This window comes from Pelmatolapia mariae, linkage group LG16_19, assembly GCF_036321145.2.
Source record: "Pelmatolapia mariae isolate MD_Pm_ZW linkage group LG16_19, Pm_UMD_F_2, whole genome shotgun sequence".
NCBI lineage: Eukaryota > Metazoa > Chordata > Actinopteri > Cichliformes > Cichlidae > Pelmatolapia > Pelmatolapia mariae.
The window spans coordinates 1907496-2051674 of record NC_086241.1 but is presented as its reverse complement, the minus strand read 5'-3'; the positions used below and the strand labels follow the sequence as shown (position 1 = coordinate 2051674).

Sequence of the window (144179 nt, the reverse complement as noted above, 5' to 3'; positions counted from 1 at the left end):
CGCTACTCAAGCAGCTGCGCGTTGCATTGTAACAATAACCCAAATTCATATTTTACTCATAATGTAAAGCTTCGACTACAACACACATCAGAACACATCAGTGCATTTAATTTGCGTTTATATTGCACACCATCCTTTATGGAATTTATTCCTCATTTTCCTCAAAATTTCAATCTGACGTGATTTTTTGTTCTAAAAAGGAATTAAAAAAAAGAATGAACGTTCAAATTTATCAAAAGTAATTTTATATGCTTTTCCACACAGTCACAGTCACAGTGTGCTAACACAGCTGAAAATGTGAACTGATGTGGTGGATGGAGCGACTCTTAGAGGGACTCATCACCCACATTTGAAGCCGTTTAAACTGCTAAAACTGTGCTGATGTGCAAGTGATGTACAGATGCGGTTTTGCTTTGATATTAAATGTTTTAATGATTACAGGTCCAAATGCAAAAGCCCAGAAATTGCATTTATGCTTTGTTAGAATTTAATATTTATGATCATCTATAAATATGAAAAGCTGCACAAAATCAGAGCCCATCAACACGTTATTAATTAAAAGATCAGATGGATTAACTCACAATAAGAAGCTAGTTTAATTAACCTCACTGTGAGATGGACAAAGATAAGTTTCACTGTGACTGTTTTAATATTCTTAATGTTCACACAGCAAACATCTGGAAATGCAGAATGAACATTGCACACATTTGTTCTGCAGCAGTTTTAGTCATGCTCTAATGTTTCTCTTTGTAGTTATTTAATAATAGTCGGCAATGGAAATAGCCATTTAATAACACATTAAGAAATTTGCAGTGGCTTCTGTATGATGAAGAAAATTAAACGAGAAACTCAAATACAGCTCCAATTGATTTCTGACCCATGTTTATTGGGTTCAGACGGCGTTGCCGGTTCATACTGTAATCCCATCACTGATGGCAACAAGCAAAAGAAGAAGAAAGAGAGAGAGCAGATGAAGAGGGATTCCTGAAAACTGTAGATGCCCAAAGTGGGTCAGAAATGTCTCTCGGGTTCCTTCAGACTGTCCTCCCAATAACTTTGGCTGAGATTGTGCCAAAATCTGTCAGGTGCAATTTAGTGATGGTGAAGATTTTCATGCTTATGGCTTCCAAGTGATGACCTCAAGCTGGTCATTCCCTCTACCGCTTTATAGTCAGAGTGGGTTATTGATTACGTGCACGATCAGATCAGTGCAGCCTGGGTTCAGTTTGCTTCAGCGATGGACCTTTGTGATTCTCCTTTCCAGACAGCGCTGTTATTGTTCCAAGTCAGACATGATGCATTGCATAAAAAATTCAGATCTGTGATAAAAGCTCTGATATTCTGATAACTCACAGTGAAGCTGCACCAGTATATGTACAGGCTACTGGTCTACAACAGTCTGTTTCTCCATGGTGGATCAAACCATCATGTCTGTGAAGCCATTCTGAGGTAACAGGCAGACACTTAAAACTTATTCTGGGTTGACAGTTCATATGACGTGATAGTGATTTGCAGTGGAAAAAGCAAGTTGGTACAAACAGCAGCGCAGCAAACCAGTGTGAAGAATACCTTAGGGCAATATTAGATTAGCAGGAATTTTGTGTTAATTTGATTCAGCCTTCTTGCACAGCTAATGATGTTTTTCTAACTGTTGAGACAATGTTCAGCACTTTCAAAACAGACTTTGCTGACTGATCCGTTCAGCTTCTGTCTCACATTTATCGCATCCTGGTCTCACTCGGCCTGATGTTATCCCTGTTTTCTGGCATCCACAACTCCTCAGAAGTGATATGTTGGTATCGCTAACTGTTTAAACTTGTTACTTACACAAAGAAAAGAGTTGAATGCATCTAACCAAAGCAACAGTATTTTTTCATTGCTTTGTTTTAACTGAAAAGTGTCTGCCGGTGGAGTGACAAACGTATACGGATTGCATAAAGTTTTGTTTACTTCACGCTCGCATCATTAGCTGAGCTGTAAGGCTTCGTGTCTCCGTTGCCTCGTTCCTCTCGGTTGTGGAGCTCACATAAGACATAGTCACGCTGAAGCAGATAATTGGCCTCCAGTGGCAGGAACAGAACATGGTGTGATGTTTTAGCAGACAGAGCTGTGCTGCGTGGAGAGTGCTGCATTGATATGCCGGCTGGAACCAACCACAACTAAATTAGAAAGTTATGAAAATTGAGTTATCTCTCAATGATCTATAAATAACTGCAGCATAGTTGTGAGCATAAGCATGCCAATTGAACTGTGCTTTATACTGGGTGTTATCTCACCCACCTTACACACTCTTTCTGCCCCACTTTCTCTCTCATCTTGCCCCTCGCTCTGCTGGATAAGTGTGTTTTGTTAGGGAGGGCTGATTCTTCATACTTGGCTGAGGCTTTATGGACAATAAAGATCTGATTTCAAAGTCCAGCAGGGTGTTGGGCCTGGGGTCTTGGCTCAGCTTTAGTTGCCTGCTGGGAGGAGACACTGCACAGCCCCCAACCAGATGGCCTTCAGCCCACATACAGTAGATTCATATTGTACATGATGTGTAGCATTGACACGTCTGTCTCTTTTAACCGCTACGGGCTCGGCCAAAGCCCTCTGACCTCCTCGAAATGACCTCTAGTGACCATGTTTGAATAATTTGTGGTATTTTGAAGTTCTGTGTTTCAGCCCTTACAGATGTGCATATAGAGTTGACATGAAAAACGGGTCATTTCAGCAGAACTATAGTTCAGCGAAACCAATGTTTTAACCTAAAATAGAGTGAAGTCATGTGACTGCCTGCTCAATATTTAATCCGTCCAACAACATGTAAGCTTTGGCAGACACTGGATAACAGGGATTTCTGGTGACTAGGCTACCGATGTTTCTCTTATCTCTGCTTGTTAGTTTTACAGCAAGGGTTCGGCACAAAGACACTTACACAGATGCTCACCAACAGAGTCGACGCTGCTCTCTAGTTTGAGTCGACTCTGCTCTTCGCCTTTCCTCGGGCTGGCATCATCTCAGTAGTTCACTCCCTGTTTCATCTTAATCACATAGCTCAGTATGGAGATATGCGACATGTCCTTCCAGCATGTATTATACATCTGTAGGGACTTAGATCAGTGTTACAATAGAGAACGCCCTGATAGATACAGGAGCTTCACTAAAAGCTGCCAGCAGTGCATTTTTTAGTCATTACATTAAACTTATAACATGAGTTTTGTTGTACAAGATATTTTGCAGTCGGGGAACAACCGAGTGGCAGAGTGGAGACAGGCATTTACTGGTGACACGACGGACGTCTGACCCAGCGTCGTAGGCCAAACGTTTTTAGGTGTCCCGATGCTTCCTCTGTTGACCCCAAACTCCAACACTGTGCGTTGTTATTTCACCGCACATCACACTGATACATATGAACAGCTGGAACAAAACTAATCTAACAGGTCTGATCTTTTAATAGCTGTTCAATAGCCGGCTCTGATTCATCTAAATATATGTTAAATTTACGTTTCATTTCAACGACTGCCTGGAGATTACATTCGGAAACAAATAGCAGTTACAACCATTGTTGCCATAGTAAACTTTGAGGAAGTTCAAGCTACAACTGTTGTCCAGAATGAAAGTTTCCTCCAGTGTACGGCTCAGATGCTCCCACAGCACTATGAGACTGTACTGAGCAAGTATTATCATGCTTACATGCTAACTGGATTAAACTTCACAAACATCGTACTTGCTAAACATCACAGCAGCTTTGTCTGCGTGGGTGTTTGACTCGTCTCTGTGCTGGAGCGCCTCGTGCACGGACTCGTAGATGTTTGCTGCTGGGTTGCTGTGTCGTATTATTGTGTCCTACAAGGATCATCAGAACAGAAAAAATGCTAAATGGAAAAGTGTGTGCAACGAGTTGTGTTTTCCCCTGTGGTCTGTCATTAATTGAAGTAAAAGAACATTGGTCTCGATTATGAAGTGTTCCCTCCCACCCTTCTCCACCTAGGACAAGCTAACAGGCCTAACCCCTGCCCTGCCACACCTCTCATGCACATGCTACACACACATTCCCCCTCTGACACTGCTTTCATTTGGGCGTGAAATAGATTCCTACTGTCTGCCAGAATGCACCACCTATCTCTGGATGTGATTCTTTTTCACTCTTTTTTTCCTTCCCTTTTTTCCTTTCTGCGTGCCACACGTGTACCCTTTGGTTTTTCCAGAGAAAAATACCTTGCTCACAAAGCTCGTCCCCAGAAACACATTCCCGGGTGATTATGAGCAAGAAATGATTTGAAATCCCACAGGGACTAATATTTTATTTGACAACAAGAATTAGGTCTAAATAAGAAACACATGATGGTCCTAACCTTTTTAAAACAAACCACAGTCATCCCTGGAATCCCCAGGAGAAAGGCATGTTCATGAAATTCCTTCATAACTGGCACACACACACACACACACACACACACACTGAAAGTGTGAGAGAGACTGTAGTATAAAATATTAATACCTCCTGCTGCCGCATGATTTTACATGTCCAGGAGCAGAAAGTCTGTTTTCAGAGAGGAAAGAAAGTTATGCAAAATGTTCTTGTTAGAGCAAGTAATGAAAGTAAACCCTGTCTACGATCAGTCAACAAAAGCTATATAATTTAGTGTTTGCCAAGTGTCAGCTCTGTAACTCTGTCATAATTTGACACACATTATTTGGATCATAACAGTTTGCAGACACTTGGATCACCCAGCTATCTGGAAGAATCATCTATAAATCTGCAGAACTGATGGTGATGGGTTTGACTTGTGGTTCGAGTAAGCAGGTAATGACCTTTTCTAATCAGACACTAAATCACCTTCAGCCTGCTACTCACAGACATTTCAAAGAAGCTAACGAGGCTAAAGCCACCCAGAGCCGGCAGCCTCGGTATGAGCAATCAAAGCAGTTATAGCATTTACAAGTGAAAAAAAAACAAGGGTCAATGTCCTTTTATCTGGTGAAGTTATACAAATGATGCAAGTAATTTAATTGACTTTTGTTTAAATAGAAATTGCTGCACCTGCTTGGGTTTGATGAGGTAAATGTGTGAGGTAAAGGTGGCGGTAAAGTACGTGTAAATATACTGATTTACACGTGCACAGTTTTATTCTCTGCTCAGAATAAAACTTGGTTCTATCACAAACTCACTCTACGGGAAGTATCGGGATTCAGTATTTTGCACGTGGGCTGGAGGAGGCAGGGATCGAACCACTGACCTTCTGAACAGTAGATGAACACTTGTCCTCCAGATGCCTCCACAGGGTCCTGAGGGTGGCGGGACTGCCTCATGATGATTACTTTACTTTGAAAGTCTAAGGAGACTAGATTTTATTTTGGTAGGCTTGTGGCTGAATTAATCCACCTTTAAGAAGCCAGATGTGAGCTTTCGTCATCTGCGGTTCACTTTTTCATCAGTCGTGCAGGATGATGGACATTATCCTGCACCTTACCACCCATACAGTGCTTTACACATTCAGACCACCGCACATGGTCAGGATTATGTCACAGCTGCCCTGAACTAACATTTCAGTTTCAGTTTCTGTAGTTTTTAATCCACCAGTTTGCTCAAGCTTTTTAATCAGTTATTGTTATTAATTTTTAAACATAACATCTCACAAAAAGCTGAAGAAAAAGTAAAACATGTTTATTTTTAGACTAAGATTACACTTGTTTAATTTACATTTAGTAGCTTGATTGTTTTCAGACTTCTCAACAAAATCCAGCTATAATTAATAAAAATAGACTTTTTATTTTTCCCAAAATACTTTTGTTTTCTTGTTTTTATGACAGGTGGTCTGATAAATTTGTCCAACAGCTAAAGTGATCTTTTTAATCTATTTTTACATCTCAAAGTACTTTAATCCCCAGAAATGGGCCTCTGAATGTATTATAATAAATTCCATGCAGCTGATTATAGATATGAAGATCTACTAAACTTTCCTAATTTGCTGGAGGATAACCATTTGGACTGTGTTCTTTTTAATCCAATAACAGCAGAACTCCGGTAAGACTGGGAGAGAGTATATGCTCTCCAAATGCGTCACATCCATTTGTGAGTAATGATAACATCATTGCTGAACTTTGATTATTAGATTAGATTTGGTCAACACATCGAGGGATTCTATTCCCATACAATGTGCATTTGTGGGTACGCGGATGGATCAGATGAATGTGTGTGGTGGCATGTGGTCCCACTGCGTGAACACGGTTTTATAAGTTTCCAACACTTTTGGCAGTTTCACTCTGAAACACAAGGACGTTTCTGTCTCTGAATCTTTAACGCGGTCATTACTAGTAAGATTGTGGTTTATATGATGAAATGAGTTGGATCACCGGCGTCCCCTCCTCCAGATATTTTGCTGCTGCTGTTGTAAAGACGACCTACAGTTTAGTTTTTTCGTCAAGATTTTCGCAAGAAATAAAAACTTTTCGAATGTGAACTCAGTCTTTCACTTTTTTACAAAACACAACCCACACAGAGAGTCTCAGTGACTGTTCACTGTGATTCATCAGCATTACTGGCAGAACAGTAACTTTATTATAGCAGATCTTATCTGCTCTGCCCTCCTCACCATTTGAAAGCTCCGGGTCTTCTGGATCTTTCTTCTTCGTCCAGCTCGCGTCCACAGGGCTTGTGGTATTGCTGCTTGTTTGCAAAGAGATAGAGGGACCAGCCAGATGGGTTTTACTCTCTCTCTCTCCCTCTCACACACACACATACACACGCACGCACACACACACACACACACACAGACGCACACACACACACACACACGCACACACACACACAGACACACACACGCACGCGCGCACACACACACACAGAGATTGCCTTGAAGATAGAGACACAAATGATTTTTTGTTCTGCCTTATTAAACTACTCACAAACAGAAACACATACTTTTTCTTAAGACGCACATCCTCATGTTGAACTTCTCAAACAGATCAGATGTCAGAAAAAAATTACACTAACAAGAAAAATTAACAACAACTTGTTGCAAATATTATTACAAGTTCAGAAATTCAGAGATTTTCAGTTTAATGCATGCTCTAATTTCAGACACAGCATATGCTGCTGTGTGACTGAACAGAAACTCTCCACACAAACTCAGACTTTGGGGCAGGTCAGTTTCTTTGTGTATGGTGCCATCTTGTGGAGACAAGTGTCAGCAGCAGGGTTAATTCGGTCTATTTGGTCTCACTGTAAGACCAAAAGTAGTACCACTAAGTAAAGGCCGCTGTGTTTTTAAATACCCGGGTCTCTGAGCCTAATAACACTTTATTTGTTAAATCTCACAGGGTAAAATAACAGTAATCTTTCCCCGAGATGATCATCAGACAGCTTCCACTGTTTAGCTCTGCATTAGCACGCTACACAGTGCGTGTTAGATCTGTGCATCAGCGAATAGAAACACAACTGTATGAATCGTGCTCCGGGAGAAACTGAACTTATGATGTCATCTTAGACTGACCCACGCATCCTGACCTAAAGCAAACAGCTGACTCTGTTTGCTGGATGATCCAAATCACCTGCAGCAGCCAGAGTCCTCACACCTGCACAGACATGTGACTACAGTACTCCAGTACTGAAGTCACTTCTTTGGCTCCCAGCTCGACGCACAATTACTTTTAAAATCCTTCTATTAGTTCGTAAAGCTCTCAGTGGTTTGGCTTCCAGCACCTCGCTAACTTGCTCAGTGTCTGTAACCCAGTCACACCTGGGTCATCAGCTGTGGACCTCTTAACTGACCCCAGAATTAGATCTGTGTCCTGGGGGCGCTTTCACTTACCGTGGCCCTGAACGAGCTGCTCTGACCTGAGGTTATAACTGTGTGTGTGTGTGTGTGTGTGTGTGTGTGTGTGTGTGTGTGTGTGTGTGTGTGTGTGTGCGTGCGTGCGTGCGTGCGCGTTCCTTTATGTTAACTGTGATGAAATGTGCTACGTAAATAAAATTGCCATTGCCATAATTTCGAACAATAAGTAACATATATCAAAGGCTTGTAAGTTTGGGCCAAAGTCCTTGGGAAGTTATTTTAAGCATTTTCTCAATTGGAAATAATTCAAGATGTCAGAGGAACTAAAAGTCTAAGACCAGAATCTCACATTTTTATTCACCCCGTGAATTTAAGTGAATTTGTCATTTTCTTTAAGACTGTGAAGAATTTCAGTACGTCAGTAAGACCTTTTAACGGACCTCAGACTTCAAAAAACGTTTATAGGAAACAACACTAACAAGTGATTCCAAGCAGACACAAAATTGTTGGTCAGTTGTTAAATATCAGAATAAAATCTTCTGACAGGTTGGGACGTGTCCACGGGTAGACGGCCAGCCACAGCTCATGAATTTCCCGTGGGAGGACGTCCCCCCCGCCAGATTTCCACTAACCCGGAGATATGAGTATGTAACGTGCAGTCAGCGTGCAGTACATGGTGTGACCACGGTGTGGCAGCACATGCAAAGACATGGCACCTTACACAACATCATTACCAAACACTGAAGGGGAGTTCTGTAACATGCAGCAGGAGCAGCCTGTGGTCCTGCTCTGTGACTGACGGTATGTAATCAGCAATCTGACAGAAAGCAGGAGGGATTTCATTTCTGTAACACGTTTCACAGCAGAGTGAGCACATTTTTATGACTCTTTGAAAACTTTGCTGTTTTTTCTGCAGTTGCTCTTAAAGTTTGCGCTGATGTTTTTCCCGTCAGTAGATTCGCCCGTCAGGTCAATAATGATTTTGTGTTGAGTGTCGAAGTTGTCATCTGTACTGACAGAGGGGTTTCTTTGGTTTTCTGACTCAGGAAGAATCTTTCGGGGGGAAATGAAGTCCTTGGTGTGTCTCTTGGCCTCTGTCAGGGCGGCCTCACCTTTTCCTCTAAATTGTGGTTCAGTGCGAAAACGCACAAGTGTGGAGTTTGGCAGCAACACGGCGCGATGTCTCCAAATTACGCGCGGCACAGACGTGAAGCTGATGAGCGAAGCTGCGGTTCCACTACTGAGGAAAAGAGATACTGGACCGAGCTGGGACCGGGCTGGAAGACGCACAGCACCTCAAAAGGCACCAGGAGCAGCCCCTCGCCTCTCTCCGTACATCCCATATACCAATCCACAGAGTAAAGCAGCTGCTCTCTTCGATATTCAGTCTCTGTTTGAAGAGGATGTCATCGCTGAACTGTGCTCCAGGCTGGAAGCTTTTCCCCGCAGTGACAGGGCAGAGGGACTGGCCTCTTTACTTGGAGCATGTGTTGAGTTTGGCCTGGAAGCCCACAGCCCTCCAGTCCTCACACTGATGAATGAGTGCCTGGAGCTGCTCTCCAACAGGGACATCGGGGTGGCACAACTCTGCCGCCTGGGTGAGGTGGTGTGCGCCCTGGAAGGCCGCCGGTCACGCGTGCTGACAGAGGTGTTGGACTGTGTGTGCGCTGCTGTGGAGGAGGATGTCGTCTCTCCCAGTGAGGCTGTCATTGTCTACTCCCTGCTGACGCGGTTTTGTGAGCCTGCCAGCCAGCAGCAGACCCGAATCCTGTCTGCTTTGCACACAGACACACGAAGGCTGGTCCACCGGCTGAAAGCCGGTCAAGTCAGTGATATTCTGCAGTCCTTGTTGAAGTTACAGCAGACACAGGTAGACACAGCAGCAGCATCGTCCTTGATTGTCTTTGATTCGTGATGACAAACCAGCTGTCACTTAAACATCCACAAATTTTAATCTCTGTCATTTAGGAACCACAATAATAATAATAATATTTAATGCGTTTACACGAAGTGTTGTGAGAACATATAATACTTGTTTCACAGGCTGTTTCCCTGGTGCTGAGGCTGAGTCACAGGGCATCGCGGGTCTTTAGAGCTTTTCGTGATGATGAAATCATGAAAGTACTCACTGCTTTAATGACTCTGGGACAGCATGATGGAGAGCTTGTGGCTGCTATGGAGAAACACTTGCCAGGTGTGTTTTTTATAGTTTTATTATACACTTAAATCAGTGCGTCTGTGACTGGTCTGATCAGATTTCACTATTTGTGTATTAAAAAGTAAAGACCGGAAAATAAGTTTTCATTCTGTGTCTCAGGGAGGCTGGGGAAGTGCGATCCAGAGCTAATCGGTGCCATCATGGAGTATTGTGTGCAGATGAGGTGCCGTTCTGAGCCACTCTTTGAGGCTGTGGCTGAAAACTTTGTACACCACGCTGAGAACCACACCACCCTTCAGATAGCCAAACAAATTGTTGCGATGGGGAGGCTCAACTACCTGCCACAGGTGAAGGTTTTCTCATATTCTCAGAGTTCATAAACAGATCATATGTTTTGCATATTTATTACAAATCTGCTGTAATGTGTCACCGTTCTGTTCCTCATCAGTGCTCCAGCCAGATGTTTAAAAAGCTGGAGAGCATCTTGTCAGAGAGGTTTTCACAGTTCCAGCCTCGCTCGCTGGTTGACGTGATGCACGCCTGCATCCACCTGGAATGCTTCCCTCTCAACTACATGACCAAAGTATTCAGCCCACACTTTCTACAGAAGCTGCAAGGTACACGCCGGGCTTTTATTTCAGACTGTGAAAAGCAGGAGGAGAGGAAAAAATCTGTCACTGTTCATTTTTAGGTGTTCCCATATTTCCTGTCTGAGAGGGATTCAGATGAATGATGTCTGTTATTTGCTGCTTAAACACTCTGGCTGAGAAACACTCTTCTGTTTCCTTAATCTAACATTTTCACTTGTTGCTGTCACTTCACATACAAACACAGGGTTATGTATTTATTTTAGTGCAGAAGTATCTGTTAGGTGTCAGCTGGGTGGTGTGATGGTTACACTGTCAGCTCACAGCAGAGTTTGTATGTTCTCACCGTGTCTGTGGAGTTTCTGCTCTCCGGCTTCCTCCCACAGTCTGAACCACCTGATGCCTGTTAGGTTCATTCTAAATTGGCTGTAGGTGTAAATGGTTATCCCTGTTTTTGTAAAAGACTGGTGATGTGTTCAGGTTGCACGCTGGGATAGGCTCCAGCCCAATTTTGAATCAGACAAGTGGAAGAAAATGGATGGATCTTGGTTTCTCTGCTAGCTGTCAAAAAGCATTAGCAAATAGAAACAACTTCTTTACAGTACAAGAATATATTACACATATAACCGCATGGATTATGGATTTACCCACAAGGCTACGCGGTGTCTCTGATGTAAGCTCTCTGTGTCCTACAGCACAGGGGGAGCCACTGGACAAAAACACACTGGGGCAGCTGACACAGCTCCACCTCTCCACCATGTTAGAGTGCACATACTACTGGGTAAGAAACTGTAAACAGGGTTATAATTTTTCATAATGTAAACATGAGTTCTGACTGTCAGAGACCTCAGAGGTGAATTATAACCACCACGCTCTCATTTAACTCGAAAACAAAAAGAACGTGTTGGCTCCTCTATAACAGAAGTGATTCGTCTTTACTGCTCTCCTCGGCAGGGTCCCAGACTGCCCTTCTTTCTCCACGTGAAGAGGTTTTCCTCAGCAGGCCAGGCCTTTGAGACACCAATGGAAAGTCTTTTATACAAACAGGTCAAAGGTCCTCTAGTACAGCTGCTGGGGGGCACATTTCACTCCACCAGAATGATTCATGGTGGATACACTATAGGTAAGCTACAACAGGAGACATGACACATCATCACAGTACCTGGAGTTCAGGTGAACCATTTGATTTCATGCTTATTACGTGCTCACTGGACATTTTGTTAGGTACAATCTGGGTTGGCCCCCCTCGTGCCTTCAAAGATTCAACAAGGTGCTGGAAATTTTCCTCAGAGATTTTGGTCAACATGTGAGCATCACACAGCTGCTGAACATTTGTCAGCTGCACGTCCTTGATGCAAATCTCCCAATCTGTCACATCCCAAAGGCTCTCTGTTAGACAGTGGAGGCCTTTTTAGTAAAGTGAACTCATCATCGTGTCTGAGATGATTTGAGCTTTGTATCCTGTATCCTGCTGGAAGCAGCCATTAGGAGATAGTACACTGTGGTCATAAATGGATGGACAAGGTCAGCAACAATGCTCGGCTAAGCTGTGGCATTTAAACGATGTTCAGTTGATACTTAAACACACCCCACACCACTACACCGCCACCAGCAGGCTGAACAGTTGATAAAAGGCAGGACGGATCTATGCTTTCATGTTCTATACTCAAATTTGTATCTGGATGTTGTAGCAGAAACTGCGACTCATCAGACCAGCAATATTTTTCCTTCTTCTCATGTCCAGTTTTGGTGTGAACTGTAGCCCTGTGTTTCTCACAGGAGAGGCACTCAGTCTGGTCTCCTGGTGCTGAAGCCCATCAGCTTCCAGGTTTCACAGAGATGCTCACCTTGGTTGGAATGAGTGGTTATTTGAGTTAGTTATGCCTTCCTGTAAACCAGGAGCAGTCGTGTTATTCTCCTCTTATTTTAATAAAACATATTTACGCAGAGACCTGCTCCTCCCTCCTCTATTTCAAACCACCCTCTGTAAACACTAGAGATGGCCGTGTGGGAAAATGTATAATATAAAATACTCAGAGCAGCACATCTGCCCCCAACAACATAACGCCTCCAAAGTTCCTTGGCTCACCTTTCTTTCTCATTCTGATGCTCAGTTTAAACTTCAGCAGTTGTCTGTACGCCTAAACGCACTGAGGTGCTTCCATGTGATTGGCTGATTAGATATGTGAGATGAGAGGTGTACCTAGCAAAGTAGCCGGTGAGTGTATTACCTGTGTGCTGGGATAGATCGTGTTGTGACGAGAAGTTCGTTTTTTCCATTTCTTCCTTTTTGTTAAGATGTGGAGATTTGCCTGGATGAGAGTGGATTTGTTCTGCCTCCGTCTCAGTGGGATCACACTTACAAGAGGTAAGAACTGATGTGACTCTCAGCGTTTCAGCAAATTTCAAATAAATTGTAAGAAAATGTGGCTGAGAGACTCCTCCCACCTGTGAGGCTTAACCATGCTTTAGATTTTGAATCAGCTGAAAATGAGAAGCCCTGTTTTGTTTAGAACAATTAAGTGAGTAATTAAGCTTTTCTTCATGTGTTGTGCGCGTGTAGAGTTGTGTTGTGTTTGGATGATCCAAACCATTTCTGCACCAACACACGACACCTGCTGGGGAAGGAAGTCACAAAGAGACGGCACCTCCAGAGGATGGGCATGGAGCTGGTGGAGGTAAGTGTGAAAAAACCTCAGAAGATATTCATGAAACTGAATTGCTGCAACCGGATAGAAAATGTAAGTTTTGTTTTGTAGTTAGAAGTTTCTTCTTTGTAAACTGAGAGGATCTAACAGATGGAGCAGTTTGTATAAGTGGGTTTGTTTTCTGTGGACTCTACACAGAAATGAACTCCTAACTTAAATTAATGCTATTGTTGCTCATTGAAATGAACTGTTAAATTCTCTTTTTGGCATGTTAACATCATATCTTTAAAGTTTTATATTTATTATGTTGGTCAAAAATATCAAAGCTGATCTGTATTTATTTTCTTCCTCGTCTCGTCGCTCTAACAGATCCCTTACTTTGAGTTTGAGAAACTGCAAACTGAAGAGGAACAGATCCAGTATCTTCACGACAAGATCTTTCCTGCTGTATCCAAGTTTAACAATCAAGCAGTGAACCAGTTAAACCAAAAATCCACAGTGAGACAAACCAGCTTATAATGTGCTCGGGGTACCAACGATACCAAGAGGCCAGCTCCAAAACCTGAGGATCGTGAACACAACAGCTGAATTTCCTGGCAGTCTAAGTGTTTGCAAGGATGGACAGACTGACGGGGAGTACTCTGTAATCTGTTACTCTCATACATCCCCGACACGTCGTCAGAATGTTGGATTAGAGGATTTATTCAAAAAAATGTTTCTTTACTGTTCTCATATAACAAACTTTTACCTTAACTTAAATTATACACATGCTTTCCATTAAAAGATTTTCTCAAACATTGTTACAACCTATAAGTAATATTTGAGAATGCTGTGGAGCGTCTGCTGCCAGCTGGGGTAGAGTAATAATTCCCTTTATTGCCAGCTTTTCTTGGTAATATGTATATTTAAAGCTATTTTCTATTCTGCTATTAATTTATTGTTGAAAATTATATTTACTATTATGTGAATAATAGTAAGAGAAATATTTAATGTAAATATTAAATGGCACTTGGTACGGCTCTAACCTTCGTCTTTAGCTTCTGTGTGTTATTTTGACTTTTTATAGGGAAGAACAAGAATGCCTCACAGACTGAAGATGATCAAGATTTCAGAATAAAATTCACACGAGATGTAAATAATACACAACTGTTGACGACACATGTAGTCGCTACAACACGTTCAGCATCTTATTAGTGTCAGAGATGAGTTTTCTCCGCCTCGGTCGGGGGTTTGGGCATCCTCCTCCTAATGGAGCAAACAATGCGTCAAATAATTAGAGTCCATTTCTGACTCGTGCAACAAACTAAAGAAAGGGGAAACGCTGCGAAGGCTAATGTGAGTGTGTCTGTACTCACCTGGTACTAACAGGTGGCAAGATATTAGAGCGGTGGCACGCCGTGAGGATAAGCTCTCCTCTGACAGCTTCCATCATCAGGTTCTGGAGGGTGTTCATCAAAACAAGTTCGCTCATGAAAGCAGACACATGTTCACATGTGTGGGGCGTGTTTCCTGAGCACCCTGCGCTCTCCTCGCTGCCCACTGCCCTGCTCAGAACCCGAGTCTGCGGTCTGGCGGGGGGAGAAGAGCTGGGGCACAAACACTGACAGGAGGAGGATGGAAACGGTGATCTGTCGGGAGAGGACGATCCCGCGGGCCGGTAGGTGTCGGGCTTGGAGGCCGAAGAAATCAGACGCTGGATGAAGGTAGAGTCATCAAGTATGTCGCTGAAATACGAAGAACATGCATGATTGATTTTCACAATGTTCTCATCTTAAATATCACCTATCTATAAATTAGAATAAATGAAATGCATAAGACAGGCTGTCTACTCTACACGTGGGCGGTACCGTAGCAGACAGCTGAGTATGTGGAAGAGGATCTCTTTGTCGGGGCTGTGTGCTGGAGCAGGAAGCCCAGTAGAGACAGTGGGTTCAGGATGATGCATCTGAACTGACTGAAGGCTTCTAATAACAGCAGGAGAAATGACATGTCATCGCTTCAGCATCTATAGTTAAGCTCAGGGATGAAGGACTGAACATATTCTGTATCTGATTTACCTATAATGCTTATTAAAGTAATCAGGACAGTTCTTTAGGTACTCTATAAGGTCATGGGAGTGTGCTGTGACCCTGAGATACAGCAGAGCAGGTCTGGGGGGGTCGGGGCGCCTCCATACTTTTGCTATCTGTCGCTGTGCCCACAGCTCAGCTGTTCTTAGCTTAGTGCCTGCACTGGCTGCTTCATAAACACTACTGGCACAGATAGGAGGAAGGGTCTAGAGTGGAAAGAGAAGACACAAACGTGAAGTCAGAATAAAAGCTTGATGTTCTTTTATAGTCTCATAATTATTTTAATAATAAAATCACAGAGACAACCTTATATTTTCTGAGTGGCGGACCTTTTCTTACAGGAACTGCTGGGAGTGTCTGTGACGAGACAAGGAGTGAAATACTTTTGATTTCTACATGATTTTAAAAAATGTAATAATTTGTCTTTAAAGTCAGACCTCATCGATCAGAACTCTTTGGCTCTCTGTGATGTTTTTGTCTGTGATTATAAATTCGTTTTTTTGTCTTTTTCTTTCTTCTTCCCAGTGCTGCAAAGCATCATTATACCGAGTACGTTCAGCTTCCAGAGTAACCTAGAGAAGAGAGGAAAAGGACGCAACAATTCAAGGAACTGATAAAAATAATAACAAAAAACTTGATTTATAACACAAGACAGAAGATGAACAAGGATAAAATGTTTTTAAAACATTTCTTTTAGGTAAAACTGAGCTGCATAAAACAAGACTGGATGTCTGAAGTGAGATGTTTAATCCTGCTGAGGTGGTTTCAAAAAGGACCCTGAGGTTTTTACCATATTAACTTTACAGACAGGGAGCTCTGTTGTTGTACTTATTTTAGCTGCAGTAGGTTCTATTCCATCCAGCATCAAAGCAGGCAAAGCTTTGAGTTTACGAATGTCAGTGGGGTTAAAAGCAAATAGAGCTGCATAACGTGCCTGCAGGTGACACGTGGCAGGGGTAACATGTATAAAGGAAAGAGGAGAGGTCCAAGCACAGAACCCTGAGAAGATGCATCTGACCCTGAGTGGGTAAGGTGGCCTGTGACTTTCCCAGGGCAACAGTAAGCATTGCTGCAAACAACGATAATGCACCACACCACACTGCAGTTTCTGCACAGAAATGGTTTGTGGAACATGACAAAGACCTCATTGTACTGACTCAGTGGTGTGAACTGGGCCTTTATGCCACCTGTAACAAAACCTAAACTTTACGATGATGCAGCTGTGTTACCTGACAGACGACATCCAGCTGATAAACTGTGGGGTAATCAGTAGAAGTGAAGGTGAGGACACAAAGGGCACACTCCCCCGGACAAAGACGACCTCGGTCTGGGTGGATCTGCACAACCTGACACAGCACATCAAAGCTCATCAACATGAGAAAGAGAATAAAATAATGGCTTGTACAACAATGAATACAAGCCATGTTTGTGTGAAGAGGGCGGATCTATGTTTTTCCTCAAAATCTAACCAAACTGTGGCTACCTTTGCACCGTCCTCTTCCTGCTGGTTGGTGTGCCAGGGCAGGTCCCATTCATAGTGGGCAGTGTCTGCGCAAGACACGTTGGTGAGGAAGAAGATTCTTGAAGACTGTGAGCACACAGGGATGTCACCTAGAAAGATGCTGTCCTCAGACAGGAACAATACCTGCATAAAGCAAACATGTTAGAATTCAATAAAAATAATATTTGAATGATACACAAAGAAGATTAAAATGAATGTAGTCTCACCTGTCCCGGGAAGGGCACCCTCTTAACACTGGGTACAAAAGCTTGACAATCACTGCTGTTACAGTGGTTTGAGGAGTCCTGTGTAAGGCTGCTAAGCCCACGTCCCTCAAACCTCATGACCGCTGAGTCACTACCTCTGATGTGGATAGGAACATCTACCTGGGGATACAGAAACGACAGAGTGTGTTTATCGTTATTGATCCGTTATCATTCTAATTCCTCTTGATTTCTAAATGATTATTACCTAAATGATAACAATGCCAGCTGGTGAAGTACAAAACACAATTCAAACCCAGTTCCAAAAAAGGCAAAATGTAAATAAAAACAGAATCTCATAAACTCTAAATAAATAAATACATACATGTATATATGCAAACCAATTCATTCTGTTTTTATTTACATTTTTAAACAGCAGCCCAACTTCTCTGGAATCGGGTTGTGTAAATATCCTGACGACAGGGTAAGATGTGCAGAGTATGGTGTCATTCGTACGTGATACGTCTTAGCCTCTAACGGTGAGAAGATCCATTCCAGCTTGGCAGTTTTCCCTGGAGGAATTTCTCCTTGTGGATTGAGGCAGCGCAGCACTGGATGGTCAAAGTTGTCAACTTGAAGCTGTGACAACACAGCTGTGTCCACTTCATAGCGCACTGGCACTGCCCCACCATTGTGTAATTCATACACCTGCGTGGTAAACAAACGATCACAAATCTTTTCGTTCCAAGCGTTGGGCTGTAAACATCCTCTCACTGCACACACTTGCAGAGAACACACACCTGCTTTGGAGGACTGCAGTCTCCAATAGTTACGGAGGTGAAGAAGTGTTGGTGGGAGTCAAAGTGGAGATATGGCTGATCCCTCTCCACCGTCACCCCCTGAAAGTTCAGCTGCACACAGGAATACATGAAACGGACGCAAAGACAATGAAAACAATCGAATGCAGCAAATGTGCTGATGTTAAAAGAAAGTACATCATCCCTTAAAATGTGAACTGTCACATGAATAAGTTAAAAATGTTTCTTGCAGAATGCCAAGTGCTTGCTCGTAGGGGGTTGTTTGATTGTTGGGTTTTCTCCGTATTACTGTGGGGTCTTTACTTTTCAAAATAAAGTGCCATGAAGCGACTGCTGTTGTAATTTGGTGCTATATAAATAAAACTGGATTATTTGACTTCATAAATATCTGTTTGTCATGCCTCTCATTCATTAATGTGACATACCATCACAAAAAAAGGTCAAAAATGTAAAAGGAGCACAAAGCTAGCAAAACTGTCAGGTGACTTATTATTACTGCACTGTCAGACCTGCGTAAATATAAAGTTTTTAAAAGCCTCACCAAGATTTCTCTGCCATATGAGAGCTTGAACACAACAGGAAAGTGATCTGTCCCAACAAAGACGTGACTGTGAACGACAACGTTTTGAATATTTTGGTATCAGTTTATTAGTTCATTGGTTAATAAATTAATTTGCTTCAGATTTTAGTCAGTGTGTATATGATTATGGGACATGTACAGTCATGATTTCTGACCTGTAGCTGAAGTGTACTGCCCTCTTCTGGCCTGGGTGCAAAGTTCCAGCGCGAGGTGAAACACTGAACAATTGGTTGTCCTGAACCTGTGAATAACATGAAACATTACTCTTTTTTTTTTTTTTTATCTCTGTCTTATCATAATATTGATATTTTTTCTTGCAAAATGGAATAAACATAAGACACAAAAAAGCATGACCTTCATTTGGGACAGCTCTGTGTTACTGAACTCTCCCGTCACTGCCCAGTACTCCAACTCTATCTGTTGATCCTCCGGAAACAAGAACGCCCTAATATCAAAGAAGAAGACAACAATCAGTAGATAGTAGCATTTACCTTCAAACCATCACATACGCTCTACTTTCAACAACAAAAATCAAAAATGACAGGGTGTGTAGAGCAGACTGGTCTGTAATAATAGTATACTTTATGGCATGTTATCTACATACCAGTGTACAGGAATACATCCAGGGTTGTGAAACATCAACATAAAGTCTGAAGGATCTGAATCAACAGGAGCCGAACCAAAGTTGAAATCCAGCATGGTTTTGGTGAAGATGGAAGGACTTGTGTGCAGGCTAGAGACAGATGGAGATAACAGGGTGGTGCACACACCACACCCAGACACTGCAGGTTTAAAATGACTGTTTATCGTTCAGGAATTACAAACTGTTCTACACAAATACAAAATAAATCAAATACAAAAATTACCATAAATACCAAAAAACTTTAATTATTCCAGTGTTGTGTTTCTGTTTCGTTTAGTTTTTTTGCTTGTTTCAGACGCTGACCTGTGCCTGGTGGGAGTCTGAAAGGTCAGTTCTTCAGAGGACGGGTTGGACAGCAGCTGGTCGTTGAGACAGTCCAGTGAGAAGAGTTTCCATATGTGTGTCTTGCTGAGTCTACCCACACAGCTACAGCTCCACGCATCAATCGCCTGCAGGGTGGGAAACACACCCCTGGCTCGCACTTCACAAACCGCTTGGGGAGATGACATCACACATCCTGGAGAGAGACAGACAGGGAGAGCAGGATAAAACAGGCAGTGTTGCTTAATAATGACTTGGAGTTAAATTGCAGTAAACATTTAAGCATATGGAGTGTGTATGTGTTCTACCACTGGTATTCAGAGTTGTATATGTGATGGTCCAGAGGTACTCGGCTCGTCTGTTCGGTCTGATTGTGGATCGGACCACCATGGTGGAGTGAGAGGCAAGTGTTCCCCTCTCCAAGTCCAGCTGTAGGGCTAAAGGGACACACAGATTCAGTCTCACTAGTAGAATCAAAAAGTACAGAGTGCAGATGAACGTATACGTGTACAGTAACACAAAATGAGATACCACTTGGCTGAGCTGCAGAGTCAGAGTGATGTTCATCATCCAGAAGTATCTGCTGCACAGAGAGGCAGAAGGAGACTGGACAGGGGCTCTTGTTTACTACAGGAATCTCAACAGTTCGACAGCTTCCAACCAAAGTCTCTCCCACATCAAGGATGGATTTCTCTGCCTGGGAAGGAAGGCACCTCTAAAGATCTACTGCTGTTCCAAAGCTACAGAAAATGATTGCTTTAATTTTCTTGCAATATTTGTCTACGGTTATGACTGACCCACAAAAAACAAAAACATGCATGTGTACATATTAAAATCACTCAAACACACAAATAGTTCCACCTCTATCCAGCCCCTGGATCCCACTCCCTCCACTACAAGGGTGAGGTGTGACTTGATGGATCCATGTGACTGGACAGGCCAGTAGGTTAGAGTAGGTTCTAGTGTGTATGCGTTCTCTGCCAGCGGACTGAAGGTCCACGTCTGGATCTGTAGTAAAAATAAACAAATTAAACAGCGTTTTTTTAGTAAGTTCCACAGTTACTGTCTACATAAATGCGCAGTGTGCACTCCTCTCTCAGTCTCTCACAGAGCACTCATTGGGATGCAGTTCACCAGCATCTGGTTCGACAGAGATAAGCTCCTGGTCTGGCTCCGGAATGCTCCACTGGAATCTATCATGAAAGGAAATCAGAGAAAGCCAGCTGTAGACAAGATTAATGATCCTGAGGTAAGTCCAGACTACAAACAATACACTGAAAAATGTCAGAAAACACGACCAGAATAAGAGTGCAGAAACAAATCAGCCAGCCGACCTCACTGGCAACAGGCTTAGGTTCCTGATGTGATGGGTGCGCTGGGCCTGCGAGCCCACTGCTGTTGGCTGGAAATATAAAGTGCTGCCTCCTTCCAGAGACACACACAGCTTTTCCACCACACTGACGACTGTCAGTTCCTGAAGAAGAAAGGGACATTAACAGACAGCAAAATAAAAATAAAGTAAAAAGTGAGTGACTGTTGACTGACGGGTCTTGTGCAGGGCCGCACCTTTGTGAGTTTAGATGCATTGAGCTGCAAGTGTAATTTAAACCCCTGGTCAGAACTATACTCTGCTGGCACTGCTCTGAGGGACAGGATCTGGTGATCTCCTGGCTGGATCAAACCACAGCTTGGAACTACAAACACTGATTCTGCCAGGGCAGGGTTTGAGCTGCGCTCCAAACAGAAAGTGAGCGGCAAGTCTCCAACATTGTGAAGCAGGACTGTCCGATAGGAAATGACACTGAGGGCTGGAAACACCTAGTAGAACAAAATCATTTAGAAACAGTTCAGCAAGCTCTAGATGTTGTTTCTAAGAAGGAATATTTGATTCATTATCTTAAAGATTTTCCTCATGAGTTGGGATTTGAAGAAAGTGCATCTTTTTTGTTCTTACCACGTGAGGGGGATTTACGGAGCAGCGTGGAGTGAAGTGTTCTTTGCCTGGCTGAAAGGAGTGGCCAATGACTCTGATGGTCACACACCAAGGCGGACACACACCTGTGTCTGGACTGTCCTGCAGAGTCCAAAGATGCATGATTGACAGCATAGGTTTGAAAGCATGTGACTGTTTAAGACCAGGTTATACTAAGTCAAAAAAGCACCGCTGCCTGTTGTAATGCACAGTTTACCTCAGTGTATAAAATAATAATACCTTGTAGTATGCAAAGCACTCAAGTTGTGCTCCGTGCAGAGTATTGAGCTGCTTGGGCGCGTACGTCACTCTGAACAAGGTGGACTTAAGTGGAGCCAAGTCACAGGATGATGGAGAGATGGAGAATGGAGACTCCTGGGCGGCAGTCCACACGAGACTTAAAGGGAAATACATAAAATATAAGCATCAGCGGTCAGATATTAAAGGTAGATTTCAGACAGAAAAACAAAAACAAAAAAAAATGTCTCCTGTCATCAAAAGAAGCCGCGCTGCAGGACAGGAAGACGTACCTGAGTTTCCCCCTGGTGTGGTTTGTGATAGAGACCGACTGCGTAAAAGCAGATGAAGGAGATGAAGAGGATGTATGCTTGTGATTAAACAGCAGTTCAGTCGGGGCCACAGATACACGTAGTAATGACAATGAAGATGTCAAACAGAGAGGATCCGTGTGCCCCAAGCAGGCCCGGTAAAACTCTTCCATGGCCGTGGCTGACATGAACTGCTGTAAAACAACACAGACAACGAGTCAGAGGGACAAGGCTAAGCCTTCTCTGATATTTAAATACAGAAATGTGAAAATGGAAGCATACCCCCTCCACAGGGGAGTGCAGCCCTTTCTGGTCAGACTCTATTTTATGACCTCCCCGCAGGGCTGCCGGGGCATGTGGTGAATTCTGTCTGCAGTCCTGCTGAAGCGTGTGCAGAACCAAGTGTTCAGGTTTTAGTATGGCAGGTTTCTGGTGCCCTGAGTGGCAGGTACCAATCAGGTCAAGAAACACCGGCTCCTAAAAGGGACATTATGTAAGCACATAGGTAGAAATACTTGTCTCCGTGCTGTGTTTAACATGTCTTACCCCGTCCAGTACGAGACATGCCACTCTCCTGTAGTGTGCATTAGGCTGCTTGGGCCTGTAGGCTGCCTTCACTCTGGTGTGGCTATGTGGGAGAACAGCGCCACTTGCTGGTAGGATACTAAACACACTGTTCCCACTACAGTCAATATCCCATTGGTAGAAAGCCTCAGCAGTGGAAGTATTAACGAGCTCCACCGTCCGTACAACTGATCCTCCTGCTTCAACACATTCAAAATCCACCACAGAGGAAGACAAGGCAACTTTGGGACCTGCAAAAGGAGATTATCTGGGTTATAAACTATCTTCCTTTTATTATTTGAAAATAAAAATTTCTTGGGAGTGCACATGTGCTTTACTAAAGCTACAAAGAAACTGAGTTTTCCTTCATGTCTGGTCCTCTTACCGATACAACGCCCAGAGAGTTTGAGCAGACTTTCACTGAGTGTGCCTTTACAGTTTAGAGACAAGTACTCCACTGAAACAGTATCCACCGCAGCAGGGGAGTAAGTGACTGAAACCCGCCGTGATCCACCAGGAGCCACCTTACCACGGGTGACATGACAGCTGAACTCTGATCCAAACGAGGGCACCCCACCACGCAGCCGTGACAGAGAAAAAGACGCCGTTACCTGCAGGAAAGGATGCAAAGACGTGTGGGAGAAGGCTTCGAGCGTGAACTTTTGCACTTACGTGTCTTTGTGCACCACCCACCGGAGAGGGGTTAAAAATGTCAAAGTGTTTCTGCAAACTCTTGCCAACAGCAACAGGACCAAAGTCCACCAGTGGGCCACCATTATCTTCTCCCCCTTTGCTGCTGGGATTTTTCACCAGTAGATGCGGATATTTAGCTTAAAAAAGCAAGATAAAAAGTTGCAGGTAAAACAGATGCTTGAAAGAGCGATGAGTCAGCTTTTGACTATTTGAAGTAGATCTAAAAATACCTAGAGTGGAATTTTACAGGGAAAACAGTATTTAGGCTAACTTTGTACTATAAACAAAATTCCTCCTTTTATATTTTACTTTCATCGTATGATGCTGCAAACGTTATCTTTATGGGAATGGGCCAAGCCCATCATTTTATATTTTGGTCATGATGTACAAGTAAACGAGATAGTGAGGAGGCTGACAGTTATGACAGTTTCTCACGCTAACCCTTACCCACTGACACTGTGGGTCACATCTTTGGTTTGCTAGTTACAGTACCTAGTCCCTGTAGGAGGACAGTGCAGCTGCTCTGGAGCTTGCCCTCCTCTCCAAACCTGCAGAGAGCCTGCTGCTGGTACACCAGTGCCTCCTGTGGCCGGAAGACCACTGTGGTGTGACACTCCTGACCAGGTTTCAGCAGGCCCTGCTCTGGACTGAGCTGGAAAGGTGCAGGACACTCCCACTGGAAGTAAGTATGGAGTTTACTACAGGATTAAATAAAAAAGAGGCGATTAAAGTAAAATAAAAACAAGCGTTCTATTTTCTATTTCCTCCCAACATAGAAAACACATATACAGGTTAAATGAAATACACACAGAGACATAATGGTGTACCTGGCATTTTTTAATGTGAAATCAGTGTGTGTGGAGTGTTCAACAGCACAGAGCGGGAGCTTCACAGACTCAGGAACCTCCAGGGTGTGAGAGGGAACGACGGCACGGAGGCATACATGAAAGCTGCCTTCTTTCCCTTGAAATTCAATGCTGTCCTCATACTCACACTGTCTCAGACACACACAGCGGTACACAAGCAGAAGACATCAAAGCACAAAGTGAGCTGCTGTATTTAAATAGTTTATCATCTACTCAGGATTTTATTGAAACAGTTAAATTACTTTTATATTTATCTGCTCTCTACACATCAGTTTGTATCATGTAAGGTTACTGACTACAGAGATACTGCTACATAAGCATGCAAGCATGTCTACCTTACATTTGAAAGCACTAGTACATTTCATATTTCAAAATCAGTGAAGATCAAGTAGTATTCTGTCTGATTTTGACATGTGTTACCCTTTGAAGAGGTTTAAAGGTGACTTGTATGGAGAAGGAAGTCCCGGGACTGATGACAGCTATGTGAGGAGCCAAGGTGAAGAAAATCTTGGACACAGGAGGCCTGTGAGGGGAAGAGAGCGACGTGTTATCTGCAGGGATGAAACAAAGCTTAGCTTTGCACAGAGCAGATTAAACACCTTATGTGTAGCTTCTTTAGCTTGTTGTGGACGTTCTTTAACACTAATGTCTTGGTAAATTCTCTGCCCAGGTCCCAGTCCTCCCAGGCCAGCTCTGGTCTAGTTTCCAGTCCAAAGAAGCAGTTTCTTTGGCTTGGTGCTCGTCGCTGACACTTCCCAACCCTCTGCCTGTGGGGAATCCCTGGATCCTGGCAGGTGGGGTGTTACAGGAGATGTGAGTTTTGGAAAAACACAAAAAAAACATTTATTCCAAATTCAAAACAATATTTAACATCTATAGTGGACCTGAAACAGTCATACAGCAATGTCTCTTTGAGAAAAGGCAACTACATCTTCAAAATGATACATTTTTGTACAAACTTTACATTGACCAACAGGAATGGATGAAGTCATTCAGTGAACTTTTTTTTGCACACAGTATATTTCAATTAAAGATTTGGCTTGATAAGAACAAATTATGATTAAATGTGAATAAACTTTAATGATGTTAGTTGTAAATGGATTAAATACAAATATAAAGATCCAGATAGATGTTGTTGATACTGAAAAAGTCAGTGTCACATAATAGATAGTTAGAAAGGACACATTAAATATATTCATCCTTCAGTGTCAACCAGCAGCACTAAACAAAGCAGAGCAGGCCTAGATTTCACATCACTCCATGTTCACCTTATTTAAGCTATTGTTCAAAGGCCTGGGACAGTAACTACACAAGTACATTACACTCACTTTTTATTCTTCAAAAACAAAAAGCAGTTTGGATCTTTCACATTGTAGGCCACAAGGATCATACCATTTCACTATTCCTACAGCTTGAAATACTGAAATTTACAGATCAGTGAAATTCAGCACAAATTCCCAGAAGAAAAACAAAATTACCAGCAACTATTCATATTTTTGTTTGTTTGTTTTTTGCGAAAAGGAGGTCATAATTTAAGGGCTTTTGCAACTTTTGCAACAAACATAAATTCAGTGAAAAAGAAGTATAAAGATATGATCTTCATCAGATAGGAGAGGAAGATGTTGAATTTCAGTCAGTGTTTCTGTTTTCAGTTGCTACTTGCTTTGCTGTGTGGAGCACAATTATGGAGCTGTGAAAACAAGATAATACGGGAATAATTTGTATTTTATGTAGCGTACATATTATGTGTAGTTAGAAATGTGTTCACTGCTGTTATTGAGGTTTAAATCAATAGGGAAAGTGGATAAATAAACACTGATAACTTTGTGAGATAGTAGTGTTTTTTTTACTGGATTATTTTCTGTATACTGTTTACATTATTGACATAAAGTGAACAAAACTAAACAAACACAGTTTCCTAAATGTGAGCACAGCTTCGGGGTTATTACAGAGAACAGAGCACCTGCTTTGGCTGATGGACAGTTTATGTTTGGCAGTGTGGGTTATTCTCACAGATCTCAAACAGGAAAAAAACAATGATGCCAAACTTTACTTTGATATCGTTGCCAGTGATGGAGGGCTCCCACGGAGCGGCACACACCAGAGGGTCAGGACCCCGAGTCTCCGCTAACATGGCTGTAAAGGAAGAAGACGCTTAGTCCTCGACACAAAAGGAAACACGGGGAATGGTAACGTAGCTCTTTCCCGTTTAAGACACACATTTTACGGTAGTAACACAAACTGGTTGGTGGCTAAAAAACAACTTCACCTTACCGACACGCGGAGAAAACTCTTCAACTAACTCCTACTTTTTATTTGCCTCAAAAATGAAGACGAAGAAGAAAGAACATACCGCGAACACCAGCTACAGACATGGGTCAGCGTTGTTGTCGTTTCCATAGCAACAAGCCTCCAGAAGAAATTACGGCGACTGATAAGGGTCATTTGCAAACTGTAACGTGAGGACGTAACCAGAGCCCTGCAGTAGTGACGCTGTGACGTAGTTTTAGGGTACGTAAATGCACGGATGCAGAGTTATGTTAGAGAGAGGTTATAGCAGGTCCTTTAAGTGGTTCAGCCACACTATGTCTACTTTATTAAATTATAGAACTTTAATTATAATTCATAATCCAAAGTTTCTCATTTTTTTCAACAAACTTGAAAACACATGAATTTAAGGTAGTTTCGAAAATTTTATTAACAAGCAAACAAAACTCTGAAACTGCATTGCAAAAAAAAGGGAAATATATTAAATTCTATAACTGTTAAATTATATATTTTTTACAGAGTACAAGGGGAATGAGAAGGCAAACTTGAAAAGCAAGGCATGCAGATATTTCATTGAGTCCATGGCTTTAACTAAATACAAGCATTTCCAAGAAACTAAAACAAAGGGAAAGCATTCAATATCATAAAACAAACTACATTCCTAAAAAAAAAATACAGTAGCAACACGGCAGTGTGCTTGTTATGTGTTTATAATGCCCTGAAACGTCAGCTGAGTTCACGTAAATCACATATTGTAACGGACCAGGAAGCCTGGATAATAATACCATCCACACTGACACCATTTGTTTTATTTTATGTCTGTCTCATTGTCTACTACCTTCTATGAAAGTGCCATTATCACCCGTTCATGTAGTTTAATTGCATGCGTGTACAAAGATAAATGTGTTTATTGCAGGTGGCAGGACAGGGAAGTGGGCTTTAAATCATAAAGATAAATTCAAAAAGTCTGAATTATTTGTTGATTTTAAAGTCATAACTCATGGATGGATAGCTGGCTATTAAAGCATTAAATGTTTAGGTACATAACAATTGAACAGTTCTGATTTCATGTAATATTAATAACAGACTGAGAAGTTTGGAGTTGGTTTAGCACTATGATCCAGGCTGTAAAAAACGAACTAACCAAGCAAAACTTTTAACAAAACGTTGTTTTCATTCCACTGTCTTCGTGCACAGGATTGCAATGGCATTACCATTTTAATAATAATGAACATAAGAAGACATATAATAAAAACATGGACGAGTTTATGATGGGAAAGCCCCAGTTTTTGTTCCTGGGCCTCCCTCCTCGATCTCCTCCTCTGAGTAAGAGTTGTAGTTTCCCATTTCTCCTCCTGAATGCCTCGTGAACCCAACAGAGCCAAAGGAACTTTCTCTCAGCTCTTTTATCTGCTCTTTCTCATCCTCGTGTTCCCCTGCTATCTCCTCCTCATCCTCTAGGCTCAAGGTGCGAGAGCCACCGTGACGTTTGATACTCTTCAAATCCATCCCGCTTCTTTCTCTGTCCGCGAGGCTGCTTGGAGTTACTTGTTCCCTAGTTTTGCGACTTCTCTTCCACTTCATCCGCCTGTTCTGGAACCAGATCTTAACCTGGAAATGGCAGGAATCATCACAGTTTGGACTATTTAGTAATGTAGCTGGCTGAACTGAGAATAAATGAAGTTGGTATATGAAATGCAAACAAGAATGTAGCAAAAATGAAACACCAGGGAGCTGTTAATGTTACACACAAAAAATAGCCAATGTTGGCTTATATGGTCATTCACTAACTTTGTCAGCATAGTCTAACCTGAGTCTCTGTTAGCATGAGCGAGGTGGCCACTTCAAACCGTTTAGGCCTGGATAGGTACTTGTTGAGCTTGAACTGGTTTTCCAGTTCCAGCAGCTGCTGACTGGTGAAAGCTGTTCTGGGCCTCCGACACTTCCCCAACAAACCTGTCTGAGATGGTGCTGAGGAGAAACCAGAAACGGGCCCAGACAAATTATTTATGACATATCAATGATATTAATTTGTCTCTGCAAGTGGAAATATTTCACTTGTTATGACTGGTAGGCCTGTAAGGAAGCAAATCATATGGTGGCCTACACAAAGGTAATCTATAAATGGGATTAAGGAGGAAAGGAAATATTACAAAATCCCAAATCCTTGTTTCTCATTGCTGTCTGGAAGCCACGGGCCAACCTGTGTCACAGTGTTTCTGTCAGTTAACAGTTATTGCTTTGATGGAGGGTCATAATAACAGGATTGCTGCAGAGGAGTAATAAACTATCACAGGGGTCCATTACCTTAATGAAAACACTATAAGTGTGGTCTGTGTCAGGTGTTACCTTTACCATAAACATTGCATGTTATTTGTATGACATAAATCGTCCTCAAATTACAGCTTCTCAATGTCAAAGCACGTTCAGTACGAACACACAGGTAATACTGATCTTTACAATAAACGACCTCAGAGAAAAACACATGCAGCTGTGCACCAAACAATCAATAACTAAAGAAAAAATGTAGAATCAATTTACTCCGACATGAAGTGCTTTATTATTCTACATAAATTAACACACTGGCCAAATACATGATCAACAAAGCAACACTGCAACTATTAAATTATTATTTAAATGTTAATACCAAGCAGACGAATGTTATAACAAGTTTTATTAAATATTCAAAAACTTTGATCCAAAAATTAAGATGTTGAAAAATTCTAACCATGTACGAAAATAACAATGATAAAGTTTATAGGCGAGAAAAATGCACAACTGTGGAAACAAACACGCAAACTCACCGTTATATTCTCTGAGTCTGGGCATCATCATCCCGGCTCTGATCCAAGGCTCCAGTGGGAGCGCCCCGGTGGCCCCCTTCAGCTGCTCCGGATACGGATGGACCAGCTGCGTGAAGCCGGGGTACATGAAGGCGGTGTGCTGGCCTCCGAGGGCCGCCACGGGATACACAGAGCCCGGGTGCATTCCGATGAGACCCACCTGATGCAGGGCAGGGAATCCCGACTGGGACAGGTTGAAGAGATGAGACTTGGAGAGGACTTCAGACTGCGCCGGAGACGAGTTTGAGGAGTTTGGATGAGGGGAGGAGGGCGTCTCTGAGCCGCCGGTCGACAGCGGGCTGTCTCCGGGGCTCCTGCTGTGATACAGTCCGGGGGACGCACTGTCCGTGTCCGTCCTCTGGTCCACGTCGTGCGCCAGCAGCGCATCAATTCGAAAGTTTTTGGATTTCTCCATGTTGGCTGTCATTCTGACTCGAGATGTGTCCTCTGAACAGTTGATGTTATTTCGTGTGAAGCGTTTTTGTTGTTTTTAAAACCCGAACCTAAACTTAAATAATGAAATAAACTCTTCTGATGAACTTTCGCTTTTTCTCTAAGGTCTTGATACACGGGTTAAGCTTGTCATTCCCCCTCACGGAAGAAATGCCTTTTTTCTGACCCACTGCACGAACTCTGCGTGTAAAAAAACACTTCACCGCTCCGACAGTGAGCGCAAAAATTACTCGAACCCAAGCGCACGACAAAGTCTGCTTTGTTGTGATTGGCCAGAGCTCTGCAGAAGCACAGGGGCAGGATACTCACAAACTCTTCTGGTGTTAATTGATCTCGTCCTTCTTATGCATACAACTAGGTCACAGAAATGGCTTCCTGTAAGCCCCTGTTAGAACCATTTAGGCTTCGATAAATCTCAAAGAAAGCAGAAAAGATTAACCTGTGTAGGAGGACTTTGTAAAAAGGAAAGAAAGATTAATAATGTGAACTTCTTCTTCCTTAAATGTCTGCGTCCTCTATCTTTAACCCTGTTTCAGGTGAAGTCGAGGTGTAGTTTTCTCACACAACCTCTTACACACTCATTATATTACACATCCAACATGTGTGAGGTGCAAACACTCTTGACGACTATATTGCCTTAATTGCTGTAATCTTACTCAGAGTTATGACAAAAATTAATCATTTTACAGCTAACTCTTGATTAAACTTTATAGCCTGCTAAGGTTGACAGAAACCCAACTGTTCTTATCAGCGGCCGCTTCCATGATTATCGTCATCACCACACTACAGAGCACATAAAAGGGCAGTAAACTGAGAGAAAGCAAACTTTTCTTTGTTTTCCCCCACTGTAGATTAGAACCACACCGGCAAAGTAGACACAGGTGACAAAAAACACGTAGTAGTTGGCATTTATTCTTCAATTATACACATGCAACCAAAATTTGGAAAGGGAAGACAGAGATGTGCACACAAGCAGCTGTATCTGTTTTTCTTCGTCTATTGCATGCAGTAGTACATTTTATATATTAATGTGCACAAAAGAGGACGGCATGTAAGTAGTTATAGTTTTCCAGGAGATCTTCCCTTCAACCTAAACTGATTCCTACGTGTCCCAGACAAACAGACAGACAATATCTTAATTAGAGGCTGAAACTGAGCAATTAAGCGTCACTTAAAGGGTTCAGCCTTCATCTATATAGACTTTTTTCCACAGTCACCAGGTGTGATTTCCTGCTGGACTTTACAGGATTGATAAGAGACAGTCATTGACCTGGGAAAACAAACTGTTCTCATGTCAAAGACAAATACACCAACACCTGCTGAACTGGAGCACACAGCATTTAAGAGAAACAGCCTACGTGTTTAAAGTAAAAGTTGCATGTGTGTGCTGGAACGTTACATATATATATATATATTTAAGTAAATTATCAGCCGCTTTGACTGAAAAAGCATTAAAGCATGGGCACAGCAAGGTGTCTTATCCTACCATGGCTAATGCACCCATCAGCGTGCTGCACAAAACTGTGTGCATGAACAGGAAGAGTCCACAAAGCAGCATACATGTTTATCATATATTCTATAACATTTATTATGTATCCTGTTTTAACAAGAGCAAGCAATTTGATAGCAAATTCTTGGGTATTTATTATAATGTAAATGCTTTATGTTGTAGTGTGGGCGACTCGTTCACAGTGTCTTTGATGGTCAGATAGATCACTGTGATGTAGGACAGATCCAAGGCTGTAAAAAACGACTGTAAAATAATTACCACTCTGTGATCTCTTCTCCGTGCATTAGATAAGGCAGAGAGAGGATATAGCTCACCATTAAATACAGTCTGTCTAACATTTCTTGATGGCCAAGCATAAATATCATAACCTTTGAGATAAGGTTCTGTAGACTGATGACATTGACATTTAAAATTTAACACCAAATAGAAACAGCGTGTTTGGTAATATATTAGAATTGTGATTTATGGTCATTAGACTGCCATTTTAATCATCCTTAAAAAAGTCTTTGTTTTCATATAACATCTGTGCATAGATGGTATCTGTTCATTGCACAGCAGAGATGGCCTGATCGGGTGTATAAGATATCGTTCTACGTCTGTTTTTGTTAAACGGAGACATTATTCATCAACCACATTCACTCATCTTCAGCTATAACAGCGGAAATCAGGAGTGAGGGTTTTAAGTGGGCTGCAAACTTTTTGTCGTTGTTCAGTTTTCAGATTCGTGTTGTCATCTAAGAAGACATGACTGAAATTTGTAACACAGGGCGTCGGTTCAGGGGGAAGAAGAGTTTTTAAGGTGAAAGGCTGTGATGTAGGCTTTTGGGTTGTCTTCATTAAATTTAAGGATGATGATGTGTTCTCTCCTGACAAAAAGTTGTCTTTCTTGGTCCAATTTAACACAAAAGAAACTGAAGGAAAGAAGCAGAGCAAATGTTTATTCTTTCAGAAGGATGACTGTCCTTCCATTCATGTTAAAATCCTTGATTTTATAAATTAAATGATTTACAATTTAATGCATTTTATTTAACCTCCCTTTCTCGTTGTCTTTCTATCATGCACACACACACACACACACACTGGTCTGACAAGAGCAACAATGCAGATCACAGAGTTATAATGGATAAGAGCAAGTCACAGAATAGAAAAACAAGCCAACTCCCCTCTACCCTCAGCTGTAAAAGAAGCGTTTATGTCGCTTCTTTTCATACACAAATGTAAAGAAGGTGGGCAATTCTGTCAGACCTCTATAGTTAAATGCCAAAAAGGTTACCCCATTCTTGAAGTGCAGAGGCAGAGCCGATTTTATTTCACTTATTTTATGCCAAGAACCTGTTTTTTAATGAGGGTCTAGTGCAGCAGTGAATCTCTAATAGAATTTGTGCAATTTAAAAAAATAAATAATTTCCACCCACATTTGGCTACAATGTGGGTGGAAATAATGCACATCATCTCATGACTCTCATGACTTTGCAAAGGACAGACTCTGTGCAGGCTTCTGTGGGTATTTTCCAATAGTTGACACCACTGATTGCTGCAAGGTAGCGCTTGAGACTTCAGCAGCATGTTCATCATCATCACGCAACCAAGGAAAGATACGGGCGTCAGACAGGGATTAACACGCCACGCATTTTAGTAAAGTAAAACATGACCGTGTATCCCAGGAGACTTTGGGTTGAGAAGAAAATTCCCCCAAATTCCCAACAGATAGAATATAATAAAGCCCGTTGTTCCCCAGCTGTCTGTGTCCTATTGTGGAATCTAGTCTAAAATCTGCTTTTGGATTCTATTGTATCTTTTGTCGTTCCCTCGTTTTGCTCCGATTGGCCTAATGGACCGCAGGGGAATGGAATACTTCCTAGTTGAGCAGCGGTGGGTGTTCGGGGTTGCAAGGTTCAACATTGTTCAAAATGAGTTGATTAATGACAGCCTTCAAAACTCAGACCGGGAGATAATGAGGAGGACAAGAGGGAGGGATGGAGGAGGAGGAGAGGAAAAGGAGGGGGGGCGGGAGGAGGAGAGCTGAGATTGGATGATTATTACTTAGCACAGTTAAGGGTGAGATGACAGTACAATGACAATGAGGCTTCAGGGTAGAAGTGGAGGGAGAGAGGAGGCACATAGCTAATTACTCCTAAACAGAGGTCTGTGAATGATAGGAGGAGACAGACACACGTAGAGCTGGTTAGCACACAAAGACAGGGGCAGTGACTGGGCCGCAAAGGAGTGGCTGGGGAGAGTAGTTAAACATCTGTTGCTCTGTGGGACACCCAGTCTGCTCCTCAGAGCGAGGATCTCAAAGTGCTCATCGCACACATGTTCCTCAGCACGACAATGTGAAGCCTGTGCTAACCACTCTTATACATAACTGCTATTTTTGCACCAGTGTTGTCAATATTTGTTCACATAAAACATTAAGGGAACACCAGAATCATTATAAATCATGCTTTAGGGAACATGAACTTCCAGTTTCTGAGATATTTTAGCCAGGAACATAGTGACAGATCAACACAGACATAAAAGTAAACTCTAAAAAGGAAAAATCAAACTCACAATAGCAATCTCCTCTTTTATATGGTTGCTTGAATATGACATGAACAGACATCTGCTCTTCTTGTCCGCTCTTACCTGCATTTTTCTATAACTAATAATCGTTCTTTCCACAGCTGAGACAGTTCAATTAGCCTTGTGATCCACAGACACTCCCACCAATCCATGTTTGTGGCGTTTAATCAGTGGCATGCATGTGTGTGTTAGGGTGAGTGGTAGGTTAAGAAAGAAACACATAATTCTTTGTAGTAACCTTGTGTGACACTGTCACATCAGCTTTATTTTGTTCTCCTTCTCCTCTGGTTGCTCTAGTACCTGAGATGAAACATGCCTTTATTGTTGAGTGAGGCAGATTCAATAAAAAAGGCCAGAGGGAGAAGCTTGTAACTCTGGGAATGAGTTTAGGTTGCAGATTTAGAATATTGCATCGCTGGCTGCTGTGGGAGTGTTGCATTCTTATGAAAGCGCGTCCTGAAGTGACCTACATGATGATATATGGGCTGAAAACAATGCGAATAAATGAAGAAACGCTGGAATCTCAGCCTGTTTCATACTGAAGACACGGAGCAGCCTTCATGTTTTTCTATCGCTTTTCTTTTGCAAATATTCTGCACACATCCATTTAAACCATGGGCTTTAAATGTCTAAATATAAACTCCACAAAGTAGGGAAATATGAATTTCAGTTTAAAATGATAATTTCATTTATTAATGAGGGAAAAAACAGTTACCCAAACCTACCTGACCCTGCGTGGAAAAAGTAACTGTCCCATAGACCTAATAACTGTTACTACTACTCTTAACTAATTTAAGATCCTGCCAATCTGATTTAAGCCACTCCACAGCAATCGCAGACCATCACTCTACAGAGTATTTTCAATCATGCAGTTCTTTAGATGTTGTTTTGGGGTCTTCTGGATGAGTCACTGATGCACTTTTGGAGTAATTGGCATTGGCTGGCCACGCTGGGGAAGTGTCACCATCGTTTAAAGTTTCCTCCATGTGTGGATAACGCCTCTCACCGTGGTTCACCGCAGTCCCAAAACCTTAGAAAAGGATTCTTAGCCTTTCCAGACTGATACGTGTCAGTGACATGCCTCCAAATTAGTGGCACTGCATGCCAGATACATGAGTGCTCTGCATTTAAACAGCATTAAACGGTATTTTTTATAAGCAACTCTTCATCATTGTCTTCTTTGTTCATGATTATTCCATGATGCTCTCGGCATATTTTTCCAAACTCATTCAGTAACAGCTCCACATACATAATGCCAAACGTCTGGCTCTAAAGACACTCGGGAGTATTTAGGAAAATAATGAGATCTGTGCCCCCATCACTTCATTTTATTGATGTTATTTTAGTTTTATCGTGTACTTTAGCCAAACACTCAGTTTACAGCAATGAGACAATGAACAATGATGTGACTGAATCTGCTCAAAAAATAGTGAAATCGAACGTTAATTTAATATACGGCCTCTTTACTGAAAGGTGCGATTAAAAATGGCAGCCAGTTCTGGTTTAATAGCAGATGACGCCTGGTTGTCGTGCAGGAATCACCAGCCTGGGACGGGTTAAAGGATGAAGTTGTGTTTCAGAAGGTTTCCAAGGGTTAAAAAGAGAATAAGCTTTGGTTTAACTGGTCATTTAGGACTGACGGGCTTAGAGGAGGGGCTATCACTGCTTGATGCATGTTGTGCCACGCTGAGGATGAGGTCTCATTTTCCTCACTGATCCTTTTGCTTATATGTTATGTCTTCTGTCATTATTGTTTCCCCCCAACCTTCTGCTCCTCTCTTTGTCTTCTTTTTCCACGCTTTTTGCCAATTTTGTTCATCTAATGGCAGTCTGAACAAATGCGTTAGTTACAGTAATATGCAATTAAAAAAGCAAGCGTTAAAATCATCAGTACCATTGGGGGCCATAATGTCTTGATTAAGAGTCATTATCCTTCCCATTTTGCTCTAAACAGCTTCTAAGCACCAATCAGGAAACTCAGTTTTAACTGCCTTTTCACCCCCTACTATGAAGAGCAATGATTTCATCGTAGTCCTTGAAGCAGCCTGGGGCCTTTTTGAAATTTAAGGAAAATGTCACAGAAACAACCTTATGTAGTAACAGGACCCAGTAAGCTGCTGGGAAGATGGATAGCTGCCAAAACTGTGCTCTACCGCACTAAAATGTATAAATTCACACCCTTTGCATGTTACAAATAATTTATATTCACTGAGGCAGATACACTCACATACATGCCTGCTAGTTTCTGAGCTACCTGTCGTCCTGCCTAATGTCTGTAAATGAGCACCTAACGATGTGTGTGAAGCTATTTGCTTATCTATATCATTGTCGCAGCTGCTTGTGTTCACACGCAATCTATGTGAAGATCATTAAAAGACACAGATGCACACACAAACACGCCAACTTTTGCTTGCACAGGGAACAGGATGTGTTATCACTTGCATGAACTTGTAATGCAATGCAAGCGAGTCTGTGTGGCAGAAAGTGAGAACAAGCCCTTTGTCACGCTAAGCTAGTGGAGAAGTTATAAGGATATAAAGATTGGTTGGTCAGTCTAGCACTTACATTTTTAAACAATTATTAGCTGGATTGCAATGATTTGTGGTACATTCACATTCACTGCATATCCATCTGGTCTGTAAGTCTGACATAATTAGTCGTTTCCAGGTCCAAACTCCGCTTCAGGTCCCAAAGTCAACACTGCGGCATCACTGAGAGTCACAAACGGTCTAAATTCTTTTATCTGTAATAAAATGATCAGCGTTGCTGCTTTGCCAGGTAAACAATAAAGTTTAACATCCGTGAAAACAGACTTTATGAAGTTTAACTGAGTAAGAAGTTAGCAGGAAGTTAGCTCGCTAGCTTGATATAGCATGATACCTAAACATGATATAGCATGTTCTGACTGAGAGATTTCTGAAAAATTCAAACGTACAGCTCTGCTATCACTTCCAAGATAAATGAAGACAGAAAACTAAACAGCAGTGATGTTTGTAGGGTTACTGAAGTTGGGCTAGCTGGTATATAATGATGTTCTACATGATCGCTAGCAACACAGCTATGTTAGCATAACATAAACACAGTGAGGATGAACGCTAACTTTTTTACACTCGATAAAAGTTAACGTGAGGGTTCCTGATGGTTAGGCACAAATGCAATCGCATGGCAGGATGCTGTAAACGGACCAAACTTTAGTCAGGAGAACAACTGAGATAATCCATCCACAATACGAGGTTAGTCATTAATATACTGCTGCATGGGCTGGGCTGTAGTTACATCATAAGGGTTTAAAAACTGAGCTTTAAAATGAACAGTGGTGATAAAAACCCAGAGAGGCCGACAGTGATCACTGACTGTTTTTAGGGGCTTGTTCAGATTAAATAGAACAAGATACAAAACATGTTAAAAACACAACAGCCTTGTAGTTTGGAGCAAGAGGCAGGGTTCATTACGTCATCATTTAACAACTGGATAGTGTTCGGAGAATTCTACTTGCTTTGAAAATCTGCTGACCTTTGATTTTGGGCCACTAGCAGACTGTGAGAATCATTACTTTTCTAATGAAATGAAGTATCTCTACAATATAAATACATTATTTTATGTTAACTTCCCATGTATCACCAATGTTTAAGTTAATTATGACTGATAGGCTGTAGTTCCCAGAGGAAAAAATTCACAAACATTGGCAGGTTAGCCTAGTTATCATTAGCATTTTAGCATGGTGCAGATACAACACAGTTTTAGTTAAAATCCATGAATATTTGAATAAAGTCAAACTTTTATAAAACAGGCACTTTAAGTTAGTGGCTGCATTCAGCACATAAATGTGTCATTTTATAATCTGAAAGAAGTGATTACTACTCGCGCAGATACCCACAGATGGTGCAGCAGAAGCTAGTTTCCACCCCCGGATCCATTCTTGTCTATAATGGCTACAAATTGATGAAGCCATTGAGTGTGCTGGTGACTCAAGGGTGAGTGGGGACAGAGAGTCTCCACCACCCAGTAGCACTCATTAATCAGATCTGGTCCATCCCCGGTCCCTCCCTTCAGACTGCCTGACAGGCTGCCAGAGGCAGTAATGTGATACTTTGTGTCTGTCCCTGTCTGTGGGTGTCCGTCCTCGTCTGCCTTTAGCACAACCTCATTTTCTTGTCACTGGGTCTCTACTTCCTGTTCATGCCACCATCAGCCCCTGCAAAGTAAGTTCATCATACATTGAATTATTTTTTATATTGATGGTTATATGGACGTTATATTGATGGTTATAAAAAGAAAGAGGAAAACATCAATGAATGAACTCCAAAACTAGCTATCGGACTTAAGGTAAAGAGAAATGACTTTCCCCTGTCGGTTTCTGGTCTTCAGGGCTGCTTTTATTTAAATCACAGTATCGATTTATGCCTAAATAAATCAGCAAGCTGGCGACCAATGTGTTGACATCTACATCCTAAACTCAATAATGAAATCAGCCTTGAAGGGTTGACAACTCAATAGCGTCAATATGGTTAACCAACTTCACACACGGGCTAATTTACGCCCACTGCCTTGAAAAAACAAAACACAGCCAAACAAAATCATAACAACCGTTTAATAGGAAAATCAAACAATTCAATGATGACATTTCTGAAAATTGTAATCATACAAGGTGCTAATCTAATTGTGTTTGATATTATGTCTTTGATACTATGCTAATTGAGTTACAGCAGGAAGGTCACAATATGACAACAGCGAGCGATACAGAACGAGGATTATTTATGACGATTTCATCTCCGATGATATGCTACATTAAATTAATGGATCAACAAAAAGGTTGGAAGAAGGAGGAATGGAGGAGGGGTGTTGCATATTGAACTTAGAAATTCATTGTATCAACTTTGATCTTATTGGCACTTTGCAGCAGTAAATTTAAGACCTGGTAATTGTTCCAGGAGCATAAAAATGGCTGCTTGGTTGATTTGAGTCTGCTTGGTCGTTCTTTGGCTAAATCTGCAGTCACTGTTTGTAGATGTGAAGGAATAGTCCACTGTTTCTCACAGGGAAGCTGGTTAAGCATCCCTGTATGAAAATCTTGTTCAAGGAATGCAAAATGACATATTTTAATTTGTAATTGTTATTGTTTGGTGATGTCTCACATTAGAACCTTTTAAAACATCCTAAAATAACTGAATACATAATTGGCTTTATGACTATATTATATGTGAAATATGACTATAAGCATTTAAATGATGGATAAAGTAGGATGTTAAATAAAGGTAAGTATAAAGTACAGAATCACAAATCACATAAAACGAGTCCTTCTATAATTATATTACTTACACTGTCTTTGACTTTCCATGACATTTAACTAATTCCAGTGTTTACATTTTATATTTATATTCAAGAAACTACAAGAGATGGCTGCATGGATAAATGGTTGCATGATGAGGTTATTTCCACCTTTGAAATACTACCTTTATAGTGGGACCTTAGTAAATGGGTTGAATAATAAAATAACAAATAGTGAGACAAGTCTCAGTCATAAGATCTTATATTTTAAGCTAAACCTTATTGAATACTTTTGGTGCCTCAGCCTAATCAAACATAGAAAATAAAAGCAAAAACAATCAAAGGATAATTATTTGTTCTTTAAAACAAGCATTACACACATCATCTATGAATCATTTACTAATCAGTAAGCATTATTAGTTATGATTTTACTACTGTGTAACTATTAACTGAAGGTTCATTATCAATTCTCTATTTATTACTTATGGTCATTATGTCGTGTTGCGAGTTACTTCGTGTATGGGGTCCACCCTAAATGACATGGTCACTTCAAAAAGTCTCGAAGATTCAAAAAACTTTCTTTGCTTTCAACTTGTAAATGTTAAATCTGTAGAAACCAGTGAGAGATCTACAAGAGAGGTTAGCTTTGGCTTCAGTCGGTGGCTTTGACTGCCCCCTAGTGTCTTTACCAAACAGCTGCACAGCTCCAGTAGGAGGCAGAGATGTTTCAGCTGTCAGTGCCAGACTGAGAAGAAGCTGTGAACAAACCAAGCTGATATATTTAAGAGTCAGCTCTCTATACTTGAAAGAAATCTGTGCCGCAAATGCAACAGAAAAGAGGACAAGGCATCATCAGTGCCGTCAACATTGTTCAAGGCTCCCGTTTATCTTGACTGCTGCCAGGTGAGCTCTATCTTAGCATCAGGACTCAGACCATGTTTTAGACGCTTTCTCCTCATGCAGTGCAATCAGGAGTGAGCGGTTATTCTGTATGAGAGAGCAACACATCTCAGACCAGTACCAGACAAGAAGGACTTCTCCCACAGGACACGATGTGTGTGTGACGAGTATGTACCTTAAAACACATCTGATCATGAGGTGGTTACGCTCTTAGCACACTTAGCAAGCATGCAGTGTTGCACACAGAAAGCAGAATGATGATGCAGCAAGAACCTGTGCAGGAGTGAGTCAGGTTTATAACACAGTACACTTACATTTTTTATTTACTGCCAGCAGCATTAGAGCTGCCACTGGATCCCTGCCACTGCGATCAGACATCAGGTTTGCTAATGAGTCCTGCACAGTTTGCGTCATTAAAGGTGGATAAATTAGTTATTTAAGTATTTCTCTCCTTTCAGTGAGCAAACACTGAAGCGTTACTCTGTTGATTACAGAGAAGTCTGTGAGGACATCAGCATTTTTCATAAAAACTTACAAATAAAATCAGACATTAGAATTTATGTTATTATGGATTCATGAATCAGTGAAAATCCATAACTCAGCATTCATTTTCTGCCTGCACGTCACAGCTTTCATGGTTATGTCACCTTATAACCACAGGATGTCGCTAGAGACTATCTCATCTCTCAACTGGCATAATTTGCCTGTACACACCGATTGCCCCAATATGCTACCCACCAGTGAACAAGTTTGCCTTTATATAAAAATAATGAAGGTAGGTCCCACATTTCCCCACCTGTGCACCGTTTCTGACAAAAACAGTGAACGTCCAGAATCCACCGGAGGAACCGGTCAGACCTGCTCAGTGTTCAACAGCTTCAGGTTCTGCAGGAGATGGGACCGTGCACTGTCCAATTCCTCTGAGATCTCACTCAGGGTTGAATATTCAGTGGGAGGCTCAGACTCCGCCTCCGTTTCCCAGCCTGCAGAGTGGTGGGAACCGGGTACTAGGCAGCCCAAAATGGTATGCTATTTTTACCACTCTGTGTTCAATCTGAGGGCTGCTCTCTAGAGACCTGTTGCCGGCAGTTCTCCCAAAGCCGCGGAATTTAACCCTAGGACAGCTCTCCCCAGATGTGATGGAAAACATCTGGCCAGCTGCTTGACTATAAGGCTTGGCCGTCCAGCCTCAGTGCTACTAACCCCCCCTAAACACTCGTATACCAAGATAAAGCCCAGTTCATACTGATGATAAACAGCAACCAAGGCCCTTTAAAAGAATGTGAGACTTAATAGCGTGATGTACGGATGACTGAAAGCTGCCTGCACGTGGTATGTTAGATATAAAAAAGCCTTTTTTGATTTGAAGTATTAACCATATACTGGTTTAGATAATAAAGGCAAGTATCTTTGGAAATAACTGGATACAAAAATAATGCAAAGAGTGTCCCAGAATAACATTTATTAATTACTGACTTTTATTTAATTTAAAAAAGATTACTTGTAAATGTTACATTGAGTTCTACTGAAGCATTTCCATGATCTGTCTCTTGCACAGGTTAACATTAGGCACACAATAATGCAGACATCATTTTGCATTTCTAGCAACTGTTCAAATACAAAACAGAGAAGAACGATTCAGAGAGAGAGAGTGGGGAGGAAGAACCCTAAAACTGCACTGAAAGCAGCGTAGCCAGGAAAATACATCAAAACTGGAATTCAGCCCAACTGTTCCCACGTGAGGGTCAACAGCTGATTTCTCAGGTCCCTGTGTCGTGCGTTACATTAAAGAAAACAAAATCAATTTTCACGTACAGACCACGATACCCTGGATTGCAAAAGCCATCAAGAGCTAATTTATGTCATTCCCTCGCACATTCACCGAAAGTACAAAACGCGCTACCAGAAAATCCGAAAAATAGTCAACGTGCCTGAAAATAGAGCTCTCGCTTCTTGACACTCGAATGTTCCCCGTGTATAAATGACTGAATACCAGATTTTTTTAAAATACGATTTCTATAAAGTTGTAAAAAACCCAAATTTGCCCATTCTTTCTGATTCATCAAGGATCTGCAGTCATTTAATATTTGGTCTTTCCTAAAAAAAAGAAGAAAAAAAACACATTAGGAGCGAGTGGGCGGAGCACAACACCTCCTCAAACTTCAGTGGCAGAAACAGCAATTTTACAAATACAGCAATTAAAATAAAGATACTAAACTGCCCTTTGTCCGAGTCAGGGCCACAGCCTTCAAAGCTTATGTACAGCTTATGGCACAGGAAGGGCAACTGCTATGGGTCCTCACTGCTGTTTTACCAGAGAGAGAATAATTGAGACAAAAGGTTTTACTTATTGCACGAAAAATATTCAGTTCAAGGGTTTGCGTCACAGAAAGCTTTGGATCAGGGGAATGAATCCTTTGGTTGGGCATCTTTCTGTTTTGGTCAGTCCCACATAATGCTCAGGGGGGCTTCTTTTAATTTATATATGGAAATCTGTGATATGAGTGCAGGAAATCTCTGCAGAACAAAGCTTGAGAATCAATGCACACTGCAATGTGTTGAGAAATGGCAATTTATCACATGTGCAGCCTCATCAAAACATACAGTGGCACTACAGGTCAACGCTCCCCGTTCGAAAAGGTTTTTGACCCTTTGAATAGCTCGACATGAATGGGAACAACGTTTGTGTTTGTACGCTGACACGTGACAAGTCACAGGACCTGTTCAATGGCACATAGAATGGATACAAATGGGGTTTTACAATAAATCAAGCACATTACATTTGACTTTGCAGCTGTCCACCTTTTTTCTGAGAAAAAAAATATATAGAAAATAATACAACATACAATCAAATACATTTTCAGGTCATCCTCTTTTTGTTATGCAGAGGTGAAAGCAAGTGCAGTATTCACGTTCATCAGAGAACAAAATCCGACAGGCTGACCCCAAAAGACCTCGGGGTCATCTCAAATTTGAAGCCATCTTTTTAAAGCTAGAGCTGCTCAAACGCAGATGAGTCGAGATCTGTGGAGCTCGTCACAAACGTCTCTAATTTACCGTACAGACAGAACAATCATTGTCAACATCACCATTGGTATATAGAAGTCTGTTGTGCACTAACAAGATTTGCACCAGCGTCAACTCTTCGCACCAGGTTCACAAAACACCAGTGAAACATTTTAATAATTTTCTGTGGCATGCAACCCAGATTAGGGCTTTCTATGCCAAAAAAACCAAACAAACAATGTGGTGCGTGGTTACATCTGTACCTGTGCCTTAGGAAATTTGATAAGAACAAAAAGCCAAATAACTGCACATTTTTGGGCTCAGAGGGGAAACTGGTGTGACGGCTTTTGAGTCCAGAGTTTTGGGGGAGGGTGATGGTTTGATGTTTAGTCGCCGCCAGACTGAGCGCTCAACGACAGCAGTGGAGACTTCACTATGGCGATGTGGGTACCGACACCTCCAGCAGGCGGTTGTTCTTGCGCTTGCAGGACACGCTGTTGCCGTTCTTCGGGCTGCTCTGGATGAACTTCACGCATACTTTGTCCTGCTTAAACTGCACCAGGAACCTGCCACACAGAAAACATCAGCCACGTCACAAAACATCGACGGCGCAGAAGAAATATCACCTTTCTCAGCGCGACTGCTCTTACTCATCCGAGATGTCAACTTTAAGTTTCTCCCGGTCTGCGGCGGTCGCCCCGATGCGATGGAGCTTGGTGATGATTTCAATAAGGTGCTCACTGCTGAGCAAGAAATCTCCTTTGACAGCTGAAGCCGAACCCTGCAGTAGAAGAAAGTCACATATTAAGATCTTTTAATAAACTTTGGTGTCTCGTCTGGCCTTACAGGAACGGTCCGTCACTTAGAGACATTTTTATTCGCTTCCCGCCGAGCTAAATGAGAAGCTCAGTGCCTGAATAACTTTGGCTTCAACGAGCCAGAGCACAACGGCTTCATAATTCTACTCAACTACACGATCGTGTCTCTTCTCACCTCTTTGAGTTTGAGAGCAAAGAAGCCGTCTTTCTGCGTGCTGACCGACACGCTAGTGACGTCTGGCAGAGGAATGCTGGCCTTCACCTGGCCCGTTTTCTGGTCCGCCAGGACAAAGTTCTTCTTGGTCAGCAGGAAGATCCGTGGCGTTCCCTGCAAACATGCAAGCTAACATTTTAGCCCTCTATCATTTCCCCTCTATCGGGGGGAAAACTACATGTTTTTTTAAATGCATTTTTAAATGTTTGTGAGCTCCAAACTCAGAGCTACAACATAGCAGACCTGTCCAGAAATGTCTGATATCTGCTGGAAGAAAAATGCTGTCAGTTGTTATGATGTCAAAAAACATCAGCTCAAAGTGTAAGGTGTTGAAATATACATCAAAACAACAAACGGCGGCTCTGCTTCACTGTGGAAAATTGCAGAAAATCTCTAAACACACAAAGTCGCTGTGTAATCACACTTCCTGTTTTAGGTTTTCCAGCTTGCATACAAACTAAATGGGCTGTAAATACTGTGGTGTGTGTGTGCGCATTTTCTGACCTTGCCATTCGCCCTGTTAATCTTGTTGACCACGTCGGCCAGCAGGACCTTCTCGTCCACAGCACTGTTGAGTTTCTGATATTTGGGGTTCTTGCTGATCTCCAGGTAATCTCCTTTGAAAGGCTGACTCACACTGACACACAATACAGGAAAACAAGACTCCACTTTACACTGATCATGTGACTAGACGTTGCTTTTATCGTCCTATAAAATGAAAAGGGGCACTTGATGGCAGTGATGTTCAGCTACCTGCTTGGGTAGAGCGCCTTTTTATCCTTGAAGATCTCACTTGCTTCTAGCTTTTCCTCATACACTGCCTTCTTCTCCTCGGTGAACTGGTCCCTGTATTTCTTGCACTGAACAAGAGACAAATTCATTCAGTTATATTCTGATGTATATGCAGTTATTATAGTATGTGAAGAAATGCAAAGACAAAACATGGTTCTTTAATATGGCTGAATGTGGTCGGTTTTTGTGACCAACCCTCCAGTGATGGAAGATTTTCCGGAGCTCTGTGTGGACTCCATCCAGGAAGCCGTACGGCCTGGCCGGCCACTTTTTGTCTATGGGTGACATGGAAGGCATGTTGCTCTTCAAGCCCAGGAAGTATTTCTGTATCTGGACACACACAGACAAGAAAATCATCTTTGGTTTCTTAATATCATGTTAAACTTTAACATTAAAAAAGAAAAATCCAACTTACAATTCGCTGGATGGTAAAGTCGTAGATCTTTTTGCCGGCATTTGCCCTGAAGAATTTCCTGTACTCTCTGCGGACCTATAACGGCACCAAAAGATCCGATGAAATCAATGAACTCAGTCAGTTCTTAATTCTTATCTGTGTGTGTATTTGGAAAGAAAAGGAGGCACACCGACAGGAGGACGACAGTGCAACACAAACAGCACACTGAAAAGAACATCTGACGTTTGGTTAGTGACAAACAACGACACGAAAACTGCAACTCCAGTCTGCTGGACGTTGACATTTACTTTACTTGAAAGGATGTGATGGTTACAACAAACAGTCTGACCTTAATTCTACAAACTGAGGTGGAAATGGGTGCACTGTGATGCACGAGGTGCTTGGTTAACATGATGAAAAATAAAAAAACAATATTAGGACTGCAATAAATGGTGTATGGACAAGTTTACTTCAACAACCAGCAACAGGGACAAGGACACACACACCTAGAGAGAAAGAGAGAAACTCTGCTGGATAGAAAAAAGTGCTCGTTTATGGGTTAGTGTGACAGATGCAGAGAAAAGAAGATACGAGCGAGTCAGACACCGCTGCGTGACATCTGCAACATTAAAAGCCTCAAAGGAGGAAAGAAAGGTCCAATCCTCAATCTTCCATTTAAACTGGATTTTTCTTAACTATTTGTCTTATATACATTGCATTAAAAAAAATTACAAAATGCAAGAAGTGTCACGAGGACAGCGCCTGGATAATGACAGAGAAGATCCCTGAGGAGGATGAGGAAAGTCAGGGGTGTCGAGTAGGTGGCAGACTTGTTGATGGCTGCGCCGTGGGGCTGGGAGGTACCTTGAGTCCCTGCCAGTAGGCCCAAATCAAAGCGACAGCGTGCTTACGCCTGGCCTCTTCCTTCAGTCTCCTGAGCTCCCTGCGAGCCTGTTCGGGGGTGGGAGGGAAGAGACAGAGAGTAGGAACAAATGAAGCAGGAGAAGATGAGAGGGAGAGGAGGTAGACACCGTTTTGCCTGAGGTCAGCAACATCAAATGCGCACACACACTGCACACAAGCACAGTGTGATCACTGAGAGACTGTAAAATTACAGCTCTGCTTCTCCAGCCTCCAGAAACCAATATGGAACTGTGGGTCATGGAAGCATTTATCTGGGGAACTTCTGGAAGGCAAACAGAGCTGGTGCTTTGACAACTTTGAGTGCAAAAGGAGAAAAAAAGTCACATCTCAGGCGGTCAGAGGATCCAAACTCATCCTTCTAAAAAACAGCACAACAATGCAAAAACTACACATGCGCTAGCTACACAGGAAGTCATGCAGAGGCAGCAGGCAGCATGCGGTGTGAAGCATGGACCTTGGAGGAAGAAGCTGAAAACAATGCCAGGATAGGACACATCAGTCCCTGATGTGATGTATGGAGACTAGACGCCTACGTTTCACTGACTAGTACTCACAGTGGAAAAATGACAGCACTGCAAAGGCAGGTTCAGATGAAAATAACCATTCTGGTCACATGGGTAAGACTGCTGTGCTTTAGCAGCCAGCAGTCTGCCTCTGAGAGACTCCATAATAAGATGTCTTACATACAACTTAAGTGTTTGGAAAGAGTCGAGCAGACCGATGGACACGTTATGGACGAGGTGGGTGTGGGATTGATGGAGGGCGGCAAGTCAGAGTCACGGCAAATCAAATCAACAGGCTTCCCAAATACCTTGGTGCCCTGCCAGCCGGCCCAAATGACCGATACGGCATGTTTATTCCTCGCCTCCTCCTTCAGCTGACGCAGCTCTCTCCGGGCCTAATGAGAAGCGGTGGCAGTTGTGGGTGAAGTTAATTTCAGTGGCAATCAAAACACAATTGTCCGAAAACAGGGGACAGCAGAGGCGACACAGCAGGGGCAAAAAGGCGGATAAACAAAGACGAACAACAAGAAAACGTGCGAATGAGGAGACTCTCCCCATAATGAGGCTGTGTGTGGTCAGCTTTAAAAGAATATTGTATGAAATGATGCAATATTAAAGTCCAGCAAGAAAGTTCAATTATCTTCAGCGTCAAAGGTGCAAACTAACAAAGAGCCAGAACCACAGTTTAGATTTAAGACACTAAAGTCTTAATGCTTTGAGCCTGGCATGCTGTAATTTAGTATAATAACAACCTCCAAGAATATTCGATATCACAGAGGTTGTTACATTCTGACAGGATAATGGTATACTGCATGCCAGCTGAGCTTTAAGAGCTTCCTGCTGCACATCATCACATCGATTAATAAGAAGCTTCTTGACTTTAACCAGAGTAAAAACCACAATCATAATCAGATGTGTGGCAACATGTACATTCCTTACTTCCAGCATATGTTTGCAGCATATGCTGGAAGTAATTTTAGATTACAGCAGAGGTGTGACACACTGGACAGAAAGTGTAAAACACCTGAGCCGCACGTCGCAGCCACGATCGGCACAGTTTACTACGGTGGATTAAGCGTGTTAGTTTGGGAACTCGAGATAATCCCACATTTAAGAGCCACACAACAGAAAACGGGAAAAATGAACAGTCGGGCTCGTTAATCTGGCCGAGGTTCATTCAGCAGGGGTGCTACTCTATTAGGCAGTTTCGTGGTGAGAATAGCATAGGATGGGACAAGACGTGATGAACAGGGATGGCAGCTGGGACAGCAACACACTATCGCTGGGTGGAAATACCTTGGTTCCCTGCCAGTATGCCCAAATTACTGTCACAGCGTGTTTATTCCGCGCTTCTTGTTTCAGACGTCTCAGCTCCAGCCGTGCCTGGTGGATGTGGTGGGCGTTAGGTAAGACAAGTTAAAGATGTGAAGAGGAGAAAAAAATCGAGACGGGAAAGTTGAAAAAGGAGCAGGGGAGAAAAGATAAGTGGGAGCTGTGTGATCAGCACAAGAAGCAGGATTAAAGGAAAACAGCAGCAATAACATTAAAGGATAGTTTGTTAAAGAACAGCCGTCTTGCAATACTGTGGTGCCTTTAGGCAAGAACACAGCGAACAGTAAAAAACCAAAGGGTTTGAAGCGATACTGACAAGTGTTCAGGAGCAGGCTTCTCCTGCAGAAGCCATCAAGGTACAGTAAACACCTCGCTCTTTGATATCAGTACCTGGGTGCCGTGCCAGAACGCTGCGATGGTGGTCACTGCCTCCTCGCATCTCTTCTGATATTTCAGCTCTCTCAGAAGTTTGCGGGCCTGGTAGAAACATGCAGACACTTTCATTTTCTTCCACACGATTGCTGCTACACTTTTTTCAATGAACAGAGTGAATTCAAAGACAGATGCACACCTGCCACCCTCTGGTGTACGACTGAACCACAGTGGTAGCACTCTTGATGTTCCGGTACTTCTTTTGTTGCTGTGAGATGGAAAAGTGTCGTTATGCATCGGTGAGTATGGTTTTTAATCCGCTTTGTATTTTGGTGTAATTAAAGGGTCTCACAGCGTATCGGCGGTACCAAGCTGCCACCACTATCTGGCTCTTCTTCATCAACAGGAAGTGCGTGCGGCACTTCCAGCCTCTGTAGATCTTCTGAATGAGTGTGGCAAGGTCTTGGAGACATTGCTTTCTCTTCTCCTCCAAGAAAAAGAGCTGCGGGAAGAGGAGAAAATTAAGAGCTCCTGACGAGCACCTGGGAAACTGTGTGAACGCTGGATGTTATCAACATCATCAAATTATCTCCAGGAAGGTAAAATGTCAGGGAAAGTCAGTTTACTCTGAGGGGAAAAAGGTTATGAGTTTGATTTTTTTAGGGGGGGGGGGTTTCTAAACTGAGGAAGCACCAATTTCTCAATGACAAGAACAAAGTGCAGGTGGGAAAAAAAGTTTACTGCTCCAGGAAGACAATAAAAATGACCTTTTGATAATCGACTTATGAGATGAGACCGCATCATTTATTGCACTGGTGTGAGGAAGTCACTGCTTTACCTTCAGGAACACTGGGCCTGTCGACATAACGCCACATATGGAAGTTTCTGGGTTTGTTCAGATATCCACAGAGCTTGACTAATACCTACGTCGCGACTTGTATTCTATTTTCTGTATAGATAAAAAATGGTGCCAGTTAAGCTAAAGGTGTGACTACAGTGATTAAGGAGCAAAATAAATATGCTCGAACTCTGTTTCAGTGATTTTGAAGCTGTAGATATGTAAAGCAGATAAGCTGATCAGATAGAAAAAGCAATTATAGAAAAATTCTCCCAGCGTGAGATCATGTTATTCCAGGCTCTGTTTGGCCTTTTGCTGGTGGGGGAGAAAGTCCATCCAAACGCTGCGGGCCCGAGCAGCTGAAGAGTCTGCAAGCGCAGAGTAAAGAAGCCTGTTTCCCATGTTATATGGGACAGCTAAGTGAAACCATGTGTTCTCAGAGTGGTGGTTACAAGCTAATTGTTGAAGTGGGGGCTCCAAGCAAAGCCCACCCTGCTTTACAAACATCTAACTGTGAGAAAGCAAAGCAGCTGAGCACACCGGCTTCAACCATTCGACTCTAAAACAGCCTAATCTGCAGGAATACCGAGCAGCTGTCAAAAAAGAAATGCTTTGCCAGGTTAGAGAGTGTATTTTACCGTTCTTGGGTTTCTGATGAAGATCTTGGAGCGGCCATAAGCGATCTCTTCTGCTGGAATCTGGAGGTCGGCCATCAGCACCTCCACTCCTTCCCTGTGGGAAGTCAGAAAAGTCAAGAGGGTCATACACTACACGAGCGCAGATATATGCAGTTTTCACAGGGTTGCAGTGCAGTCCCACCCTTACTGCTTCCATAGGAATTAAGAGGGTAAGTCGCAGGCGTGCGCTGCTAATCAAACGCACTTGATTAAAATAACAACTCTTTAAAATCAGGTTGTGTCAGTTCGAGCTTTCAGGTGTGTGTGTCAACAAAATCTTCCCAGGAGTGGACGTTCCAGCAAGTTCACCCCGGGGTCAGGTTGTGCAATGCTCAGAGAAAAGGCTTTGCAGGCCTCAGCATGCTAACCTGTGAAGTTCATCACAGTACAATTAGAAAGAGACTGAACAAGTATGGCTTGTTTGGAACGATTGCCTCTTCTTTTTAAAAAAAAGAAGAAACAGGGCAGCACAGCTCATGTTTGCAAAGGTTCAACCTGTGCCAGGACGTCTGAACAGGGCAGCCGTTTGGTCGTAAAGCACAGCACCATGTTCAGCACATATCAGAACAAACAGCTCATAGCAACTGTCAGTGTGGCCTGGAGGGGTGATGATCTGGGCACCTCGCAGTCACCGAGTCGACCATGAACTCCTCTAAATACCAAAGTGTTGTAGTGCAAGTGTGAGGGCATCTGTCACTCAGCTAAAGCTTGGATCACCAACAGCAATAAAAGGGGCTAAAACCAGAAAATGAAATGAACGAAGGCGCTGCAACGATCCGGTTAAAGTCCAGACGTCAACGTGATGGGAGCTGCGCGTGAATAAACACCTGCAAACATCTGTTCCTAAAAGTTTTCATTCAGAAGTAAACACGCTTCTTAGATCAGAGGTTAAATGTCTTAAAAACTTAAGGTGTAGTCGTCTTGTGTTTAGGATCTTATGACTACCGTGACCTGCACAGACAAAGGTGAGTGGACCAAAATTACACCACAACAATGTGAGACTGATTAAAACCACACAGAAAACAATTGCTTCAAGTTCTTGCTGATGAAGGTGATTGCACATGATGCTGAATCATGGGGTGTACTTAGTTTTTCACAGGACTCTTTTTCACCTGACAGAAACAGCAGAAGGATTTGGATTCATGGAATAACAGAAGACAGCGCCGAGGATGGAGTTTGAGAAACGATGGAAACCACGATGAAAGCAACAGCCAGAGAGACTAAGAAGAAAACTAAAACCACACAAAGCTGATACAAAGATGCTGAAACATCAGGAGCCAGATGTGCGAGACGGCAGATAGAAATCAGTGACTTCACCAGCAGAGAGGACGAAACCTGCAAGTCTGGCCGAGTCGAGGAGACAGATAAGGATGGAACGTCTGGGCATGTTGTGGTTCACAAACAATGTTTCATTTCCTTCAAACAAAGCGGCCTCGCTGTGACGACATGCACCTAAAACATCTCTGCTAACATGCTGTTTTTATAGAACATGACCGAACCAGCCAAACCTTTTTACCCTGGAATCGCAGTCTCATGTCTTTAGTTAACTTGCATGTGAATCCATGCATATGCACACAGTGGGGATGGGAATGCATGAAAACAGCTGGGAAAAAAGGAGGGAACCAGTTTCCTTATCCTTAGATCTACACATACCAAACTCAGCCAAAAGTGTTGCTTCATAGCTCAGAGTTTTAGACCACTTTCTCTATTTAAATATACAGATCATACGGTCTGCTGGGTAAACTGCTGTCAAGCTCCCCTAATTATTTTCCCTTTTGCCTCTTTCTGTGTCATCCGAGTACTTTCTAGCAACGGCTGTTTCACATTCACACAGCCACACCTGGGAGTGGACCGCTCTAGCCACAGTCTATTAGTGCTGGTCACACACTCTCCACTGGGAGCAGAGTCAAGTTTAGTGCCTTAGCTAAAGACACCTGGGAGCATTTCTCATTTTCCACACTCACATTTTCACACTGAAAACTTGAAGGGATTTGCTCTGGCAAGCTTCCAGGGCCAAGACCTCTTTTTTCCCCCTAATCAACTATTCCCTAATGTCACCACTTCAGGGTATAAACAACAATTACCTTGCAGGACCCTTCCAATGCGGCCAGGTCCTTTTGCAGAGCATTTTGTAGCGCTCCAAGCAGGGCTCGTAGGGCTGGCGGAAGGCATAGCCTGCTCTTCGCACACGGACGTTCTCCATCAGGCCCAGGTAGCGCACCTGATGGCAGACCAGCGAGTCGGTGAAGATATGGGATGCCTTCTTATCATTGGGCTTGATGCAGCTGGAAATCAAAAAATAAGTTGCAGATATTAGGCTGGTGCGTAGAGCCGGCTGCAGTAACAGCAGCAGCTCTTAAGCTCTTTTATAGATTAATAGACAGTGCTAGACGGTGAAAGTAACAGCAGGCCGGCTGAATCTGGACTATTTGAAAATTATTTCAAAGCAAACTTTGAGAGAATCACAAATAGCACGTGCTCTTTCTGTGTAATCGATATGATCAGATTTACCGGATGTAGTTTGGGTTCTTGGTCTGCAGGTTCCTCATCAGCGTGCCCACTGAAGCTCTGAACTGGAATCCAGCAGTTGGGGGTCTCTTCAGGTTGACTTTGGCTGGGTTGCCTTCAGGAAACAGCTGTTTGATGAGGCTGTGGTTGGCTTTGTACATGGCCTGTGACAGGTCCCGGTACAGAAGGTCATTGTTCTTATCCACAAAGCCCTCGACACGATACAGCACCTGGACACACAGAGGGAAAAGAGCCATTCACAAAAAGGGATTTTCATACACAAGTTGAACAAAGTGGCTAACTCTTTTCTGTGTAATTACACTTTGATTTTATCCTATGGCAGAATTTCACTCTGTCCCATGCAAAAATTTATAATATTACATAATTTGCCCACATTAATCTCCATATCAATTTGTTAACATGTCTTTTTTAACATATCCATCAGCTGTTATTGTTGCTGCCTCGGGTACCTTGCCGGCGTAGTGCTGGATGCGGAAGCAGTTGTGCGGCAGGCTGTGGTCGTTGAGGAACTTTGAGTTCTTGTTCAGCCGACTCTCAAAGTGCTGGTGGTCCGCACAGATGGTGTTCAGTTTGTCCAGGAAGGTCTCATCAGTGACCGTCCCCGGCCTCAGACACTCCTCATCCAGCATGGCCAAGATGCCGTTTTGATTCTGGCACAAACAAAAGGAGGTTTAGGGTCAAACTTCTGAAGGGTTCAATGTAGAAACGTATTATTCTGTCATGATTCATTCGTTTCACAGTGCTGAACAATCTGATTCACCTGTTCACAACAGCTCGGATAATCATCCCATTTTGCTAAGACAACGTCAGACTTAAAATCAGCTTTAATGATGAACTGATTTTCAATAACAACACCGATCATAAGGTTACACGGGTTGTTTACGCCACCTCTGGAGTCACAGAACGGGAGAAATCACTCCAGATTTAACCAAAATTAGCGCTTCTCAGTTATTCGAGAGAAACATAATAAGTGTGGAGAACATCAAAAGCCAAGAACAGACACAGGACTTACGTTCTCAATCAGGTCACAGATGATGGCATTGTTAAAATATTCAATGTTGGTCCACTCGATGCCCTGTAACAAATGCATAAGCAGAGGTATTACAGACATTTGCGTACATTTTAGAAACTGATATATGCTGCATGTGGGAGAGCTCAGCACTGCACGTGCATTTTCAGCATGCACCTCACTCTCATCTATCGCCTTTACCAAGTATTCATGTGCTGCGGTTACAGAGACACATGTTGCAGCACTTAATATTTACATGTGCGTAATGAGAACAAATGCTCCGGGAAGGAAAAAACAAAGAGACTTCGGTTGGTCACAGATCTTGTTTCTTTCATCTTGAACTCGAGTGCATTTATTGAAAATTATTTAATCAGGATAAACTGATGCGTTTCCATCAGTTCTGAAGCCATAATTGTCCTCGGTGCTTTGATGTTATGTCCTACAGGCTCCGTCTCCCTCACGTCAAGGCCAGAGTCCCTTTGGAGACTCAAAGGAGGAACACTTTCAATCTTGCCCTCTCAGAAAGGTTCACTGGGCCTTGAAAAAACAATTTAGCAGCCATCAACTTCATAGCTACTAACGGCTTGGTAACATAGGTCGGGGTAAGCAATTGGACAGATATTTTGGAGGGGGGAGGGGGCGGATGCACAGGAGGCATAGCTTAAACTGACGGGTGGCTGGCCACATTCCTGATTGGTAATCCTCCCTTCTTGCTCCAGCACTGCGGTATTTTCCCATGCAGTATACTGGAGAGAGGCCAGGAGTGGAATATCATTGGTGGTGGTGTTAGTAGGAAAGTGGCGTGGGGGTCACTACCGCTGCACTCAAACACAGAGCTCGGAAAACAAACAGAGCCTAAAGGCCCGCAGCGGGGAGTGTTTACTCTCGCCAGAGCGGAAGACCATTTCCGTCCCCAAGAATCCACAGAGGGAAGATGTGAAGGGAATAAATGAAGAGGGTTTTCATGACAGAGACACGCGTGAAGTAATAATGCGTCTGGTCAAAGGGCGAGGCTTGTAGAGCTTAAACAGATGAGCGACAAGCTCAAGTTGAGCTCATGCTGCAATAATAAGCCGTCAGTGCAACAAAGGTGTGCAGAGCGCCGACACGCAGAGTGATGCAGATTCTGCACAGCTGTGCTGGTCAGATCCCAGAGTTCACCATTCACACACTTACCTCTCTGACATACTCTTCCTGCTCCTCACGCAGGGTCAGCTCGATGAAGATCTGCTGCAGTTTCTCGTTGCAGTAGTTGATGATGAACTGCTCAAAGCTGTTGTCCTGTGGGTGTAGCACCAGGAGGATAAAAACAGTCAGACCCTGCTTCTGTTAATGTGTTGGTTCATCTGCATTTCAGAGGATTCCTGCCACTAACGGTCTGTGCAGTCTGCTGAGTGGCTTAATAATAGGTTAGAAGAAGGTAGGACAGGTGGAACATCTACATATCCGGATAAATATCCAACATCCAGCTGTTTGTAAGTACTACACTTCAGGAATCTATGTCTGAAGGATCATCTTATCTTTCATTGTATTAAAAGCTTATCTGTCAAATCTGCTTCAGCTTCTTCTTCTCTTGGCTAACTGAGACTCATCCTTCATATCCATTTCCACTGGATTTGTCTGTTCAATTCACTTTTCCAAGCTAATTTCCTGTTGTGTTTTATTAAAAAGTATGGTTGCACCTGCGCATCCTGGAAGTGAATTCATATCCTCAACAGCTGCACAGCTGCTTTTAGAAAACATTCTCAGAAAATGAAGAAAGCACGACTGTAACCCAGCATCACTCGATGTCGCTGCGCGCACTGACACTTTTTACTCTTCTGCAGCTTGAAAGGCCGTACCTCTGAAATGACACCAGTGATAATAAGTTTGAACAGCAGCTCGTTCCTTCTGTCTGAGGATTTGCTAACTCATTCTCCGACCGAGCACACACCTAATCAATCTGGACGTTGAACAATGGATACCAGGAAGGGTTGTAATAATACCAGATAATGACAAATTCTTATCAGAACACGTTCCTGTGAACTGTCTTGGATTAGATTTCATTAAACATTGATGGAGCGTTGACTATATAACGGCCTCGACCACTTTTAATCCCCACAGCATTCACTTATTATTGTCGTCAATCATGACGGTGTTTAGTGGTGAGTCATGCTTCTTGGCACACTGGGTTAGGTTAACATTTAATTGCTACGGTTAGAGGTTCAAAGCCAGTTTAGTCCAACAGCTCGGAGTAGAGGACAAACCAAGGTTCTCAGTGACCAGGAAACAGGATCCACACGTACAAGTGGATCACTTTTTTTTAAATTTCCTTTTACTGAGAAACGAAAAGGTTGTCTTCTCACACACAACACACACACACACACACACACACAGTCTGGTTTGCTATCCTCGTGGGGACATCCCATTGACATAATGCTTTCCCTAGCCCCTTACCCTAACCCTAACCATTAAAAATGAATGCCTAACCCTAACCCTTACCCTAAACCTAACCATAACCTAATTGTAACCCTGACAGTAAAACCGCATTTTGAGTGTGAAAATTGCTTTCAACCCCGAGGGGACCTGGATTTTGGTCCCCACGGTGCAGAAAGCGCCCACCAGGATAGTAAAAGTCAGATTTTGGTCCCCACCAGGATAGTACGAACCCGTACACACACACACACACACACACACACACACGTCGGCTCCAAAGTGGCAGCAGATGCGTGGCTGAAACATGTAAAAGAAACCAAAACTATTTTATCTACAGTCGATGTTTTTATGACAAGTGGTTAAAATTCATTCAAGGAAATAACAATAAAAACGCCTTCACGTTCACCGACTTTCGTCACATCGTACTTAATGTGTTACAAAATGAAAACAAAAAAATTGTATTAAAGGATTAAATTATTGTTATTTTTATTACTGTATTTGACTTCTTGACATTTCTCCTTTGTTACATCTGCTCTGTACTGTTTACGTAGAAATTAAAGGTTCAATAAAAAAAACAGTTTTTATTGAACCTTCAGAGAAAAAACTAAAATTAATTATAAATATATTATGAATATATAAATATGTTCTTATTTGCATTTTTTGTGATACATTTGGCATTTTTGTGCATTTTCTGAAAAAAGTTTGTTTCCTTTTAGGAAAAAAAACAAACAAAAAAAATGAGATGAAAATGAGAGCGACTGCTTCCACGTTTGAATAATAAACATTTAGCCAAAATTAACAATGTTGCAAGTCTTCCTCTGAAGCTCAGTAACTGATATGTTATAACATGTTATTTTGTTTAAACTAGAATTTAACACATGATGGTTTTATGATGCTTTTAATATGCTGCGAGCTAAAGTGTCACGATTGTTGGTATGGTCTGTGTCAAATATCAGCATGATATAAATAACTTAAAGTAAATACATTTTCATCTCTCCAAAATAACGATCCATTTTTAAGCTAATAACTTTCTGTTATCCTGTTTAAAAACGGGAGCCAAATAAAGACTCAGTAATCAGCTTTCAGTCTTATTGAAACACCTGATCGTTCGAAGAAAACATTTAATTCTACACTCATTAATATTAATAATAGAAACACCTGTTAGTGCAACAAACAATAAGGCTGAGAGCTTCACATTCTTCACATAACTGTTATACATGTAGGATTTACTGCAGGCCTGCATTGCTGTTAAGTGTACTGATTGAACTGACTTCAGCAGACTGTGTGACTTTGGCTTGTCCAGCCTCCTTTCAGCCGTGTGGCTCTGCTGCACACGAGGAGCCCTGAATCATCTTTAACAGGGAGGTGAATTAAGGAGTTTAGATCACAGCATGCTCGCGGCCACAGCAAACAGGTGCAGGTGTTACTTACTCCATTCTGGTGACCCAGACACCACAACAACGAGAGGAAGGACTCGATAGTGAGTGGGGTGAACGAACAGGGATAGGAACAAGACATGAACCGGGGGGGGGGGGGGGGGGGGGGGGGGGGTGGCATCGTGCATCAGAACAAAGAAACTTTTAATGCCGTCATTCTGTTTACAGTGTGTTCAAACTCTGTGTCACATGTTTACATGCATTGCTGTCTATGTGGCGTTTGGTGCATTACTTTGTATACAGTTAGCATAAATGGAGCCATCTATTCTCGTCTCGCTGTAATATGTGATGTTAATGCTGAGAATCGTCGTATTCATGTTGTACGACGTGCAGAGTGTGGTGAGCAGTGCGCTGATGTAAAGGCAATTTTGAGATTTTGAGAATTGAAACCACTTTTCCACAAAAATAATTTCAACCCCAGGAGCAACAACAAAAACTGAACTAATTTGATCTCAGTGTGGTTTTATCAGCTCTACGTTTCTGCCGATAGGCTCCAAGCAGGTACCAAAACATGCACGCAAACAGCCGAGGGCAAAATTCTTTTCCTTGTAATAAAAATGTTTGGGTGGTCCGACTGTGTCCTTGTGGCCTGTCAGGACAAAAAAAGGCTGGTCTGAGCTGCTATTTGTCTTACCTCAAATATCTCAAAGCCATAGATGTCCAGGACACCCATGACCTTGTGCCGAGCTTTAGTTTGTGCCTGCAGGGACACAATATTGGTACCATTAGGAATAAAGTACAGCAGTGGAGTTTTGTCAGTCTAAATAAATAAATTAAAAAGAGAAATACAAAGATGCCTGACATCGCTTACTTGTATGCTTTCATTGATTCTGGTAACCAGCCAGCTAAACAAGCGACTGTAGAGATTTTTGGCAAGGGCGTCTCGGGCATAGTAGGCCTGTGGATGAAGACACTGTTAATGATGAAGCGACAATAAAGCGAACCAGCAGAATCGGCAGTGATTCATTTTATTACATATCTGCAGATTTTAACTAACCTTGTTCCTTAAAAAAAGCTATTGTGGCTACACTGATTCAAAGGAAACCGCCGGCAGAGAGCAGAGCCCATACATGAACAGAAATATGAGTTTTATAAAGTCAGGTTAATACTCTAAACGCTTTCCTCGTCTGTTCTGGGCACACAGGACCCATGTTTGCAGCATTAATGTTATATGAAGAGTCTGAATGAACCCACTAACCTCGAAAATATGACCTACATTTGAATTTCCAGGAGGAATACTGCCCATCTATAATGCAGACGTTTTCATGTAGAAGTGGCACGGATCAGAGTCGGCAGCCAGTAAAGCAAGTCAAGGGGAAGAAATGGCCCTTTGGTTTTTATGCACTATGATCCCGTGTGTGTGTGTGCGCACGTGTAATAAGCAGGTGAAAGTGGTGAAAGAGATGCAAGTCTGTCTCTGACCTGCGCCACATTCAGTGTAGTGGAGACTTTCTCCATTTTAGCCTCTACTGTGCGGTAGCTGAACGCCCTCTCCAGCACCGACTGCTCGATCCCCAGCAGCTCACACATCTCCTTCAAATCTGCAAAGTAGCCACAGAAAACGGATTAAGACACAAAGAAAATGCTTGTGCAGACATCAGGTCTCACCTTGTGATGGTTCTTATTCTACATTTGATTCGAATCAGAGGGTAACGTTATAAGGAAGCTGTAAGGAGGAAGAATCAACCCTCGTAACCTCCTCAGCATTTGTGTTTTATTCCCGACAATGAGGTGTTCCCACCGGCAGAGTCAAGGGAAAAGCAAAAAACAGGACTCATCTGAATAACACGTTGCAGCTGATTATTAACAATGCAGTCTTTGATTCAAATGTGGAAAAAAAAAAAAAGAGGAAAGCATGGTTGTCCAAGAGTCACTGAGGGAAAAATGCAAATGAATGATTTCCCTAAAAAGAGCAGCTGTGAGAATGAAACTCTTGTCACGCAAATCATAACACACAAATATTGTTTGAGGACCACAAGCTGCCAACAGGGGACGGTGACTCTAGACCAGGCCCAGTGAGCAGTGGGTCAAAAGGGTTAAATGAAAGGAAAAAATATTCACAATAACTCCTCTGAATAAAACAAAACAACAATCATAGTGTAAAATATGTCAGATGAAGGCGTAGCAGCATCAAGCCCACCATTTTTGTCCTTGACGCGGCTCTCGTCGGTGCCGTTGCAGCGCGACTCTGGCTTGAACTCTATGTTGCCGAGCTTCAGCACAGCTGCCACCAGCTCCAGCACCGACTGCACCTCATCCTCCATGAAGCCCACGATCTGCATGGCGTTCTGGAAGAGGGCGAGAAGAGGGAAAAGACAGAAACAACGTCACTAAGGCACTGATGTTCCTGCAACTTGGTGCAGAGGGGAGCGCCTACAAACATCACACATAACGTCCTGACGGCTGACAGGTAAAGTGAATCGCACTGATTATATCTTCATCATGGCCTCTGTTAGTGGGCGGGATGTGTCAGAGAGAGGGGGAACATTTTGTCCTTAAAATTTGATGTTAGAAGCAGGAATAATTTTCAAGCATAAGGATTTGAGAGCGTTTGATAGAACTGGGTCAGCTCTTGTGGGGTGTTCCTGATCTGCAGGGGGCAGTGATCCAGTGATAGGGTCGTGGGTGGCCAAGACTCCCTTATGGTCAGCCTTTACTCCCACAGCAGCTCTTCAGTCCAAATCAACGGATGAGCTCAAACTGCAGAAAACGTTCATGCTGGTTCTGATAGGAAGGTGAGAATACACAGAGCATCACAGTTTGCTGTGTCTGGAGCTGCAGACCTGACAGGGTCTCCATGCTGACCATTGTCTGCTGCTGAAAGCACCAACAATGGACATATGACCATCAGACCAGGACCACAGAGCGATGGAAGAAGGTGGGCTGGTCTGATGAAACACATGGATGGCTGGGTGCTTGTTCATCACTTACCTGGGGAACATCTGGTACATCAGGATGCATTATGGGAAGAAGGCCAGCCAGCGGGGGCAGTTTAATGCTTTGAGCAATGTTTTGCTGGGAAACCTTGTGTCCTGCATCCATGTGAATGTTACTTTGACACGTACCATCTACCTAAGCATTGTTGCACATCATCTACACCCTTTCATGGAAACAGTGCTCCCTGATGGCTGTGGGCTCTCCAGCAGGATAATGTGCCACAAATCAGAAATGGTTCAGGAATGGTTTGAGCGACTTGACCTCTGAATTCCCAGATCTCAATCCAGTCGAGCCATGTGCTGGACCGACACGTGGAGGCCCCGCCTCATAGCATACAGGACTTACAGGATCTACATCTGGGTCCAGATACAACACACCTTCAGGGGCGGCGTCCATACCTCGATGAGTCAGGAGGACCAACACAATACTAGGCAGGTGCTGATAATGTTGTGCCTGGTTGGTGTATATCACTGCTCTGTGAGCACCGTGATCAGTGCTCTCACAATGAGTTTATTAAAAAGCTAGACACATTTAGCGCTGAAGTCTTCTCACTGGTTTGTGGGATCCACTCAAACTTGTATACACTATACAAAAGCAAAATCCTATCAAACATATCAGCACAATCTATCATAACACCTGAAATCATGTATTTGAATATTTAAATCTCTTTAACAGAATCCCGGTCCATCATATTACAGTCAAACTTCCTCTTCCTGGATCACAAACACAGAGCGGTGAACGGTGACGAATGATGATGGAGAATTCATGAATCCAAAACATTTAATCAAACATCAACAAATAAACATTTAAGAAAAGAAAGCTCCGTGCGGTGGGGTCATTGTGTGGAGGGAACGTCGTCTTGTGCTTCCTGTGGTGAAACGCAGCTGCAGCAGGAACAGCGTTAAAAACTCTGTGGGAGTCGATGAGAAGCAGGATGTGAGGAGGGGGAAACGAGTACAGTAGAGTGTGACAGAGCAGACTGTAGGGGCTTATACAGTAGCTGAGCAAAGCATGCTGAAACAGGCCTAATGACACAGCACAGGAGATAGCAGAGAGCTTCTTCCAGACACAACATCCTCTGTGTTACCATCAATAAGGCTGAGAAGACCCACACCGCAAAGACAAAATAGCACATATTTGTGCAGAGCTTCAATAAGAGGAAACAGCTCTCTTTTCTCCCGTGGGTTTCTCTGTTAATGTTTCTGGAGTTTTTCCTGTGTTTAATCAATACAAACCAGTCTTTAATCCACCTTCAAGATCAAAGTTCACCTGGTTTTGCAACAGGTGGGAGGGCCGCTGGCGTGAAGTGTTTACACAGCCAGCAATACTGACGCTAATGCACGTTTGTTCGTTTGTTCTGTCGTGGAGATAACAGGACAATCAGACCGCCTCCTCGCTCTGCTGCGCCACACCGAGTTAACAGAAATCCTGTAGAGAGGAAAGTCTGTGCCAAACGTCACGAGGGTGAGGCGCAGCTTCGGGGCTCCACCAGTCATACAGACGCGTATATGCGCTTTACTCACTCTGACTGTCCTGAAGTTAGCCGCATCATCCAGCCCGTTGACCACAGCAGAGTCCAGGCTCAGGTAGTTGTACTTGCTAAAGTCCCGGTCCAGCTTTAGCTTCCCTGTGACACACAAACCATGTGGTTGTCATTTAAACTCTTCATGCAGCGTACCTACACTCCTGCCAGCTGCCCCATAAAATCCAACACAGCTCTGTGAGCCGATAGAAGATGCTGAATTCAATTCCCGTTTAAAGAAACGCATACAACTGATGGTGTTGCCTTAGAAATTTTAGAAAAATGTGTCTAACCCCTGGGGTATTGCCCTCCTTCAGTTCTTACACGGTGTATTCAAACACTGAGCTACTGCTGTGAACATTATGCTGGAAGATCAGGTTGCCCTCTTTAAAGGCCGCCTGTCATTTAGTAGAGAAATCTATTCCTCTTCTGGGTGCATGTGTCAGATTTCATTCATAGCAGTATTAACAACAGCTAGAGCGAGCCTCAGTGATGTGTGCGCTCTGGAGTCAATGACCATTATATTGTTCTCCTTTGTGAAGAACATTAAACAATGGCCCCTCGCAGCAGAAACGCAAACAGAGCGAGTGGGTTTCACTCTCAGTCTTTGTTCTCGTGGTGTTTATTAGGCAGGAAGGGTGACTTATTAATGCGTTAGCCATGTGTTCATGCAGCTGCATGAGGGGGGGGGGGGTAAAAGATTGGCACATTTAGAAAGTATACACACGGTAAACTTAACAGTAAGCAGAACACCCGTCGATGGGCAGGCCTATTTTTTTAATTCATACTGCGAGCATCCAGAGACGTGCACATTCTGAGGCCTTTTCCCCGATTCTCAAAGTGGCATTTATCTCAGATCCAAGATCCCGACAGCTCTCCGTTCCTGTCCAGGCCACCGTTCGACCAGCTTTTCCAGCAGTTTTACTCACTGAGCGTGTCGTCTGAGGCTCCAGACAGAAGCTGATAAAAGACGTGGAAGTTCCTCTCTCCTCTCGGCTGCTTCACCACACGTGACTTCTCTAGCAGATCTAAAAAAAGAAAGAAAGAAAAAACAAAAGGAAACAATGACACACAAAGACAAACCAGAAGCCTGCACAGGAAATCCTTCTGCTGCCACTCTCAGGTGTCCCCCAGTAGTAAATATCGAGCCGAGCCCACCTCAGGAATTAAAGCTGCCCGGTCTGTATTTACAGAGCTCGACTGGGATCCTTTTTTCAGTCTCCAAGGTGACCAAACCAATATTGGTAATTATCTCTGTGTGCAAACACCACAGGAAGAAACCCCACGAACGATATCAGACGTCAGCCCTTTCTCCTGGGCTGGAACCAAGTGCACCTGATTAAAGAGGGACCCATCGTCCTCTCACCACATCAGGAGGAGTGCGATTTAATTAAAGCCCGACTGTGCTGCTCAGCAACATCACAGGCTGAATAAGCATTCAATTTGTCTATTTTTAAAAAACAGCTTATTTTAGGAAACTTGAAGAGTTTATGTTGTACTCAAGTGAACAGTCTGGGGAAACAAACTGACCAAAAATCAGAAGGAAATAAAAACTGCTTTTGGCAATTTTCAGCACTTAAGGCTGTTTAAACACTGACTCACAGATCTGTGGTCGTGGATCCACTGCAAGCACCAAACTAGAGGCCGCTGCAGACCCGGGCTGTCGGGGTTAGCAGCGGATTTTGCCCAACGTGAATTTGTGACACCCACCGGCCACGAATCACGTAAGTGGCTCCGTGAGAGCTTGCACATCAATAATACAACATCCACCACTGAGTGGCTGTCAGCAGCAATACAGAGCTGTGATTAAAGATACAGACAGGACAAGACAAGCCACTGAAAACCCGTTCCTCCATCACAGACAGACACAGAGGGAGGGCAGCGAACAGCATCTTTTTACCCTAAGTGACCTGAGCACAGCCACGTCCAGCCACACTCATTACTCAGCTTTACTTTGAAGAGAAGGAAGGATTCCACTTTCTGCTGCAAAGCCTCCTGAACAGCGTTTATTTAATGCTCCCTCAGCCTCAGATAAGCAAACACACATTAAAGCATCAGTGCGGGAACAATATTGTGTTATGCTGTGACTAAAGGCATGCCAAAAATGTCTCCCCACTATCATTACCAACGCTACTGAGAACTGCCTTCTCATAAATTATAACCAGCTATTCTCGGCCGTAGGAAGCAGCGAAGGCTCCGAGGATGTACGTCTAAAACATAATGAGCAGAGACGAATCCATCCAGGCCTGCCCTGGAAGAGCAGCCGTGTAGCTAGCCAGCTCGGTCACATGTCAGCAGCTGCTTTTCACAGACCATCTTTGTGTCTGACTGACTCAGCGAGCAGACAGAGGTTCATTTGTGCCTCGGCCGTCAGCTTCTGTCTTTGTTTCTGTGACCTCTGCCGGGGAAACCAGCACAGACAAAACAATGTGAACAGAGGCGAGATCAAACCAAAACACTGCCAAGGAGCCGAGGGGAGAAAGACGGAGGCTGGAATGACGGCGTTTTGGGAGGAATGTGATTTACAAATATTTAAAATATCAATCGGGGGGGGAAAAAAAAAGCTTTCTTTCCATTTTATTACTCACAGTTACTGATGACTCCGCCCAGGGGATCTCCTTTGAAGTCAAACTCAATGTCCATGTACTTTCCCTGAGGGTCAAAGAGCAGCAGTTAGACGGAAACTTACACTTTGTGTCTTTTATTGCCATTGCTTATTTTTAAAAACGTCATATAGATTCAGTCGGTCGGAGAAGTGTAAGGACTCCAGCCAGCGATCCTCACACCTAAAGATAACAGGGAGGCATGACCTCTTTTTAAAAAAAATGACATTCAGGCCTTTTTTCTGACTCTCTCTGAAACCTGGAAGTTGAGACAGAGAGTCCTGTGTTTGGGCTTTTTCCCCCTCCTCTGATGTATTAATAGCAGACAGCTCCTCTGAACAGGCCAAGCTCTGCTGGTAAATGGGTTTTAGCCAAACTCAATAAGCCTGCTGCACTCAGCAAAATGAAGAGCCAGCTTGACTTATAGTTTTCTGATCAACCGATGGCGCTCTGATGAGCTGATATCTGGTGAGAGGGCCTGAGGTTGCTGCGAAGGTTAGCTAAATATAAACAGATCAGGGTCATAATCCGTTATAATGCTCACCGCTACAACTGCATGTCCGTGCACCGGCATCTGCTGCCATCTAAAAGTAGGCGGATGATTAAAAACCGTGTGCACAGTGACACAAAAACTGGGACACGACAGGTACGTTGGCAGTTAGCCTGCGAGCTGGCACACGCTGGGAGAATCGTTTTCTTTTACAATAATCGAGCGCTCAGGCACAAGAAGGAAAACAAAGTTCAGTCCTGGGGGGGTGGGGTGTTACTGAAATAGACTTTTTTTGGATGGACTGCCAGCTGCTAAGATGAAGTGACTTTTCTCTTTGAAGAAACTGCAGCTAACTAAACATTCATGTTAGAAACATTTAGAAATGAACAGCAATGGAAATCACAGGCGCTCCAAGGAGATCAGACGTCCCCAAAATACTGAACCGGGCAGTTTGAGGAAAACAAAGGCAATAAAAAGTAAAAACCATCTCTTTTTACACCGCCTGGATAAAACCAGATTCTGGATATCTGTGTGTGTGTGTGTCCAAGGACCAAAGCAGCTACTGAATCACCCTTATGACGCCAGACCTATGTTAGAGATAGGCATTAAATTTCTCCTGCTTTTCCAACAATCGGATTCAGAGAGATACGAGACGCAGAGGAATGGGCGGCCTCGTCCTGCACGCTTTATGTAAAGAGCATTTCCTGAGGCATGTGCACATGTACTATATCAAATGTGCAAAGCCTGCTCAGACTGAGGGGGCGTGTGGACCGGTCTACTGGGAAGATCCAGGGCCTCAGATTACATGGGAACACAGGGAGGACACCACAAAGAAATATCACCTGTATTTGAAAAAACATATTGACACGATAGTCAAACTATGCATGAAAACACGTTCAGGTACTGGAGTAATGTTGCCATATAAGACACAAACAGTATAACCACACAGGACATGCACACAAAGTATTCAAGAAACAAAAGCATTCTGAAAAAAGGTGGAAAAATGTGTGTGACTCATTAGTAAAGACATCATCTTTCCAAACGACACAAGCTGATTCTGCATACTTACAAATCTGGAAGAGTTGTCATTTCTTACAGTTTTGGCATTTCCAAAAGCTGAAGAGAGGGAAAAAAAAGGAAAAATCAGACACAAATAATTAAACTAATGGATTCGGAAAGCATTACAAATAATGCAAAACTTGTGCAAATAACCTCAGAGTAAAGTTACCGCCGATGCATTACAGAGAGGCCATTAAGAATATTCAAAACCTTCATAATGATCCCTAACCTCGTGCCCGAGTCCAGCTAGCTGTCAATCATACATGGCCTGGATGTCAAAGCCATTTGTACTGATGAAGCCCCATAATTCTGGGTGGATTAAGCAAAGCACCAGGGCTCTCCAGGCTTAGGGCGGGCTGAACCTTGATGTCACGCCATGTTCAAAAAGTGCCTCAATACGGGCTCCTGCTTGTAAATAAACGTAACTAAAGGGTTCATTAAATATTCATTTTTGACAGAAACAACTTTGTGTTTCATGCACAATCAGGCCTTTCAGAACATCTCCCTGCTACAACGACCTTTCCATTGGCTTCACACCACATTTCTACATAAAGATGCCATTAACGTGTCACGCATCACAGCGCTATTAGCATAACTGCTTAATTGCTGATAACAGCTGATTAATGTGCGTTTAAGTCGGCGGTTACTGTGAATGTGTGGGCTGCTAGTCTGGCACAATGGCAGCCAGAGGGAGAGGAGGACGGGGAAGGAGAGGGCTGGAGGAAGATAAAGAGACGTAAATGAAAAGAAACCGAGGGTGACAAAGAATGAAACCAACACATATCGTGTCGCAGAGTGGGAGCGTGACGGATCCGTCGTGTTTAGCAGCGTGACTCTGTTCCCTTTCCCCCTTCTCAGTGTTAGGGCAATTAGATTGACGTGAGCTAAACTCTTGCAGATGTGCAGGGTTTTCTGCAGCAACCCGGGCATACAGCTTCATCATTCATGGGCATTTCCTGTCCACTGCCCCCAATTAAAATACAGCTGTTTGCGTGCCAGAACTGAGCTGTGGGAATGAGTGTGTGTGTGTGTGTGTGTGTGTGTGTGTAGCATCCCGTTTAGCTAAGAAAATAAAAGAGTGTATTATACAGTATTTATAAGATCCCTAAAGTTATTTTGCGGATGAGTTAACTTGTCTGTGATTACATTTTCCATGGTTATATAATCATCTGTGTTTACGGATTAGCTAAGCGAGCTAAAAGAAATGTTTTGTAGGTTGTGTGACTAACTGCCAGGAGCTTTGCATTTGCATTTTTGTTTTGGTGTATTCTGCATTTGGAAATCAAGCCAAAATATCAAAGACCATCATTAAACGCTCTCATACAGCGGGCAGCAGTTTGCAGTGTATTTACAGTCGGGCTGCAAATATCCTGCACAGTCTTCTCGTTTCCTAAACGCCGAGTAAAGAAAGCTGCTTTTCTCAGCTGCACTTTGAAGATCTCTTGAATTAGAGCAGCTCTGGCAACCCCTCAACACACATCCACCCTCCAAACGTGAACTTCAGACAACCCAGCTCCTGAATTGGGACGCAGCTTGGGCATCTTCACTCACCCTCCAGCACGGGATTGGACTGCAGCAGCTGTTCCTTGACCTTATTCACCTCGTGGCCCTTCCCACACACCGCTGCCACATACGACATTACCAGCTTACTGGCCTCTGAAACACACACACACACACAAAGATAAATATAATGTGATTCACATGACTGAGGGACAAGTGCAGAGATGTCTACCCGTTTCACCATCCCCTATAAAAATCCCCCTTACATCATCTCCCCCGACAGCCATCAGAGCAGGGTGTGGATCGTTTGTTAGGGTGCAGAGCAGAGGAGGAGGTTCCATTATAAAGACTTGCTTTGTTAAATTACATGATGACCAGAATTGCATCACATTATCATCATTCATACTATGATTACATTGAAAGCCAGGGGAAAGCACGGGAATAAAACTTTCTGTGGAGCTGAAAGTGATTTAAAAATGCTCCAGCACAGCGTGCTGCAACTAAGACACGTTTGCCCAAAAATAATTTTCTGCTTGGCTCAAAAAGCTACATGTCCTGTCTGAACAAGCGACAAGCCTCGTTGGACGACGGCTGGCATCAGGATCGTCTCTCCTGACCAGAGAGAGGACGGTGACCCAGAACCGGCGATGCGTGCGGCGTGCCAGGCAAGGACAGGAAAGACCTTCAGAGCAGTCGTCGGTACAGATTCCTGATTAGTCTGGCAAACAGCTCGGGACATGCTTGTACTTTTATCTAAACGTAGGCAAAAACGTTTGAGTTACAAACTGAGGACTTTAATCCTCACGTTGTTATCTCTCAGGTTAGGAAAGTAAACTTACTCCGTCTGCAGACAATAAAAACTGTTATGTCTCCTGCACACTGAGATGGCATCTGATAATAATTTTGGTCACATCCCCTTTATAGAAGCCACAGAGAGAGCCTGACAAAAGAAACCCCTATCACACTTTAATGTCAATGACCCATATCGATAGGGTTGGTTTTGATGGCCTCATTTCACTGCAGGGCTTCGGGGCTGATGAGATTACCGAAATCCAAATTTATCTCCGACTTGGCTGCAGAAACAGCTCCTCGGAGTCGTTTTTTCTTTTCCCTCCAACAACCAGGAGAGGTTTGGAGTTGGAATAAAGCCTGGTGCATCCTACAGAACAGAACACGATCGGTCTGACTGCACTGTGCCCCCCGTGGTGGACGCCACTGATGCATCTTCTGCAACTTCTTAGCTTTAATAATAATGTATTTAAATATCAACTTAAAGCTGAACTTCACCAGTTAACCTTGTAAAGCCTAAAACATTCGAAGATATTTTATTTAAACTTGTGTTTATTGAACCTTCTGATAAATTCAAAAAAAAAAAGTTTTCATTTTTGTGCAATTTGTTGCTTAAACATGTGGTGTTCAGTTTATTCAGGTTTTTAGGAGGGTGATGTAGGATGATGGAGAGGTCTAAAAGGCCCTCAAAAATACGACACACTGGGCAGTACAGGGTTAAAATATCATGGATCAGTTCTGACGGCGAGCTGACAAATAAAGTACAGCTTTAGAAAAATGAAAACATAACAGTCTGAGGTTATTAAGGTTGTTTTGCACAGCCTTATAAATGCATGTAGGAATTTTGTACAGCTTACTCGGGCTGCTGCTACGTCTCACCGAGCCAGAACGTTCTTCGAGACAACGTTGGCCGTGTGAACAGGTCAGAGTTTGAATTCAAAGTATGAATGAATGTCTGCAGCAGCACTCCCAGAGCCAACACACAGTCAGATACATACTGCTGTTACCTGTGACGCAGCACTGCACAGGAAATACCATTCCTCTTGTGTTTCTGTACAGTATGTGAAACTGCTCCAGAACATGGATACACCATCATAAAAACCACACAATATGGAAAAAAGCTTCAGTCTGATGGAAAGTCCAGCCTTTAAGTATTCATAACAGAGTGAATGTTGCTGATTGGCTCTGAATATACATTATTTCACAAATATGAGGAAACCACAGCCGTGTGTTTGCTGCCGGTCTGCTGTAATATGTCTACCGCCATGACTTTATGTGAACAGAGTCATTATCTAGTTTCATGTACCAACACGATGTTCTCAAAACAAAACTGACATCAGCTCCCTTTTATGGAGGCATTACATCCCACAGCCCTTATCAGCTTCTTTACAAATAAGTTATGACTACATTTAAAACAAAAGGCTGCAAACAAGAACCGCATGAAGTGTTAGATACTCTGTTAAAACCTGATTAAAGGTGTTCGTTCAGTGTGGTGTTACCTTGGGGTGATCCTGAATGTGTACCTGCTCTGATGTTATGACACAACAAAGAAATGTTAAAAAAAAAAAAAAACTGAGCATTTACCAGTTTTCCCAGCTCCGCTCTCCCCTGTGATGAGAATGCACTGGTCCTTGTCCTGGTCCCTCAGCGAGCGGTAGGCCTCGTCTGCCAAAGCGTAGCTGGAAAAGCACAAACCAAAAAGCCTCCACGTTACATTTGCACACAGCTGACTGGTGTTCACGTATATTCTCTGACATTTTGTGGGTGAGGGCAGTTAGAGGTCGTTCACAGACGCTGCACGCTTATGTGCCAGGCTGCATGGCGTCTACACTAATCAACGGCACGTGGGATCACTGCTGGATTGGGACATCTTGGACATGCACAGAAGTGCAGTGAGCTGCAGCTTTATTTGGCTGGTCTGTCCTCGGGATTTGGCTCTGACAAAACTTAATTACTAAAATGATGTCACAGCGACTCTGATTTGTTGTATATTTATACACATATTGAAACCTTTACATATAAAATGCATTTTTAGGAATCTGCCTGCTTTAATAAAATCTTGAGAGGTCCCCGAATAATGAAAGCAGCCTACGTGAAACCAACCTGGGTGGATAATTAATGATACAAAAGGTGGAGAAACGAAACCTACGTCTTACATTCTGTGACAACGACACAAAGGAAAAGTGAAACTGCAGTTTCGCCCCCACTCAGTTCCACAACAATATATTATTTGTTCTCTTAATGCAGGAAATCCCTTGTGATGGTCTGAGAGAAGGGTGTGGATGTACGAGGGCCATATCGCAGTGACAGCTTTTTATCTCTTGTGGCACACTGGTCTATAATTCTGACAAGATATGCCCACAAAGACAGAGCGCTAAGGGATAGGCCTGCAACAATAACTTTTTACAGCTTCCATTTGGCGAGCAAACAGTCGTTCACAGCGCGGCAAGAGCTGCGTTCCAACTTTCTCCTCCAACAGGGCACAAGACGGCAAATCAGCTGTTCCTGCCTGTACTTTGGCTTTTGTCATTCAGGAATTTGGTCCAAAGCAGTGTGTGTGTGTGCGGGAAAAGATAGAGTGGATTTGCAATATCGGATCATCTAAGACCTCCATTATGAGCTCCGGCAGGATTAAGTAAAGGCTGGATGTATTGTGGGGGTGTCACTGGAAAGAAACTGGAATAACACATCTGGTCAAATTTTAAGCTCATTTCAAACAGACGACCTCGTTGCTCACGTGCCCCCGAGCAAGACAAGAGTCCCTAAGATCTCTACAGATACAACAAGCCTCTCTTAGTTCTGATAACATTGAAAGCATCAAGGTCTTAATCTCCCAGCTTTTCGAGTATCAAGCAAAGATCAACATCTTTAAGTCTTACATTTCACATTGAGTAAAGGGTAAACATAGCTCTAGGTAATTTTGGAGGAATGCTTCAGAAACAGCCTCTCCCCAGCGTCTAATTTGCTCTTATTCCTTGCCTGGAGGGTGGGAACACTCGAAAAGTCCCAGGTCTCGGTAATATCCCAAATCAAGAATTTATATGCACAAAGTGCACCCGACGTGAATGCAGGGAGGAATGTGACATTCACAGATGCTGACACGCAGCACTACCATTGGGCACTGGGTCTGAAATCTGAACTCTGAACACTTGCTGAGGTTACATTTATTTGTAGAGGCAATGCTGTTGTCAGATTCAAGTACTCTGCACATCAAAATGAGCCCCAACCATCTGGCTTTAAAACCAGTTAAATGAGGTTCAAAGCGATTTCTAAAGGAAGTGTCATCATTCGAGTTTGTGCAAAGGCTGTCCGGCATCATTCTGTAATTCCTGCTCCAGCTTTCAGAAATCCACCAAGACGTGGAAAATGAAACTCCTGCCTAAATCTAATTTTGGGTGAAGCAGCGAATGCATTAGTGAGGCTGGGGCTGCACGGAGCCGAACTTTAAAGCGTGCAATCACACACTGAACTAACACTGACCCCTGATTTGTAAAGAAGTTGATTGCTAGTAGGAAGCCATGACAGAGAGAGTGCCAGAGATAGACAGCCTAGTGAATGTATTCCAGACCACAATATGAAGTTAAAGCTCAGGCGGGCTAATGCAGCTTAAGGTTCTGCACCATCACACATTGATTTGGATCAGACCTCATTCGGCCCTGTTGCCAGGCCTCTCCTTTAACAGCCCCCAGTGCAGACCCGCAAACAATCCATAAGGTAATGGGCTATACTAGGGCAGCATTTCTCCTACTGACAGGCTGGTGTGGGTAGTAAATATAATTGTGAACTAATATGAAGGAACCCAGAGAGGGGTTCACAGCAATCCATGAAAAACCATACCACACCAAAGAACAGGATTCCAGTTAAACTCCCATCCAGTCCATTTATTTACCCTGGATTCCTGTAAATATGGCTAATAAATAATAACCCAGATCTGCTGTAGGCATCCAGGACAACAGTTTGCCAATTCAATTCAATTTCATTTATACAGCGTAAAATCACAACAACAGTCACCTCACGGTGCTTTATTGTAGACCCTACAATAACACATACAGAGAAAAACCCAACACTTTGGCGACAGTGGGAAGGAAAAACTCCCTTTTAACAGGAAGAAACCTCCAGCAGAACCAGGCTCAGGGAGGGGCGGGGCCATCTGCTGTGAGAGAAGGAAGTCAGGATAAAGACATGCTGTGGAAGAGAGACAGAGATTAATAACAAAAACACCCAGTGCATCATGGGAATAAGCAGCCTATGTCTATTGCAGCATAACTAAGGGAGGATTCAGGGTCACCTGGTCCAGCCCTAACTATATGCTTTAGCAAAAAGGAAAGTTTGAAGCCTAATCTTAAAAGTAGAGATAGTGTCTGTCTCCTGAATCCAAACTGGAAGCTGGTTCCACAGAAGAGGGGCCTGAAAACTGAAGGCTCTGCCTCCCATTCTACTTTTAAATACTCTAGGAACAACAAGTAAGCCTGCAGTGTGAGAGCGAAGTGCTCTAATAGGGTGATATGGTACTACAAGGTCATTAAGATAAGATGGGGCCTGATTATTTAAGACCTTGTATGTGAGGAGCAGGATTTTGAATTCTGGATTTAACAGGGAGCCAATGAAGGGAAGCCAATACAGGTTTATAGATATAGTCATATCTGAAGGTTACGCTTCGTCGCCCCGTGGATTTATTTCCACGCATCCTTGAAGTCAGAAACACTGAATGTGAAATTAACTGTGAATGTAAAATTTTTACCGGGAACTGAAACCAACTTCCAGCTAGCAGCATTAATTTTTTTTCTGTCCCCAATAGCAACAAATGTGGTTTTTCTGCCCAGACAAGTATAAGCCTCTAATTCAATCCCCACCCCCACAAGCTCTGATCACAGCCCACCCCCTGCCCTCTGCTGTACAACCAATCCAACGGGGTTGCATGGATGAGACTTGCCACAGGACATTACGTCACTGCTGAAAACGGCAGCAGAGCACAGCAGATGTCTGCTTTGTGAAAACACTCCTGTTGCCTGACCTGATCCTGACAATGAGCAAACCATCACACAATTATCTCCCCCCCAGAGGAAGCCTGTGGGCCCGGGGGAAGGGGCAAGTGTACCAGGAGAGGGCAGGGGGCGTAAAATAGGAGAGTGGGAGATCTTTTGCCACGGACTTGTCCCAGTGACACACACACACACACACTAAGCCGGTCATATGAATATGAATAGCAATCGTGTAATTATAATATGAATAGAGGTCAGCAGAAACAAGCCACACCCAAACCTTCACAAGATTTGCATCTTAAAATTAAAGAAATAAAACATTTAATCACCAGTAATTTGTCTCAACTTACAGTTTGTGGTAATAAACTCTGTATTTTTATTAAATGGACAAAAAGAAACAAAAAAAAATGCATATTTACAAATAAGAGAGCAACATAAAGCCAGGAAATGAGTCTAAACAGCAATTAGAGTTGTGAAGTGATGAAGCATCAAGACCTTGAGAGAGAAAACAGAGAGTGAGGTCTAAAAACCCCCAGAGGCCTCCGTGATCAGTGCATGGAGATGGGGGTTAGGCTGGGATAAGGCCTTGGGCTGCAAGCGCTGCTTGGCACCTCCCCTAGACATCTGCCTGCAGGCTGTAATTTGGACGTGCACGTGGCAGCGGTGAACACAAAGCCACACTGGCATGAGGTAAGCAGCAGAAAATAGTGTAGTCAGTTCTTTTACCACCAGCCTCTGGTAGCACAGGAGGTTGGTGACCTGAATTTCAAGGGTGGAGTACTTTGAGGAAAGACTGAACATACTTTAATGTCAGGATAGATGGTGATGAAGCTGTAATGTATGGTCTGGAGCCCACCCAGCTACTGGAAGATAAAAGGCTGTCCCCAATTAATGATCATCTTACTCGGGGGCTCTTAGCCGTGTCATCGTGCCGACTTGCAGCACATTTGTAAAGTCATTTTCCAAAAAAACGTTCCATATCTTGCCCTGCAGTAGTAGTTATTGTTACTCGTTTCCATGCATAGGAGGGGGCAGCACAGTAGCCTGTGATCTCAGCGTGACCTGGCTCCTCTACAGGAAATCCGCCAGGCTCCAAAGAAGAAGCCAAGGAAACAACTCTTTCCTGACGCTGTACGGCCAGGTGGAAGAGTGGGTGACTGCTGCAAGAAACGCGGGCACGCGCAAATTCAGTGCACACGCTTAGAGAGTTTAACCTTGTGGTGTGGGTGGGCAAGAGAGCGGATACGCACATGCACACAAAAGATCTTGATCCAAACAGATGTGCACCATCTGCACACCAAGTAAAACAATGCTGTTCTGTAAAACAGGTGGTAAGGAAAAGATCAGCTCACAGGACGAGCATCTAACAAAGAAGACACAAGAATATGATTACTGTCTTATAATCAAAGGAGGATTCGAAATGTGCAGCGTGCAAGGTGCAATAAGGAACACCTATAACTTACTAAATTGAAAGTTCATAGTTAAGCACAGCTGCCACAGCTCTATAATTTATTCAACACTAGGTCGTCTAAGACCTTGGCTAAATTGCTCATTGATACCATCCACCCATACATCAAACTTTGAAGGGATCTACAGCTTTCATTTATTTTACCACACAGCAATTTAGTGTTCCAGAGCCGAGGAAAACACCAGTCCAAGCTGTTTATGTGATCAGTGAGAAAGCAGGAAATCAGCATGCTGAGCAAGGTAGCAAACATCCTCAAAGACGTATTCAAGCAAAGAATTTTATCAATCTCTTGCATCAGGCTTTTGTGAATATGCATGCTTTAATACATATTTTTCATGCGCACACACACATATTCAAATCTATAATAAAAGGTTTTTTTAAAATGGCAAAATGGTTTGACTGAATAGTGTCATGAGAATTTATGCAAAGGTAAAATTTAAGGAAAGCAAAAGAACCTTGAAAGTAACAATTGTGTAAAAGACGGCCACATGTGCAGAGCTGCAGACAGCATGATGGAAACAGCTTTTTATAGCTACGAAAGCGCCATCCAGTCAGGTTTGAGGACTTCCTCTCTTCGGGGCTCCTGGTCACTACAGGCTCAGAGGCCTTTAAATGCAAAACAAATCTCAGTATTGAAGTACGTGGCTGCTGGTACTGAGATAAACTTGTTCATTTATTTTGTTTCAGTGGGCGACAGACTAGGACTGCAGGTCGGCCGGTTTATCACAGAGACTCTTGCTACCTGGCCATGCTGTTGTAATAAAGGTAGAATACTAAGATAAGCAAGGCTGCTTTGAAAGCAACATTATCTGGACGGCAGCATATGCTGCAAAACTTGTTTATCATACAGCATATGTGCAAGTCGCTAATGCCGTGCCATCATGGACGCGGGCTTTTGAACCGGGAGCTGACAGCAGGCCAGATGTTCCCTCTCTTCTTCACCCAAAAGCTGCATTGTTGATGGTTTCCCAAAGTCATTTCAAATTTCGATTTGTTGGACAACACGACAAAATTGCTTCTCTCGAGTCTGTGTGCTCTAATAACACGTCTACTTTGTTTCTTGCTATGATGCCTCATTAAACCTTACATAATACACTGGTGTCGATCTAAATAATAAAATGTTCCTAGTCATAGTTATTTGCTTAATATGTAACCTTTGTTCTCAATAAATAAAATTCTAATGTCCAAGGTCTACAAAAATCAAGCTTGGCCCTGATAATCAGCAGCATCCCTGCAGTCTCTCCATGTAACCATCAGCTTGACCTTTGGGGCCTCGGGTCAGGCTCTTTGGGTCTGTCAAGTGTGACTGGCAGTAATAATTCACAGCTCACAGACAGATTTAGGCCACGTCCACACTAATGCGTTTTCGTTTGAAAACGCAACCTTTTCTCTCCGTTTTGGCCTCCCGTCCACACTGAGACGGCGTTTTCAAAACACTCTCGAAAACGCATACATTTGGAAACGGTGCTTTCGAGTCGCAGTGTGCACAGCAAAAACGGAGACTTTCTAAGCTGATGTGATGCAGTCATGTGACCAATTAAACAAAGAGCGGAGGGCATTATACAGCAGTTGTTTTGATTGACAGCAGTATTAAAGATTAATATCAGTCTGTACATGCTCCAGATAGCTTTTCTTCAAATTCTTTAATTCTCACTCGCTTTTGCAACTTTGTACTTTTGTGTTACTCGCAGCAACAACTCCACCTCATTGTTAGTCCATTTAAAAAACTCGGTGCTTTTCCTCGACATTTTGCAGCGACGTTTCAAAGAGCCGGAAAGTAAATAAGCGGCAGACAGAAAAGAGGCAGGTCGAATCTTCTTGTGCTTCACGCATGCGCAAGACTGGAACGTAAGCATTTTCAGCCGTTTCAATGTGGACGCAAAACTCTGTGAAAACGACTGAAAGCGCTAGTGTGGACGCGGAGAGTTTTCAAATCTATCCGGGCGAGTGTGAACGGAGCCTTAGAAATACGAGTTTATATAATGATGTACATCGTTGTTATATCAACTAGTATAAAAAAATATATATCAAAATGTAAATAAATTATCTGCCCCATAATAACACATAAACCAGTTTGTTATTACTCTCAGTCTTAGTGAGATTATTATGTATGACAGTTAATAAGACAGCAGTCTGTGGGTGTTTACTTTGTGTGTCTGTGTGTTGTTCGGGGCAGATAATACTTACTGAGCACCAGCAAAAAATTAATTAAAGCATGTGTGTGTGCTCGCTTCTATTGAGGCTCTTCAGCACACAATAATATAAATAAATCTTATTATTGTCAGAGATATAAGGTTGGACGCTGGAACAATATTGCACGCAGCTAATACGAGTCTTATCTATTTGCCTGCGTTTCGGTATGCCTCACATATTTTGTTATGCAAGCTGTGTACACAGATAAAAGCTGGGTACCCATTGTTCTGACTATGAATAGGCAGAGTTTACAATGGATTTGGACACTGACACACAGAGGAAATCCATTTAAAAAAAATATATGCTCACCGAAGCAATAACTATCAGCCGCAGCAGTGTTTAATCTGTATCGCGTTAAACTATTGGCAGGTAAATGTGTTATCTTTGAAGACGGGGAAATTCCAAAGCTTTCTAAATTAAACACTGACAGCAGGGTTATTCGTTTTTAGTCTCATGGCATCAAAAAGATGAAAACTGCTAATGTAGAATTACAGCACAAATCAAGAGTCAAAACCAGCACGATCATACTTAACACGTGTTTTTCATCTCACGGTTTGTACGTTCAGTAACAAGCAACACGGCCCAACGCGAACAAGAAGCAGGATGTGAGGGACGGCTCTCTTCAGGGGCAACGGGAGGTTATTCCTGACATAACATCCGAAAAATAATTCGTTTAATCTGCAATTGTTAGCCATTTTTTTCAGTTTTAACCTGATGGGCTGCTTGAGCTCTACAGGCTCCTAATCAGTGCGTGTACACTGTACTGTATTTTTCTAATATAAGCAGGTAGAGTACTGCCTGCATGCACGAATGCAGCAACTGATTAGAAATTCTCGCATTATCCAGTTGAACACATTTGCATTTTATTCTTGGGTTGATGAGGTGGGTGGAAAAAGGAACACACACACTTTTTCTATCGTCTCCTTAGTTTCACAGAGCTCACCATTACGCCAACACACATGCTGGAGAGGACTCACGCTGCCCACCTGAGTCAAAGTGCCATTTCAACAAGTGCCCACTTAAATCCACCTACGTACAGGTTCTGAGGTGCAACTTACCAAGGCGTCCTTGAACACAGTATTATAACACCAGAACAGTCCATGTGACTCGTTTGTTACCCAACAGCTCAGCTGTGCAAATATCAAATAACATGTACTGTGTCCATATTTCATATAATTTATAACATGCATATATGCACATATTGCCTCTTGGTTAGTGTTCCATTGCACTGGAAAAGCAAACAGGTGTGATATCATCCTGCAGTAAATGACTCCGAAGTCCACATCCAGTAAGTAAACTTGATTTTTTCCAACCTTGTCTTGTTCAAAATAAATCAAATACTAGCAGAAGCTGGAAATTTCTGGATCAGACTGGAAAAAAAGGAAGTGAAAGCTGAAATCTGTGAGAAGGATGAAACAGTTCTTAAAACCTAAACTCATGGAGAAGGGTTAACTGGTTATACGTAGTGTAATTAAACATTACATAGGGTCGCATTGAGAGAACTGATATATGACTTATCAGGTAGGCAGTACAGTTAGTTTACACGTGATATCCAACCTTTGACGTCGAGAGCACAAGCCTTTCCATTAAAAGTGTAATAACAATGATTTATGTAACCTGTGCTTCTAACAGATATGCTGCAGGTCCTTCACATTATGCTTAATATGACTGGACCAGTGGAAAAATAATCATAATAATAATAATAATAATAATAATAATAATGAAGAGCAAAGCTCAAATCAAACAACTCTAATTGAAGTGTAATTGTATTCCTTTATTATTTTTCTTAACTTTTGAGCGCCTCATGCTGAGACAAAGAGCTTAATGCTGACGTCAAACGTCCGTGACAGCTGGAAGTGCTGATGCACACCTTGGTGATGAACCTCTGTGGTCAAAACTTTATTAAACATTAGGAAAATGTGATCCTTGTCTTGACTGTCAGCACACAGTAATGGTGGCTTCAGAGTGCATGACACTGACTTTAATGTTTACTCCAAGCTTAAACAAAACTGTAACCTGACTAAGCTGATCCACGAGGTTTCACCTCATTACGCCTGACCTCGGTGCCCACATGCGGACTACCGGACACGACAAGGACAGAGTTTGTTCAGAGTTTCCAAAGAGGTAGCAAAAATGTGCATATACACAGATACGTATGCACACACGCAAACGCCTCAATCTGTGACTGGCTAAGTGGCAAGGGGCATACAATACGACTCCAGGCCATCTGCATGCTGCTGCGCATGAAGAAAGGCCACTGATTAGTTCATCTCTAATGGGCTGCCTGTGTTTTGAAAGGAGGAAAACACCTGCCAGTTAATCATTAGGTGCCTCATCTGGGCAGGGAGCATTTTCCTAAATTGGACAGCAGACAGAAGAGCGGACAGATTCATGTAGACGGGTGTGGCCGTGCAGCTCCGCAGAACTACGATCGAACTCTCCATCTGGGCTTGCATTCAGCCATTTTTATGAACAGAGAGAGGAAAAATGGAAAAAGCAAAAATGATTTACAGTCCCCTAAACTTCTTCAGTATTAAAAGGTGTTACGAGCCATTATGGGTAGAATTTACAGGCATACGTATTCAAAAGCATCTCTGGATATTGTAAAATCTTCCAGAGCAATATGCAGGTCGTGAATCAGACTGCACTGCTGCACGGGTTTTCCTAAACTGATCAATATGTACTGCACGGCTCTCTGGCCTGGCATCAGCCACTGTTTATTCGTAATAATTATAATTAAGATGGGAGCTCAACAGTCAATTAGCCTACTTACAACATTACAGATAGGGGAGCAGCTGCAGTTCTGCCTCCAGCTGATGTACACACATCACAATTTGTCTGGGGACCAAAGGAGCAGGTGCGAAATACGTTTCCACCTGCACGCCATCGATGTAACTTACTCTTACAGCAAACACACACCCCGTATACACAGAGTGAGGCAACAATAACACAACAGCACTAACCAATAGTAACGAGTTTTACAAAATCCGTAATTGTTCTGTCCTGAATCACCTGAAGTCGCACATCTTCCACCATCACCCAAACGCACCAGCGAACCCAGCATCGAGGGAACTGCCATTTATACGCATCATTGTGTAACTGCAACAACTACTGCGTCAGGACGAGCGTGTGTTTAACATGAGCCGACTCAGACTGAATATAAGACTGACACAGCCCCTCTGACATCACCTGATCTTCAGCATCAGCCATCGAGGAGCCAGAAGTGACCATGGCATGATGCCGTCCATTTTCCACCATTTGTGTTTAATGCGGCTTCGTGCTTCTGGATCTTTAGGGCCTCCAAAGAACTGCGACCTTGTCTGCTGCAGCCTGTTCTAAGCTTCTGACTTTATACCGTATCAAGTGTCTAATGAGGATCAGAGATGGGAAGAGGACGATTATACAACCCCCCTGTAGTTAGCTTAATTAAAGCTCAACACTGAAGGACGTCAGACCTGACCAGTCAGTGTGCTAATATTCCTGCAGAGGCAAAATAAGTTACCAAAAACAGGAACTTGTGTTTTAAAATTGGAAACGCTGCAGTGAACCGAGAGTCATCTTTAATCTAAAAATATTAGCCGGACACTCGGTTCTCCAGAGTCCATAAATGTTGTGCATTCGAGAAGGAAAAACTAAACAAAGCAAATCATGATGCACGCTCATACTGGCTCGACCTTCTGCCTCTCTGGTAATGCTAAGTATGCGCACACTTTATGACACCTATTTCTCCTGCTCCGCTCTGGCCTCGACTGCACAGCTACATCACAGCAGAGTCCCGATCGACGCTTAAAAACAATAAATACAAAAACAGAAGCAGACTGAGTGGACGCGGCGTGCCGAGTGTGTCATCAACTCTTTAAAAACAAAAAGGCGACTCCTGTGACTGAAGATGATTTCCTTTGTGTTTGTGAAACACTGCTCTGCTTTGAATACCAGTCAAGTCAAATCTATTCAAATAACAACATTCAAATGAATTTCTAAACCACAGCTATCCAGCTGCATCGAGCCCATTTTTCATCTTTTCTGTATGTAAGAGGGGAAAAATAACGCTGCTGTTGTTGAACTAATGTCAGTATGGGAAACATTCAGCTGCAAGATGGAAAGAAGTGAATGAAGCCACACGCGTCACATGACTCAAAGATTAAACTGACCTCCTGAGGTTTTAGTACATTTACATACATTTTGTAAAATTTCTGTCAAGTGCTGGTCGCCCGGGCGGACGCATGTGACCACACTGAGGGTTTAATATTACAGGAGATCGATGCTGTGCTGCAAAGCCGAGTCCAGATGGTCCGACTCGAGGATTAACATCAATTTATGAAGCATGTTGACACAATCTGCCTTTGACTGGCTTTTGAGCTCTTCTTAAAGAGTCTGTCCCATTAAAGAGGGTATGATCTTTAGTGAGCAATTATCCATACGTTGTATTATTCTTCCTCCCTCTGCAGGGATGCACGCTTTGATGCTTTTTGCAGAGCATGAAAAGAAAAGCTTGTAGCAGAGCCTCTTTCTGGGGCTTCTGCCTGCTGAGTATCACACATTTTTTAATTTACCATGAACCTTTTGACCTGTACAGAGTCACGGGCTTATATTCATTGTTCCAGTTTTCAAAGTTTCAGGAAGATGAGTTGAAACCATGCATTTTTCTCAAACATGCACAGCTGTCTTTTTAAAGCAATAAACCCTTCAGTTCATATTAGCAGTGCAAACGGTCTGCTGTTCAGCCCTGTGTGACTACCTAAATGATCCAGTGGAAATGCAGTTAAGAGATTATTTTGAAAATTCTTGCACGCTGCCAAAAATCAGTGTTGTTGTTTCTAATGCTCTGATAATCATTCTGGCCATTTATATTTCTGGCTACTTTCACAGTTTGACCGTGAGACTCACAGCTCTGATGATTTCCATCTTTAACATCTTTCAAAATAATGACAGAAGGATACGGGGGAAAGTTTATCATAAAAGGGTTGAATGGCAGTCAAAGTGGAATTCAATAATGAAAATGTTAAAGACAAAAGTCGACAGCAGGATTTCTTGAGCCTCTTTGTGTGCGGTGAGAGGAGAGAGACGTGACAGGCACTGACCAGCGAACAGAAGGGGGGAAAGCAGCTTGAAACTGTGTCATGTCGGCTCTGGCTGTAAAGTAAAGCCAAAGAGTTTGCTTTTGTCTGCAGGGAGTATGTCTGCTCTGGGACGAGAGCACTCTCGCTCTTCCAGTCGGAGTCTCTGAGGGCTTCTGCCGCAGCCCAGAGACACAGCGGGCTAATTGACGAGTGCCGAGCTTTGTTTTGTCTTGGCACAGTCGCTGCAGTGCTGACTTAATGTTGCCAGCGGACAGATGGCATGCCACGGCACTGAACTGCCAACACTCTGCATACACTAGTTAGGGTCCCTCTGATCACAGCACCCCCACCTCCTCCATCCATCCCACTGCATTAGTCACTGGGTCCAAACCGATAATCTGTAAAGAGCTTCTCAATACCATCTTCAATAGACAGATGACAGTTTCTTCTCACCACATCAAGGCTAACAAAGCCTCGAAACACTGAAACGTGTCTTCACTGGTCCTTTTTCCAAACCAAATCTAACCCCACTCTCTTTAATTTACATTTATACACTCGCCGGGTGTGAAGAGGACCTTAGAGCTGGACTCACATGTGTGGACTTAATTCGTAGAAGTTCCTGTTGCGATACTCCTCTACTTTCTCTGGTGTGTAGATGGGCAGGGACCTGTAAGGGTTCATGGAGATCACCACGCTGCCAATGTATGTCTGAAGGGAGAAGGAGAAACAGAAAGCATTAGCACCAATCCACAGGTTACTTTCTCAGTCTCCACAGCTTAACGCCTCCGTGCAGACGGACAGTCTCTGAATTAAAGGGACGGGAACTGTGCTAATGTCAGCTTTTCCCAGACAGGTATTCTTAATGAAAGCACGTGAAGTAAAACTGAAGACGTGTGAAAACAAGGAGAAAAAACATTTGTGGGCTGAGCAGAGTCATTTAGAAAATGGGTTTAGCTTTAGTGCCCATGCTGCCATACAAGACAAGCCTGGAACAGCTGCTGGGGACAAACAAAGTGCAGATAAAACAGAAAATTCCTGCTCAGATATTACAAAAACATCAGTTACCTAATATCAAAGGAAAATGCAAGAACATCCAACCTCAGTCATTTTTATTAAATCAAAGAAAATCAGTGTTTTATATAAAATGGAACAAATTGGTGTAACATCCAAACAAGTCCAACAAATCACACTCATCAGAAATGTCTCAAAGTGAACACAACCGGCTATCATCTTCATCATCATCCTCCTACACGGCAAACAGAACCCAGAGAGCCCTTTCAAGCATCAACCTGAAACATTTTCTCTGCTCTCTATGGTAATGGCTGTTGCATAAGCCACTCTGACGAGAGTGGAGCACGGCCTTCCCTGTGGCAGCACCGCAGCCTCCCACTGCCTCTCGTTCAATAACACACCAGAGGCGGCACGAGCGCAGAGGATGTGCACAGAGGCAACGAGAGCTGCAAATGTAAACAAAAAGTCACGTGTTCTGAGCAAAAGCAGAACACGCACACACACAAAAAAGAGAAGCATTAAAAATCTGAAACTTTTTTCCCCACTCGGCCTTTTCAAATCATTAAATAAATCACAACTTGAGAGGAACTTCATGCTTTCTCGATGTTCAGCTCACACATCAGAAGATTTACGAAGGAGCTTTGAACTGATGGGACTAAAGCCTCCCATCACCCCACAGTGTCTGCTGTGTTTGTCCCGGGATGAACAGCAGGGCATCTGCTCCTACCTAGTTTCCTTTTTATAAATACTAAGACCTCGATGAAGCCAAAAACATTCATGTTCCTCCTCAACATGAAGCTTTGTTTCATTATTTTGGAAAACCTGTTTCTTTAACGTCGTCACGCTGAAATCCTCAGTCAGCCTTCTGGAGACTGGGAGTCGTCATGTCAGCCACTTGTGGTGCCTTCTGTGGCATGTCCCCAACTATATCCCCTTAGCATAACACTCCCTCCTCAAATTTCTACAAGTGGGAGTACTGGCCTGGGTTGGCCAACATACTGGACCTCCATCTCTTTCACATCTGACTGAACACGGCACGCTGCACATCCGGTTTCTTTTTGTGGGCTTTTGGAAAAGTTTTATCTCGTACGTTTGTGCCAAAGATGAAGCAAGATTTGATTCTTTTATGTTATGCGATGTCCTTCACACTGCATGAGCTGTCACAGAAACCGTGATTTCCTCTAATGACGCCTGTGCCAAGGCTGAGGCTCTGACTTGTCTGATTTTCAGAGCAGGATTGTGTGGGTAGCTCACCATCTGTAGCGTCTTTTCAGAAGGATGAAAAATGCAGCTCTGATTAGTGGGACAACAGTTTGCTCTATACCTCCTGATTACTGTCATACCTGAGCCCGTGATGATTTTCAGTTGGTAGCACATCTTCCTGCATCTTTTGATGTCTCTGACAATCCTTTTCAAAGCCGAGCTGCGATGCAGAGATGCAGAACGACAGAGGCCTGGCGTTCGCAGGTCAGGTTTATAACCGCATCGATCCATTAGACAAACTAGAACTCGCAGGCTTTTTCAGATTCGTCTTAACGATCACGGGGTTTCTACTTTCTAGACGCGGCTGTAGCTCAGGAGGCGATCGGAGGGTTGGTGGTTCGATCCCTGCTCCAATCTGCATGCCTGCATATTTTTTACATTTATATACTTTGTTTGGTGTTGTTCATGAGATGAAGAAAGTAGGATGTGTGCACAATCAAGACACTGTATGAATTCCTTTATCAATAAATCCACACGCAAGGAAAAGACGACATCACATCTAATCAAGTTAGTGTATAGTTAATGGTTATATTTTAATCTCTGACAAACTATGAAAGTCTTCATGGTTCCTCTGAGCCACACAATAACGGGGACATTTTGATTTTCCACAGTTACAGATACATGATGTGCTGTCCCTCTGAAAGACAAAGCCATGTTTCTTCTGCTACGAGCTGTCATATGATAGTTTGGTGTGGGGGATGGGCCCATTTGTAAGGAATGATGCCACATGAGGGAAAATACATTTGCAAGCAAGGACTGCACACCGCAGATTTATTGGGTAAGTATAGGTTTTAGTGCTTCTCCTGGTCATCGCTCTTGAGGTGCAGCTTTAGCAGATTTAGGGCAATGTGATTTACCTTTCCATAAACAGTCTATTTTTATTTGCAATCCAGGCTAATATTGCATATATAAAGCGGGTTTAACTACTGTAGCCTCATCATTTAGGTAAGCACCACACAGGGAAAAAAAACCCTGAGTTTATGGTTTCAAAATGTCACCACAAAGGCTTCATCTTCAGATCTATTCACACAAATCACACTTTTTGAATCTAATTATTTTGCAGATGAAGGAAGATTAGTGGACAAAGCATTTAAAGGTTAGGGTGGCAGCGATAGCTACTGAACTTTAACGGTTTCCAATCTTCACTTTTAACTGAATTCTATTTTTTCTTACTTGCAGTGGGATCCAGTGTGAGAGGAATACATAACTAGAGATGTAACTCACTACCCTTTCACATTAAGTAACTTAATGACGATCACTGACAGCCGGTCATTCCTTTCTTCATCCATCTCAGGTTTGAGTTTCTCTTCATGGCTCTTTAGTTTCACAGCCAGCTAACTCAGGGGTGGGCAACTCCAGGCCTCGAGGGCCGGTGTCCTGCAGGTTTTAGATGTGTCCTTGATCCAACACAGCTGATTTAAATGCCTAAATGACCTCCTCAACATGTCCTGAAGTTCTCCAGAGGCCTGGTAATGAACTAATCATGTGATTCAGGTGTGTTGACCCAGGGTGAGATCTAAAACCTGCAGGACACCGGCCCTCGAGGCCTTGTTGCCCACCCCTGAGCTAACTGCACTCATGGTGTCACAGCTCAGTCTTACACACGGGTAGTAAAACCCCACTTAGATCAAAAAGTGCACAACATCTAATCAAAGTCGAACTAAGCGACGTCTCCTGGGAATACAATGTTAATGATGAATAGCAGAGGGAAGAAAACAAAGACAGAAACAGCAACAGATCCTCAGCTTATCAACGTGAGGCAGTACCGTGTATTTAGCCAGGACGTCCTCACAGCTGCGTGTTCACAGTAACACTCTGTTGTTTGTATGCAGGGGAAAGAATACGAAGAAAAAAACAAAACAGGGAACTTGCAACTTCTTCACCACTGAAAGAGCTGAATAAGAAAATTGAGAATAACCAGACATATTCTTCACACTGAACATGGCCGCCATCCTACAAAGCAGAAGAATCGGTGCCACAACATAAAGCCCAGAACCAATTGTCTGATACGGTGGATACACTTCAACAATCCCCTTCTTCTACAGATAAGTAGTCAGCTAGACTGCCGGGCCTTCCTTCCTCCTAAGCTCTGGATTTCATGCCTCATTTGAGGGCACCGACTACATTCCTCCGTGATTTGATTTATTGATTGGTTTCTTACTGTGGTCTCTGTTTCTGTACTACTTGTATAGCCAACACTAAAATAAGTGAAGGATGGGAGGAACAATAGAGTTATGAAAAGTATCTGTGCATTTCCTAAGAGAAGCCTTCTGTAGCGTTCAGAGCGAGAGAGTGAAACAGTTGTTGCTCTGCTACCGAGCCCGTCTTTTTCTCCGTGTTATCTGAAGTCAGTGTTATTAAGCCTCGTTAATGTGGAAAGCAGCAGACTTACATAGATTTCACTGTGGTCAAAGCGCTTCTTCAGGTTGCCAAGGAAGGAGTCTTCAGAGAGGGGCTCCAGGAGGACCATGTCACCGACCCCAATCATATTGTCTAGAAGCGACGTCTTCACCTCCATCTTGGCTGTAGTCGTCCCCCCCTGCAAGGATATAAGAAGGAAACATACATTAGAGACTCATTTAGAAAAAAGGCGAAGGCTCTGGAGTAATCCTAGTGGGCCTTTATATTGTAAAGTGTGCATGAAGCACAGAAATGCATGTTTTATATGGAAGAAAAAGCACTGAAAGGTACAGAATGCATCAGCCTCGTGTCTCCTATCAGATCCTTTTTTTGTCTTTGTGTGCATCATGTTCCAGCAAACTCTTCAGAGGCGTCCTCTCGTTAGAAAACAAACAGTCCTAAACTTAGCCAATGTAAATAAACTCAGTGCAGGGGTACACATGTGTGGAAGGCAAGAGTTTGCCTCCAGAGGCGGAGCGGGGCCTTTTGATTGGCTAATAGGTCTCTCCTTCTCCCCCGTGGCATGGGAGAATGTCCCATAGAAACTTACATAACTAAGCAACTTTGTCCCTGACTTGTGGGTGTCTGCTCAGCTGGAGTCTCCTTCTGTTTCAGGGTTTCGTACGAGTCCCATAAAAAGCGTGAACTCCACTGGAGAATTGTACTTTTTTCCTGTGCTGCTTTGCTTGATGCGATATAATATTCGGGCTGGAAAAGAATCCCGGCTGTGACAAAGACAGTGCTGCAGCTGGCAGTTTTCAGTCCAGTCTCCTTTGGGAGAGTAATCCCAACGCCATAGGGCTGGAGATAAAAGAGGGGCCTGGGATGCATTCAGGGCTTTGCTGCACCAAAAACCTAATGTCTGCTGTTGTGACAGACTGCCCACACAAGACCAATAGATGAGGCCATGCAGTCGTCTATTGTTCGCTGGTAGGACAGACGTCTCTTTCTGAATAGTCAGAACGGATCCTGCTCTGAAGCAAATGAAAATATGACAGGGGTATAATGCACTGTGATGTTTCAGACAGCATTGGGAATGAATGAAGTGTTGTGGGTGGCAATCAGAAGCCCGAAAACGAGGCGACGTCTGACACTCAAAACACAGAAACAATATCGTTGTGCCTCACGGACACAGACGCATCTTCAACCGTGGATGTGAGGGCTAATACGTGACTGGAAACTGTTGGAGGTGCGGAAAAGAAAGGGGCAGATATTTCACCAAAAAAAGAAGGAAAAACAGATTTTTCAGCTGTCAAACCGACTTTTAGCTGCAGCGTAAGAACAGCACGGCTTTCTGGAAAAAAACTGGAGACTGCTATTTCACTTTTTCCCTGGCTTGTGTTCCCCCGCAGGGCACACTATTATTGGCCCATAAAGAAGTTGCCCAGTTCTTAGCAGCAGGCAGGAGTCGGTTTCCAGCAGCACTCACTCTCACACTCAGCATGGAGACAACTTTTAAAGACTGAAAAGAAAAAAAACGATGATGGATGAAAAATTATTTAGGAAACCAAGACATTTGAAATGTCTCTAATGATGTCATCAACCCCATCTCGGTTTAGAAGGCTCCAGTAAGGGGAGAAATATGTGATTACTTAAGTATATATATTTCAGAAGTAGGTTACTTCCTCTTGGCCTGATGGCCTCGTGCCAAAGCAGCCCCAGTGACGGCTCAAGTCGACCAGCTGCTCGGGTGGTTTGCAGCGCACTTTAAAAATATAATTACTTACATTTGAAACAGTTGCTAAATTCTTTGGAGGCATGAAAAACAGCAGTCAGTTGTTCTGTGATCTCAGCCCATATGCTGCTTATATGTAGGACTTTATAACGCAGCCACTCTGCTGCAGCACTCGGTGCTTTTCAAATCAATAAATATCATTTTGGATCATTTCCACATTTCAGAGAGGAGAAGGACTTCCTAAAGCCTGCACGTGTAAATAAACCAAAGTTTACAAAACACCTAATAGCTCCTTTCTAATTACTGAACATCCAGAGCATCGGGGGATTTTGTACTAGCCTGCAACAATCAATATTAGTCAAACCAATTACACCAAACCAGTTAAATACTCATCTACTGCAAACTGATTGCCCAGTCAGTCACGGCAGTGAGTGCAAAGCCACGCCACACTGAAAGTCTGCTACTAAACAAGAGTGTTTAAAGCAGGGAGCTTATTCGTTCTGAGCAAAAGCAGATGCTGACGCCTCATGTTGACCTGGGAGATAATGCTGCCTGAGTGCCAAAAATGTGGCATCTGTCTGCATCTTGGACAGCCTCGTCCCCTCTGCTGATAACCCACTACCCCACATTTAGAAGTAGCTTCCAGGCAGCCAGTGACAAAAAATCCCATTAATGGGAATTGCTGCCTGCTGCTAAATGTTGTACTAGATCCAAGAGAGGGAGAATGAGAGAAAACCTGACAGCTTTGATTAAACTCTCGGGATTATCCTTACTGCTGTGTGGGAGAGACATGGGGGATAACTTATATCATCTATACTGATAAAAACAAAAAACACTGACTTTTGTGGTTTGTCACAGAAAAAGGGCAAAAAACAAAGATTTTTTTAAAATTGTGGTTGATATAAACAACACACTGATTTAATCAGCCTAAACCTGAATGACCTCGTATTAACCTCTGGCAATTTCCTCGGAGTAACCGGATTAGTAGTGCCCCGCTTTGTCACTCTCTCTCTCTCTGGTGCTTTTTGAATTTTGCATGTTTAGGAGGTAAGCATCAAATGCCCCGCTATGGTTTCGCTGTCATTAAATCTCAAATCTAGATCAGCGATGCAGCAAGGCTGTATGTCACACAGTCCCCTTTACTGAGCGCGCTCACACTGGCACAGCGCCTGTGTGCAGCACGTGGCTGTGATTACACATCATTTAAATTTAGCGTATTAAACCAAAAACATCAAAAATTCAAGTCTCCCACGGTTGGAGCTCAGTGAGGACGTTACTGCAGATGTAACACGAGGACTTTGGGTGATTTGCTAATCAAAGCCTAATAACCACTTTTTACTAAAACTTCTCGGGACGGCGATGTTTCATGACTCATCATCAGCTGTCGGTGACGTGCTGCAGAGTCAAAGCCATCCAGCGGCACTGCCTTAACCCCTGCTTGTTAACACAGCATGAAGCTTGATGTGCAGAGCAGACAGAGCACACCCACGACTCCGGGCCCGCCTCTGGCACAACTCTCAGAATTAATTTCATCTACGAGTCCATCAGATTAAAGTGCTGTATTAAGAACGAGCAAAGTTTCTGTACAGAAAAATAAAACCCACACGTGAGAGATTTTATCATCTGAAATCTGATAGTAATGGATGTGCTGGACCTGGGATTTCAATGCATGTCGCAGCAATAATATGAGATGTGCTCTACTTTGTGCCTCTGACATTGACCTAGATTTCTCAGCCAGATCACGCTATGGGGGAAACACGAATACAAAAATCACCATTAAACGTACATTTAATATTTACAGGCCCTACGCTCTGATGTTTTTTCTGCCCTTCAGCGAGAAAAACGAGTCCAAACAAAGGTCAACAGCCGTGCAGGCGCTCACAGGCATGCAAAACACAAATAGTGACAATACTGGAGACACAGCGGAGCCAGTGAACTCGCTGCTGAGAAACCTGTAATGGTTTTGAAAATGTCAGTATTTTCAGGACAGTCGACCAATTAGGCTCTGCATTTGTAACACATTGTGGCCTCTGATATAATCGCAGAGACGGGTCTCGTGACGCTGCCTTTGGAGCAAATGTTTGGGAATAGAGTGGCATTGAACAGATGATAATAAACATCCATTATGCAGCATAATACTCTGTAAAATTTCCCACAGATCAGTCTAGCTTTGTCACAGAAAAGTCACAACATGGCACGCTGCTGGCACTGATGGAGATTAAAGCCCTCCCTAATGGAGCAGCAGCGTGGCATGGGGCCGTGCCAGAGAGCAGGGCAGGACAATACAGCGAGGACAGAGGTTTACAGGAGCTCAACACAAGCAGCTGCCTGGAAACTGAACTGGAATTCCTGGGTCCCCAACACTCCAGGTGCAGATCTGTGTGAGGAAAGCTCGGCACGCCGACGGTCCATAGCCACTGTGACAGCACAGATGCTGAAACTGAATCTTACACTAGATGATGGCCATAAACAGGAGAAAGATCTCACGCAAATGTGACCCCATTAGCGCCGAACGCACAATCCAGGTCCATCAAACATGAACCTGCAGCACACACACAAATGCTGTTCTTTATTTACAATACAGCCCAAAGTGCGGGCAGACATGAGGACGTTCAGTCAGGCAAGAAGCAGGCCTGTATCTGGAAATCAAGATGACAAAGTATTACACAAGCATATTTACTCCACAAATCCTGAGAACTGGAGGAGTCAGCTTCTTCTTATGAGTAATGGGGCTTTACATGTTCATGACACAAGCAGCCAAAGTTCTGGTAATACCACGAGAGACTTCCTGAAGTTGGGTTTTTGCGTTAATTTGCTGTGATCTCAGCCCCACTGAAACTTTCCTTCTGTTGTACTTAAAGTTATTTAAATAAGTCTCTGCGAGTTTGCGCTGTTTCCAAACTTCCCAACGAACCATCTGTAAGCTTGGAAGCTCAGCTCGTTTATTAATGAGACAATACGCTCACACAGCTTAAAAAGAAGTATCTGCAACATTCTCCGTGAGGTCGGGAGTGTCTGGAAATCATTATTCATTTTTATTCCAACAGAGAAGCTAAAATAAAAGCAAATGGTGCAGATAATAAGTTTCGACAGAGGACTTTATTCAGTAGTTTCTGCTCCTTCAAAAGGTCAGCGCTGCAAGAGCTCGGTGTGACTCACACACAGTGCACTGACCAGGTGAACCGGACCAGCCTTTACAGACGATTTCAAATTTCATCACAAGAAAAATGGCAGTTACAACCGAACTAAACAACAGAGCACTGGCATCCTAACTTTATCCACTCTAAAGTTTACTGTGCTGTGTTTAGTTGTGCTTAGTGCCAACGTGACTGTGCAAGGACAATAAAAAGTTATCTTATGATGGAGCAGATTTAAAGAAAAACTCTTTTAAAGATTTTCTACTTTTTGCATTTATTGTGATCAACTACTATTACTTTATCATCAGGGTTAAACTTCAGCATGAGCACTTACTGGGCATTAAATAAAAGCACACAGGAGAACGGCAGCACTTTCATATACCGTCCTGCAGGCTGCTTTGAGTTAGCTGCTTCGCCTTTATAATAAGAGAATGGGGAAAGCAGCTGCAGCGGACTTGATGAAGCAGTGAGAGAAATAAAAACGTATGGCATTATTACTCTGGCTCCTCTGGGAAACTGAGGAAGTGAAGTTTAAGCCGCGAAGTCAAATGGGTGGAAAGTTCTCAGAGTTGCACGGCACTGAGAATAGTTCTTTGTTAGGACAGTAAACTCAAGATGAAGTGTGAAAGAAAAAAACTCCCCACCTAAAACAAAACTGGGAGAAAAATCACAATGGGCTTCCAATTTGTCACCATGCTGATGAGGCCGTGAACTGGATGTGGAACTTTTAATGCTTCAAACGTTCAGATCCCCACCCTGCACGAGAGGCTGCTGAAGGCAGCGGAGCATGCAGGCCTCCGTCTATCACAGCTGATGCATGGTTAACACAAGCACACGCCACACTACACCGGGTTACACAGGCAGGGAAGTGTAAACACCATTCATTACCATGGCGCTGGCTGGGGGACTTTGAACTGCCATCCATTCTGCATTAGGCCACAGCATCCCGCCCCACAGTGTTCATAAAGAGGCTTTTGGCACATGTTAAAAAACTGTGGCAACTTGATGCAAGCTGCCCAACAAGCTCACGCTGAGCAGAGCTACTCCAATGGCCGACACGCAGCCCTCTTCCAGCTGAGCTAAACGGTTGTTACTTTTCTTTCCAGGAGTCTTTCTTACAGCTCTAAAGGCTTACCACACACTACCTCTCACACTCAGCTTACATCACTGTTTGTTTGATCAGTGCGGGTAATAAAGTTCCCATCTGGTTTCCCAACTGAGAATCTGGCCAAAAGAGGTGGGACATATTTGTGGCAACCCACAAAGGGAAAGATACCAACTTTTTTTTTTTCTTCTTCTTTTAAAAGGTCTTATCTGATCCTCTTGGGACACCAAGTTCACCAGTGGAATTAGGAGTTGGGAAAAAAAGAAAAGACGGGAATTAAAAACAACTTTGCATCAAAGGCAGTGAAGCAACAGTTGCTCATTGTTTGGACTTGACTGTTCCATTAACATTCATTTCCAGCTTCTGTGGCACCGAACACTATATTTACAGATGTGCTAAGGGAAGCAATACCCCAAGCAGCTTTTTTCCCCCTAAAGCAACTGGTTTTTCCTTCCTATGAGGTATTTCACTTCTTCTACGAGTTCCAGGCTGGTTCCCAACCCACAGCAGACTCCGGCACAAAACAAACACTTTGTCCAGGAGGAACTTTGGGATGTTCCTCAGAGACGACTTTTATCCATGCTGAGCAGAAATGTATTCCAGTCAGCAACATTATGATCTGTTAAAACCGGGGGCGCACTGGGGGCTAAGCCCACCTTCACCCACTTTATCCAGGATTTAATCTCACATTGATCCGTCTCTGTATACCTTTAATCCAGGTATTTCCACAGATCATAGTGCGGGGCAATGCAAGGATATTTTAATGGAAAAAAAACTTTAAATGATTCCAGAGTTTCATCGTCCTCTGCATGGGTAATTAAATCTGCCATTTCACACACAGAGCTGAGCGTTTGGTGACAGCAGCACCTGAAAACGCTCGTTTGGAGCTTGCTGTCCTCTGGTTCAGGGTCTGCAGTGGGTTTCTGGCTCCGCTCAGCCACAAAGACGGTTCCTGCCCGCAGATGTAGGCAATTAGCGACAACGGTTTTCAGGAATACTGCTGAATGAGCCGCGGTTTGCAGCAAGAAAGACACATTAAACTAAATCCCTCCTGCGCTTTCTCCTCCAAGTCATAGAAAAGTAAGAAACACACAGAGAGAAAGAGAGAAACAGACACAAAAAAATAAAAACGTATATATTTATCCCCCAACCCCCCTCCTGTACGAAGAGGGGAGGAATGAATGAGTTGGGAAGCAGGCGATCTAAAGAAATGAAAAGTTAACTTTCGAAGAGTTTCCGAAAATGTAACAGCGATAAACCAGAGCCAACGGAGAAGAAAAAAAGCTTTACACTTCCAGAACAACTTACCGCTTTACCTCTGTGGAAGTTGCTCCCTCTTGTCCTAAATCCACTCTACGGACAAGAAAAAAAAGATATGATCCCGGGATGATTCTCCAAGCCAGGAGAGGCTCCTGAAGCCCTTCCCTGCTGTCTTTAGGTTAACTAGTGTCTGCCTGTGCTGGATGAGGCTGGAAGAGGCTCTCATCCGAATCTCAGCACTTTGAATGGAGCTCTGATGGACTTGAGAGCGCAGAAACTGCCGGGCGTAGGGAGTGGCTGGAGAGGCGGCTCTGGGCTAGTCAGCTCGTCCAGTGAGTCCCCTAATCACCTCCAGCGCTGGGGAGGTGGTGCCTTCAGGTGTCGTCGGAAACAATGCCACTTCATCTTTTGTCCCCACACATAATAGCTTAACGAAACATCCAAGTCAGAAAGCAAACAGCGAGCTGCTTCCTCCTCATATTTACTAACTAAACATTCAGGCAACGTGAGCTGTTTTAACTGCTCTATGGCTCCTGTGCGGAGAAAAGAGGCGGTTTGCTGCAGAGACACTGAGCGTTGGAAGGATTTTAAAAAAAGTAAACTGGACTTTGTTTAAAAGTGAATTTTCATCATGCGGTATTATGATTTGTTAACGTATTCTCACATAAGTAATCAGAAAAAGGCGAACTGGTTAGGGTTATAGTTGGCCAAACTTGTTTGAATTAGTTCCCACACGACTTTGGGAATATAACCAAGATTTACGAGGTGAGTGTGAAGCAACATTAAAGTTTTCCTTCATCGTTATATATAGACAGACACTCCATCCACCCGACAGCACAATACCCCCCTCCTGTGTCTTAATACTACATAGCAACGACGATTTGACAAGCTTTTAATGAAACTCTGGGCCAAGTTTAATGGTTAAAGTCGCTCTCTGTGCACTGGAAACTCATATTTGTGATTTTTTTGGGGGGGGTGTTTGTCTCTTCTTGTACTGATTTACAGATTCGGACTTTACGGTATTTGCGGTCTAAACCAGATTTTCTTTTAAACATCACTCACTCCTGCGTTGCATCCAGAGAAGACATGCAGTATCACTGCATTCACGGCTGTTATTTATTTGGTTTTAACCGCTTAAATTTCGCTCTTCAGTCAAGTGTGGCGACCCAAATAGACTGCGTTAGTGCGCACGCGCGGTTACGTCTACAATTTCCTCTTCCCTAGAACTGGTTGTACTGGAGTCCAGTTATACTAGTTTCTTTGTCACGGACTGTTTTTGTTCTTAAAGAGGATTTCGGTGAGTTTCTGACTAATTTTTTCTCTTTGTGGAGCCGAGCGCTGCTCGCAGTAGTTCAGTTTACTGCGACACTGCGGAAGGAAATTCCAGGAAAACGGATTATAGTTAGCAGCAAGCTAGCACTGCCCCAGTGTTATTGTGTTTTCTGAAGTCAGATATCCAGAGTTGGCTCGCTCGGCTTTGATAAATATAGACAGTCACAGCTGGCCTTTTTTGGGTGATATTTATAATATGTACAGAGTAAAGTGCTGTTTTTATAGATTCGTATCATGACAATGAACGAAGGTAGACAAATGTCCTCGTATGGTGCTGTGCATGAACTGCTGCTCGTACATTTAGCACGCATGGTGACGTGGACGATGCTAATAATGGTGGTTACCGCTAACATTTATGGTAAATAGCATTGTTGTTTATACCTGTATGAGTATATATGTGTGCGTATACATCCCCAGGGGTGAAGGCTCATACCAGCCTCTGCCCTTCCCTCCCAAACAAATAATGGGGGTGGCTAACATCTGGCTTGTTTCACGTTGCGCTCCCACATGCACACAACATTTGTATGATTCATGCAGTGCAGATTTGATTATGCATGGGTGGAACTGTGCGGACGGATCCAAGTGGAGTTATTTCCATTGTTGTTTCCTCACCCTGAGCTCATTTGTGTTTGTTTTGCAGAGTGTTTTTATGAGTAATCAAAGGCAGCAGAAGCCTACGCTAACAGGCCAGCGTTTCAAAACTCGGAAAAGAGGTGAGAAACCGCCAAGCATCAGTTTGTTTTGGTCACATTAAACACAGGTGGCTTCACCAGGATATACAGATCACGCCCGCCTGTCCTCCCTGTAGCTTTTCATGCTACCAGCAATGGAAAAGCACAGATTGTGAAATTCTGGATTGACGCCAATCTTGATGCCATAATTAAAACAAAAACTCCTGCAGATAGCCCGTGCCAATTTTCAGTTCTGATTCACTTCTATTCTATTTTATTTATATAGCACCAAATCTCAACAACTTAGTCTTTGACTTACAAATATTGTCAAAGACCCTACAATAATGCTGGCCGGCAATACCAAAATTTGCCTATATTTTTAATCTTTTACATTCTCTGCCAACCTTTTGTAACTGGGAGCAAATACTTAATATGAAAAAAATATATGTAGTATTTAAAAGACTTTTGGCTCTTCGTCATGCCAAAAATCTGAACTGAGTCCCCCCTTTTTTCTTTTTTTTAAATGAAATCTAAGTTCAGCTTCACTAGCCACACCCACACTGCCAGATCTGCTGAACCAAGAAATCATTTAAGTAGAAGCTGTCCGGTAAGTGAAGCAGGCTTAAATAAAAGAGCAGCACATCATGCCACGAGCTAAAGAAACAGCTGAAAAACAAAGTCGCTGACATCTATCAGGCTGGAAAAGGTTACAGAGACGTTTGTAAGGCTCTGGGACTCGAGTGAATCACAGTGAGAGCCATCAGCGACGTGTGAAGAAAACCTGGAACCGTGGTGAACCTTCACAGGAGCAACCGGCCTACCAAAATGGCTCCAAGAGCACATAAGCGATTCATCCAGGAGGTCACAGACAAACCCAGAACAACATCTAAAGAACTGCAGGCCTCACTTGGCACAAACAAAGAGTTGAAGTGAAACAGAGCGTTAAAAACAATGAAAAGGTCACTGCAGCCACCATCTGTGCTTTTCATGCTTTACTTTTTGGCCTTTGACGTTTTTTCATGGCCCTCCCGTTTTGGGTGAACTCTGGTTTTACTCCTTGCTCTGTTCCATCCCACTTACGTCACTTAGTTGCTTACGTCATCCAGTCCTCCAGGATCTTGGATGACTGCACAGGCGCACATCTGGGGTGGGTGAAAACCCCTCTCCCCCTCTGTCCTCTCAGAATCATGTACGCGGGCGGAGCCATTTGCGGGACCATAAAACCAGCCTAACACAGCATTTCATGAAAACAACGTCATACCAACAGTCAGGCATGGTGGTGGAAGTGTGATGGCATGGGGCTGCTTTGCTACTTCAGGACCTGGTCAACTGATGGAACCACGAGTTCTGCTCTCTACCAGAAAATCCTGAACGATTATATTCAGCCACTACTTCATGCTCTCAAGCACATTCGTGTTATACACCAGGACAATGATTGAAAACGCACCAACAAGTCCAAAGGGCTCGAAAAAAGTTGTTTTTTTACAGCCTCCAGCGAGAGAGAGAAATATATTTTTTTAAATGTCTGTCTGTTATTTATTGACTCCAAATTTGTTGTGGATAAGTGGATTTAAGTTAGACATACTTTTTAAAGTAAGTTATCTCAATAGTGGGAGTTAAATTATGGAACAGTCTAACAGAAGGAATAAAAGTAACAACATGTACCAGTTTAAAATCAAATATAAAAAACTAATTTAAGAATGAAGAAAATGGGGTTAACCCAGGATGGTAATTGTGATGTTTTGGTTTGTTTGTTTCAGTATTTGTGAATCTGCTAATTTACATATTCTGTCTTTTATTATATGAAAGTAACTATAGTGTGATGATTTTTGTTTTACTTTTGTTTCATTGTTTGTTTAAGACTAAAAGAAAACTAAATGAATGAGATGTAAAATTTGTGGGGGTAGAGCCAAATAAGTGTATACTTCTGCCTACTCCCTTTCAAACTAAATAATGGAATGATATCACGAAATGATGGTGAATGTATACATTTGAAATGAAAAGGAACTGAACTAATTTGTCGTTTTGTTCTTTTTGCACAGATGAAAAGGAGAGGTTTGACCCTTCCCAGTTTCAGGAAAGCATCGTACAGGGTCTGAACCAAACTGGCACTGATTTGGAAGCTGTCGCAAAGTTCCTTGATGCCTCTGGTGCAAAGCTTGACTACCGACGCTATGCCGAGACTTTGTTCGACATCCTGGTGGCTGGTGGAATGCTGGGTGAGTTGCAGGATTGGTATTTCTTTTACCTTTGCAAAAACATTTTTAAACTTTGCATTACACCATGGTAATAAAATTTGTCCCCCAGTCGAGCGCTCTCTGGGTCTTCAGGTTAATACTGGCGTGCATAAGTGTCCCCCCTGTTTGTGTATTGATGTCGATACAGTGATCAGCAGAGGTGAAACATGTGAAGCGCCTAAGACAAGAATATGTGTTTATTTTCAGCCCCCGGGGGTACGCTGTCAGATGACATGACCTGTACAGAGTTCTGTCTCTTCAAAGCACAAGAGGACATGGAGACCATGCAGGCATATGCACAGGTGAATACCACTGTGTTCTTGCTCAGTTCACGTTTTAATATCCATATGTTTTTATGGATAATAAAGCAATTTTTCCACCTTTAGGTCTTTAACAAGCTCATTAGGCGTTACAAATACTTGGAGAAGGGATTTGAAGAGGAGATCAAAAAGGTTTGTTTCTCTCCATAGCCAGGTCACGTAGGTAGCTTGACCTGCCTGACCGGATCGTGGCTGAAATCTTGAGCAGTTTGTTTCAGTTTAAAATATAAAGAGTACAGCTTTGCCTCTGCTGTGGTTCAGCCTGCATGTTTACTGTTTTACAGCTGCTGCTGTTTCTCAAGGGCTTCACAGAGTCTGAGCGCAACAAGCTGGCCATGCTAACAGGGATTCTGCTGGCCAACGGGAACATCTCTGCATCCATTCTCAGCAGCCTCTTCAATGAGAATTTGGTCAAAGAAGGTACTCGGCTTTAATACTCGGTCTGTGTGCAGAATTATGTTCACGGTTTCTTCCCCCAATCCACCATTTATCAGACATTGTAAGAACCTGTACACACACAGCGCACTGTTTGCTTTATCTGGACAGCCTGAATGCTTTGCAGTTATTAATGTAGAAGTAGCAGAGGGACGGGCAGTCATGCAAACGAGTGTTGACAGTATGTAGGCTTTCATTTTAGTCAGAGACTATGGAAAAAGCCTTTGATGCCTGCAGACGTGTCTGTTTTCAGCTGCTGGGATTAATCAGGAGAAAAAAAGCTGCAGAAATCTCACATTTTGCTCATTCAGCAGGGCCGAAACGACGCTCAATGAGTGGAACTAAATTATTAAACTTTCAATATTAAACATTGTCACAGCAATGTTATCCTCCCATTTGAAGCAGTTGTGGAAGTTGGTCTTTCTCTCATCATTTACTTGCCATCAGTCACATTTGAATCCATTTTCCACTTTCCTGAAAGAAAGTCAGCGATGGGAAGTCGTATCCTTTATGATTCCAAAGACGAGTGTTTAAAATAACTGACCACACAAAGAAAACATTTGGGGAATCTCCATTAAAGCAGCTGGTGTCAAACATCTGCTTCAGGACTGTCTGCTCCACCCTTTGTTTACAAATATAGTTAAATTATAAAATATATTCTAAAAAAGCTGTTCACCCCTGAGTAACCAAAGTTAATGTAATTGGTCACACAGTGGACTTAAAGTAGAAAACAAGCAGGCTACACACAGAGATACCTAAATTCAGTCCACAGAGTTTGCATATTTGTGCATGCTGATAGCAGCTGCGTGGCCAGGCTACTCTGAGAAGCTGAGGTATTACAGTACTGCACCAGTCTGTGGGTAAAATGTGACTTCTACTCTAAAATGCTTTGAGTGGTCAGTGATACTAGAAAGATGCGCCTGCGTTACATTTTACACGTGCATGACAGGAAGTGAATGCTTAATATTTTCCATTCACAGCCCCCCCCCCCCCTCAAGAAAAGGGAATTTTAAAAAAAGCTTCAGAGTAATGGTAATTTTTGTGCAAATAAGTGCTCTTGTTACATGCTAGTATTATTAATGTGTAATGCAGTAAAAGGTGCAGATGGTACTGTGAAGTTTTGCTTTGAGTGGGCGTTGTCAGCCGGTTGTCTCTGTTGTACCAGAAGAAGAGATTAACCACAAACACAACAGCTAATGAATATGATCAGTTAATCCATCAGGATCCACTGCTGCGCTCTTTGAAAGGACCCGACGGATGATGGTTTTACCTTTTTGATCATCATACATTTGTATTTATTTGTCTTGTAGATGCAGATGTTTATTTGATTTACCCGTTGGTCCAAACTTGAATGTTTTCTTGTTTGTGGCATTTTTCCAGTTAAGAGCCTCGGTGTCGTGTTTACCGGCGGATTACTTTGACTTTCTTTATCCTGGCAGGTCTGTCAGTAACAGCTGACTCACATTTTTGTGCATTTGTTCAGGTGTTTCGCCTTGCTTTGCTGTAAAACTCTTCAAATCCTGGCTTTCTGAAAAGGACATCAACTCGGTTGCTGCCAGTCTTCGAAAGGTTGGCATGGACAACAGGCTTATGGTGAGAACGACATCTTCGCTACAACATCTCTACGAGGCTTAGGCGAAGCGGCGTTTCCCCGTGCCGCTCAGCGGCCTGTCTGCGTATTTTAAATATGACTGCTTAATTACGGCTCTGCATAAATTGAATAGTTTCAAACTATTGTGGCAGTCACAGCAGCTACTGCACCAAAGGCCTCCTAATTGCTGATGAAGGCTTGTTCGGATGAATGGGGTCTGCTTCAATGTTTGATTATGTAAATTTGCAGGAACTTTTCCCAGCCAACAAGCGGAGTTGCGAGCACTTCTCAAAGTACTTCACAGACGCCGGGCTCAAGGAGATTTCCGACTTTGCCAGGAACCAGCAGTCCATAGGTGCCCGCAAAGAGCTGCAGAAAGAGCTTGAGGATCTGATGTCACGTGGAGAGCCCCTCAAAGACGTAAGTGTTCTTGGTTTTCCATCTTCTTTTACACAGACTCGCTCCTCGCAGCACACCGCTGTGTAGTAGCACTTAAGATTGCTTTCTGCTTGACCTGTCCACCCTTTTGTCTTGAGGAATGGTGAGGAAACGGATGCAGTGGATCAATGGCAAATTCCTGAAATCCACTCAGCCTGAACATATTATCTGCTCCTGCCAACCTCTGTACCCTGCCGGGGTGCTCGTAGGTAATGTCGGCCGTGGTTGGTCTGCATTGTCAGTAACGTTTGTTCCGTCTCTTGGCTTGGATCTTATAGATCATTGCTTACGTCCGAGAGGAAATCAAGAAGAACAACATCTCTGAGCAGACGATGATCGGACTAATTTGGTCCAGCGTGATGAGCTCGGTGGAGTGGAACAAGAAGGAGGAGCTCGTGACGGAACAAGCCATCAAACACTTAAAGGTGACACCTGCGTCACTCTGCTCTTCATGTTCTTCTTCTCTCCCACGGCAGCTATGACACGATCCGAGAGATCTAAAGAAACGTACGGGTGTCACTCTTAAATTGTGCCTCAGAGATGTTAGAAAATCCGCGCTGCTGTAGGCTTTGAACTCGGCAGAGAAGATAATTGATTTAGTAAGGCAAAGTGGAAGTAATGGAAGAAATCAGAAGCATCTCCCCCTCCCACTCTGTGTGTCAAACTTTCACAGTGGTAAAACTCTTACTCCAGCTTTTCCCTGGTTTCCATCCTCAGCAATACAGCCCGCTGCTGAAGGCTTTTACCTCCCAGGGCCTCTCAGAGCTCACGCTGCTGCTGAAGATCCAGGAGTACTGTTATGACAACATCCACTTCATGAAGGCCTTTCAGAAGATTGTCGTACTGCTCTACAAGGGTGAGTTAATTATGCCCATAAGGCTCCTGTTCCCACCTTCTTATTTTGAGGGAGAAAGAAGTTTACTTTGCGGCAGGAAGCGACGCAGGCTTGTGTGACTGATGCCAGATGGCCAGAGATTATAGCCAAAACTTTGCCTTGATTGATGTCATCAACCTGCCTGGTGACATTTGTTTTCCCAGCACCTGCGGACGCATCTGTGCTGCTGGCATCGAGTTGAAATGATTTCTTTTTCTGTTTTATGTTCTTGTTTTTATCTTTGTGTGTTTTTTCTCCCAGCCGATGTCTTGAGCGAGGAGGCAATTCTGAAGTGGTACAATGAAGCCCACCAAGCTAAAGGAAAAAGCGTTTTCCTTGAGCAGATGAAAAAGTTTGTCGAATGGCTCAAGAACGCAGAGGAAGGTAAGCACCTCGTTTCTGTCTGCCACAGATGGGAGATGCCCAAAAACACGCCTCGTGTTTATGGTCTCTCCAAATGTTAGTAACTAAATGGACGTCGAGTTTATGCGTCTGGTGACAGATGTTTCCTTCTCTTCAGAGTCCGAGTCGGAGGAGGAGGATGCAGACTGAAGACCTCTGCCTAGAAAACCATCGAAATTTGTATTTTTAATCAGATGCAGTACAAGAATTTATAACAGACGCCTGTTCTCTAGTTCTTTTCTTTTTCTATTCTCTACCTCTTCATATCTAGTTCGACTGTAATGTAAGGGCTTTAATGGGGTTGTTTTTTTTTTTGATGCTCGTATTCTTCAAACTCCTTCAGGAGCCAATCAGAGTGCCACATTTAGCTGATAGACTGAAACCTCTGTCATGTGACAAAGCTGAGCGTTTTGGTTTTTTTAAACATGATACCCTTTAAAATTCGACCATGTGAAGGCGTGTTTCAGTCTTTGTGTTTGATCGCTCTTATTCGGTCCTCTGGAGTGAAAACTGTTGATTTGCGTCTCAGATATGTGACAACTTTGGATTTGTTGCCAATTTTTAAGATTCTTTATCCATTATTGTTAATGGAGCCGTGTCATTATAAACAGCAAATGAACTTTGATTTTTCCATACATCATGTGTAACAACCACGCTGGCTTTGTAGGGTTTTTCCCCTTTATCACACATTTTCAAATAAATGGTTTTCATAACTGCCATGTGGAGTTAAAGGTGAATTAAAGGAGCAATTAGAAGATGTGTATGTACACAGATAAACGTGGAAAAGTAGAAACTGAGCTGTTGTGTTTGAGATCGCACTACAGTTTTTACTGTTTGATCTCGGCTGGCCTTATCTAATCATGCAATCAAGAACGGCTGCCTGCCATGCGTGACCCGAGCTGCAAACAAAGATCTCACTTCACTCCTGTCCCACTTTAAATGGTAATTATGGTTCAGTCAAGCATGTAGGAACGAAAGTGAGATGGTGATTCAAGATATTATGAAAATGGAGGTCCACATTCATTATAAGAGTCATCTCACAAAGTCTAGAAAGCAGACCGCTTATTGTAATGTTAGCACAAGACGAGGAGAGGTCAGGATGTGTTTGTGTCCAGCTCTTTGTGTTTGATCTTTATTTATTTTAGCTCTATAAATGTGGATTTGTTGGAAGCAGAGCGATTGTGTCATCACATCACAAACGAGCACTCTGGCTCTCACAGCTGAGTTACAATAAAGCTGCATAGGATGAACTAGTAATGTTAGCTGTTTTATTCAAATGCGTGTAGTACAGAGAATTACAGTACGTACTGTAAGTACAGCAGAGCAGCATGTGTACAATCAACCAATAATCAGTTTCCTTCTGTGCCAACAGATGGCAGTAAATCCTTAAGAGACATTATCTCCCCCTGTTTAAGCCTTCCAGAGTTTTAGAGTGAAGCTCAAATAGAAATGCCATTTTGAAGAAACCAGACTAGAAAGTATTAGACACAGGCACAACTACAAAGTATTTTCTCTGCCTGTGTGTCCCAGGAGGATTTGTTTGCCTTTTGGTTTTATTTAGTCACTGTAAAGAACATGAGATGGTTTGGGAGAGTGACATGCTGCGGGGGGGAGAGACACGACTGCTTTTCAGATTTGCACATCTGCACGTGTGCAGCACTGAATGGCAATGATGCCTCCCAACTGCACCTCTAACTGTGCAGTACTGTCTTGGTGGGACTGTTATCTGCTCGCTACCAGTGCTGCCTGTCTTCACTCGCTCATTTATTCATATATATATATATATATATATATATATATATATAGTAATCATTTTATTTATTCACACCTCACACACTGGGCTCCTCCCCACATGTCGTTCAGTATGTGCACTGCTGCACATGGAGGAATGCTGCAGTATAATGAGCTGTGCACACCGTGCCCTGACACATCTGTTTGTTTTGCTTATCTGCCATTTTCAGCAATTACGTATGCTGCTGGATATACAGTAGCTACTCACATGCTCTTTTTTTTCACAGGTGTGTCTCACAGTATGTCAGGGTGCAAAGACTGGTGCTAAACGTATTGGCTGAGACAGACTTAAATCCTTGCTCTCAGTGACAGCGAGGCTACACGTGTTTGCATTCCCTCGATGGCTTTGTACATGAAGCATTTACACAGAGAAAAGATTCTGCTGCCACATAAAAAATAAGTGAGAGAAAACTAGAACGGCCTCAGTTGGACTTCCTGCTTGAAGTGAACAGAGCAACAATGTGCCAGGGAATGCCAGGGGAGTTCTGGAGAGCAATTATTCCGGATTTCACACTGCGGCTTTGGTCGGTAAACATGACTCGGACCGCAGTGCAGAACTCATCTGAATAAACAGAAACAGGGAGACAGAGTAACCGTTGTTTTGAATGAGAAGAGACAGACTTGAGATAATTACTCAGTTTTCATCACAAACCACATCTCGCTCTCCTGAAGAGGCAGCGCTGTGTCACATGACTCTGTTTGTGTTTGGTTGCTTTTTGCGTTTTATGGAAGTCACCCAGGTGAAATATGGAAACCAGGATCAACATGTTGACTGTTTGTCCTCGCATCAGCTTTCTGCTTTTAGCACCCCGGCCATCCTGCCTACTCTTATTCATAGACGAGTTTTGGGGTTACAGGATGACACGTGCTTTTGTCATCGTGGCGCTGTTGGTCCCGTCTCAGGGAGGTAACGCTGCTTTGTCTCACTGAGGCACACATAGCTGCCTTTTTAAAGTCTGGGCCTGACTTATTCTCAAGGTTATTCATCATGTATAATGATCCCATTGTAGCGGCAGCTAATTACAGAAAACAGCTACGTCGGTTTGAACCTTTCAGGCCACCGTTGCTGCTTAACTGAGAACGCTGCACAGTCTTTGAGTTTGGTTTTAACGACTACAATTAAACAAGACAAACTAGCTTTGAGAAAGCAAATGAGAACGTGCCCACTAACACGTTTCTTTATTCAAACATGTTGATTTTAGTTGATCAGCAGCGTTTAAATGTAAAATTGATTTTACAGTTTGAGTTGGAATCGGTCCATTTTTGTTCTTTATGTCACGGAGGATGAACATAACTCATTCACAGCTGATGCGCTGTGGGTAAAAGCAGCGGGGAGGTGTGCCATCATAAACTATAAAGACTTTTTATTAACGCTCCGCCTGACTCTAGCTCTCGTTTTCCATTCGCATTTCACTTTTCTGTATTAAAAACCAAAGTAATATCAGAGCAATGAAATGTGTCCGTTTCCTGATGGCAAAAGGGAAAAAGCAGTGATACAGCTACAGCTTAGAAACTGAGCATTTGGACAGTTTCATAGAATCACAGTCAGAGATTTTTTCTTCGCTTTGCATATTTGATTCTTCTGATACGAGATAAATCTGCATCCTTTAATCATTAAGTCATCTACCTTTGGATATTTTTCTGTGCTCACCTTCTTTCAGTACCTTTTTATGCTTTGCCGTTTCCTTTTTTCACAGATTTATTATATTATACATATTATACGGTCACCTCTTCACTCCACGGTATAAAATGCACCTCAGACTCTATGGCAACATTCAATCCTCAGTCATGATCTCTGAGTGGGAGGTCTTTTGTGCACAAACAATGAACACTCAGACAGCTCACAATCAACCAAGAAGCATTTAGTATAAAGGGTATGCAGTAAAAAAAAGGCTTAGGTGATCCTTTTATAAAATCAAAAATGAGACGGCTAAACACAGCGTGCGATCTGGACGGAGCTACATCACCGAGAGAAAGGAGTCATAATGGAAACGGTGAAACGTGCCAGCGGTGCACGCAGGGTTGAGTGATGTAGTGTTCACCACAGCCTCAAATGAGAGCATCTTCATTCCCCAAAAGCCCTCACACAGCTTGTGGGGGAAACATAGAGTGTGCGTAATGGCCTGGCTGTGAGAGTCCGGGGATTTAGCAGCTAGACTTAAGTCAACTCTGAGGCTCATCACAAACATCATTACTTTCTCATGGCTTGTCCTTTTCCCTCTTCGCTGGCCCCGGTCTGATAGCTGTGTACAAACGACTAGAAGCAAAGGGAGGGATGGCCTGGTTTGATAAAGAACGATCGACTCGAGGATTGCCATTTACTGGGTAAGTGCTGGTCTGTGGCTCTGTATCCACAGAATAAAGCTTGTGGCATCTTGTAGGCCAGATGTGATTAACCATCCCAGCTGATGTGGCTCACACTGGTTATTCAGGCGTTTGCACCAAATAGTCCAACATCTAACCATTGTCATGGTTTATCAGGACACTTCTGCAGCTGCAGTAACTGATTTTGGTTGGAGCTTTGCACAAACTTAAGAGGGAAGGGGCCGGCGCTTTGACAGAATTCCCGTGGGAACACCAAAGCTACATCACAACACTTTGGCTCTGACAAACCACACAGATAACTTGCAAATGGAATGAAAGTTTGCGTCTCCAGAATGTTTTTAACGAGTCTCCCTGGAGTGTCGCGTAATGACTGTGACTCCAGAAAGCAGAGAGAGTGCATGTGTTCGGTCTGCATGCAGCTTTTTGCTTTCTTTTGCCCGTTTATGCACCAGTAGCTCAAGGGACTCAGACTGTCTGCAGAAAGGCATAAAAAACTACAAAACTGTTTGTGAGGAACGGCAGAGCCGGGAGGAGGAATCCACTTAATGTTAAATCACTTGTAAAAAGTTACATAGCAAATATAAATCGATAAACTCACACAAACATAAAGAATGTTGACATTTTCTAACAGATGAGGTATAAAAACAGATTTTAATCAAGAGCATTTTAAGGGTCTGTGTCTTTTGTCCTTGAGGTGTGAAGTAAGTTTATGTTTCGAGGCACATTTTGCATCTTTTCCTCACTTTATACTTTCACTATAGTTTATGTCCTTAAACAATTTGAAACAGAAAAACTGCAAAAGTAACAAAGTCAATGATTTAAGTGACTTGATTAAGTGATTAAGTGACTTGTGAAAAGAAAAAGATTGTACAAAGTTATAAAAGGCAGAGTGCTCGAAACAAAGAAATACTTCAACTAAATGATTAAACTGTCAAAATTCGCACCCTAACATTGGATAACGTACGACAGAGAGAGATAGCTATCTGTGATGACTAAAGCAACAGAAAATCTTTTTCCAGTTCTTCTTAACTAAAATAGTTTTCTTAAAATGGCTAAACACTGTGCTAACTGTAACGAATTCGGCCTCCAAATGGTGTCGTCAATGAAGGAAATCAAAGAAGACCAAAGCTGACCTAAACACAGACTGTCCAAAATATTAAACATGATCCTTAAATAGATATCTGCATATGAATATGTAAATATATCTTTAAGCTTGGGATGAATAGTGTTCTGGTTTCAGTCTGCTTCTGCACTGCTGCGTTCCTCATTGTTTTAAGTGATTCCAAATAAAAGAACTCAGCTCTCATGTTACAGTTTTTCCTGTGGATGCAGAAGAAAAACTAAGTTTAGTAAAAGATGCTAAATTGCTTCTGTCTTGATGCACGATCAGTCATCCAGGACACATTCGGTTAGCTAACGTATCCTAACATAAACTTGGTGTTTTGATACTTTTAAGGTGCCAGTCCTTTTTCTGTGCTTCCCAGCTAAGACATCGATTACTACAAGCTATAGATCCTATCATTAGCTAGCTAACGTTCCCAGATAGCAGCAGTTGCCAAAAAGTATTCAGTCACTTCTCCAAATCACTGAATTCAGGTGTGTAAAATCAAGCACCTACTGCTTCTACAAACGAAAGAACGACACGAGGAGTTCGGTGAATGTCAGCGTGGTCGTGATAGGATGAAACCTGTGCAAGTCCAGTCCTGAAATTTCCTCACTACTAAATATTCCACATAGAGGTATTCTACCAACGTGGAAGCGATGGGCAATGACAGCACCTGAGCCGTGACGTGGTGGCCGGTAAAATCACAGAGCAGGGTCAGGCTCATAGAGCGCAGAGGCGGTCGCTACAGACCTCCAAACTTCACGTGGCCTTCAGATTATCTGAAGAACATTCATGTAATGGCTGAGCAGCTCAATCTTTCCTCACCCAGGACAATGCAAAGCTTTGGATGCAGTGGTGTACAGCACGCTGCCAGCGGACTCCAGAGAAGTGGACGAGTCTGTGTTTGGCAACGGTTCAGCACTGTGGTTTTCTCCATGTGTGGATATCGGCTCTCACTGCGGTTCACTGGAGTCCCAAAGCCTTACAAATGTCTCTGTAACCTTTTCCAGACTGATCGATGTCACCGACTTTGTTCTTCAGCTGTTTCTTCAGCTCGTGACATGATGTGCTGCTTTCTGAGATCTTTCAGCCTGCTTCATTTTGTCAGACAGCTTCTATTTAAGTCATTTCTTTATTCAGCTCAGCGTCATTTATTCTAAAAGGTCCAGTTAATCACAGTTAGTGCGCAATTTAACAAGAAGGGGCAATTACTTTTCCACACAGGGCCAGGTAAGCTTGTTTTTCCCCTTAATAAATGAAATCTTCATTTATAAACTTCATTTTAAATTCCCCCGGTTATCTTTGCCAAATATTAAAATTGGACAGAGACAGGAAGCAGGTAAATATTTTTTCACAGCACTTTATATCAGTCAGTACTGACTCATTTTGTATTAACTCAGGTTAACTTTCTCAAATACTAAAATTTATTTGATCATCTGAAACATGTAAGAGTGACAAAAAGAACAATAAGAAATCAGTAAGGCAGGAAGTACTTTTTATTTCTTTTTATTTAATTATTCTATTTTTTAACAATATTTTAAAAGCATGTATAGTTTGTTCTCAGAGGGCTTCTGAGGTGCTGGTAGGTGGATTTAGTTATGTTGAACAGAGCAGAGCTTTTATTACCTCCAGACCATAAACAGCATAAATAGCAGGCACATCCAAATGAAACACAGTGATGGTAAACTGTTTAGCAGTATTTCAGTGTTTTGGAGAAATCACTGAGGGTTGGAAGATGGAAGGAAGTGAATCGGTTATCTGCCTTGCTCTTTCAAGCTGTGGTGACAATCAGAAACAACAGGAAGCTGAGCAGCAGAGAGAGAAAGGCGATTATACTGAAACTGGAAGAACATCTCGCTTCTATAAAGAAAAGATTCTGCAGAAATTCTCAGCCTCACAAACAGTATCACAAACAGATTTGGTTCCATAATTTTGTTTGTATTCATTCATAATAATTAAATAAAACATACTCTGATAGTACTGTTATAGTAATTTCAGTAGTAACCCTGTTTAAATAAAGGCATTGGACAAAAACACGTCCAAGCCACAGCAGCAAAACTGCTTGGAGGCAGAGTGCTGTACAAAATGGATTTATGAACCAAGTCACAAACATCCTGTACACTAAATATTTTTTTATCCCTCTGCTAAAAACAAGGCATTACCACTTTCCTCAATGTTATGCTGCACAGAACATTTTGTCTGTCGCTGATGAGATAAATGAGGGGACTGACAAACGGCAACCTGCAGTTCCTCTAATGGACACTTGAGGTTGACTTCAGAGGTGAGTAACTTTGTTCTAACATACCTTTGAGTCCTAGCCAGGCTTAAAGTCAGTGGTGTGACGGCTGTGTCAACAGGACGAGGAATAGCAAATCACTGTCTGGTTGGCCTTAACTTACCTTTGCTAATTTAAGTGACTGAAGTGGACATTTGGCTTTGGTACATGTCCAAGACGTTTGGGTTTGGTGAGTAAAATTCTAGCACTTTATTTATTTCAGTTTTACACTTATAAAGAAATTGAACGGAGCTTGCTAACCAAGCTTACTGAGCTTATAACTTGTCCACTACCCACAGCTTGAGCCTGAATGCGATGGTAGGAATGCAGACCAAAGGTCCACCAAGTCCTAACATTACTCAGCACCTGTGTCCTGACTCAGATAACCCCTAACATACAGGATATAAATATGTGTGGTGAGGTTAGCTCAACTGTATCGTCTTAGCCTCCTGCACAGGTTTGGGCTCCTTTCCCATTAAAGAGGTGGCACTCCATGTCCAAAGCCAGAAATTGGGCACCAAGGTCTCCACCTTCAAGTGCTGTCCAATCCATTAAGCACCAGGCCGTTATGTTTCCTTATGCAGGTGCTGTCCCCACAGGAGGAAAGACCCACGTCCTTGTTCAAGCTGAACCTGGTTGAACCTCATGGGTTAAGGCTCGGCCAGTAGGCGGTCTCAAATGAGTCTCTCCCCCAGTGTGGGCTACCAGTTTGCCTTGGGAGAATCTACCAGGGACAAAATTCCCCAGACAACAAAGGTCCACCACAATAAAGTGGCAGTTGATGGAGTGTGTGTGTGGGTGTGTGTGTGTGTGTGTGTGTGTCAATCTACAATATTGTATTTTATCAAATTAGCACCGTCCACACTATTTGAGGCCAATAGTTTTATTTTATGAATACAAATATGAACGTGTCCCAGTTTTGATTTCACAATAGTGTCATGACTGCACCAGTCTGGTCATTCAGTCACTCAGTCAGTCCATGAATTAGCCTCTCAGTGAAACGTCCAGTTTGTCAGGGCGTCTGGTGTAGCCAGCAGGCCAGGATTTCCATCTGCCAGTCACTGATTACAAATTCAGATGCACTTTAAAAAAAGTCTGATGAAAAGTGACATAATTGTCAGGCAATAGCTGACAGATGCGTTTCAGCTTTTTGGCTCTCTTTTACTCTTTGTTGGTCTGTTTTACTGACTGTTTGGCTACATTTAATCTGCTCAGATGTGATTGGTCAATAGCACTTGGGACTACAAACAGAGATCAGAAAGCAGAGGGTATAAAAATATTACCCCTTGCTTACAAATGATCCATATTCATGTGTAGAGTCTGTCTATAGAGATTGTGTTTGCATATGCTGTGCTGCTGTTTGATGTCTGCAAGCTCGTGTGAGGCATTTGTGCCACAACTCAATTAAAAATAATGGTACTGTAGCACGTTTGCACAGGCTGTTTCCCACAGTATACTCTGCACACCACTGGGCAAACAGGTCAGAACTGTTCCAATTAAGCATGTTTGTTATGTCTGATTAGACATGCTTTGATGATAATTAATCAGGGGGAATACAGCAGTGAAGTGAGAACAATGTCAGTTATCTTTTATTGCTGCTTCCAATTCTACAGAGCCGCTGAAGAAAAAACAGCTTCAAATTGCAGGTCTTGACATTGTGGTGCATTTTAGCTTTGTTCTCATCCCAGCGTCATCCAAGTCAAAGTTGATGTGTGCAGGATTCGCGCTCTGATTGCTCCTTAACCCCTGCTAGTGTAGGGCTGTGCTGTGCTGGCACAGTGTATGTTCAAATAAGCCCTCAAATATCAAAGCAGTACTTAGAAACATTATTCGGTTAGACTGTTAAACACTGACGACACTAAAGAAACCTGATGAGGTGAAAAGAGTGTTTTTATTTTTCAAGGCTTCCTCACTGAAAGCTGCTCTTCAGCCTAGTGCACCATAGATATGTCAGCCTTCCTGATGTGAACAATTACAAAAGTATCTATTATTATGACTCAAAAACAAGAAATTTATTAAGTTCAAGTTCAGAATTTTAAAATCTGGATTCTAAGTCATCTCCTTGATTTTTGCAAACTTTTTAGAGTAGAAGGATTCCAGACATATTTTAGTGAAACTATATTACAATATGTAACGTGGGAGGGAACAAGGGCTCTCATTGGCTATCGCACTCTCTCACAGAGATGTGCACCTCTGAAACATGGGAAAGATGAGTCATATCTCAGTAGTCGAGGGTCCAGCTATGACTTACTTCAACCTTATTTAAACTAAAGTGAGATCTGACTGTGTGTTAGACAAAACAGGCCACAAAAATGGAGTCATATATTACCACCACAACATTAACTTACCCTAAAAACCCTTGTTGGTTACTGCTGTGGTTTCTGGAGTTATACAGAGAGTACGAGATTATGAATGTGATATATAAACACAGCCTAAGCTTTAACAATGTGTACACTGTTGGAAGACCTGTATTGTGTTAATGGTAAACGTAGCATGATGATACTGCAGAGGAATGATCATGCCAGCCTCTGTTCACACATCATCTGTTGCTGCACTGCCTCCAAGACAAGAAAAGACACTTGTTGCATAGATAGCACTCACAGACACCCCTAGAATTGTAAAGTGTTTTCTAAAGAGTGTCTCTCCTCACTGCTCTGTCATAACGTTACCTCAGAACTCACAAGAGCATCTCAGCTTGAGCTGACTCTCTGTCCACCAAAACACCTGAGTGCCACTTTAAGTGGACACTTTGTACATTTATTGTAGCACAAAGTATCACTGAAATACACCAATTTATTAGCTGATGTTTTCAATGAATGACTCACTTTGGGATAAATGGACAGTTTGGAATCGTCACTCAAAAGGAGGAAACAGGGGGAGGGGGTACACCCCGGACAGGACAGGGCATCATAGGGCTAACAGTAAATGTAGTCACGCTACATCATTAACATTATTGTGTGCTTAGGAAACAAAAGGAAATTTGAAATACTGTATTTTCATCAGAAAAATGAAAAAGGTCACATGCTAAGGCTCTGTTCACACTGGCCCGGATAGATTTGAAAACGGCGTTTTCGTCTGAAAACGCTCCGCGTCCACACTAGCGTTTTCAGTCTTTTTCACAGAGTTGTGCGTCCACATTGAAACGGCCGAAAACGCTTACGTTCCAGTCCTGCGCACGCGTGAAACACAAGAAGATTCAACCTGCCTCATTTCTGTCTGCCGCTTATTTACTTTCCGGCTCTGTGAAACATCGCGGCAAAATGTCGAGGAAAAGCAGCGAGTTTTTTTAAATGGACTAACAATGAGGTGGAGTTGTTGCTGCGAGTAACACAAAAGTACAAAGTTGCAAAAGCGAGTGAGAATTAAAGAATTTGAAGAAAAGCTATCTGGAGCATGTACAGACTGATATTAATATATGATATTAATTAATACGGCTGTCAAACAAAACAACTGCTGTATAATTCCCTCCGCTATCTTTGTTTAATTGGTCACATGACTGCATCACATCACTAACATGCGTCATCGTTTTAGAAAGTCTCCGTTTTTGCTGTCCACACTGTGACGCAAACACACCGTTTCCAAATGTATGCGTTTTCGAGAGCGTTTTGTAAACGCCGTCTCAGTGTGGACGGGAGGCCAAAACGGAGAGAAAACGATGCGTTTTCAATCGAAAATGCATTAGTATGGACGTGGCCTAAATTGACAGTGTTAGCTGGAGACAGACTGAAAGGCTGAGCGGACCTATTCAAGCCTCTAATTCAAGCTTGAAATCCCAGAGGTCACCAGGGTCGCAGGCTGAACCTACAACCTGCAAATGTTAATGATTTAAACGCACACAAATATTCTTTCTTCTTTAGAAAATGGAATAGATGGAAATTTGACTGTAGAAATTATTCCCATTTAATTCTCACTTTTACAATAAAATTTGATATGATTTATATTGTATATTTCTTCTTACTTTGAAACAAACCAACTTCTGCTCAGTTTGTTTTGGAGTCTGTAACAGTCCCTGAGTCCAGGAGGAGCCGAGCAGAGGCTCTTGGACTTCCCACGCCTCGCTTTCGTCAGCCTCATGACCAACCTGAATTTAAGGACCAGCTCCAGCTGCCAGTCTCTGCCAGACGGTCTGTCTCCACAGTGTGTGTGAACTCCTGTGACGGAGGTGTGGAATACCCACTCAAATCACTTACCTGTCTCTGTCAAGCTGGTCCACCTCGCCTGGAGGCTCTCCCTGGTACACTCACCTCGCTTACTCACCAGCCTGCTCGCCCTCCGATGATCTCCTCTCCTGTGGAAAAACAAACCTCTCACTCAGAAAGCAGCTCTCTGCGCTCCAAGTGAGCAACTATATTCACATTCACACTCACCAGCTGGACTTTCCTCATGGAGTGTTTGTGTTTGGAATAATCCCCGTCTCCTGTCTTCTACAGTGTCTCCTTCCGTGATCGGACAGGTTTCCCAGAGCCTCCTCAGAGTCATCCCGTACTGTTGCAGTTCCTGTAAAATACTTTTAAAACTGATCATTTAGTCTGTTTCAGTAGTGCACTGGAGTCCACCAGCTCTGTCTGAAACATTACAGTCATTGCATTTGGTGTTAAACTAACAGTGCTTCAGAAAACCAAGCAAGTGTCACTGCAGCCACTGTCTCTGCTTTTCATGCTGCATTCTGTTTAATCGTTTCCCACTTGTCAACCAATCACCATTCAGCATTCAGGATCTTGGGAGACTGCAGTGGAGCATATCTGATGTAAGTGAAAATTCCTCTCCAACAGTCATGCATGGTGGTGGTAGTGTAACAGTCTGGTGCTGCGTTGCTGCTTGACAATGGTTGAAAACAAACCAGCAGGGCCACCTCGAAGGCCTCAACAAAGGTTTTGGAGTGACCTAGTTAAAAAATCAAATCAGATAAACTGCCTTGGCACGACCTTAAAAAGGGTGTTTGGACTGAAAACCCCTCCAGTGTGGCTGAATTAAACCAATTTTGCAAAGAGTGTCCAAAAATCCTCCACAGTGATGCAAAACAGTCACAGCCATAAGGCAGGGAGAAGTAGGAGAGAAAAAAGCAACTAAAAATGGTACCGACAACGCCACCTGGGGGTGGGGTTACAACCCAGGACACATTACAGTAACCAGTGCAAAGGTTTTACCAGTTAGAAAAGATGCACAGATGCTCATTACTGACAAAGGCAGAGGCGTGGCTAATCAATTAAAAAATCTTATTAAACAAAATAACTGAATATACTACAGAGCTGCACCAAAGAAAACTTAAATACCTCAGAACATTTAATGAAAACAACACCATTACCACACACTGCTTAAAACAACTAGATTCACTATGTTGCTCCAGTTTAAATAGCAGCTCAACAAAAGTATTAATACGGTTAAAGACAGCGCTACCAATTATTCAACCATGACGTCACTGCAACTTAGCCCTCAGGGCTGGACTGAAGGAGAGCCCGCCATGATCGTATATGCATGATGATATATATGCATATATTTCACTTAGTTTGATTATAGATACTGAAGCAGGTTTTCCTCAGGTTGTTGTTGGGTTAGTTGCACTGCAGCATGTGACAAATATTAAAAGCTATCATAGCTGTCATCAGTTCATTTCACCTGAATCCTTGAATCTCTCTCTTGCTAATTATGTCCCTCCATTTATTTTCTTATGTGTATTTCACCTTCCTCCGTCTCTTCCTCACTTCTCCACAGCTGGTGCAGCAGCAGCCGTTAAGCTTTTCAGTTCCACCTTTTGGCCACTTCTGCCACACTTAACTTTTTCCACACGGTCACATTAAGAGATCTGATTGGGCAACACAGCGTCAGCAATGAAAACGCACAAACGGGTGCGCAGAGTCCATCGGCCCAAAAGTGCGTCAGCCCATCGGGGAAATGTTATCAGGTTTACGGCATAGTTACTTTTCAGTGTGACAAATATGGGCAAACATTCACAGCACTATATAAGATATATATTTCACCACAAAGACAAAACACAGAAATCTAAATATTTCCCACGTCTGCTCATCCACAGAATGAAGCGTGTTGAGTTAGAATAATTGGTGCAGGTTGTGAGCTGGGTGAATGTACTGAGAATCAGAGTAAGTGGCAGAGTTAGCGCCTCAGCGAGCACCCAGCAACTTCAGCTTTATCTTCTCTTGCTGATAGGAGCGAGTGGGTCCAAGTCATGCAGATTGTGTGTATTAAAGCAGCCACTCCATAAAATTGCTGAACTGCATGTAACGCATGCGCACACACAATCAAATGTAGTACAGCAAAGACATTTATTTTCAGAATCGGCACAACAGTGGACCGTTTATCTTGGAAAAATGTTAAATCTACACTTTGAATGAATTATACCCAAAGTGTGCAGTTCTCCACTTGTTCCTGCGTACTCACAGCCACACTTTGAAAACTCCTCTGCTTAATAATATTTGTCTTGTTTGGATGCTTCCTAAAATTTAAGTGCTTATTTTGCTTTTAAAAAAAACAGAGGCAGTGCATCCTAGTTTCTATGCTTTTTCATATGCTAGACGGAAATGCCTCTTCAAACATCTACTCTCATTGACGGTATAATGAACTCCAAAGCGAATTCTGTTTTCCAACACTGAGACTGTTTCCCAGGAAAGTAGAGCAAGCAAATTGTGTGGCTGCTATAAAAACATACAATACACAATATCTGGTAATGTCAACAGTGGCTCAGAAGAAAAGTAGCGTTTTTCCCTAGAGCCTAGTACCTGGGTGGTATGAATAGAAAAGAAAATATCGTATGAAAGATGATGAAAACATAAAACATGTAGTGTTTGGCCTCATCAGCGAGCTTCTGCGACTACAGAGGTGAAACTCCCATTGCTTTGAATATATTCTATTTCCAAAGTGTGGACCAGCATCAATGCACACATAAGGCTTGGCAACAAGTTTAAATAAATATATATATATATCTATACTACCCTTTGTGTGATTCAGATTTCTGCTTCTTTGTACTTTTCCATTAGAGAGGAGAGGTGAAGCACTTATTTTCTCTGCTGATGAAACAATGAATTCATGAAACTGAAAGACAAAGTCTGGAGTGATGCTGTGATGCAGTGATGCAAAGAAAGGGGGGTCGCTTTGAGTGCATCCTCAAACTGATATAGCACTTGAGCTAGGAGAACGAGAATCTTCAATTTAAGTGACCAATTTGGATACCTGATGATTTCCTGTCGTCTGTTTCAGTGGTTGTTGTTCAACCTCCAGTTTGTGCTCAGTAGTGGCGTGCGATACTGCAGTTTTTGGTGTGCATCCAAGTAAATACAGGTTCAGTATTACCAACACCAATACTTTATAAAGGCAGCTGAGGGACGAGCAGTGTGTGTCGTGACTTATAAGATGGATCATCATCAGTTTATAAATTTGAAAAATAGATTCGGCGATCACAAAAAGGTTCAGACATTTTTAAAGTGCATGTCTGAGGTATGTTTTCACTCCCTCCCAAAATATCCAGCACAACTCAGTGAGCTGCATACTGAACATGGAGGAAAAAAGTAACGATTCCATCTCACTGGTATCGATCCAGTACCAGTACTGGTGTTGGTATCGATACTTTCGGTGTTTGGATCTATCCGCCCACCTATAGTGCGCAGTAATGTGCAATACGTTCTTGTCTAAAAAGTGCTAACTGAAGTATTTTACCAGTAGAGAACATTTCTTTCCTAACCTGGTAACCAGTCAGATAAGTCAAACTTTACTCAGCTCATTCTTCTTGCTTCCTCCACTTCCGTACCATTGATTCATGACTTAATGACTAACCTGGTATTGTGGATGGATTATCTCAGTTGTTCTCCTGACTGAAGTTTGGTCCGTTTACAGCATCCTGCCATGCGATTGCATTTGTCCCTAACCATCAGGAACCCTCACGTTAACTTTTATCAAGTGGAAAAAAGTTAGCATTCATCCTCCAGCTTCACTGTTTATGTTATGCTAACATAGCTGTGTAGCTAGCGATCACGTAGCACATCATTATATACCAGCTAGCCCAACTTCAGTAACCCTACAAACGTCACTGCTGTTTAGTTTTCTGTCTTCATTTATGTTGGAAGTGATAGCAGAGCTGTACGTTTGAATTTGTTTCAGAAATCTCTCAGTCAGAACATGCTATATCATGTTTAGCTAACTTGCAAGCTAACTTCCTGCTAACTTCTAACTCTGTTAAATTTAATAAATTCTGTTTTCATGGATGCCTGGATGTTAAACTTCATTGTTACACCTGGTAAAGCAGCAGCGCAGATCATTTTATTAAAGATGAAAGAATTTAGACAGTTTTTAACTCTCAGTGATGCTGCAGTGTTCGTTTGACTTTGGGCCCTTAAGAGATGGAGTTTAGGACCCAGATTACTCCGCGAGGCTCCTGACTACGGTAGCCAGTGTCGCCAACTCCTCAGTAAAGCTGGGCTTACACTGTTTGATTTTTGGGTCATTTTGAGCCGATTTTTCAGTCATGCGACGGTTTTGGTGATCGGGCCGAGTTTGGCCTTCATCGTGTGTCGTGCATCGTGTAGTTTACGTGGGGTAACGAGAAGCGTTTAACACCTCATGACCAGCTCCCGATCATCAATCGCTTGGTCGTGAGGGTGTCACCGCAGTTTCTCACACTGCACACGCGCAAACACATAAATGTCGGCGAAAAAGACGGAGTAGCACGGCAGTGCAGCGTGTGATCTGGACACAAGCGATGAAGGCACAACTTTGGCAAGCTCATCCGAGCCTTTTCAGTGTGGCCTCACAAAATTATCACGACCACAACAACCGTGAAAATAGTTGGATTTACATTGCTGCTCAATCACAGCTACCTGATCAATGTTTTTCATTAGCAATTTAGCAAAGTTGATGGTGGTGGTGTGCGTGTCTGTGTGAGTGAAAGACACAGAGGGAGAGCGAGCGACAGATTTTCTGTTATAACCTTCATTTTATGGACGCACAGTGTGAGCACTCAGGTCACATCAGAGCATCGGGCCATATAGCGTGACACCCTGCATCGTGATCTACAAACTTATAACCCCTGCGAGTCAATCGTGCAGTTTGAGCAGAAGCTGAATAACGCGACTGAAGAAATCGCATAGTGTATGCCCAGCATAAGGAAAATCACTATTGGCTGTCCTAAAAGTCGCTAGAAGTCGCTAAATGACGTCATCGCCTAATTTGCATAATTGGTCATGCTAATGTAATTGTAACCTACGTTGTTGGAGAGAGAAATAACATCGTGGAAGAGACATAAAGTGAGTAAAAACGTCCTAAATGCATTTAGAATTTATTTAGAACTACAAATTAAATTTCTTTTAGCAATTATTGTTTTTTTTTAATGTCACAATTCCAACCCTGCTCCTTTACCCGGGCTTGGACCGGCAACAGTGACCTGAAATAGGCACTCTGGTGGAGTTACCTTCTGTGTGTGTGTGTTTATAAGTAGTTTTAAACCTTGTGATCCACAAAACAGCATAACAGTGAAAGAAGAACTGACTGCGTTACAGTCAGTGCGGGAGCAGCGGCTTCGCTCATGCGCGATTCATTTGCAATTTGGACGCATAGGTTTGCACATCTCCTGCCCTGATAGCAGCTGTGTGAGGACCATCCTCCGCCTGTGAGCGCTTTGGCACGGGCGAGGTGCTAATGGCAGCAACCGCTGCTTGTTGAGAGTAGGAGCGATACGCGCTTTCACGTCAAAAAGTCGTCATAAATAAGTCTCCAATAACACCAGAAAAAGTCGCCAGATTTGTAGCTAAGGTGGTCTGAAAACTCGCTAAATATAGCGACAAAGTCGCTAAGTTGGCAACACTGACGGTAGCCGTAATGCTCCCACAATCCATTAAGCGGTGCGGCTTCGTAGCTTACCAAAGTCGTACTAAAACGTTTTTGACAGATGTTTGAACGCTGTGTACCACATAAAATCGGTCCGAGGTCGGTAAGCACGATCAGAATTCATACATAAGGCGCACTGTCGATTTTTGAGAAAATTAAAGGATTTTAAGTGTGCCTTATAGTGCGGAAAATACGTATTTATTTAATATACATTGAGACAGCTTGTGGACGTTTGCCAGCACCTTCTATTTATTAAATGGCTCTGACAGTGTGACAGTGAAAGTAGCAGTGGTCACATGCTGAAACTAACAAGCACACGAGTGAAACAAAAAGCCTTTTTTCACCAGATGTTTGTTTCATTTCGTCCCTCCACTTTAGCTGACAGCCTAATGGTTCAATTCAATTATATTTTTAAACCTCTTAGTGCGTGACTACCAATAGTGTAAGTGGCGGGGCATCTCCCGGCACCATGCAGCTAAATGCTCTGCCTTCTAAAGTCCTATTCATGTTTTCTGACTATCACTCTGTCAGTGCTTTCAGAACACATTCAGGCACTGGAGCCAAGACGCCACAGCGCGCCGTGCAGCCGAACATTTCATTGTTTGTAGCAGCAGGCAGAGACAACAAGCCCAAACGCTGCCCATCGTCAACATCAACTTCTAGAGTGTGGCTGTAAAGCAAAAAGCATGAATGCCATGAAAAGCTACTCGGCCGTCTCTGACGAAAGTGTATCTTAAACTATCACTGATGACTGCAGCTCTTAAGTTAAATCTGCACGACACCTTTAAATACCTCGACAAAAGGAGTTCTGCAAGACTTAAGACTTTGCTGCTACTAATACTAATAATAATAATAGTCTTTTAATAAGCATTTTAGCTGCAGAATCACTGTTAAAGTTAACAAACTGAAAGCACTGCTTTACCTAAATCCTAATGTCCTCTGGGAGCTCATCCCTCTTTCACGTGTGGTAAAGAAAGAGAGCGCCGCAGACGGGAGCTTCTGTACATTCAAGTCCCGTATATGGAAATCAAAGCTTAAACTAAGTCCACTGTAATCCCTCTGCCTTGATTGATAGCAGGCTTGTGGACTTATTATGCTAAAGCTCACTGTTTATACAACAACAGATGAGAATGGCTGCCTTGTCAAATAATTACCAGCAACAGTCTTGAGACGTGTGTATGTGTGCGTGTGTGTTTGTGCTACACACAATGTCAACAACACCCATTATTGACAGTATGCAGGCTCATTAAACATTTTGAGGTAGCCCTTCGCTTGTCAGGTTCAATTTTCATCATTTTAATGGTGCTCTAATTTGTCCAGCGAATCCTGTGGCGTTCCCGTAAAAAGAAAGCTTAACTGATTTATGTTGTAGCTGTTTACCGTGGGGAGCGGGAAATTATTCTCTACTGATTTTAATCTCAAAGTACGTTTTTTTAAAGAAGGCTTTTAAAAAATGCAAAGGGTGATATTGTATTATTAACAAGTTTGTGACTGGAGGGTCGGGGAAAGGAAAATATAAAGAAGGGTTGATACACTGTGTCTACTGTGTACGCGCACACAGCTTAAAGGCACTCTGGAATGAGGTTCTCACCTGCAAAGTCCCCCCTGAGTTTGATAGGAAAATAGACCAGGCATCAAGCTTATGGAGCGTGACAGCAGAGTCATGATCTTACACTTATTTATAGTTCTGATTTGGATGGACTGAAGCAGCCGGAGGCAGGAGAGAAAAATCCAAACATTAAATGTAATGAATATTATATTTGATGTGTGACAGTCAGATAACAGCAAAGAAGTTAATCAGAACATAACAGTGATCAAAGTTTTTTCTTCAGTCTGAGTGAATAAACTGTGCTGGTTGTGTTATTGTTAAGCTCTCCTCATTACTTGAATGATTATGTTTTATCCCTGTTTTATAACCTTTGCCTGCTGCTGCAGAGGATTTACAACAATATTGGATTTTTTCATATTAAACTCCTTGTTGCACAGTGAGAAGCACCAATTAGAATTTAGCAAACAGCTCGTTAGGTTTGTGGCTTCGAAGCCGTTCGGTAATAACTGAAGTCTCCTCATTGATTTTTCAAACAGTCCAAAAAAAAGTTTCAGTAAGTTAGTGAAGCTATAAATGTTGAGCAGTGGGAGCTTCTCTGATGGCACCTGTAGATACCTCCCACCAAGCCTAGCCTCTGAAAATCAATAACCTGAACCTTGTGTCAGATTCAACATGACAGATGGCTTCACTCACTGAATGTGTGCCCAGTGCTGCAGGGTATATATTCTGCATGTGATATGTCACTCCTAGACGCTGAAAGGTGTGCCGTTTCATAAATAATAAATATGCATCGTTCTTCTTTAGCCTTCCGAGTAATGACTGAATCGCTGAGAATAATCACTCAGGTTTGGAAAATGCCTTTTTTTCCCTCCTTCCACATTCTTCTGCTGCTGTGAGCCTCCAGGGACCCACCGGCTCGATGAAATCACAGAGCCTTCTGCTGAGGCAGGTTGAAAGGTTTTCTCTTTGCATCAATTTGAACATGACTCTCTAACTTCTCCAGTAGTTCATTAATAATATTTCTCGGTTGCAGCCCCCAAAGAGCACTCTAGAAGCTTCTGATGTGAACCAAACCCTTCTGCATCGGTGAGACATTAGCACAGGAAGGGAATACAGGAGGTTTTTATACCTGTGAAACACATCACACCTGATGCCAGATTAAAGAAACGTCCACAGAAGAGTTAAAGGAACGACCCAGTTTGAAGAGAATACAGGATTTGAGCTTGCCTTATATTTTCATTTTTTGTCTTGGTTTTTCTCACACTGTGTCAGCATTTTTGAAAATACTGCACTTTGAAATCTGCAAATTAAAATGCATTTTGTCAAATTAAGTCAGTTTTGATTGGAAACAGTCTGAGTCGGTTGATTATGAAATCAAGGGTTAGGCAGCAGTGAGACAACCACAGATGCGCTTCAGTTTTGTTGTTCAAGTTTGCATTTTAAAGAATAGCAGAAGAAACGGAAATAAAGACTGATTTCCCTGCGTTCCCCTTTTTCCTTTGAACACAGCAGTAGTATAACACTGTACTGGGTTGCTGCGGCACAAACGATTCATGCACTTTAAGTAAGATATCAGCCATGGCTTCTGCAGAGGTGCACGCTTTTGTTAGACCTGAAGCTCTGCCACAGAGACAAAGCAGTCAGTTGTGCCCTAAAATAAATCATCCAATTCGTTCCTCTCTCCAGCAAGAGTCCACCTCTTACTGAAGAGATAAGACATCACGATGCCCCGTGCTCGCGATATCAGATGTCTCGGTTACCATGGTAGAAAGGGTAAAGACCATTTAATGTCAGGCTCAAGTGAAGTCAGACATTTACGTTCTCACATCTGCCACGTCTGCGTCACAGACTGCTCTTTCTGTGAAAATCAGAATAATTTGACTTTATCATGTTGCTTTTGTAAAAATTCAATAAAGAAGCATCTGTATTTGACTTTCTGCTCTTTCCAGTTTTTAGTTCAAAAATGTGGCATCTCTGACATTTCTGCTTTCCCACGCTGTCAACGCTCCAGACGCTCGGTTAGCCTCCTGAGTTCAATGAACCAATCTGTTGGTGGATATTGATCTTTAAATGTCATAGCTGTCTTGCATAAACCTGCACTTCTCCTATCGCCATGCAGATCTTTACTGTACTCCCAGCTGAAAGAGCGAGTCTTACGAATTTTCCTTCAGCTCTTTATCTGAGCTGCGAGAGCAAGGATGAGAATACCCTATCTGCAGCTGAATGCACAACAAATGATCACATCAGCTAGATTTGAGCAATTAAATATAGTAACTGGTGTCGGAGCTCACCTCTGCACAATGATGCTATTTTACTCAGATTTACAGAAATGCACAGTGGAGCTTTATGAACTCGAATTACTAATAAAATTACAGATAAAAAGCATATTTACTTCCCTCCTAACAAAATGCGCTGATCTGCAAACTTCATTGTTTCTCCTTTCAGACTCAAAAGGCTTTTTTAAAACCACATTTTACAGATGCTGTTTAGATGCTCAGACCATGTGATGGAGGTGTTGTAGATGATGGGTGCAGACAGATTATAATGTACTACAGTTATTATATTTGTCCAGTAAATTCATTTTCATTATTATGAAACTGTACAAGATGACAAAAGTTTATTTTCTCCCACTTCTTGTATATAACCGTTTGCTAAGGGTACAGCATGTGCACCAACACCACAGAAACTACCATACAGTACAATGTCCACATGCTGTTACACTATATAATCCTTCAGCCTGCTGAACCTTGTGTATTTTAGTACTAACTTATTATAACATTCGCTCTGTTCTTGATGAGTAATTTTATTATTTCAGCCCATAGTCTGCAATTTTCTAAAGGTTACAGGCGGAGCAGAGGCATTTCTGTGCAGAATTGTGACAAAGCTGGCATCATTTTAAAGGTTAGAAAATATATAAGTAAGGCATTAACTTCTGAACCCCTTGAAATAAAAGCTTCTTCTCAGAGTGCCTTCTCTCCTACTGCAGGGAGAACTATTTATTTGAATCATAAAAGTAAAATATGGAGCGTGCATTCATAGTCTTACTAGTAGATGTGCTAAAACATGGGTTGAACAGCACAGAGGGCTTTTACTGCTTCTGCACATATTATGGGAGATATAATGGAGTGACGGTAATGTGCAATAAATTGATAATTGATATGAGAGATGATATGTAATTGGTGGCTGTTTAAGAGCTTATTGATTTATACTTCATGGTAACAGCTTAGTGACAAATTGCAATGGTAGAAATGACAAACTGTCTCACTTGACTACTCGTGTGTGTACAGTGCACGAGTCCTGCTAAAAGCCACTTTTTGAAGCAACTCACTATTAATGGAACGCTGACATCTGCAAAAAGTCACGCAAGTACCATTTAAAGGAGGGCTGGGAACGGCGAGCCTGTGTGATTAGTCACGAATAAAAGCCTGAAGTTTAATTAAAGTCATCAGGCAATTAGGAGCCAGCACGATAGTGCTTTACAATGCATTTCTGTCTTGTCCATTACCCCGTCTTAATCAAAGAAATCCCCTCACTGATGTTATGAGCTATAAATGTTACCAGAATATATGGGTCAGCCACACAGAGACTGGTCGTGAAATAGAGCATTTGTCAATTAATTGCCAACATGGTATTAATTATTATTATTATTTTTACAGCTCTTATGCATGCTCCGAGGTTAAGCATAAAGAGAACAGGTTGTGGTGTCACGTTGGTAAGCATGTGTTCTTAGTATCACAGTACAACGTTTTGTTGGGCGTATCAAAAACAGTCATCTGATTTCAAAGTGCTTTAACTCTGCAGCTGTTCAACGGTAACAATCGAAACACGTACCGCTGCACAGATTCGTGAGTTTCTCGTAGTTGCTGCTAAGTAGCATAATAACAGCAGTGTCTACAGACATGTGTCATGCATCTGGAGGAGGAAACGTTGGACATGTACATAGATCAAACTTCCAGGTCCAGCAGTGTAACAAATGTTGCCTTTTGAATTCGAACGATTCTTTTTGAGATATCTTCTATATTTTACCGATATCAAATCAAATCACTTTTATTGTCACATCACATGTGCAGGTACACTGGTACAGTACATGTGAGTGAAATTCTTGTGTGCGAGCTTCACAAGCAACAGAGTTGTGCAAAATACAATAATGTAAAACAAGCAAAATATAAAAATGGCTAATCTAAAAAGTAATAAATATATGTACAATATGTAAAGGTATATACATTACTGAATGTGTATACTAAATATGTTTTTCTACGTGTGTGTGTTTGAGTGTGTATATAGTATGTATATACATGTTTTACAAATGAAATAAAGTAAACAATAAAATAAGATATATAAAATATACAGAGGTTGTATATCCTGCTTCTGATAGTAAGCAGCTATTAATGCTGTTAATGGTTGATTGATTACAGTGTGTGAAGGATGAGGAACAATAGCGAGGACACGGTGTGCTCGACGCAGACATGCTGTAATGGACTGTGAAAGCGCAGAAGATGAAAAGTAACAGATGAGGAAAAATGAACTTGACCAAGTGCAGGGCCACCGTGAGACCCGGGATTCATCGTAATGATTCAATAGTGTCAATATTTATTACTGCAGCTCCATTAGCGATGACTGTGGCTCATTAATATGGGCGCAGCTGCTCCCAATGACCTTCACAATCCCTGCTGGCTCTGTTGGATTTACATCAGATTGAATAAGATGTGTTGAAAACGAGAAGATGAAAAAGAAGAAGGAGAAAAGAATCTTTGCCAGAACACATGCAATTAGTCCTGCTGCATCTGAAGAGGTCCTGACATAAAATCGCAAAACTTTCCTTGCAGAAAAAAAGAAAAAAATCAATACTTGACAGTACATCACTGAGTTAAGTCATAGTATTGGATGCCTCGGCTTTTCTTTTTCTTTTACATGCCCCTTGCTGATTTTGTTAGCCAATCGAGTCAGTTACAGACGGGTCAAAAAACAGACTTAGGTGATGGAAAAACAAGTCAAGCTATAAAATTCACTTTTGTCTGTTGGCTATAAAACTGAAAAATGAACAATGTTTTCAATTATATATGACTAGAGGCAAATGATTGAAGTTACACATACTTGAATCAAAATTTAAAGTGCTCTCATTAATATGCTGTAGTGCGTTACAGTTTCTAGGATCTACATTTCTAACCTGGAGATCGTGACAAACTGTGTCACAGAGCAAAATCATAATTACATATAACACATTTGCATAGTTGGAGCATATGTAGCCTAAATAAGACTGCACAAAAATACTGAATGCATATTGGTATAAATACTGACAGTGAACATAAAAGTGCACACAGTGTGGTGCTTGCAGAGATGGTTACTTCATCAGTTTTAGCTTTTTTTGCTGTTGCACGTAGAAAGTGTCCAGTTTAATATAGGCATGAATTGATTTCCATTTTATTGATTTCTGCCTGCTGTAATGTCCACTGTTGCCGGGTTACTCCACAATAATGCTGAATTTATGTAGAGTATTGATCACTAATTACTTAAATATAACAGATGAGATCATTTTCTCAGTTATATGGTTTAGCTTTATGTTGCAGAAGGTCCTGAGACACTAATACATACCTTATACTTTATAAAATAATGACAACGGGCCTTAGAAAATACATTAGAAAATGGACTTTTTTATTATTTTATACTTAGCTAAGAATTTCAGTATTTACTGTCTCTAAGCGTCGTCCTAAAGCCGCGTGCCACCTGCTTGTTACTAAAGTGTCCTTACTATAGCAAGAGATTGTGTGGAGATTATGCATGTTTTCCAGAATCACCTGAAGATTAGCCCTGCAAACAAGTCTGCAGGTGGAGGATTTGCCACATTTCCAGTGGAATCAGCAACCCGGCCTTTCTCATTCATTCAGCTATTGTGGCCAATAACACACACACAGATAGCTTAAGAAGTATAATTAGCAGATGAGCCTTTGTGTGGCATTGTTGCCTCTGCCTGAAGACATGTTGGAATGCAATTTGAATTGTTCATGCCAGGAGCCCGAAGCCACGAGTCAATCAGTGTCTCGGAGCCACTTTGGCAGCAGCCTGCTCTCACATGTTAATTAGTAATGACTTTCCCTTCTGGCTGCAGTGTGAGACAGCGCAGCAAAGGTGAGATACTTGAGGGAAATATACAGGAAACTTCCAAGAGCTCAGCTTGGCGTTTGATCTGCCGGGATGGCTGTTATCTATTGTTCGGTTTCATTTGGTGGCAGTAAATGGAGATGAAAGTGGTGTATGCTGACACCTGCACTGCTGACAGCATCTTAAGGAGGCTCAGTTCTGCTGGGAAACTTTGACTTCATGCTCAAGTTAAATCTTCTCCAGTTTGATGCGATATTTGAATGTGGAGCGGTGATGTTTGTAGCAAGAACCATTAAATGAAATGTGATTTCAGATTGATGATTTTTAGAGTGAATCGTTTGATTTTCTTTAGGTTTACTTAACATAAATTGTAGCAATGCTGAGGCCATTTCCCCCAAACACCCCAAACACATAATTCAGCAGTTATTAAAAAGCAGCCGCACTGTTTCAGAGCCTGACGACTGAACGTGTCGCTGCGGTCTCTGTGAACTGTGTTTAATCGTATGGATGAGCTTGTTGTCTGCCTTCCTCTGGTTTTCAATGTATTCGTCCTGTTATTTATTCTGCTGTCTACTATTTATGTTTTATTCCAGCACAGTTGGTGTGGAGCACCCACAGTTTTGTTGTACATGGACAATGACAATAAATGTCTATTCTATCCTGTTCAGGCACCTCATCCTGTCTGATAATTAGTTTGTTTTTTTTTTTGCCTTCTTCATGTTAAGAAATAAATGATTGAGAATTCTGCTGATAAAAATATTCTGAATTTCAAACCGCTGATTGCAGTGAGCCCCACAGAAGGCTGCATGACGCTCATTTTAATAAAGGCTCTGAGCTACACATGAACAAAATTTAAAAGCGCCAGACGTGCTGACCTTTCATTGTGCAGCCATTTTTTTCCTTGTGCTCTTAAAGGGAAGAATGTGAAAGCCCTTGAGAACAATGGGAATTAGTTCTTAATTAAAGCCGGCCACACATTACACTGTCCGGTGCCCGTGGCGGTAAAATTAGTTATTTGCAGGTACCCTTGAAGCTCTTGTTGATAATGTCAAATGAAGATGCTTTGATTCAAAACAGGGTCACACTGGAAAAGAACCACCAAGCAATATCTTTGACGTGACACTGTTAAAGAAATAACCGATAATAACCATTGATTACTCTTCTCTGCTGTGTACGACTTCCTGTGTCACCGTTATGCTTTCAGCTTTGGGACTCGAGGGAAAAAAACACTTTCTGATGGATCCGCTCGCTGGCCTATAAGTGCAAATCTTTTCACGTTCAAGCATTTAAACCATTTAACTTAATGCCACATAATGTGGTCTGTAGTTGTAAGGAGCTCTGCTGTGTAATTAAGTTGTTAACTTGGACACAATCCACTAGTTAGAGCTGCCAAACACATGATGAGATTTGTTTGTGTCTCTCTACAATAGTTCTGCCGTCTAATGGTTACAGTGACTAACATCATTCCTCTTCTGGACTGCTGCTGCAACTACAAAGAATCTGCAGGCCGTGCATATAACTGAATAATAGGGCAAGCAGATTACTCAGGTACAAATGTAATTGTGAATGCATTATACATGCAGTGAAAAATACTGCAAGCCGTGTCATTATGAAACTAGAGTTACTTCAAACTGTGCCGGCATGTAGGATTCAAACTGTGTTATGTGTAAATTTAACCAGAGGTTGAAGAATGCAACTTAGAGTCAAATGATGAAGATGTGGGTCAGTCAGTGTACATACTGGTTGTTATTCTTTGTATTTTAAAGGTCTTGCAGCTGATTTGAATTTCACACAGTGGCTATAATGAAAACAGCAGCTGTCCACAGACTGCATAAAGTACCACATCAGTTGCACAAAGGTATAAAGGTAAGTCAGCAGGAGTGCAGTCCAAACAATCTGAATATGTGCGAGACAAAGAAGACATAACCACTGATTCTCGATATGCACAACGGTGGTCATGGCAACCGAGCAAATGTAACTCTTTTAAAAACATATTTTTTTCCAGGCAGTGATTTATAATTACTGATAATTACTGTAGTTTACAGTATTGACGAGATTATTCTAAACAGCCATCTAGAGCCAGTCAAACATGCTTCATCTCTTTATCTTTTAATCATGAAAACACGTCTTTGTCACATTTATGTTAACCATAGAAATCAAACTTATGTAAAGGTGGCAGTTTTATTTATCTTGCACACTGATTCTGTTTTTTTGTTTTGCAATTCAGGTTTTTTTTTTTAATGAGGTCAAAGCTACAGGTACATCTGATTAATCTTATTAACGCTACTAGCACTTTTATACAGTATACAGTATTCCTACAGTATAAATACTTATTATGCTATGCAATTTAGATGCAAGGATGAGAAAAGTACTCGACCTCTGCTCGGGCTGGTAACAATCCAAATCATTAGCTCGACTTTTGACATTTTCATTGTGAAACTGGGAAAACTGGATAGGCTTGACTCCAGTTGTGGATGGCATGCAAAGATGAAATTGAGCATTTCTGCAACAATAACTCAAATTATTACGGTCGTTCACAGAAGAAAAGTTAATTATTTGACAAAGCCTTGCTTCACAGGGTCGGAATATCACATGCAGGATGCTGGTTGGCTCTCAAATTGCTGAATTTTAGAGAAACAATATAAACATGAACCAAATTATAATGGCCATGCGAAGGACTCCAAAGATGTCTGACACAGCAAAGCTTGTAGATTGCTCTCTGTGCTGGTTATCATTCAACATCTGTCGGCCGTGGGACAAGCCAGGAACCAATCAGATAGCGGACAAGTGTGTCAACTAATCGGTGGTTTGATCTCTGGCCTCTCCATGTGTCCTTGGGCAAGACTGCAGCTATTGGTGAGCTAATGGGCCTAGAAACACATTATGAAGTGCTTTGTAAAACTCCTGGAATGATACAGTATATTTTGAGTGATGTGTATTTAATGACAGTAGTTTGCAGATATTTCTCTGGCAGCTTCAACTTGTGACCTATAGGATATAAAAAGCTATGTTTGTTGTCTTCTGTCCACCAGGCCTCTAAAATCATCCCAATCAGGAGACCCAACTTTGCCTAGTAACAGCAGTCCATGATGCACTGACTGAATTACTCCAGGTTATAGTCCAGACTAGTGTCAGATTAGTGTTTCGTTAGGATAATTTGAAGAAAATTTAGACTGTAGGGAGGAATATTATCTGTCTACACCTGTACAGGACTGACGTTTTCCTTAATCAAAACTATAGAGTCTAGCCCAATAATAAAAAATAGCTCCAGGCTGATATACAAAAGATACGATTTAGATGGAATTGCCTGTCAGTGTTTTTATTGTTGTATTAAATGGACTGCATTTTTATATAGCACTTTTCTGGTCTTTTCAACCACTCAAAGCACTTTAGACTACGAGCAACATTCACCCATCCACACAGGACGATTATCTTATACATACTGCACTTTCTCTATCACACAGCAGCGATGCAGTTTTTCTGCTTCAGTATCCTGATCAAGGACACTTTGACACAAAGACCACAGGTATTGGAAAATTTCACTCGTGATATTTGTAGGTTGTTTTTTTTTAATTTGACAATGTTGTTCATGACAACCTAATTTAGAAAAGAAAACATAATTATTACAAAATAAATATGCTTATAATGTTTGGAAAATGACTGAGAACAGCGTGTATGGAGCCGGGGGGAGGTCACGTCACTTCACATGAAAATGTTTAAGCACTGATTAGAAAAGCAGATGAAGAGCTGTCACCGAGTTCTAAACAAACTCCAAGTATGAACAAATTCAGCTGTATGATAGTTTGGGAGAAAAATTAGAAAATGCAAATGAAAAACAAAAAACATTGATAGAAAATTCAGAAACAACTGAAATTCAGCACAATGAAGTTTCCAGACTTGATAGTGGGAGAAAACTTGGTGTTTTGAGTTTGTTCATTAATAAATGACAGTTGTTTTTTAATTCTTTATTACAGGTTCATTCATTATATATTGAACTGCATGTTAATATTGAGTAACAACTTGGCCCACTTAAAAATTAAAATTTTGCTAATGCAAAATAACTCATTTCACTAGACGATGTGACTCACCTGCTCCTCTCTTTAGAAACCACAAACCTTTCAGTTTTTCGTGTGTGTGTGTATCAGACGTATGTTTATGTATAAATATGCATACCTCACTAAAGCCCTGCCCAGCATTTGTCAGAATTTTTAAAGCTGTTCAGAAGTTGATGGCATTTGTCTGATTTCTTTCAGCAAGTGCACGCTGACGACCCTCTACCTACATCACTACAATCAACATCTACACGATGTGTCAGGGCGATCGCTGTGTGGATGTGGAGAAGAGGACCAGAGGACCCAAACGCAGGACTCACGGGTTGGTGAGGCTGGTGTTTACTATGTTAGCCGGATGCACAGAACATAAGAGATAGACTGACTGAATGGATGACTAAACTGAAACTGAAGCGGGATTGACAGCAACAATGACAACAACAGGAACTGAGGGCTCAAATACCAGGCTAATGATGATGATAGGAGCACACAGGTGAACTTAATCTAATTAATCACACACAGGAAGTGGAACAGGACAAAATGCACACACACCGAGGTTAACATAATAAAGCAGGAAACATGAACAAACTGAAAACAGTGGGTCAACGTCCCGGGGACCCTGACACGATGATTGTTTGGAAAAATATCTGATAAGGTCTCTGATCACAAAGCATTTATAAGAGCTTTTAATGAATTAATTGCTTGCTTGTCTGTGTGTAACTGTTCAGCGTGTGTGCCTAGTGCAGCGTTGTGTAGAGGACCAGTATATTCACAAGCCTTTTTTCACGTCTAACCTCCTTACACAATGTTGCATATATCATTCATTTATATTGCCTTTTCATATAATGTTGAACAAAAGATGGAATTGAATGACCGGCCTTCTGGTGTTCAGTTTCCAATATACACATACCCATTTGCTATTTTTGATAATAGGGAGTGCAAACAAGAAAAGTGCAGATTGTACTTATATATGTAATTAGGATGACAAAAATGTACATAATCAGAAAACAGCACCCGTTTGCCAAAACAGTAAATGATCATGAATGCAGAAGTGTTCTGGCTGTTGTGTAGTATTCATTTAAACGAGCTCCTCACAATACAAGTACAAAAAAATCAAAACCGACATACCAAACTCTCATTTTCACCTACTGCTTAGAAAATGAGATTTGCAACATTGTCCCAAACAATTCCAGATGGCGTACGAAGGAACTAAGAGGCATTTTGCATCCAGAAATATATGCATCCCATTCTCCGACAATGCCTATGTTCCAGTTTTACTTTGTAATTTGTCTGTATCACTTTCTCTCTTCATCTAAAGTATGTGCCATATGCAAGAATTAAAAAAAACCCTTAAAATATGCAAAGTACCACTGCAGCATATTTATACAGTGACACATCCGTGCATTCTCCTACATCATGAGCCTGAGGACTGTACATATCGGTCAGTTATTTTTCAAGGTCTGAAAAATGGAAGGTAAAACAATCACAGTTTTATGGAGGACGGGAAAAGATGTTGGCAAGTATTAACTAAAAGCTGAATCGATCGCGGACTGAAAAATGGGGATAAAATCATTGAGTTGTCAGATTGCCACCTGCTATAACATATGAGGGAAGAGATGGGCATGAAATCCTCATAAACCAAAATGCAGCAGTCTATCATCGAAGTGAGATGAGAAGGAAATGTTTCATGCAAGGTCACAGCGAAGCAAATGTGACATTAAAAACAGCTCAGGACGTTAATTCATTCTAAATGTGCGATTTATATGCCACGGGAAGCTTACCTGACAATATGTGCCTTGTAAAGCTTTGTGCAAAGGTCAATCGGAAGTTTCTCTGACAATTTTAGAAACTTTTAGAAGTATTACTTGGTTCCAATGTTGACGCTCGACATTAGAAAAAGATGTTTGTTTCATTTGTTTGTCAGGAATCATGCTATTTGATCAGGTACTCGAACTAAAGACCAAAAAATGAGGAAGATGAATTACAATACACTTCCAAATGATGGCTTTATTTGTTTTTTTCAAAGTGCTTATCTCCTACTGCCAGGACGCTAAACAGGCTGGTTCTATTGTTGTTTATGCAGGCTACTTCTTTTCCACTTTGCAGGTATTTGTTGGTATTGCAGATTGATTGTGCTTTAAGCAGACTGTGGACAATTTATCGAAATTCATACGTTCCCACATGTGCATAATGAGTTCGCTCGCGCTGATAAGGTCTTTGTGCCCCAGCCGAGACTTGTTGATCGGTCACGGCCAATGCACCAGCTGTGTTCAAAGGCATTTAGCTGCGGTGGCAGTCAGGCGTGAGGGGATAGACCTGGGAAGTCTGTTGTGTATGAGGAAGACAATACCTGACCTTGGCCTCGTGGTGTGAGCTGCTTGGCAAAGAATGTGCTCCACTGTGAATGCAAATGAAAAGGATGAGCACAACACAGAAGGAGCTACCTGGAACACTGAGTCACTGTGCTCTCTAATTTAGCATGCAGCTCACTCTCGAGCTGCGCTCTAATATGACTACTGTTCTCTGATAAAGGATCTCGGGCCATGAAAGGATGTGAACAAGTGCACAAGTTTTGGTAGAGGAGTCGGGCAGTGGGGGACTTAATGAATGATGTAAACCTTCTATTCAAAAGATTTTAATCTGTGCTCTGTGGAGACCAGTGCAGACTCTCTGGTGTCCTCAGCATTATTTGGCCAGAGGGGGCCTACCACTCAGTGCATGTAAACCATTTGTCAACTGCCATACTCCATGCCTCAGTGCTGATGTGAGGTCTGCATCGCTCAAGTCTCACTCCTGTGAGAGCTCAGATCCTGAACTCTTACTAGGATTCTTCAAAGCCAGTGTTTGCCAAAATCGAAATTTTTTAAACCTGACCCAATATCAACGTAAAGATATTTGTTTTTTCTACTACTAGATGTTTAAAATGGGCTTCGGAAATGGGCTTCCTCCGAAGGGTGGCTGGCCTCTTCCTTAGAGGTAGGGTGAGAAGTTCGGCCATTTGGGAGGGGCTCAGAATAGAGCCGCTGCTCCTCCACATTGAAAGGAGCCAGTTGGGGTGGTTTGGGCATCTGACAAGGATGCCCCCTGGGCGCCTCTTCTGGGCTTCTCTGCTTGGGCTGCTGCCCCCGCGACCCGGCCCCGGATAAACGGAAGAAAATGGATGGATGGATACTTGTTTAAAAGTTTGTATAAGTTTACGAATTGCACCAGATTACAATAAATGGTACTCCTATGTTTTCCTCTACCTACAAAGCAACGTGGAGTGGAATCTTTATGGTGTGTGGGATGTGCCTGTGTGAAGTGTATGCATCTCATTTCAAACCTTATGGCAGTTTGTAAAACTTTAAAACCTCTGTTGTTCATCTTCTGTTCTTTCAAACTAGCACCTTGCTGGAACAGAATAAAAACTGTTAAGCCAGAAAAGTTTTTTAATGCTCTATTTTCTTTTCACTTATATGCATAACTGCTGTGGTTGCGCATTGGGATTTAAAAGGTGGCAAAATGCTGTTTGGAGCAAGCCGTTGGTGATGTGCTATTTTTATAGCAGGCTGTGCAGGCTTGGGTGCATGTGAGAGCTAAAGTTGAGAGTCATGATTTTTCAGGCATTCATTCATTTCAAAAGTTGTTATAAAATATACAAACACACTGTGCAAAAGTCTGCATCCACCCATGATTTCTTTATATTTTGCTTTCAAGGAGTTAGATTTCCTCAGAGGTTTTTTAAAATGGTCATAAGCAATAATTCTTCAACATTTTGAAGGTCTTTAAAGTTTTTCTTTGGACGCTGGCTGTTATTTTTTCCTCTCATTTTCACACTAGTCCTTGTACATGACCATTTTCTGAAGATTTCTCTTGTTTGCTTGTTGAGCCACTTAACACTGACCTGTAAATCAAGTCTGAAAAATAGGCACCTGAGTCAGTGTTGTGTTTACAGAAAACTTAGCAAAGAGAACCAATTTTGACTTGTATTTTTAGGCATTTTTACTGGAGGCCTGCTGCAAAACACATAATATTTTAGCATTTTTTTTACTTGAATCTGCGAGAAATGCCAAGGACAATGCAGTTTGACAGGCAGAAAATCATATTTTTGCACTAACAAGTCAGTAAGTGTGGAGGAGGTCAGGAGAAAGGTAAAACAGTGGGTGTCTACAGCCATCTGTGAAACACAATGGGGGCTCTGTCATGGTTTGGGGCTATATTTCAGCCAGTGGTGCTGGGAATCTTGTCAAAAGTGATGAAATTATGAATGTAGAAAAGTGCTGTCAGGTTTTGATCCATCCAGAAAACTTCTGATTGGCTATGGCTTAATCTTTCAGCATGACAGTGGTCCAAACACACTGCCAGTGCAGTGAAAGCACACCTGGGCAGAAACATACAATGAAAGACTATCAGTCATGGATTGAGCCTGGACCTCAACATTACTGAAGCAGTGTTAAATCATCTTGATGCAGAACAGAACAAAAGCAAGAAAGATCCAAAAAAAGAGTTTTAAATGTCCTTCAAGAAGCTCGCAGAACGATTCATGAAGAAAGTAAAAGAAAGTTGCCTGAGAGAGTTCAGGCTGCGTTGGAGAATAAAGGAAGTCATAGCCATCAGTGACTTTCAAGCTTTTCAGAATTAAAAATAAACAGTTTTTGCCTGGTGTACACTGTTTCCATGAATGTTAATATGTTCTAATAAACTCCTTTCAAAATACAAGTAGGGCTGGAGCCAGGAAAGCTAGCTATCTAGGGAAACACACAGGACAAGGGAGCACAAAGCACTGAGGGAGGACACAACAAGGACAAGAGGAGGCTCAGGTAAACACACACCAGGTAACGAGGGGAGAGGAAACAGGCGGGAAAACAGCAGGAACAAATCAGGAAAAACGAGACAAGGGAAGTGAAATTAGACACAAAGCACAAAAGAGAAAAGACCATAAAAGTAACACAGGAAGTAACTGCTGAAAGACTCACACACGCAAACTTGACATAGAGACAAAAGACAAACACAGCGACAAGACTGAAGGAAACAAGATCCAACCACTGACAGCAGACTATAAAGCCCGAACATAAGTCAAAAAACAAACCGTGAAGCCACGACAGGTATACGGTTCATTCTAGTTTTACTTGCACAGAGAAGCTTGAATTGAATTGCTTGAAAGTCAATTCAATTTATTTATACAGCGCCAAATCACAACAACAGTCACCTCAAGGCGCTTTATATTGTAAGGTAGACCCTACAATAATACATACAGAAAAACCCAACAATCATATGACCCCCTATGAACAAGCACTTTGGCGACAGTGGGAAGGAAAAACTCCCTTTTAACAGGAAGAAACCTCCAGCAGAACCAGGCTCAGGGAGGGGCGGGGCCATCTGCTGTGATTGGTCGGGATTAAACAGAGGAAGACAGGACAAAGACTCGAGAGAGCCAGAGATTAATAATAACTAATGCAGAGAGGTGGATAAACACATGATGAGTGAAAAAGGTGACTAGAAGAAACACTCAAAGTCTGAAATATATATTAAAACAAGTCTTTGTTATTAAGAAAATGAGAGAGGGGGACAATTAGAGGAATATAGTGAAGAGGAAATGAGGGCAGCTAGGAGAAGGATGAAGAGTGGAAAGGCGGCAGGTCCACATAAGTTATGGAGATTTATAGGAGAGAGGGGAGTGGACTTTTAGGCCAGACTGCTTAACACACTCTTGGACAGTCAGGATGCCTGAGGAGAAGTGTACTCGTACTGATTTTCAAGAACAGGGCTGATGTGCAGAGCTGCAGTAAATACAGAGGGATAAAGCTGATGAGCCTCACCCCGACGATACGAGAAAGAGTTATTGAAGCTACGTTAAGAAGAGAGATGATGATCGGTGAGCAGCGGTGTGGCTTCATGCTGAGAAAGAGCTCTAAAGATTTTCAGATTGTTGATGGAAAAGTATAGAGAAGGTCAGAAGGTAATGAACTGTGTCTGCGTGGAGGATGGACCAGAATGGACAAGATTAGAAATGAGCACATCAGAGAGACAGCGCAAGTCGAGCAGCTTGGAGACAAAGTTAGAGAAGTGAGGCCGAGCTGGTTTGGACATGTGCAGAGGACGGATGGAGAAAATATTGTAAAAAGGATGTTGAATATGAAGCTGCTCGGCAGGAGGAAGATTCGTGGATGTAGTGAAGGAGGACGTGCAGAAGCTTCATGAAGGGAGGGACGGGGTGAGATGGAGGCGGACGATCTCTAAAGAGTGAAACCCAGAGACAAAGAAGAAGACAGACCTTTGTCATTAAAATGGAAACAACAAAGACAATGACCTTCTTGAAAAGGTTTAGTCTGATGTGTTCTTTGCTTGTTTTCTTTGCATAGCTCAGGGAATCTGCGGTGGGAATTCAATACTGCCACGCTGTGTCACTTTCCCGTGCAGGAGGGAGCACAGTGCACCAAACAACTTGTGTACCAAATGTGGGGCCAACCAGCCTGGGGGGAGATAGCAGTGCCCTCACAGAACTACTCCCAGTTTTAGCTTATTCATCAGAATAACACTCAGAATGTATGCTGCAGTCTTACTGTGCTTGCTCACTACCTGAGCTCTTTAATTTTACAGCCACGGGCACACTGAGACATCCTGTTGTCTTTTAAAAGAATGTGATTAGAATAAACATCATACAATTCCTCATAGTTTTAAATGGTCATCAGGAATGCAATGTAGCGCACAACTGCTACTGGCCAATTTAAATTTGAATGCATTTATGACTCACTGTGTCAACATGGGAAGCAGAAAGTAACGGCAGTGGTGAGAAAGTAAAAGCTTATTAGAAATGATCATAGTTATACCTTCATATTAAAAGCATACCTGCAATCTTCAGGGACTGGATGTCACATTTACAGTGTCTGAAATGTGACGCTGACTGCAGGATGATATGTCTACGCATGGATGTGGAAACAAAAGAAAATCCCAGTGTGTTAATGATCATCGGTGGAAAGCAGGTTCACTTCAGTTTGGTGCTGTAGTATTACAATATAAACTCTTCACTGGAAAGATAATTCTTAATAATAATATATTTTAAACCATGTCTGTCTTTGTTAGACATTAAAGACCTGAATTCATCTCACATTTTTTGTGCCAATGCTACATGAATCTCTCATGTCATTTCTATTTCTTATTACTCTGTGCGTGTGCTGCTGAAGTTAGCAGAGGCATTTTCACATTTTACAGCAGAGAAGCGACTGACTGCCAGGACATTTAAATGAGTTAGCAAGTGACAAAATCCCCCTCAGTGAAAATAACATGAGGAATAATTCTAAATGACTGTCTCTGTTGCGTTTTCTTCAAGTGACCCTGAATCTGTGGACTCAAGATCAGTGCAGAGAAGACCAAAGTCCTTACTACTGACGAGCACCAGCGACCGTGCATCTCGAAGGCGTGCAAATCAAACAAGTGCAGGAATTCTAATACCTCTGGTGCAAGAAAAGAAAGTGGCATCAACAGCGGAAATACACTCAAGAATCAGTCAAGCGGCTGCGGCTTTCACCTCCCTCTGATGGTGCGTCTGAAAGAAGACAAACGTCACCCTCATCACCAAAATCCGCCTGTACTGCACACTGGTGTTGCCCATTCTTCTCTATAGATCAGAGACCTGGGTCATCCTCAAGCACGACCTCAACAAGCTCCAGCTCTTCCAAATGCGCTGTTTGTGTCAGATTCTCCGAGTGTCCCCTGTCTCAGCATACGTAGTCAATGTCACCAGCAGCCCTCGATGGAAGAGCTGATCCAGAAGCGACGACTGCAGTGGTTTGGCCAAGTCTGCCGCATGAGCAACCATCGCCTGCCATATCGCCTTCTACTGCAGCATGATGCACCCAAGAAGACTTGGATCAAGCAAATTGAAGACCATCTTAAACAACGACGTCTAACCCTCTAGCAAGCAAAGGTTAAGGCCAGAGGTCGCAAAGCCTGGAAGTGCATCATTGACCAAGATGGAAACCCTACGGCACCCACAGCGACGTACTGGCTTTTTGAACGACCTCCCCTGCTGACCGCCAGCTAGGGACAAAAGAAGAAAAGAAAGTGGACTCATTGTGGTATCAGTCTGCTTAATTTGTATTATATTATTTAGTACAAGCAATAGAGTCAAAATGTATCGGGAAATATATAAAACATTAATGTAAATAATGTTGACTACTCTTGCATTTGTCATCAGTCATCATATATGTGTCAAAAACAAAGCGATTAGCAGGGAAATCAGGCATGAACAGACTGAAAAGTTACGAAATTGCAGTTAATTCTAAGACTAGTGCTGTGAAGAATAGCAATGCCCTCGTGTGCTCAGAGCAGCGGGCTTTGGATAACATGAATATAGTTCTTCTTGACTAATTCAGTGGAATCAATTGTAGCTGTCCAATCAAGAGAAGGTGAAAGCATGGGCTGCTTTTCCAAGTACTTTACATTTAATTGACTCTATTTTTGGAATCATTCCTCAGCTTTATAAATTGGTAGATAATAACACACCTGAGCAGCTACTGAAATAAATGATTACTCCTTTGTGGACACTTTTATTATGCAAAAGACAAAAGGAAAAGAGAAGGACTGTGCTTTAGAGGTCATGCACATTAGAGTGAGACACTGTCATACCTGGATGCTTTTTCAGACTGTGGTGAAGCAAAGAACTGCTCACTTACAGACGTATAAAGTACTCCTCAGTGGAGACAAGAACACACTTTAATTCCTGGTTAAAACAAGACAACCGTCTGACTTTACGTGCAGAAATTCTTTTAGGCTTCATGAAGACAATGCAGTTGCCATAGTGAGGAATGTAAGTGAAATGACGCAAAACGGAAGCAAGACAAAATACGGCAATTAATTCAGTCTAGGGTGGCTTAGAGAAAGAGAACACACAGGCAGTGCGTCATGTCAATGTCAATTTGTGATTGACATGGCATTGACCAATCAGATGAAAGGAAGAAAAATAGGGTCAAAATTCGTACTTGTAACTTGAAACCTGAGTGCAGAGTTTGACACTTATTTTTTGGCTAAGTCCACACACAAATCTTTTTTACGCATACACAAATCCTGATTTACAAGTACAAAATATTTATGACCACAATTTGAGCCCATAAAAAGGATCTTCTTTAAAAAGACTGATTAATATTTACAAATAAAACTCTCACTTGCACCTCCGAGAAGGGTGTTTTAAAGACAGTTAATATTCATTTAAAGAGTTTTGGATGAAAACGTGTCTTTTCACTCAGTACCAGTGGGCACCACAGGAAGCTGTTATTCCTGTGGTGGCGTTGTTTGTAAAACTGCATATAATATGTATGTGGTATGTAAAGAATGACACTTTTTTTTAACAACTTCCTGTCTGAAAATGAATGAAGAACACGGCCCCGAAAGGCTGATTCTGGGGTTTACTTACCTGGATGACTGAGCATGCATCAAGATATAAGAACACAGTCATTTATGGTATCTGGTCTTTAAGTCTGACATCATTAGCCGTTTCCGGGTCCAAACTCCGCTTCAGGTCCCAAAGTCAAACGAACACTGCAGCATCACTGAGAGTTAAAAACTGTCTAAATTCTTTCATCTTTAATAAAATGATCAGCGTTGCTGCTTTACCAGGTGTAACAATCAAGTTTAACATCCATGAAAACAGGATTTATTAAGTTTAACAGAGTTAGAAGTTAGCAGGAAGTTAGCTTGCTAGCTTCCACCTAAACATGATATAGCAAGTTCTGACTGAGAGATTTCTGAAAAAATTCAAACGTACAGCTCTGCTATCACTTCCAACATAAATGAAGACAGGAAACTAAACAGCAGTGACGTTTGTAGGGTTACTGAAGTTGGGCTAGCTTAGGGTGACCAACCATCCTCTTTTTCCCGGACATGTCCACTTTTCATGTTCTGTCTGGGGCGTCCGGGGGGGATTTTCGAGATTGATGAAAATGTCCGGGTTTTCCTAAAGAGGACCCATATGTGTGACGTCATCCCCGAGCTGCGGCTTTGTGAGTGGTTGTTCTGCGCTCATAGACGGGACAGACAGTGCACAGCAGCACGCCTGGTGATGTTTAAAAGATGCCAAAGCGCAACTGCAGCTTTTCAGACGTACTGCAAAAGAAATTTACCTCGTACCGTTCTGGCACTGGTAATTTTTCTTATACAGATGAGGCCTTATTTCTGTACCATTATTTAATTCCAGAGGTTTTTAAGTTATTTTTTTGCCCTTCTTGACTTGTAAAAGCCTATATGACATTTTTGTTTCACCATTCATTAACCACAGAGAAGAATTAAATATGTTAAAATTTTCTTTAAGCAAACAGTATTATTAAAGTTCTTCATGACTGGGCCAAGTGTCCTCTTTTTTGGAAATCAAAATATGCTCACCCTATGCTAGCTGGTATATAATGATGTGCTACGTGATTGCTAGCTACACAGCTATGTTAGCATAGCATAAACACAGTGAAGCTGCAGGATGAACGCTAACTTTTCTCCACTTGATAAAAGTTAACGTGAGGGTTCCTGATGGTTAGAGACAAATGCAATCACATGGCAGGATGCTGTAAACGGACCAAACTTCAGTCAGGAGAACAACTGAGATAATCCATCCACAATACCAGGTTAGTCATTAATATACTGCTGCATGGGCTGGGCTGGAGTTACATCATAAGGGTTTAAAAACTGAGCTTTAAAATGAACAGTGGTGATAAAAACTGAGAGAGGCCGACAGTGATTACTGACTGTTTTTAGGGGCTTGTTGAGATTAAATAGAACAAAATACAAAACATGTTAAAAACACAACAGCCTTAATAAACACAGTAGTTTGGACTCAGAAGCAGGGCTCATATGTCATCACTTAAAGACCGGATAATAAGGTACAGTAAAGAGTAAAGAGTAATTTCCACCAGAGGTTTGTTTTGTTGTTTTTGTTTCTAATGTATGTGATCATGTTGTTGTTTTAATCATTAGATGAACTTGAATTACAGTAACACAGGATTATCCATCCTTCCAGTTCCTTCCAGACTTAATTAAAGTAGCTTTACAGAAATCATTTTGCATCACACAGGTGAGTGCTTGTGTCACATATAAAACTGCTCATTTTGATTTAGTATATTACTGTCCTTTCCTGTCCATTATTTTATGCAAAAGGATTTCAGCCAGTTAAGAGCTGCCAGCAGATGACACTCAGAAAAAATGAAACAAACACAAAAACCTAAACAAAGATATTTTTTGGAAAAAGCAGGAAAAAATAATGGGTAGTTTTTCTGGATACACAGGAGAGTGCACGATCTCTATTCACAGCAAGTGATGTCTGCAGCCATCAATATGATTGTGTTCATGCACACTGCGCCAGGTAATGCATACAGTGAGCTTCCTCTGTGACAATGGAGTCAACTGCATAATGGATGATGTGTCAAAGTTGTCACGCTTTTTATTGCATTTTGAATTTTACTATTGTTTGAACAGTAAAATTGTGACTGGTCGAAAAGTACAATCTGCCATCATAATTACTGCTTTGCGCTCTGTGTAGGATTAGTCATTCTCCTGCCTGGAAATGCAGGATCCTTTATGAGCCCCTGTCAAACCCTACTGTGCTGTGTGTCACACTCTGAGCTTGAGGGGGGGTTAAATGATGCTTACACAGGCGTCTTACCCCCATCTAAAGGCCATATTCTTATAACTCCATGTGTCATGTGAAAAATTCAACATTTCTAATCTTCGCGTGTTTTAAGTCAAACCTTTAGTTGTTTTTTTATACTAACCAAGCAGCGTCACTATTCAGAAACTGGAATAAGAAACTGCAGAAGAGGTGAGCTTCATCTGAGGGAACTCTGCTCCCTCATGGGAAACAATCTCGAGTTCACTGGGAAATGTGTCGTTGTGGATCAAACACTCCACACCCCCCTCGTTTGAATGCCAATTTACTGAAATGTGCACTAATATAAATGACTTCTTTTTAAAAATGCATTTCTATGATAGAACCACATGAGTAAAGAAAAACGCCATCTGCCATTAGGACAGTTTAGCTCAGTCACAGCGGTTTTACAGATATGATTTGACAGAGCGACATTTTGTTGTTCTTGTTGTGTTGCATGGTTAAAAAAACACACTTGGTGACAACCATTAATTAAAAACAAGCAAAAAAACAAAACAAAACTATCAATTAATTGTTTCACTGGGGAATTATTGTGGAAGACTGGATCATCTCTCTGGGGTTTGGAGCTCATCCATCAATTTGCATGTGGGCGCTTTGAAGCACTCTTCCGTCTCATCATCATTAGACGGAGCAAAATAGAGCCTGTGGGTCTACTTTTCCTTGTTGTCCAGCTGTTTCACCAACTACAGAGTGTTGACAAATACTAGTATTCACTGTGTACTTCATATTACCTGCATAACTGATCTGTCTTATCCTTATCCAGTGTAACCTGGAAATGCTGAGTGTTTATGTCCTGTGCTGCATCTGTCTCTTTGGAAACGTATGCTACACGACACAGGAAGTGGCTACGTGCTGTGTTTTAAAACTTTACTCCTGTAATGCCCATATGGAAAAGATATATATAAATCTTATAAAGTTTGTATCTGTCTTGTGTGAAACTTGTATGAAAAGCATACAAGAGTGAAAACAGATATAAGATCCCTTGAAAAATTATATAATTAAACTTGTATGTTTTGGATACTTCCTAAAACAATATATGAAAGTAATGAGAAAGTGGCCACTTTCATGAGTAAATCATGTAAGCCTTATATGATTTACTCATGAAAGTGGCCACTTTCATGAGTAACAACATATAAGTTTTTACTATTTCTTTTCCATATGGGTGGTTAACTACAGATGTTGCACATACTGGGAATGTAAATAAATGAATGAGTGATTCTTCCTAAAACTGTTTCCTCCTACAAAATAAAAACAAGCACTATAAGAGGAAGTGTTAGTGAACATGGCAACAGATGAAGTCTGTGTTGATTTGACAAATAAATATAAATAAAATCTTCAGGTTCAAACCTTCGGGGATATTGGGGTTGTTGATGCGCCTGGCTTTTCCATCTCTGGCTGTACATCCTGAACAGCGTGTCCTTCAGAGGCACCAAAAATCAGGAGAATAAAAATGTCAGTAAAAATATTACAAACTGAAAATAAAGTAGAAAACCTTCAAGCCTTGGGGCTTAACAAGACTGAATCTCCCCTCAAGGTTGCTCTTCTTCTTCTTTGAACAACATCAAGTTTATTTTTAAATACTTTTTGCTTTTTGCCAATGACAAATACCCACCGTGTGCATGAGGGACCCATCTTCCCTGCAAGATATTCATTATATTTGCAATTTTGTTATTCATGGAATGATAAAAGACAAAGCTTTATTGTTCACTCCCCTAATTATTAAGCACTTACCTGGTAAACCTTTAATAAATTAACAGTGTTGCTGAATAATTACCGCTGCT

At 42.4% G+C, this 144179-nt stretch overlaps 5 protein-coding genes across 9 annotated transcripts; 2 read left to right on the top strand and 3 right to left on the bottom strand.

Moving 5' to 3' along the window:
* The first annotated feature begins 8823 nt into the window (after positions 1-8823).
* On the top strand, positions 8824-13993 carry LOC134646378 (FAST kinase domain-containing protein 3, mitochondrial-like). Its single transcript, XM_063500260.1, has 9 exons — positions 8824-9582; positions 9801-9951; positions 10075-10262; positions 10364-10532; positions 11198-11283; positions 11457-11625; positions 12801-12870; positions 13066-13180; positions 13520-13993. Exons 1-9 carry the CDS (start codon positions 8824-8826, stop codon positions 13667-13669), a joined length of 1857 nt encoding a protein of 618 aa, XP_063356330.1. The 3' UTR covers positions 13670-13993.
* A 303-nt stretch (positions 13994-14296) lies between these two features.
* cfap65 (cilia and flagella associated protein 65) lies at positions 14297-26062 on the bottom strand. Its single transcript, XM_063500256.1, has 34 exons — positions 25982-26062; positions 24528-24715; positions 24349-24451; positions 23890-24056; positions 23555-23760; positions 23063-23199; positions 22755-22980; positions 22352-22620; positions 22088-22282; positions 21788-21999; positions 21498-21654; positions 21240-21359; positions 20852-21103; positions 20620-20759; positions 20394-20478; positions 20147-20293; positions 19817-19982; positions 19594-19722; positions 19268-19481; positions 18926-19054; positions 18676-18766; positions 18477-18562; positions 18283-18349; positions 17724-17834; positions 17440-17631; positions 16948-17106; positions 16703-16864; positions 16449-16565; positions 15657-15791; positions 15526-15576; positions 15208-15425; positions 14998-15114; positions 14506-14874; positions 14297-14395 (listed from the first exon to the last, which is right to left on the bottom strand). Exons 1-34 carry the CDS (start codon positions 26060-26062, stop codon positions 14347-14349), a joined length of 5247 nt encoding a protein of 1748 aa, XP_063356326.1. The 3' UTR covers positions 14297-14346.
* A 1400-nt stretch (positions 26063-27462) lies between these two features.
* LOC134646375 (motor neuron and pancreas homeobox protein 1-like) lies at positions 27463-29454 on the bottom strand. The gene is made up of 3 exons (XM_063500254.1): positions 29001-29454; positions 28007-28167; positions 27463-27807 (listed from the first exon to the last, which is right to left on the bottom strand). Exons 1-3 carry the CDS (start codon positions 29452-29454, stop codon positions 27463-27465), a joined length of 960 nt encoding a protein of 319 aa, XP_063356324.1.
* An 11734-nt stretch (positions 29455-41188) lies between these two features.
* On the bottom strand, positions 41189-93764 carry myo1b (myosin IB). Of its 5 annotated transcripts, XM_063496697.1 has the most exons (32): positions 93497-93764; positions 86264-86410; positions 82190-82305; positions 69479-69573; positions 67157-67261; positions 65616-65662; positions 64042-64105; positions 62383-62481; positions 61455-61558; positions 59135-59282; positions 58417-58535; positions 57806-57892; positions 57629-57694; positions 54320-54424; positions 53147-53209; positions 52584-52784; positions 52117-52343; positions 51690-51890; positions 49567-49660; positions 48443-48592; positions 48290-48358; positions 48109-48195; positions 47683-47769; positions 46695-46781; positions 45824-45910; positions 44981-45055; positions 44761-44895; positions 44527-44633; positions 44278-44410; positions 43735-43887; positions 43392-43522; positions 41189-43307 (listed from the first exon to the last, which is right to left on the bottom strand). In XM_063496697.1, exons 2-32 carry the CDS (start codon positions 86387-86389, stop codon positions 43175-43177), a joined length of 3501 nt encoding a protein of 1166 aa, XP_063352767.1. In that variant the 5' UTR covers positions 86390-86410; positions 93497-93764; the 3' UTR covers positions 41189-43174. The 5 variants fall into 5 exon arrangements, with proteins under 5 accessions (XP_063352767.1, XP_063352768.1, XP_063352769.1 ...); XM_063496698.1 differs by lacking the exon at positions 45824-45910; XM_063496699.1 differs by lacking the exon at positions 46695-46781.
* Positions 93765-94618: 854 nt separating this feature from the next.
* On the top strand, positions 94619-103001 carry LOC134645511 (eIF5-mimic protein 2-A-like). The gene is made up of 12 exons (XM_063498972.1): positions 94619-94745; positions 95421-95493; positions 97494-97670; positions 97896-97990; positions 98075-98140; positions 98293-98428; positions 99927-100036; positions 100284-100454; positions 100751-100897; positions 101190-101328; positions 101608-101730; positions 101867-103001. The coding sequence occupies exons 2-12, from the start codon at positions 95430-95432 to the stop codon at positions 101896-101898; spliced, it is 1260 nt and encodes a 419-aa protein (XP_063355042.1). The 5' UTR covers positions 94619-94745; positions 95421-95429; the 3' UTR covers positions 101899-103001.
* Positions 103002-144179: the final 41178 nt, after the last annotated feature.

Bases quoted from the DNA above. Each gene is read 5' to 3' on its own strand.
- cfap65 (XM_063500256.1), bottom strand. From the start codon at position 26,062: ATGTTAGCGGAGACTCGGGGTCCTGACCCTCTGGTGTGTGCCGCTCCG. The intron at 17,107-17,439 runs GTACGAATGACA...CTGTATCCCCAG, and splicing joins TAGAGGCTAAGACGTATCAC to GTAGATGTTCCTATCCACAT. The intron at 15,577-15,656 runs GTCTGACTTTAA...GTCTCGTCACAG, and splicing joins AAAGAGTTCTGATCGATGAG to ACACTCCCAGCAGTTCCTGT.
- LOC134646378 (XM_063500260.1), top strand. From the start codon at position 8,824: ATGAAGTCCTTGGTGTGTCTCTTGGCCTCTGTCAGGGCGGCCTCACCT. The intron at 10,263-10,363 runs GTGAAGGTTTTC...GTTCCTCATCAG, and splicing joins GGCTCAACTACCTGCCACAG to TGCTCCAGCCAGATGTTTAA. The intron at 10,533-11,197 runs GTACACGCCGGG...TGTGTCCTACAG, and splicing joins CTTTCTACAGAAGCTGCAAG to CACAGGGGGAGCCACTGGAC.
- LOC134646375 (XM_063500254.1), bottom strand. From the start codon at position 29,454: ATGGAGAAATCCAAAAACTTTCGAATTGATGCGCTGCTGGCGCACGAC. The intron at 28,168-29,000 runs GTGAGTTTGCGT...GTTTCTCCTCAG, and splicing joins CAGACTCAGAGAATATAACG to CACCATCTCAGACAGGTTTG. The intron at 27,808-28,006 runs GTTAGACTATGC...TGCCATTTCCAG, and splicing joins TCATGCTAACAGAGACTCAG to GTTAAGATCTGGTTCCAGAA.
- myo1b (XM_063496697.1), bottom strand. From the start codon at position 86,389: ATGGAGGTGAAGACGTCGCTTCTAGACAATATGATTGGGGTCGGTGAC. The intron at 62,482-64,041 runs GTGAGTAATAAA...TTCTTTTTTTAG, and splicing joins GGGCGGAGTCATCAGTAACT to ATCTGCTAGAGAAGTCACGT. The intron at 51,891-52,116 runs GTAAATCTGATC...TTTGATTTCCAG, and splicing joins AAGAACCCAAACTACATCCG to CTGCATCAAGCCCAATGATA.
- LOC134645511 (XM_063498972.1), top strand. From the start codon at position 95,430: ATGAGTAATCAAAGGCAGCAGAAGCCTACGCTAACAGGCCAGCGTTTC. The intron at 100,037-100,283 runs GTGAGAACGACA...GTAAATTTGCAG, and splicing joins GCATGGACAACAGGCTTATG to GAACTTTTCCCAGCCAACAA. The intron at 100,898-101,189 runs GTGACACCTGCG...TTCCATCCTCAG, and splicing joins AAGCCATCAAACACTTAAAG to CAATACAGCCCGCTGCTGAA.